The sequence below is a fragment of the Rhodnius prolixus genome, unplaced genomic scaffold, assembly GCF_049639745.1.
Source record: "Rhodnius prolixus isolate KJV_2025 unplaced genomic scaffold, Rpr scaffold_3, whole genome shotgun sequence".
Lineage (NCBI taxonomy): Eukaryota > Metazoa > Arthropoda > Insecta > Hemiptera > Reduviidae > Rhodnius > Rhodnius prolixus.
In genome coordinates this window covers 29,866,606-29,983,979 of record NW_027411603.1, presented here as the reverse complement: position 1 = coordinate 29,983,979, position 117,374 = coordinate 29,866,606, and the positions used below count along the sequence as shown (strand labels likewise).

Sequence of the window (117,374 nt, the reverse complement as noted above, 5' to 3'; positions counted from 1 at the left end):
AAAAATTTCTTGATGATTTTTTTTTTAACGAAAATTTGTTTTGTTAGTTATGTTGGATGCGTGTTACTAAATAGTAATTTCAGTTTAATGTACGATTTCAAAAACTCAGATATCTAAGAAAATTGTATAAGATAACCTTGAGAATTTTGATAATGGAAGGCGGTATAGTTTTTACAACGTTCAGTGCACCTTGGGAATCTTCAACAATATCAGTCAAACAAAGGTGCCACTTTGCTGAAAGAATTTTGCATTTTTTAAAGAATTTCTCGTAAATAACTCCAAAGGCAGTTTTGGAGATAGATTAGAATGAACTTCCTTAGTGTATCACATAAGAGCAAAAGATTGCTTCAGTACCAGTAAAATATTAACAGAGATTAAGATAAATGAGTAAATTCGGTGGTTGGCTTGCCGTTTAAAAATCTCTAAAGAAACCCTTATCTATTCCGATCTACAGCTCACTGTCAATATTCCTCCACTTGTCACCAGAAGAATTTATTATGATCTCTCTCTTTCCTCTGCAAACTTCTCCATTCTCAAATAGACTGTCCTTACCTTCTTTCTCTAATTTCTTTTAATATCTCATCCCATACTACACGACATTCTTCTCTATTCAATGTACCGTACTGCTAACATAATTACTTTTTTACTCCCCCATCTTTCGTATGATGCGGACAGCCATTCATTTTAACTTAGATTTCTTTGGCTCAGATATACAAACTTTTCTAAATAAAGCCAGATGTCAACCATTTCTTTGAACTATTTGTATTGTATAAATCTTTATAATAACCTCTAAAACGTAAAATAAAATGCTAAAGCCTAATTATAAACCTAAAATATATAAACCTAAATTATAAATACCTAAATTTGTATTATTTATGTTATTAATATTGTTGTTTCTTTAAATTGGATCCGTTTTTTATTTAAAAAATAAAATAAAAAAATAAATTACCAAATTTGAAGAAAACAGGTAGTGTGTCACTTTATGTAATAAAATGTTTGGGTTTATTGTGTCTGGTGATTTTTCCGTACAAAATTTTCACAAATAAAAAATCGCACCACGAGTAGTGGAAATGTTTGCATAAGATAATTATAATGATTAGATTATATAATATAATCATATTATAATGATGCCAGTTTGGTACAAGTCATGTTTTACCATTACCATTGATATAAATATTTTTTTATAAACATTTTATGGTTTATACTGCTTAAATAAAGTGTGATAGAATTATATACTTTTATCTGATTACCTGACTTTCTTGCATAGCCTAGATTTTTATTTCTTTATTTTATTTGTTACTTTTTACCGGCTGCTATAGTTAAATTGTGACTTTATTACAGGCATTTTATATTTGTCGTATTTATTCTTAAACGTTTCGCACGCATTTATGTTTTAGCTAGTACCAGTTCCCAAATGCTATGAACACATTTACATATTATATTTTAGGACTGGCTATGCCTGTCCTGCTAAAACGCAAACATGTTATAAACTGCTTTTCTTCATTCACATCACTCAATATAAACACTTTTTTAAGTCTCTCTTTAGGAATATTGTTCATTTTAAGAAATAATAATTCAATAGGCAGACTTTTTTTTTTGAATGGAGAATAATTTGAAGCAGAAGGCTATTCTTTAAAAAAAAAAATCCAGTTTATAATTTCATTATAAACATAAATATATTCAAGGACGGGAAAAGGAATTTTAAAAGGGAATAATTTTTGAGAGTAATATTGTAAGGTCTTTAGTCCATTTTTTCTTTGCTCATTTTTGTAATTTTGTTCTTTTTTTAGTTGTTATTTTCATTTATCAGTTAGTATTTTAAGATAGATTAAAGTTCCGGAATTTAGGATTCTTAAGTCCAACAGTAAATGTATGCAAAAACAAATAATTCCAGAAAACAAATAGGTAGAAATATTGAAAAAGGGAAAAGGTAGAACTCTCAAAGATAAATCTTTAACTTTTACCTGCATAATAAGAAAAAAATAAAATAATTGCTCCATTTTTGATGAAGGAAGATAACAGCATTAGCTTTGGGTCCCATTTCCTCTATTTCCTTTTTTCTTCACTTCCTTGCTGGTTTTCTTTTGTCTCTGACGTCACAGTAGTTTCATCTCTTTCTTTTTTCAATTTTTTTTTTTTTTAATATTACTGTCGGGACCAAATTTTTGTTAGGCAATTTTACCCCGCATTCATGAATGATAAATAGAATACTCATGCATTAGAAGAATCAGTGATAAAGAAAAAGAAAAGTGGATCCCTAATTCCCGCATATCGGCCCCAAAGTGGATCTTGGCAACTCAAACTAGCTACTTAGCTGGCTCTATCTTAATAAGAGGAGCCACCTGAAACAAAAACGAAACATTTTGGACTAAAGAAAGCAGTTTCTTGTGGCTTCCTATTAAGATGGTTGTCTGGACTAAAGTGAATCTAAAAATGCTTTGGAAAACACTCAGTTGAATTTTCTTTGGGAAATCATATTTTCTTTTGTAACTGAGTTCTTTTACGTTTCAGGTACTTTTGATTTATCTTCACCAGGAGTTTCTGGAAATTAATAACAGAACTTGTTAATGTTGGAGACACGTGGAAAGTAAACAAACAAGAAAAACTGCGCAAAACTAATAAGAATAAATAGTATACAAATATGTCGGTGTACAAGTTTTATTTGAATTAAGTTTCCAGTGAAATTCGATTAGGAGCACTCTGGGATGGAAAAGTTTGGCTTTCATCTAAAGTAAATTAAAATGTCTTTATAAATATTACATTGTAATGTCTTACTACCTGCAAAGTATTAATAAGATTCAAATGTAAAATTAATTTTCAAATATGAAGAAAATAAGGGACAATAAATGCCATTTACTGTATATATTTTCGAATAATTAGATTATTATTATTATTATTACTACTATTATTATTATTATTTTAGAAGTATGATTATTATAATTAGAATATAATTATTATTTGTGACTTTGTGGCTGAATGTTCGATTCTAAACGAGTTCTTCTTTGGCTTCACCGCCGTTTCTTATCCAGATCTCAGTTTTATTTTTTATCTCCAATTTGAGAATATTAAACCCTCTCATATCATTTGCTCGTCATGCATGGCAATACCGCTATCAATTTGTACAACTTCAATCATTAACAAATTAATTTCTTTTATTCTTCTGTTAGTTCTTAGCTTTTTTCTGGTTCCTTTTCATTTATGTAATCACTTTTTTATCTTTGTTTTTGCTTATTTAAATTTTTCTTTTATTTAAATCATTTAAAATCAAAGGAATTTATTTCATTTTTTGCACCAGTTTGTCTGTTTTTTCATTTTTCTTTTTATACTTTTTTATGTTTACATTTTTATGGTATGATATTTGGTATATGATATTTTTATGGTATGATGTGCATATCTACTTCTGGCAGACGGATTTCAATCCATGCCGCAAAATACTTAATTATATATTTCTTTTTTATTTTTCTTCAATTTTGTAAATAAAGTATTATTATTATTAATTATTATTTGTGCCATTACTTTTTAATTTTCTTCAGATTTATTCAAGGGAAACGTTTTATTATAGTTAATTTAATCTGCTTCAATGTTTAAAAGTTTGTGAATTGTATTTTTGAATAGTATTTTGTTTAAAATAGAACCAAACTATATTAAACAACTTCAATAGGATGAAAAAATAAATGCCATTTTACTCGACTGAAATGGCATTTACTTTTTCATCCTATTGAAACTATGAACAACAATTAAACAACTTCATTAGCTGCCAGGTTAGAAGAAAGGAGATATGTGAGAACTCAGAATGTTAGTGAATCATATTAGTATGATAGTACTCACTTTTGATACTTCGCAATTTGGAGTTGGTTTCTAGGTAACTGAGTTTAATATCAGTTGGACTTTTCAGAGTTTTTTTATGATATTATCTCAACCATAAGCTACGTCGGCTAAAAATTCGGACAAACCTTATCATGAATAAAAAGCATATCATCAAAATAATGTTCATTAATATTCATGTGTGAGGCCAAATTATGTTTTATTTGCTAGAACTTTGATAACTACAATTACGTTGTTGCTCTATTTTAAGTTTTCAAGCCCATAGTATAGCATATTAATTACATTAAATTTTTTGTATTTTATTTAGTGTAATAAAAATGTAACATTTCTATTTAATTCTACCCACTGCAAATATACTGAGCACATTCTCTGATGTAACTTCTCTGTACAGTAAAGATGTAACCAGCTTTTATTGGACATTATTAACAGACCCACTCACTGAAGTTTAGACCAGCAACTAAAAGCTTCGCACACGCATGCAGTATGTCAAAGGGCCAGACCCTTATTATATTATTTAGAGTTGGGCACAGTAACCACAAAATGAGTTCTGATGTTCTGATTTTGGGGCATAAGAGGACCAAATTTCATTTACTGACGTCAAATGTCACTAGGATAATGATGATATTAATAAATGAGTTTATTATTTATTTTATTTTTTGCATCTGCTCCACCAATCAGCCTGCGACATTTCATGTGATACAATCTTAAGTCTGACATACAACCTACTTCCTTCCATGCTAGTACTACTCATAACAAACAGATGAAGAACATTCCTAACTTACTTACTGTATGAACACATTTTTAATACATTGAAGTAAATCGATTCTACACTTCCGATACGTCTAAGAGTTTGACGGATCTTTTACAAGAAAATTCAAAGTTGGCTAGCCAGTGTTTCCCTTGGTTTCTTTCAAAAGATTCTTTCTGTTAAATGGACAGAAAATTTGATTTTGATTCTGATAGCGTTTCGAATCACTCTAATAATGTAACTTTTCTGGTAACCCTAAACCTTTAAAGAAGTCACTCTTTTACCTTTCTTTAAGTAATCATTTGATGTATATGTGCAAATACCGTCGCCATACTGAAATATTTTACTGTTATTGAATCAGACTGATTCTAGATCACTTAAATAAATAGATAATAGTATCAGGCTTAAATTGCTCTCCTGGGCAAGTCCAAGCTGAGTCTCTTGTGGGCCTTATTAAAAAGTAATTTATTTAACTATCTACTTAAATGTAATGAAACCACGCAACCTCTTAGCAACTGTTGAAATATACTACATATGCATGCGTAGTATATGCAATAAATAAACTAAACTTTTTAAATATTCCAAACTAAATATTCAGGGCTTAGCTGTTAATGCAAAATTTAGAAGCTTAACAATTTTATGGTGCTAAACTTCTTTTTAATTAATAATAAATTCTCTAGCAGATTAGCCTTTTATTGTCAAATTCCTCGCGATTAAAATGAGAAACTTTTTCATAAAAATGACTTCTTTTTTTGTTTTTAGCGAACATTTTGTAGCTTGAAAACGCCAGTGGCTGATTTATGAAAAATATTCAACATAAAAGATAATATTCTATAAAACTGTAGGTCTTTGTTTTGACATTTTATAAGTTGGCTCAAAATCTCATAGAATCTCGTGTCAAAGGTCACGAAAATCAGTTTTTTGTAAATATCTTGTTTTCTTTGCTCTAAATGACATTTTAAGATATAACAAAAGTTGTAGAACATAAAATTCTTTACAAATTTGGTTCCATGCAATTTTTCATACAATCAACTGTTTTTGAGATAGAGCGCGAAGAGTGGGAGCCGCTTAGCCGTATGTATAGTAAGTAACGTTAGGTCAACTGTGTAATTCAATGCGTAGTACGTTTTATGAAGTTACAAAAATATTATAATTATTAAAAAACCTTAGTTATTAACAAATTAATGTATCTATATAAATAAAGATGTAAATTTTGGTTTGTTTGTAAATCTTAAATCTCCTAAAGTTCTTCTCACCGATTGCTTTAAAATTTGGACACAACGTTGCATTCGCATACGCGAGTGTTTCAATATACCTATTATTATAGATTGCCCTCTTGTATAAGGAAAAAACCCTCCTAGGTTTTCCAAATATTCTAAAAAGTTTATCATTACGAAAAAACTTGTTCTATAGAAACATTGTTTTAACATATGTATGAAATAAATAAATTCAAAGTTCAATAAATGGGTGTCAGAAACAACCAAATAAATAAAATGCATTTTTCTAGCATTTTAGTTTGCATAGTGCTACAAACTTGAAACCATCTCTCAGTGTCAATTTTGATGATTTAAAACTAAACAATTATGTTAAAGGTATCTTTTTATTTTAAATCAGTAAATGAAGAAAGCTGATCGAAGTGCTTATGTCACGGACTACTACAAATCTAAGACTATGGACAATACTTACTGGTTCACCCTGTATAGGAAACTTTTGAAAAAAAACAGAAAAAAACAAAAACTTGAGAGGGGATAATTCTTTTTATCACCGCGTCAAACGAACTTTTAAGAATAGGGTGGTCGTTGGTGGGAGGTGAAACATTTAATCCGTTCCCCAAAAATCAATGTCCACGGTCGTTATGTAGAGTGTCCGTTTGACACTTTATGTAGAAAGTGTATAGGGGTAAAACGGGGAAATCCAAAAACTGTCCGTAAATGGAGGTGGTCGCTAGTGAGGGTGTCCTTCATGGGAGCTTCGACTGTAGTCATATTAGCTATCTTATATAAGATTTTTCATTTTTAAAGTAAGTTTTAAATTTATCGCGATAATTAGATATAAAAGAGCAATGCTAAATAAAAGTTAATTGGAAATAGTACAGAAGGTTTATAATGACAGAACAAATGGTGATGACAGGTGATTGACAAAAGCAAAAGAAAATTAAAAATGTCAGCTAACTAATTCTCTAATTGCTGTAGCTTTACTTGAATAAATTGGGATCAACTTTCAATATCGATTGTAAAAGTTTATATTTAGGTTTTATTCTTCAGAAAACAGTAGCCTAGAACTCTAAGAAGTGTAAAATTATGAGAAATGGCGAAAAAGTGACCAGAATGAAAAAGTGGGGAAAATCAGAACTACCAACTTCAAAAAATGCACATTTTTTTTTTTTAATTTAAATGATTAGTATCAATAATTTTCATATTAGGTAATTAATACATGTGTTAATTCTTCATTCTTTCCCTCCCGTTACTGGAAGCTGTGAAAATGTTTAATAGTTTAGAGCCTGGCGATGTCTATTTTCGAACAGAAACATAAGTTAAAATTAAAAGTTCTAGAATTTAGTAATCTAGTTTATTTTTCACAATATTATTTTTGTACGAGTATTATTTAAATAGATTCTTTGATTATTAAATTGCTCTTTTGTTTTTTTTTACAGAAAGAAAATTTGATGAATCAGTGGATCGATTTTAGTGAAAATAAAGCTGCCTATGTGTTCAACAAGCCAGTTATGAAAGAAGAAAAGATCTCTGGCAGTAAGCTAGATCGCTTGCCTTGGGTACAGCCTTGTTATCATTTTATTTTCCTTTGTCTAGTTATGTTATATTGCATTTAATAGATTCGAATAGGTTATTTACCCCCTGGGGAACAACTAGACCAGGGGTGTCAAACTGAATTAAAACACTGGCCACTTGGTGCAACAGGCAAGATTCACGCGGGCCACAACATATTTACAAGTTATCCAATATCTGGATTCAGAGACTGAGAACAGACAATCTTCATTAAGGCAGATAGATGATTATCAATCAATCTTGATCTGTATGCAGTTTTATTTAATTTCATGGACGAAAATAGTTTTTGACCAAAAATAACACAAACAGCAAACATTTTTGGATATTTCTCACCTAAATAAGAATATATTTTGGGAATTCCTGCTTCGTCTTTGAAAACCGATTCATTCTGGAATCCCATTGAGAGTGGCAGATATACCGCTTCTAAACGTCGCTGGAACTAAGTCATCGCGTTTATACAAGCCCACAGGTCCCCCAGGAAAGGCCCTGGGGCCACGTGTATACTCGTCTTCAGTAGTTAAACGGAAACTGGGAATTGTGTGTCCGATAATTTGCCTCGATCCTCCCCTAAGCGCTATTTCCTTCATAGAAAACTTTTTCTATTTTCATTTTATTTCAGTACATCGTGGGCCACAAGAAATTACCCCGGGGGCCGCCAGTTTGAGACCCCTGAACTAGACTTTCGACTGTGTTATTTTTGTAGAAACCAACAGCTGAAGAATGTAGGATTACAGCATAACTAAAAATAATTCCTCTACAGTCCTAATCCAGGATTTTCTTGGGAGCCAAAATAATTGATTTTCCTTACAGGATAAGAGCACGCAGGACTATTAGTCATTTTATTTTATTTATGTATTACTTTAAGAATTTAAAATATCTGAGATACGGAAGACCGGATCACTTACCCTCAGAAATTTATTTTATGGACTATGACCCAAATTAAACCAACAAATAAGATTTAAAAAAAAAAAATTATTGACATTTAAAACGTAATAACTGCATTATCAATTGGGATTAACTTTCAATTTCGATTGTAAAAGCCATCATTGTGAACACTTGCTACACTGCTTGCAAGATAAGCGTAGATCTTCCAGGCTATCTTCTCTTCAATCTCCTTGAAGGAAAGAAGATTGATTTAAGAAAACATGATTTCGCAAGATGTTTGAGGTCTTTGAGCGGAGCATTAAGTAGTATTTTTGACTGCAATAACTGGATAGTTGGAACGTTTTAGCCGAACTTCATACTTCAATGTCTTATCACCAAATAGGTCACCGTCTTTTGCTATTTAGGTTTAGTTTTGATCGTTTGTCAAACAGTATTGCGAGAAATTTGCAGTATTGGTTAGATTCTTGTCTTTTCAGTCCAGTATAGAAATTCCGTGTCAACTATTAGGCTAGGTACAATCCAAGGTAGCAAACTTTGTCCACAGTTGGTACAGGAGTTTGGTTGATGAAGATGAGAGGTAGTTTTTTTCGTCTAAGAGTAATTTTTTTTGTATTTATAATTTTGTTTTTAATTTCGTGACTTAGTTTTGATTCACCATTTGTTAAGCCAGACCCGTAAGTGATTGATGTGCGTTTGAAGAGCCCTTGTAGCCAGTGGTGTCTTCGAGCCGGATCGCTCCGGAACGTCGTTCCGGTAATTCCTTTTTGGTCAGGAACGCGTTCCGGAACTAAAGCTGATTTCTGATTCAACGAAAATTGGTTGATATATTAAAAAAAAAAAAAAAAATTACGTGAGTACAATTTTCTACATCTGGTCGCTTGGAGGTCAGATCCAGCTCTGAATTCTCTAATTTATATAAATGTAAGTCCTGCATGCGGTAATTCGAAACATGCACAGATAATAAAGAAATTAGCTTTATTAGTACAGAAATCAGTTTCTTACTGGTCTCATTAACAATATGACTCGAAGACTTATACAGAAAAGAATTTAATAAAAGTACTCGTATTTCGAGTATTAGATCCAACGGTCCTGATCTCAGAGATTAGCTCGGGTCTTGCCTTGTGTTTTTTAAAGAATGTTTTTGTATGAAAGCATGAGTGGTTTACCCACGACATCATAGCAATACTTGGAGTAATTATATTTTACATATTTCTGCCGTAGGAGATTCTTCGCGAAGAACAGCTTACAACTATTAATTACATTAGAAAACGACATGAAGTTGTGGAAACTATTCGTAAAAAAACTGGACGAAGTATTAAAATTCCAAAGAGTAGAGTTAGACGTATCACAAATTTTGATTTACTTATCCACACCAGATGTAGCAGCAAACCCCATGTTTATTATTTCACACATGGACGTCAAATTGATGAAAATTGTAAAGAGGTTCTTAAACAACGAAATCCATTTATTAAGATTGATTTTACAATCGGTCGTGGACGTGAATTAATGAAATTACAGAAAAAAACACGCTTACAACCTGGCTATCTCACAGATACTTTCAATTCAGCCAAATATCGTCACTTACTCTGCCGCTTAAATGTGCCGTACGATGAAAGGGAATTAAAAAGCAAACTAGGTTTAACTCCACATTTTAGGAATATTCCAGTCGGTAGAGCGGTAAAAGATCACATGGTAAAAAGTAAATTAATCTACTATTTAGAAGATAATTTAAGGAAAAAAATAGCATCAGCCATAATAAGAGAACAGAAACAAGTATGTGAAACAAGAAATGATATGTTTGCAATAAAAGTAGCGTCATCTTTAAAAGAATTTCCAAATTTATGTTTATTTGAAGATTTTATGGAACAAAAGCAGATTGAATTATTAGAAATACCTAAATTTGTGACAGAAATTAGAAAAATTAAAAATGATTTATTACATTTCATATTTAAATTACAAGAAAATTTAAAAAATATTATTACGGATTTAATGACTCTAATTATATTAAGAGGGCGTATTGAATGGTGCAAAAATTTAACTTTTTATCTGAGTCCCAAGACTTGGAAATACGACTACGCTGAAGAAAGTAACAATTATGTGTCACCATTTATCGATAAAATTAAACTGTTAAAGGGAACATATTTAAAATATAAATTTAGCGATGCGGATATAGATGAAACTGTTAAAACTTTAGCTGCACTATTGATTAACGATATTAAAACGTTTGGTCCCTTCTCACTGTATTTTACAAAACCATTACATTTACAGTGTATGTTAATGGATATTGATTTACAAAAGTTACCTAAAAAACTAGACGCTTATTATTTAACTTCCCAAATTAATGAAGTTAATAATAATATTTTTAAAATAAACTACTGCGTCAAAAAACAACTAGCGCGCATAAATGTTTGTAAAAGTAAACTTAATAATATGTATGAGCTAAGTAAAAGAAAACGAGAATATTATGAAAATGAAATAAAATATTACGGCGAGAAGTCAACTAAAAATATAACCGGTAGACCAGAAGGTTATATTTTTATTAAATTTTTATTTAAAGAACTTTATGACTTTGTGGTCGAATATCCAAACAATGAGAATACACCTTTGGAATATTTAGAAGCTATAGAGAATCAAATTCAAGCAAAATTTCTATTCGTAGAACAGTGTTGGCTAGATAGAAAGTTCATAATAGGAGCTATTAATTGTGTACGAGACAAAAAACCCACAAAATTTGATTTAGCAGAAATGGCTTACAAGAAAAGAAATCAGGGTTTAATTTTTCTAAAAAGTATTAGAAATGCTTTAAAGCCTATTGTAAGACCGTTAGTTAAGCAGTTAAAATTCAGAAGCAAAATAAGTAGTGATGAATCAGTTGTTTTATCAACATATGATGACGAAATTGAAAGTGAAATGAATTATTTAATCCAAACAACGGAAGAGTTTAGAAAACAAATGAAATCTAAAGAAATAACACACGCATATCAAATATTTGATGTAGAAAATGTAACCAAAAATATATATAAAGATAATTCAATATTGAATTTAATGGATTTACCGCTCATAAACGATGAGGTACCCATTAATGAAATTATAGACGAATATTTAACCGAAAGTGAATACGAAGATGATGAAAGTAGTATAGACATTTGTGAAGCTAGTGAAAATGAACAATTCTATCAAGATGAACTTCTAAAAAAGAATTATGGTGTATCAGAAATTCAGATTGAACAAGATGAGTTAAGCGAGGCAGCAATGATTTTTGAAGAAGACAAGATACCTGTGGAAGAGAAAAAGATTAAAGATGAGGAAAAGGTGAAAGAAGTAGAAAAGTTCCGACCGTATGATTTCTCAAAGATATTACCTGATTACAGAAAATAATGCCTTCTCTAGTTTGATTAAAATTCATATTAAACTATTGACATCACTATCAAAATTGTATTTCATCTTTGACATCTGCTTACTTTAAACACATTTATGTTTTGTTTGGTCTTATTATCTTCTAATCATCTATTCTGGAACTCTATGAATCTCTCCTATTACAGAATAATTCTTTTTCACTGCCTTTATTCAGTGAAATATTGCCATTTTGTAGACTGGCCAGGTAGTTGAATAAAAGAACTTGTCATCTAAGTGTCTGTGTCATCTAAGCTGTCAAATTGATTTTCAACTTGGAATTTTGTTTTGCCGCTTCTAATTCACCTACGAAAAGTATTTTTTCCAAATTTCTTATTACTCAGTTACCACCACTTTAAACAGCTTCGTTCCTTGAGAGTGCTGCTGAGGATGAATCCAAAATTTATTTTTTCATCTTTTCTTAATGGATAGCTACAGGTAGATCTTATTTGTTAATTATTTTCAACTTTAAGAAACGTCAACATAAGAAATCATTGGTGTTCGGACCTCTTTCCCTCTCTGCATTGCCGGCCTTCAACAATGTTCTCAATATTCTGTAGAAACAGAATACGTTTTCTGTCATAGACCGGATAGGGAGGCTTCTAGGAAGAGAAAATCTGGGTACGTTTACAACGGAGCTGTGAGTATAGATGATAGCAGAGATGATAACTGATAGAGTAAAATATAATCGCTGATTAGTGTGCACAACGGAGCTGTGATACATGCAACATGCCCGAGTAGTGAAGAAGAGTTTTTATGTTCAGCAGCAACGAAATGGTATATTTTAAAGAAAGAACGCTTTAGAAAATATCATGTACATCCCATAAATAAAAAACGAAGAACTTTGGGTGAATTTCACCATTTATATAAGGAACTTCGAAATTATCCGGATCGTTTTTTTGAATATGTGAGGATGGGTCCACCCACATTCGACTATATTTTAGAAAAAATAAGGTCAAAATTAAGAAAACTTTGGAAAAATTGTCATGGAAATCCTATAACCATAGAAGAAAAACTAGTGATTACTCTTAGGTAAGTAATGATTTGATTGAAAAAAAACAAATAAATACACATGAAAATAAATGTAAGCACGATTTAAAAAACAAAATATTGTTTAAAAGTAAATAATAAAATAATAACCAAAAATAATGAGTAAAGACAGCACTAAATAATTTTTCTACGTCCATTTTGAAGCTCCGATACTGGAGTTCAGCTAGCAGAAAAATGAAAAATTCAATTCTATCATCTATGCTCGTTTATAGCAGCGAGTATGAGTCACTAGTCGCAGCTTCGTTGTGCACGCTCACATAAGAATGTACTAGGTTATTCTATAAGCGCTGATGCATCACTGCTATCATCTCCGCTATCATCTATGCTCACAGCTCCGTTGTGAACGTACCCTAGGACTTAAGGAAGAGGACTCAAACTGTAACTACATATCTCCATTCCCATATTCCATTCATTCAAGACTAATCTGACTACTTCTTGTAGTATTTCTTTATTATCCTTAACAAAAACTTAGTTTAAAAAATTAGGAATGGGCTGATTAAACGACAAAAGCTACACAAATCAGCAAGTACCCAACATTTCATTCATAATTCAAGTCACATATTTCGGCCATACAGAAACATTGCAAAAAGCAAGTATTAATTGAATTATAACAATTGATATTATTTAAGTAATTTTACTGCATTAAATCTTCAATAATATTGTTAAGAATTTATTAGAAGTCATAGACCCTCATGCTAGCCAGGTTATTAATAATTTTTTTTGTTAAAATAACGATAAAACGTATATTATACCTCCTTAATTAAATAGGCATTCTATTCCAAACTATTCTTGTGATATATCTTTATTATGCCCTTTATTCTGAGTAATCACATACACTTGCACATTAAAATGGTAAAAGACAAAATTAGTGTTGGTTACTGTTGAAATCTGAATCACGGTGTTAAAACAATATTTCAGTTTTGAATTCGTCTTACAGAAGTATTCGAGTATTACACACAGTTAATCACAAAAAAATTATTCATCAATAATTTGCTTGGATTGCTCAATTATAAAAATTTTAGTTCCTTTAATTGAGTACTTTTAGTAAAATTCATTAATAATTATTAGATGTTCTAAGAAGTTTTATAATTCATATATTTTTGCATATCTTTATAAAATTATTGTAGATTATTAGATATTACAGTCAGTCTAAGTTAAATGGTGAGCTACTTGAACAAATATTTTGTAGATTAAAATGGCCAGCATAAGGGTCTGTGATATCTAATAAATTCAAAAAAATATTAATGAATATTAATGCAGTAAAATTACTTAAATAATATCAATTGTTACATTTCAATTAAATACATGCTTTTTCAATTGTTTCTATATTAAAAGGTATTTTCAGATTGGAAGAAACTGTCAGCCAATCAGAAGTAGTAGAGCAGGCCTTTATTTTGCCCACTAATATTCCTGTACCGCATTGGCTAAGTTGAAAATAGGTAAAATGGAGATCAGTTTTTTGACGTTTGATTGGCTGGTACTTACCCCCACTCCTTCATATACTCCCCTTATAGATTCCACGACGAGCTCCTTTACCACCATGTTCTCTACTGATACTAAAAATGAATTTTACCACAATTTTAGATAGGAGTTCTGACAAATTACGTAATTTCTTAGGATTTTCTGGGTTTTTACGTTTAATTAAAGCTTAAATCTTTCCGTTAGACCAAACTCAAATGAAAGCTGAATTTTTTATCGATTTTTAGAGATATAAGTATTCAATCAAAATAACATTCTGCGTTGAATTCAAATATTTAACTTCAAAAAAATTGCACACACTATATCAAATGAACGGAATATGTATATTTATTATTTGAATACACTACTTTAAACTATGTTTTGATTACAAATTATTAATTTGTTACAGAAAAACTTTAAATTAAGGTTAATATGGTACAGTATTTTTTAACGTTTCAACTCAATTAGTTTGATAATTAAAAATTATGTCGCTTTCCTAAAAAGAAATCCAGTTTTTCTAAGAGATAATTTAAAACGAAATTATTTCTCATAAATTAAAGAAAAGAGAAAAAACTTGTCAAAGGTGTGCCTTTCAACGATACGCTTTTTTGTGTAGTTTTTGACGATCAACCCTTATACAACTTAATTACCGAACAGTTTTGATTATCTCCAACAATAGAGTTGTCAGTTATTGAATTCCAAGGAGTGTTTGAAATGTATCTGTGCTGCAGTTTCTATTCGTTAACCAGATTTTTATTTATTTTTTTAATAAATTCGCTATAAGCCTCTGTTTTCTGACGGATGTGTATTCCCTGTAGCCTTAAAAAGGTGCTAACTGAAATTTTACTATATCATCAACTGTTATCTAAACCGAAGTCTGCCATCAATCACGCAATCAGCTTCTAATGGATTTTTGATGCGCTCACAAAATCTAAACTGTTACCTCTGGACGTGTGGTACTAATTCAGATTACATGGTATCTAATCTGGGGGAGCTATTATGTGAAGTTCTGAATAAGTTTGTACTGCGTATTCCAGGTATGATTCTTAAAAACTAAACAAACATATTTAATACTGTCACGTTCAGAACTGCAATTATCCTTTAATAAAAGGTACTCAACTTTTGTTTCCTAGTAATAAATGCATTAACTAGTGCATGATTTCCAACCAATTGCTTCTTGATTGCAAGAATTCTTTAAAAGTTGTTATCAAGGGAAAGTGTAAAATATTGCTCCAAATGAGGGAAGTAGATCTCAATTTCTTAACACATGTTATTCCAGAAAATCTAACGAAAGGGGCAGAATTCTGATGTTATGCATAACAAAATGGTTCCCGAATTCAATCATTATTCTTTATTTTTGCCAAGCTTTCGATCTAGGGACTATGTCATCTTAAGAGCTTATACGAGGGTCGTTTGAAAAGTCCGTGCAAAAATAAAAACTACTTAATTTTTTGGGGTAAACCTTTTTTATTTTTCAACATAGTCTCCTTTTAGGCTTATACACTTCGTCCAACGCTGCTCTAGTTTGCTGATCCCTTCCGAATAATAGGATTTGTCCAAGTCTGAAAAATAGCCATTCGTTTCTGCAATCACCTCCTCGTTTGAATAAAATCTTTTTCCCGCCAGCCATTTCTTCATATTGGGGAACAAATAGTAGTCCGAGGGAGCCAAGTCTGGAGAATAGGGGGGATGTGAAACGAGTTGGAACCCTATTTCCATTAATTTTGCGACCACAACTGTTGAGGTGTGAGCTGGTGCGTTGTCGTGATGGAAAAGGACTTTTTTGTGGGCCAATCGTGGGCGTTTTTCTTGCAGCTCGGTTTTCAAACGGTCCAATAACGATGAATAATATGCACCTGTAATAGTTTTACCCTTTTCCAGATAGTCGATGAGGATTATTCCTTGCGAATCCCAAAAGACAGTCGCCATAATCTTTCCGGCCGAAGTAACGGTCTTCGCCTTTTTTTTTGGCGCAAATTCCCCCTTGGTAACACATTGTTTAGATTGTTCTTTGGTCTCAGGAGTGTAGTGATGTATCCATGTTTCATCCACAGTGATGAAACGACGCTTAAAGTCCTGCGGATTCTCCTGGAACAGCTGCAAACCGTCCTTGCAACACTTCACACGATTTCGTTTTTGGTCAAGCGTGAGCAATCGCGGCACCCATCTTGCGGATAGCTTTGTCATGTCCAAATGTTGATGCAAAATATTATGTACCCTTCATTCGAGATGCCCACAGCACTAGCAATCTCACGCACCTTCACTCTTCTGTCATCCATCACCATAACATGGATTTTATCAATGATTTCTGGAGTAGTAACCTCAACAGGGCGTCCAGAAAGTTCAGCGTCACTTGTGCCCACATGGCCACTCCGAAAATTTTGTAACCACTTATAAACTGTTCTAATCGAAGGTGCAGAGTCACCATAATGTTTATCAAGCTTCTCTTTAGTCTCCTGAGGCGTTTTGCCTTTCATAAAGTAGTGTTTAATCAACACACGAAATTCTTTTTCGTCTATTTTTTGAAAATCACTAGATTTCCTCGATTCAAACGAATGCCAAACACAAAGAAATAGACCGATCTGGCTGAAACTTGGTGTATGTTCTTCCAAGAGATGCTACTAACTAAACATAACCTCGATACGCGCCAGTAGTGCTATCTCTCTGACTTTGCACGGACTTTTCAAACGACCCTCGTACTATTGACAATTATAATATTTTTTTACATTGCTATATCTAAGGCTGGTGTGTCTTTTGTTCTGACTATTGAAATATTTACATTATCTTTTAATTTTCTTTTCAAAAAAACATTTCAAGGGAACTGTTGCACGGAAATATGTATTCCAATGTTTGTTTCTCCTGTTCGAGTATAAATTGAAATGGATGTTTTTCTTCTCATTTTAATTACACTCGGCTAGATGGGAAATAGTTAGAAATACAAAACTTAATATTATCTTCGGGACCACAGAAATTTATTTGTTGTTTTGGAACCCAAAACGAATAATTCAAATGTGTAACTTCATCACTTCTTTTTTGAGATATCTACAAATACATAGATACAGAAATCTAGCTGACTCAACAATAATAATTTAACTTTGGTATAAAATGTTTATTTTAAAATGTGTGGCAAAGTTTCTTGCATTAATGAAAATGATGTTGATTTAGGATAACATTATACAATTAGATACTATGAACATAATGGTGCACTATCCTTTTTTGAACAGTCTGAACACATTGTAGCTTTTTAATAAAGATTCATATTTTCTATTCTAATTCTTTCCACCTGTCTTTCATAATTCAATCATTTGTTTCTCAGTTAAATTTGGTGTTATGTTTAAATTTTAAAGTGAATTTGAATTATTTGGGCGTAATTTAGTTTCTGTAATGTGATGGAAAATATCAAATGCTCTAAATTGACTCCCTCATTATTATGAACTTTTATTATTTTTATCGGTTTTCTTAAATTTTTACCCTTGAACCTAAACAAAGTCTAATCCTAAAATTAAAAACAAAGCATGCATGTTCATCCGAGTAGCCTCACATCTCAATGTAAACATAATTATGTTCAACTGTTTTAAATAACGATCTGATAATCTTGTGCATGAGTTGAAATTCTCTTTAATGTTTACACTGCCTAGTAGTTAGAATATCTCGCTTGAAATAAACGAACACAAACTTCTTAGGAATAAAGAGGGATTGTGCAAAATAGATTGAACTGTAAGGAAATGGGATACCTTCAGGGGTGTACCTAGATTTTCTTTTTTTTCTGGAGGGCTAAGTTGAAAGGTATGCGCTTATAATTTTGTATTTTAAACCTATTTTTTTCATTTAGGATACTGCTAAATCAATTTATAATGTTTCCGAATATTAATTTACAAAATATTTTAAGCAACATGATATCTAGGTAGGAAATAAACTTGAACAATTGAGTAATTACTTTGAATTTATGGCTCTCTGAGGTTCTTGGTCGACTCGGTAATGCTGTGTATTATCTCGGTAAATTAAAAGAAAACTAGTGGCAGTTTCTGTCAAAATTATTGCAACACATTTATGCAGTAAAGATTATTTTATTAAGAGAAGAATAATCAGTTCTAGATTTGTACATTTTCCCGGATATCCAGGCGGCTTCTTTGCTGGAACTTCAAACGATAATTAGTATGATTGAGACCTGACACCAATAAAAACGATCCATTGTTATCTACTGTTGTTTTGTAGAGATAAAGCTATTTCGATTCCAGAACTATGGTTATGTTTTAATTTTAGTTACGGACAGCTTTTGGCCTAAGTATTAAACTTTAGTACCAGATCCGTCTTTATCGCAGCACCGTTAAATTTAGCGCCATGGTAGAACTCAGGGTCACACGAGAAAAGTGATGTCTCCTCCTTTTAGATCGTCTGTAGTAATTTTGCTGATCACTTCTTGATGAATATCCACACAGTAATGTTTGATGTGGTTAAAACGGATAATTTGTCTCTGTCCCTTGATCCTCTGGAAATATCAGGATTCTAGGTAGCTTGTTACTACCAGTACCACTAGTATTCTTGTAACGATGCGATCATCCAGCGTATTGGTTGATTGTTCTTTATTTTACGTTACTATATCTTCTTTGGAGTTGGTGAGTTGATTGGGAATAATGGTTATTCTTAAGGCGTACATAAACATGTTTAATTAATTAAGTGAAAAAATTGAATAAATATTCACCAACCCAAACTGACTTCACATATCCTACTTTTGTAACTTTGTTCTTTTGACCCCAATATATAAAAACCAATTCTTAAAATTGAGCTGGATAAAAACTAAATCTTAAAATTGAAGAGGTTAAGGAAGTAATTAATAAAACAGTAGAGGCAGGCAGAATTATTAAAATTGTAATAATTTTGGATTTACATTTACATTTTGTTTTTATATATTATGTTTAATACTGAAATTTTACTTAATTTTAAAAGTATCTGTAATTAAAAATAATTCTTTTTTTTACATATTTTTTTTATTTTATTTTGACTCTTAATAAATAAAATAAATAAATAAATAAGTAAATTACACAATACTAAAATATTTTCTTACAATTGTAGAAGCACCAATTCATGTAAATGTACTTAAAAACCTCAGATATAAATATTTATTTATTTTAACATTTAAGTAAAAGAATATAGCACTCCTGAAGGACGTAGAAGAGAGCTGGATAAATTGTTTTTAAAAAGAAATGAAATAAAGGAATAAAAAACATACAGTCTTTAGGGAGATTTAATTATTTATATAATTCATCTTTCTTTGTTTCTGTGGAATGTTTATTTTGTTGGTAGAGAGTAGACTTAGATTTTATCTTTATTTATTATTATTTTTTCACTCTCTGCCACTTAAATTTTCTTGTATTTTAACGTCGACGTCCAAAGCGCATGAATACGTGGTCAATATCTTGTCTCTTCTCAGGTATGTTATACGGTATGTTCGTGTCTCGGAGAGCAGCTGTAAAGAGAATAAAAGTAATTAATTAAAAATGGTTCTCTACTACTTTTTATAACACAATATCTTGATGTCTGCTTTTGCAATTGCGATTATTCGTTTTTACAAAGCATATTAATTAGTAAGCATTACTAACGTTAAGAGTTTTAAATTTAGTTTTCAGAGGTATTTTATTATTAAAAAATAAAAAAATAGAGTAAAGTAATGCCTATTTTTCAGGCGGGCTTTACGTCTAACTACCAATTTAGGTGTAGTGGTCGGAGGCAAACATACTTTACTACAGTTCTCATATTAAACATTAAATAATCTTTGCCACATCATTCAAGACTTAGACCGGGAATCGAACCCAGTACCTCACAATACATCTTAGCTTGGAGAGGTCTCACCTCTAACCGCTTGGCCACCGTAGTACCTATATTTCATTACTATTATTAACGATTTTCTCTCGTGCTGCAAGGAGTGATAAGCCGTAGGGCTAGAAAAAAGAACAACTCGGTTTGACTAGCCTTGGGTTAAACAAACAATCCTGTGTAATCTTATTACACGTGCTGTAGTGAGACCTAATAGCACAGCTTTCTATACTGTAAGAATACTCCTTCCTTCTTGGCCGATCCTCTCCAAGAAAAACCATTCGCCGAGATGATGATGGATCACCTCCACTGTTCTCAAGACTACTTATCGCAGAACACCACTGACAAACCTGGTAATTGCGTCTCTTCTCAAAGAAATTGCGTTAGACCAGGAGGATAGCAATGTCTATCCTCTCCGTTCAGACTTGTCCAACCAGATTATAATCTTGTTAGATACGAATGCATAGCCTATGGTGATCAAAGAACGTTTCTTTTGTTACTTTTAAGTACATGCTCTGTGCTGAAGCGTCTTCCCGCTGCTCCAGCCCTGTCTTTCTGGTAATGTAGTGGTAGACCACCTTTGCCACATCATTGAGGCGAACCAGATACTCGGTTGATGCCAGACGTCAGGCAGGCACTCAGATATTGGAATGAATGTTGTGGTTGTTGGCGTAGCTGTCATCTGTCGGAAACACTGGTGTCCCCTCCCCTATCACGAGACTACTATGTTAGTTGCAAGAGGGAGAACTTCATTTCACATTGAAGAAATAATATTAATACCCGAGAAGGGATAAACTAATCAGCACATTTTAGGCAAAGGATCAGCTTAGTGGTACAGCTTCTTATTTATTAAATTTGTATTTTTCCTCGAAAATGTCTTCAAGGATTTGTTTTTAAACTTTGATTTCATTAATACACATAGGTACGTCTCATTGTTCTGCAACTATAAAACATCTAAAAGTAGGTAGAAAATAGTGTTTATTGGAACTGACTGAAAAACTATTTCAAACGCTTTTTACTAATTGATTACTAATTGCTCCGATCATTTAGTGCACAAGTTATGGTATACCATTGAATGACATACATATCCTTACTTCATTATAACCTACTACTGTTTTACCAAAATACTAACTCTGATAGTTGTTTTGTTCATCTAGATAAGCCTGCAGTGCGCTTGAAATCTGGTACAAAGCACACATGTTTCTCACTCTAGAGGATTGTACTTGTAGTGCAGATGGAGAACAATCTGGTCCTGGAGCAGCCAAAACTCCAGCGAGTAGTGTCACACACATCCACGCCAAAATCATCCTGCAAAACAAAAAAAAATTATGTTATTGATACCACAGATAGCCTAAGAACTGGGTGAAATGAGAAATGGCCTATTCTGGGGCAAGTGGGAGTTCTATAACTTCCTGGTTAGCGACTGAACTCCATAACTTTAGCTGCTGAGTAAAATAATTATTCAATAATTTCAGACGTTTATTGCCCATCAATGTAAATACATATACAGGGTGAACCTGTTAACAGTTTTTTTTTTTAAACTTTTTCAATAGGTTAGTTGTGTGTAAAATTGTAATTTGGAGTAAATACAAACTCAAATATTTCAGAGAGATAAGAAGAAAATTTGTAAAGTGCAATTTGTAACCTTTGACTTCCTTATTTTAAGACAGTCTTCTTTAAAAATTGGCTACTGGTCCATCTAAAAGAGTTTTCAATGAATTAAACAACTTGATAAACTAACGCTGTTGAGTGCTCGTGAACACGTTTTCTTGTAAAACAAAAGTAATTTTTCATACGAAGATAAAAGGAATCCTGGAAAATGATATACCGTTTGAAAGCCCATTAGACAAGGAAACTTTTATAAAAAGTGCCAGCACCTAGGTCTGATAATGATCACAAAAGGGCCTAATGAGTTTTCTTAAAAATTTCGATAACTTTTATTTTTTCAATATTCGGAGGAAGATTGAGGCTGATTGGAGAATAACTTATGCTTCGAAATGGTATCAATTTTTAGAAAATGTATCTGTCTTTCTAACCCTGTCATCAGAATCGAATTCGAATTAAAACTTTCTGAGTAATAACATTTTTATTGCAAAAAAGTAATGTTTTTAGAAAAAAAGAATTAAGTGGCGTCACTCAAGAACAGTGGAAAATATGAAGTCGGCCAATACGTCATTGAACTCCACTTTAGATGTACTGTACACAGTAGCCCTATGGACATTTCTTACAGGTTCACCCTGTATATATCTTCTTTTTCATAATTGTACCTTCTTAGTCCGCCTTTTTATGTCGCATATTTTTATTTAAGGTGACAAGATGGAAGCAAGGACTGAAAAGTATTGTGTATTGGTTTCGATTCCCGTTCATTTCTTTAGATTTTCTTTAATTTGATCATAAATAAATCAAATACGGAATCTAGGTTAGTTATTTAGCTCTTTTGATGAGACTTGAATAGTAATAGAACTTAAAGCATTCTGAAAAAATAAGAACTTAATTTGTTTTACTTCAAAGCGCTTTTTCTTTTACTTTTTATTTTTGTAAGCAAAATAAGATGGTACTTAAAGCAGTAATTTGATTATATTTATCAGTATCAATGTGCTTTTACAGAGGTTTTACGGTTGGGTGGTTCGTTATCTTAATTACTTAAATTATTAATTACATTCAACTTTTTTGTTTTAATTTCTTTGAAAAACACGCTTATGCTTAGTAATGTATCCAATTCTCCTACTATTTAACTCCAGGGTAAACTTGTTTTGGAATCGTAACAAGACTTGTCTCAGTCTTTATCGAATGGTGGAGAAGGGAAGACCCCCGAAGGCAAGTTTAAAGAAGGTGAAAAAATATTTAACTCTGCCTCAGGAAAAATAGGAGATTAGCTTGGATTAAATTTTCTCTCTAGAACACAAAAGTGAATGAAGTGGGAAATGCAGGTACAAAACCGCAGTGCACAGAAATGTTTACTTGTTAAATGCAGACAAGTAATCTAGCCAATAGTTCTACTAGGATCTGTTGTGTTCCATTTTATTTCAAACATTTGAAGCAACAGTATTACTTAGTTAACTTAGATTACCTGAAGCCAATCTTTGTTAAGTAGGTTTCACACCTACTAAATTCTCTTTACTTTGGGTAGCTTACTTTAGTTTAAGATTAGTTTTCTACTTTTGGTTTGTTATGTTTTAAATAAAACAGTGATCTCATGTCTGAATACTTCAGCGTACATTGCTAGATTAAAGCGCATCCCAGTGATGAGTAATTAAACTAAATGGTACATTTATTGTTATTAAATTAAAAACTTTTCGAAAGAAATAAAGTTAGCGACATAAATTTTCTAAAGAGCTTCACTGATAAATCATAGCATTTAAACCAACTTTATTAATAATTATTAATTAATTTATTAAAATTATAATTTTAATTGAAAATGAAATCAACTAAAACTTTGAATAATTCTCTTCTACTGCTTAAAGAAAAAGACATTTTTTTCTCTTTCATTAAATATAAATCCACTAATTAGGCTTAACATGAATTAAACAGAACGTTTCTATGAATTTTTTTTTTGTAACTCTCACTGGTTGAAGTAAAAAGTTTAATTCTACCACTTTACAAAATGCTTTTGTTAATTAAAAATAACATGTTTATAATTTTTATTTTAAATAAAAAAGATGTCCTTTAATTTTGCAAAAAATGTTAGGCCCTTGTTAAGTATTTATCATTTTGAGGATCAATCGAGATTACAATATTCTTGTATGGTGGAAGGAGTTTTTCAAAGTTATGTCGTACTCTAAAAATTAGTTATAGTTCAATGTTTTTTTTAAAAAAACGGAAATGTAGTTGATAGTTTGAAAAATAAGGTATGGACCGTTCTTTGCAGGGTCTTTACAAAATCATACAGTTTCTCAAGTTAACTTTTAGGAAAACAATCCATCAGTTTTAGAGTTAAACATGGAGAGATATATTGGTAGTCGTTAACGGTTGTCATTCCATCTAGATGGAGTTTTATAGTCAAATTTTTGAAGAATTGTTTAAGATGGACATGCAAGAAACATGGAAGAGGAAGGAAGTTACAATAAATCGAAAAGGTAGATGAAATTATACTACAATTAAGATAAAGGTCGATATGTGAAAAGAAACCTCGAATAGTTTGAAGAGGAAGAGTAGAGAGAATGTGTTTTTCTTTCACTAAAGGACTTTTTCAGTAAAATGTTCGGTTCTGAGAGTTTTACATTATATAAAAAAAGAGGGATTTATGTCTCGCTAAAATTCTGAATAAAATAGAACATTCCTCAAGAAAAACCTCCTGAATAACCTCTCATTGAAAGGATATTTAACATTTGTGCCATTTATTTTTAAAGTGGGGCAAGTCCATTTTTTGTTATTTCGAGATATTTAAGGTTTTGCGGTTCAATAAGATTAAAAATATTGGTAAATATTAATAGACATATTTTTTGTATTTTGTGGTGTTAGATAATGTAAGTTTATAATCCAATAGTGTTTATAGTGCTGGCTAAGGAAAATAAAGGTTTTATTATATACTAAATGGACTTGCCTCACTTTCAAAATTAATGAATTATTGTAATCGTTGATTTAAATGGATAATATTTCAGTCGTATCAGTCTTTTTTGAACAATAAAAACAAAATACTAATCAATAGTGCAACTATTCTTCTTCTTTTTTATGAATCATTTTGGTCCGAATTTGCCGAATTGAATTCAAATTCTGATTCCAAGATTCTTCCTTTATTACCGATTGTCATGGGGACTTATTTCTACAAACATAATAAATATAATAAAATTACTTGCAAATGAGGATTTTATTGAAATGGCGTTATTACCCAGAAAAGTATTTTTTTTTTATATTTGTTACCTACCAAATTCACTTTCAGATGCATCAGAGTTATAATTACCGTTGTAAGCGGATTCAGCCATTTTTTCTTTTTAAAAAAATAAACCACAATCCGTTATTAATTTTCAAATAATGAAACTTTTTTCGTACACCGAGCACAAAACAACACGACTTACTTGATAGCCGATAATATAAGTCGAATGTCATACAATTTACAGTTTTTCAGAGTGTTACCAATAGTACTAAAATTTCCGGATCTTGGTGTTATTATCGAAACACAAAATTAAGATGTACTTATTATTATTAAATAATAATAAATTTTATGAAATATTGTACAATCACCGATTACCAATATCAAAGATTGATAGATAAGACATGATGTTAAACCATCACATTTGCTTCACTATAGAGCAACAGCAACCGGAGTTAAATTTTGCTGTACGGTTAAATAATTTTAACCTAAGATGGACTTGCACCATTTTCAAATTAAACATATTTACAATATTGTTAAGAGCTAAAACTTCCATCTCCCAAATATTAGGATTCTGAATTTGTTTGACTCTAAATTGTTTACAGATAAAAAGATCATACTAAGTTTTATCTATAATTACCATTATCTTCATTTTTTTTTTCAAAAATGGGCTTGCCCCACTTTCATAATAAACGGCTCATTTCTGAGATTTTGTAACCAATCTTTTCTAAGCCTTTGAACTGAAATAATATATATAATTTGTACAACTTTCTCAGCTTTCTCTTCCTCTGAATATTTAATAAGTAATTAAATAAAACAATAACAAACTGGAAGAAGAACCGGATTAAAGTTAACATTAATTGCTTTAGAATTCTAGTTCAGATGTTTCAATTAATACAAAATGAACTTTAATTAAATATTTTGATTCTTAACTTTTATTTTTAGAAACAATTATTTCCTTAAATTTAAAACAACACTTTTCTATTAAGAAGAAATTGATGTTTTTTGGGGGGGTTTCAGGAAATTAAAACTAGTTACCTTTGACAGTAAATATATTAAATTTTAAAACGTGAATTCTTCATTCATTCACCTTTACAACAAAACAATTTCAAACTTAAAAGAATCAAATTGTTAGCAAATTTTAAAACGTTATTTGTTAATTTAAAGAGAGAAACTGTTTGGATATAATAAAAGTTGACAGAACAGAGACAACTGTTGGGTAACAACAGCAGAACGGTTATGTGTGATAGTTTGGGCAACAATTTTTAACTGTTTAAACTGCAACGATCGCTCTAAGTAATTCACAATTAGGAAATATCTTTCTCAGAACAAATAAGTGTTCCCCTGTAGTATGTTGTGGGGCTAGATGGATGGAATGATTATTTGAAGATGTGCCTGGAATCACGTAAAAGTGATATATGATAGTATACATCAAAATAGGGGGAAAAAACAGTCTAAAATAATGCAGCTAAATTAAAAAAAAAAAACGCGTTTTCAACTCGCATATTGGAAAAACTAACAACCTGCACGAATGCTCTTACGAGGGTCGTTTGAAAAGACCGTGCAAAAATAAAAACTACTTAATTTTTTGGGGTAAACCTTTTTTATTTTTCAACATAGTCTCCTTTTAGGCTTATACACTTCGTCCAACGCTGCTCTAGTTTGTTGATCCCTTCCGAATAATAGGATTTGTCCAAGTCTGAAAAATAGCCATTCGTTTCTGCAATCACCTTCTCGTTTGAATAAAATCTTTTTCCCGCCAGCCATTTCTTCATATTGGGGAACAAATAGTAGTCCGAGGGAGCCAAGTCTGGAGAATAGGGGGGATGTGAAACGAGTTGGAACCCTATTTCCATTAATTTTGCGACCACAACTGCTGAGGTGTGAGCTGGTGCGTTGTCGTGATGGAAAAGGACTTTTTTATGGGCCAATCGTGGGCGTTTTTCTTGCAGCTCGGTTTTCAAACGGTCCAATAACGATGAATAATATGCACCTGTAATAGTTTTACCCTTTTCCAGATAGTCGATGAGGATTATTCCTTGCGAATCCCAAAAGACAGTCGCCATAATCTTTCCGGCAGTAGGAACGGTCTTCGCCTTTTTTGGCGCAGATTCCCCCTTGGTAACCCATTGTTTAGATTGTTCTTTGGTCTCAGGAGTGTAGTGATGTATCCATGTTTCATCCACAGTGACGAAACGACGCTTAAAGTCATGCGGATTCTTCTGGAACAGCTGCAAACCGTCCTTGCAACACTTCACACGATTTCGTTTTTGGTCAAGCGTGAGCAATCGCGGCACCCATCTTGCGGATAGCTTTGTCATGTCCAAATGTTGATGCAAAATATTATGTACCCGTTCATTCGAGATGCCCACAGCACTAGCAATCTCACGCACCTTCACTCTTCTGTCATCCATCACCATATCATGGATTTTATCAATGATTTCTGGAGTAGTAACCTCAACAGGGCGTCCAGAACGTTCAGCGTCACTTGTGCCCATATGGCCATTCCGAAAATTTTGAAACCACTTATAAACTGTTCTAATCGAAGGTGCAGAGTCACCATAATGTTTATCAAGCTTCTCTTTAATCTTCTGAGGCGTTTTGCCTTTCATAAAGTAGTGTTTAATCAACACACGAAATTCTTTTTCGTCCATTTTTTGAAAATCACTCGACTTCCTCCATTCAAACGAATGCCAAACACAAAGAAATAAACCGATCTGGCTGAAACTTGGTGTGTGTTCTTCCAAGAGATGCTACTAACTAAACATAACCTCGATACGCGCCAGTAGTGCTATCTCTCTGACTTTGCACGGACTTTTCAAACGACCCTCGTAGATGCAGCAATCTCAATTGAGGATTGTTTTAGTAGAAACTTGAAATGTTACAGAGGTATTTAATTAAACTTGTCTAAGTAACAACGCCAATATAAATTCATGAGTACTAGCTGAACTCTTGCGATTTATTATCAACGAATGATTGATAATGTTCAGGCAAATGCAATGTGTGTTTGCTTTTTTCGCTGCTTCGGTTACTGGTATGCACGGTTACGTATAACTGCACCTTACAAACATTAAATTATTGAATTTAAGAAAAAGTTAGTCATCACCGAGTTATTATTATGATTATTATAACCTTTATTTAAATAAATACAATTATACAAAAGTGATAAGTGCACAAGGTATACAGCATGGCCTATGCAGTCTGCTGGAGTAACTGCTTATAGAAAATAAATGAAAAATACAATCAGATAAATGAATTACTAAGATATTTTAAGAATGTTATATTAATACACTAATGAGAACGAAAAGAGAAGGGGAAAAATAGATAATATACAATTATAAAATGGGGAAATAGAAGATACTTGGAGAGTAAAAGTGCTGAAATTTCCCTTTCTTTAAGGATCTCCAACTTAAGTAATTCATTGGCTGCTTGGGCACTATTAGTTTCTATTTTCATTCGGTTTTTACCAGTAACTTCTATGTTCAATATATCGTCTTTACAGGTCATAGATGACTTTAGCAGCCACTTTCCTATTGCCATACGATGAACCTTGCCCAGATTACCCTTATTGCCCTCTAAATTCACAATACGGGACCTTTATCGCCTACTTTATCTATTTTTTAGTGCATTTTTCACGTAATCATTTTTATATTTTAGGGTACCTGAGTTAGCCTCTTGTACATGAACTTTTGACTTACTGTATGCAATATTTTCCTCATTCGGGCGTTTATTTGCCTTTAGAGTACTTTTATTGGTATTATTGTCGCTATCAGTATTGGTACTTATTACTTCCATCAAGTTAGTAAGTAAGCTAGTATTATTATTATGATTGATTATTGTGTTAGAAACATTTGGGTTAATATTAGCATTACTAAAAGATGACTTATCTGAAATTTTGCTAGTATTATCCGGGGGCCCTTGGCCCCCCGCTGTCTGCCGACATTTCCCTCTAATGCAACTTCTTACGGTTTACGGGGGAGACTGGCAATTCTCGGAAAATATCCTTACACAAACACAAAAACTACAGCGCACTGACACTGTCACTCACAACCGAGTTTTGACTTTGGTTCGCCGCACTCAATCGCAGATACGCACAGTCTAAGAAATATGTGTAGATAATAAATATTTTAACCTCAAAATTATCACAAGTCGATTAAAATGACTTGAATTAATTATTAAATACTGAGACAAAATTTTCTGTGAATTTACTGTTGTAGCAAACCATAGAAATGAAAAAAATGGGTTATACCAAAAGATTTTCAATTCTTCGCTGACAAAGAAAATAAACTAAACATATATACTAAATAAAATTAATAATTGAGGTGCTTTAATCTGTAGTTCCAGGCTAGTTTAGCAAACGTAATGACGGATCTACAATCCGGAGAAGAAAGAAGATTAACTATGTGATAACCTATAGCACTAGGTTTCCTTAAACACAGAGTTCGAAGCTCCGTTAATAACGGACAATCAATCAAGAAGTGAAAAAGGACTTTGGGAGCAAAGAGGACACAGCTTCTGAGAGTCCGCTTTTTTAATCCAAGGAACACAACTCAAGGGTAATAATTCCCCTCTGAGTTTAAAAAGCCAACGCGTATCACTCAATAGCAACTTGCTTTTTTGCTTTTTCACCAAAGAACAGTCCAAATTGAGAACTAACGTCCACCAGTGTTCTGTACAAAGGAAAGCGTTCTGTTCCTCTGGCCCGCCTATGAGACTCCTCTCGAAAACTGTCTTTAATTTTTATGAGTATATCTGACTGATGTTTTTGCCAGTTTTCAAGATTACTCAATGAGAAATTTACCTCGGCCGAAAACTTCTGCGCCAGTGCTGTCGATTGTCTAAAGAAACCCATATTTTAACTGATAACTTCCATAGCTACAATACGTGGGAGACGAAACTTCGGAAGAGATAAAATTTTATTACAGTAATTAAAATGTAATCTCAACGTGTACAGGAAGAGAGGATCTATTGCAGTTTCTGTATGAAGCATTTAAGAAGGGGTGTAAGAAGGTAGAGAAAAGAGCTTCTTAAGAAAATATCTTTGAAATTTATCGAGAAGGTCAAAATTCTGAAAACCCCAGATCTGAGCTCCGTAGCAAACTATGGTTCTCGAGACCGAATTAAATAGTTGATATTTCATACTAATGTGTGACCTCCTTCTGACAGATAAAAGACGACCAGACTGTTTATTCCAATCTTAGCCGCTGAGATTTTTTCACTAAAATGACTGTTTAAGGAGAGACTGGACGTTCTCTAGCAGCTAGTCGGGCACCTTTTCTGAAAACAACTATCTTAGATTTGTTGGCGTTTAAAGAGAGGCCCCCATCTTCGGCAATAAGCCTCGGTGATATTAATGTTTCTTTGCAAAAGGACAGGATTTTCAGAAATGAATACGACGTCATCTGCATACAACAAAATGTTAATTTTAGTTTTACCAATCCTAACACCGCCCTCTAGATCTCTCGACAGATCATCTATAAAAATGGAGTAGAGGATCGGACTGATCAACGCACTTGAAATACTTATTTAAAAGACCATTACAAATAACTTAACAACGAGATTATTTTTTAAAAAGGGAAAGGTTAGTAGCGGTGGAGCAATCCTCAAATTGTCCACATAATTTTCACTGAGTTAAAAGCCTGCTTCTGTAAGTTACTTATAAAAGGGATGCCAAGTTTGTTTGAATAAGCCTTGAATAAAATAATAATTTGAATAAAAGTTGTGCAGAAATTGTTTCTATATTAAGCGTATATTGATTAATAATTAACTGGCTGTAAATGTTCGATAGTTGATTGTTTATTTTGTCTATATTCAGCATTGAAAATGAACGTTTGTGTATCTAACTATTTTCACACAACTTTATAATTTTGGGTTATTTATTCTACTAATTTAAAATATTAAATAACTCTCTTATTCAGTCTGAGTTGAGTTACCAAAACTGAAATACTGTCTAAAATATTAATAGTTCCGAAATTACCGACGATCAGTTTATTTATAATCATTCTTAATCGTATAGTTACACAAAAAATAAAAACGTTTTGTTTTATTTTTAATGGCAATTGAATTTTACAGTTGCAGGTACGATCGCTCCAAGTGAATGTAGTAACTGATATAATAACATATTAGAAGTTACCACCCATTGGCTCTCCAATGAATCAATTATTGGCCTTCAAAGCAAAGTAAATTATGAAGCCAGCGGTCATTTCAATCAACGGTTCGAATCAAATATGAAAGCTGACCAATGAGTGGGTTAAGATGTGTGGAAAGCACAAGAATGAATACTTGTTAGAAATGTAGTAAGGAGCATTTAAAATATTTAGCAGAATTTTCGATTGTAAGGTTTTGAGTCGGTAGATGAAATAAAAATGTAAAGAAATTTTCTCAAATTTGGTTTTTACAAATCTAGTAATGAAAAGTTTCTTTGCAGCGTATTAAAACACAATAATCTAAATTCTTTTGCACCCTGTTAAACCATTCAGTTAGCAATTTTTAAACGATGCAACGAGATGTTAATTATTGAGAATGTTTATTAAACCCTTCTAATAATAACTTTCTTCGGATTATATAATAGGCCTAGTATACATAAGATGTTGGTTTTAATGAATGCACTTAAATTTGTTTGAATATTGACTTTAGATGTAAAGTGTATTTGTACTGAGTTACACGGTATTTATGTTGAGACACTGTCAGGTAGTCTCTCCTTTAAAATGACTAGAGTAACAGAGAAGTACCACCTACTTCCCATAGCCATTTTCAAGTTAAGTGCCACTTATGCTAAAGGGTGGGTGTACTCAATAAAGCGTGCCAACATTTTGATATCTCCTATATTGCTCACATCGTCCATCTCACTGAACAAAAAAAATCTATACACACCTACAAGTTTTAACTTTGTACATGATAATTTTAACCAGCGTTAAGTAAATAATCTTCTAATTTATTCCCAAATTTTCTCAAGGATTCCAAATGTATTGTTTTGTTTTTTGTTATAAGTCCTCTTGTACATAGCTTGACGAAATTTATTTCAAGATGACAACAATTATTACAAGAGTTAATGCACTATTTAGTTTTAATTAAATTACATTTTATTAAATGTGTTTTTTTCTAATTCTCTCATTATTTTAACTAACAAATAAAATGAAATTAATATCAAATGGTATTTGGATTTAGAAGCAAGCATTGTCCTCAGTTCATTTCAATAAGAAAAAACATTTGTGCCTATAGCCATTGATAAAGCCTTCTAAACTGGCTTGATAACCTAGTATTCCAACTAATCACTTACAATTTCCATAATTATGCAATTAAAATTATTGCGTCACAACTAAATAATAGAATACTTGAAACACGGGTTCATTTTTAGCAATACTAAAAAATATAGAAGCTGAAACTGCCTAAACCTTTAGGCTCTCGAAGCGTAGCCCGTACATATTTTTTCTCTTTAAATTATTTTGCAATAGAGAAGCCATTTTCTCACTTTCTGCATCCATCTTTTAAAAGAATTGTTTTTTTGGTTTTACACCTCCTACGAAACATTGCATTGCTTTCCCTTACATGAACACCTTGTCGGAAAAAATTAACAAACTACCTCACAGCTATAACATAATCACCAAAACAAAGAGCAAAATACAAACAGACAAACTATCTAACTAATTTACAAAATAAATTGCCAGGACTGTGATAGTTGCTATATAGGCCAGACAAGTCAGTATCTTAAGGCAAGGGTGTACCAGCATCAATATGATTTTAAGACAAAAAAAGACGACAATTCCACCGCGCTACTTAGACACCACATTGAAAATAAACATAACTTTGACTTCCAGAATGTGACAGTACTTGATAGGGAAAAGAACCAATACAAACGTAACTTTCTAGAAATGTGCCACATAGTGAAACAGAACAACACAGTTAACTTTAGGACAGACACGTCTAATTTAGCCAATTGCTACAATTTTATCATTAAAAAATAAAAAAGATCTCTATCTTCTGTACATAATTATTGCTGGGTTTTTTAAATTTACTTCAAATCTTTTGGTTATTTGGTATTTAGTTCATAAGGGTTATTTGGTTTCTCCTGTGTTTTGTGTTTAACGGTTTTTGTGGTTTAAAGAAATTTCCCAATATTTATTGTATTTACTCTTTTGTTGTAATTAGACTATTGTATCTGTCCAATTGTAATTACCAAAATTCCCGTGTAAGTCCATTTCCATTGCGTCTCCATTTCTGGCTCTTAGTTTCTGTAACTCAACCAACCCGCATAGCCACGTAAGTTTTAATAATTATAAAAAAATGTATTGTATTTTACAGTTTATGTTTATATTACTGATTTTTACTGTTTTTTTCTATGTTACTGACTCTGTAAATTGTTTTGTATTTGTAATATCCAGGCCCTGAAGAGGACAATATATTTGTCGAAACGTTGGCAAAGAGACGAGTTGTTTTATTTGACCGATTCCTCGCAAATCTTCCATCCTAAGTTTAAATCGTAATAAAGTCAATAAATAAATACTAGGGGAGGTTTTTGTATTGTTTCCCACTGATGGATTAGCTATGATTTCTACAGCCCTTTGGAATCGGTTGTTTGAATAATTGTAAACATTTTTACTATAAAGATTTTTTGTAATTAATTAAAAACTTCATTCAACTCTTACAAAAGGTAAGACTTATTATTTTTTTTAACCTTTCATTCGCATTTAGCCACTTTATATTTCCTAGCAAGAGATGATCCTGCGTAGGAAGAAAAAGAAAATTAATATATACTTTTCTAAAGTGTATCAAAAGATGATGAAAATAGCATTAAGTTTGATATTTGTTTCGCTCTGGTTATAAATTCATCAGCCAGATTGAAGAAAATTGCGGTTTATTTGAAGAAAATTACCTTCCTTCTAGACTTTTATTTTGGCATTCTGTATTATGTATTTTTTAATTTAACTGTTGTAATCCTACATTGCGGGCATATTTTTCCACGTAATAAAGAATGTTACTTATTTTTCTTTATAATTACTAAACATTTAAGCTGTACTTAAAACTTTATAAGGTATTTTAATAAGATTTTTTGATTACTACTTATTTATGAGAGAATGAAGTTTCCTAAATAAATCAAGGAATCTGTTCATAAAACTTTCATTTTCCTGTAATAAAAACTACAATTAAAATAAAGCTAAAATTATCTCTGGAGTAAAATATAAAAAACTTTTCAAGTAATTAAAAAAATGATAGAATACCTGATGACTTACTTACTAATGAAAAGTACTTCCTGGGGTCAAACACAGCAAGAGGGTCATGCTGTGTAAACAAAGAACTAAAGTGACTCCTAGGTTTGGGCAGGAATCAGATCACTCTGATTACAGGCCTATTCACAGGGCACGGCAGGTTCAGGAAGCACCTACACAAGATAAGGGCTTATTAGCTCGGAACCGATGTACAGTCTGTGTCAGGAAGAGGAGGAGACGGCCTCTCACCTGTTGTTCAATTGCGTTGCAATTGAGAGACTGCGCTACGATATCTTTGGTACCTTGAGACCAAAGGAGGTTATAGCGCAGAAGGAACTGGTAGAGAAAGCCCTCAACCTTCTTAGAAGGGGAGGTTTCATCTATTAGACCTAAAGGGGAAGGCACAATAAGCCTCTTGTGGCTGCGGTGCCGTGAGGATAGGGTCCCGCCCCGTCATTTTAAAATCCAAGTAAAATTCTTTCAAAATACCTTTGACCTTAAGTTCTGTCTAGTTTTGATACTTTGGATGTGTCACATTCAAGCAGGGGCATACATCTATCCTATAAATTAGGTATTTAGCTAATTCTCGAAGGATTTCAATTATTATAATAGAAAAATATTTTTCGCATAAATTAAAAATTATTCGAACTTTTTGATTTATATGAATTGTGGGAAATATTTAACTGATTAATTAAAATTATCTGTTTTCGTACTTGTGTATATAATTTTATGCATTTAAGATCCAGTTAATAAAAGTGTTAATTATGCACTCTTTGTTGCATTATCTTTTCACACCATCAGTCTTCACACTGCAGAAACTTGCTGCTATTTATTAAATATTTATTTAACGGGACTACGTTGTGATAAAGTAAGTGATATCAGAGGCCCTTAAAATCTAATCGTGATATACGATAATTGGGCTGTTCTGTCAGCAAATAACTGTTAAATCAAAATACAACTAGACAAACTTACCACAACGCTGTACTGAGTAAAGTCATAATAGTTAGCAAGTGTAGTGCTAGGCGAAAACATAAAGTGAAGTGCAAATCGCTTCAAAAAAAACTTAATCTATCTCTGATGATGGATTTAAATCTGAAACCGATCATGTATACAATAAACATGCTTGCTGCAACGGATAAGAATCATTGATAGTCTCCAATACTGAGGATCTAACCACAGTTGCAACAATAAAACATTACCCTTAGATTTTCTCTTCCTAGAAGCTTCTTTCAGCTCACTGTCCGGGTGATGGACAGTGTTGTCTGTAACTAAAAGAACCTCTCTGGAGGCCGGCAGTACAGTGAAAGAATCTCAAGGCGCTAATGACCTCATACGTTGACGCGCCTTAAATTAAAAAAAAAAAATCATCAATCTGGGAATTCGGAAGGAGATTTAGAAATACTCCTTGTTACAAAAGCATAATTTATATTTTTAATATTTATTTTGTTTGTATTAAATCCATAATGAAACGTAACTTTATAAAATTATTTAGAGAAACAAGGGTGCCCAAATAACAATGTTTGTTACATTTGTACGAAGTAAAATTGAAATTATGGAATACAAAAAGAACTTGCAACAGAAATTACTTCCTTTATGTAAATTGTTCAAAATGTACATATACACATAGCATATACATAGTTTTTCCATTGTATGGAAAGAAAACACAACAGTTCACGTTTATTTATTATTTGGATACTAATCTCGTTTGTTTTATTTCGTGTACTATGTGTGCTATAAATATTCGGCCATTAATGGTGTATTTTTGCGTGGTGTACGTGTTTAATTTCTGGTACTAGTTTTCTATAGTTCCATAATTTAAGTAACAAAATAGAACATTTAAAAATTACACCTTATTGCAGAAAAAAAGTATAGACGCAGATAAAATTTAGTTAGTTTAGAATGGTAGAATTAACTTTATAGACTTACCTGAAATATCTTACAAAGGTAGCAAAGAAGAGACCAAATAACAAGATAGTGTAATTCTTTGATCTTTTCTAACTCTTCTTATTGTTAAATATGACCTCTACGCGCCTTTCACGTAGTTGCGGGAAGTTTAAATTTAGTTAGTTACAATGAGATTAACTCCTCTGGACATAGTTAAAAGACAGTGAAAAAGATCTTCAAATTGTATATCCTCTTGGTGAGCTTTACGAAATTTAGCAATTATTGCGTAAATGTCTATCATTCCTCAAAATACGATTGGCAACCAAATTTGCAATTATAGGGCTACTTTTTAATGTACTCTAAAACGTAGATTGGTATTCAGTATTGATCAATTTTCCTTCTAAGTTAATTAGATTATTGAAGTAAGCCTTGTCTGACATATTGTGTATTGCAAAATGTTATCAGTGTAAGTCGAGCTCGTTTGAGAAGAAAACGGGTTTTAAGATAGGGTGAACTAAAACCTATCAATTTATTTAAAGTTGCAATAAATGCATACTTTGTTAGTGTACTTCAGACTAAACTACACTAAAGACTTCTCAGTACAAAGATATTGCTGAGACGCCGACTGAAAACTCTAAAAATACCCGAGCTATACCGTAGCGATTCTAAACCGTTAATATACTCCCAATGCTTTCAACATCCAAAGATGTCATTCGATGACAATTTAATTCTACCTTTTAAAGGATTATATATTATATTTTGTAAAGGATAAATAGTACACAATATGTTGCGGGAGTTAGTATTTCTCTGGCCCTAAACAGAAAACCGTAGAAAGGGTTTTTTGACGTGAATACGTCTTTAAATGTCCTATCATACGGAGGCAATCTAAAAAACCTAATGATAACAAAATCGGGGGTTAAAGTTTGGCATTATAGTTTCGTATTATAGTTTCGAATCTATCGTCTACATCCAAAATTAAATTAGACCACTGGATAGCTAAAGGATCAAAGAATTCAGTACGATAAGCGAGGACTGTGACGCATCGCGCGCGGTGCAGGGGGAAGCGCCGCCATTTTGAGATCATTTTGCTGCGTATCGAGATTTGCAATTAGTATAACTTTTGACTCGGAGAAGCTAAGATGTTCGTTTAAGTTTTAATCGCCAGCTGTCGTCATAATCTATCGATTGTATATAATACATTAGTGTAAAATAGTGACAGTGAATATAATAAGGTATTAGAATAAAAAAATATCAAAAATATATAATGTCGGCCTAAACGCGTCGAAAAGCCAAAACCAAATACAGAGATCGTATACGGTTGGAAAGGGCTCCTCAAGAACAATCGAATGGTAATAATAAGACACCATATGACCGAGTCAAGATGTGCCGTGAACGTAAAAGAATGAATGCGGCCGAGCGGATCAACGACGGTGTCCGTACATCTGGAGCTGGGGCGGTTGAAATTATGCAAGTGGATGATGAAATCGCTTCGACATCGACAACGGACTGTATCGCACCACTCTTGGGTTCTAAATCGCGACTCAATGAGTTTAATTTCATCAACGTCGATAAATAATGACAAATTTGATTTCATCCTAAATACATAAATAGAAATATTTTATATAAAAAATAATAATCCGTTACGTAAACGTATTCACGTACAACACACGGCCGTGGCTATGACACAGTCACAGTATTTTTTGTTTTCTGTTTTGATTGGGCACAAACGTCAACTTGACATTAATTCACGATTGAAATCCCACAAAAACAAAATCAGCCATTTAGTAAAAATTAAATTATGAAATTTTCAGCTTTTTTTGAGATTTTAAGGAAATTGGTTCTCATAATTTTCTTAAACTTTTTAAATACTTTAAAAACAAGTAAGTCTTCTAGTTTTTCATATCAATTTTTTATGAAAATTCATTTTAATTGTTTTTCAATTTAATTATAATAGCTAGCTCGAGTCAAGAAATGCATTTTTGGTTTTGGTTTTTAAATATAGATTATCGGTCCGACTTTTTAGACATTTCTAATTTCATTATTCAGAAGCTGTGTTATGGAAGATAGAATATAGAATATTACTGAAGGTTAAGTTGAATGCTTGTAAAGTATAACTTAGGTATTTACTGATAAAATTTGTGTTTAATGGCATCTCCTATTGCAACACATTTTAAGAAGAAAGATAATTTTTGCAATCAGAATTTATTCTCAGAAGTGCTAATAACTGCACATCCATACTCTTTATGCAAGGGAATGTAAATTGTTTTAAAGTGCGGATTAGTTCCTTGTTAAGATGCATTAACCAGCACATCAAACATGCAACTTAGTTTGCATAATGAAAATGTTGAAATTTAATATAGGTTTTATTTATACAATTTATACAAGATATAAGGAATTCCAAAAGTCAAAAGACCTAGATCTAATGCACTCAGCAAAGTACAGCCCTATTTACAACGATATACTTGCCACAAGTTCGGTCTGCCAATATTCTAGCGAATTGAATTTGCCATTTGGCATAGTGAAACTAGTCACACAATTGAGGCTTTCGGGCAATTACCAGATCAAATTGTCAGTGAAAAATGACACACACCTAATAAAACCTAAGGAAATATGCACAATATGCGGGCGTAATGATGCGGAAGATTTGTACCACTTAATAGTAGTTTGTCCGGTTTACGAATCTCTTCGTAATCAGTACATACTGCAGGTTAAGAATGTATCAATGGAGCAGTTCCACAATGTGTTTGTTTTTAGGTGCGAAAATGAAATTAAACAATTATACCTCTTTACAATTAATTGCCTCAAAACACGATCATTTATACTAAATGAATAGTTTACAGTGTGAGAGATTGATTACATACTTATATCGCCACTTTTTGTCCGTTTATATTCTTGTATTCATAAATTATACATCTGTTACTTAAAATATGGATACAATGCAGTGTGCTGTATATTTACTGTTATTACGCTAGATTTTATGTTTTACTGTTATATATTGTATTATTTATATATTCTGGTCTCTTTTTTCTTACCATGTTGTTCACTATATTTGACCAGTCTTCATTTGTATGGGGTATGTCCCCAAGACAAATTATTATAAATAAATAAATAAAATAAAATACAATTTAAAATATCATTGAATTAAATAGTGAACAGAAAAGCGCACTAACTGTTCTGAACAATTACATAAATTTAGAATGTTGTTGCTAAATCTAAAACAAAAACTAAAAGCAACAAATGAAAGTGCAGTACATTAGAAATGATAAAATGCGTATTTTAAGACAATCTGGATTACAAGCTGGTCTAGAATTTCTTGCGCGAGTACAGCGCTCTGCCGAAGTAACACGTAATCTTTCCAAAATTATTACTTGCACAATATCATTTTATGAATTTCAGCGAGAGAAGTAGCCATAACTCCAACCCAACAATGTTTTCTCATAGCAGAGTAAGAGAAAATAAAGATTAATTTGGATATAGTGGCGTGCCTTCCAAATAGGCTCCCAAGCCCGAGGTAGGTGTGAGGGGAGCACCTTTGAACAGTTTTAATTTTTTCGCCAAATATTGAAAACATTTATGATCGGCAATTTTCTCCATATGTTGTGGTAGACCTGTTGTATAATTGACAGAGTTTCCCTTTGTTTTCATTGTTTGTAAAGTCCAAAATTGAGGAATGTTATATTTTGTAAAGTGGAAGTAAAAGTTTTGTTGTAGCTTTGGAAGTGTATTGTGAAGATTGTAGTGGACAAGGTGTAAGTATTGTTGTTAGTTCATATAACATTTGGAATTCGTATTTTTAAACCTAGTATTTACAAAAGTCTATTTGCTTGCAAAAAGTGTTGGATATTATATTTTCTGTTATGGAAGGAGAGGGGGCACATTTCAACATCACAGTCAAAATGTGCCCCTACCGACCTGCAAGTTTGTGACTTTCTTTTTTGTTTAATCGCAGAGAAGGGGAAAGTGGTCCGAACCTACATTAAGAAGCGCAACAAACCGAATATTTTGTTCAAACTTCCTAAACCCATCATCACTACGGGTACAACATCCCGAACTGAGCCATTCTTTATTTTTGAACTAGATTTCAGTGGCTTAAAAGAGAAAGTAATGTAGTAGTGAGAGAAATAACTGATAGAAGGTAGATTCAGAGTAAAGTGATATCATTTCTTTCTATTTTATATTGTGTTCAAAGCTACCCCCACCAGTGGGGCAGATATTAACATTTGACACAACATTTTTAAATTAAAAAAATATAGATATGTATGTAAAGTACCAACTGTTTATTGATATAGATCTGTTAAGGAGACTTGAAAGTTGTAGAAAACAAAATAAAAAGGTTCAATAATACGATTCTGCGCACTGACAGAAAATTCTGTTCAAAAGTGCCCCCTCTCCCCTACCCAAAATAATTTTTAAAAATAGGAAATTCCATTACTACTACTTCTTCTCATAGCTTGGATATGCAGCTTTTGTGCAATACATTTTCAATTACCTTTCATTATAAACTGACTTCAACAATTAGTCTTTCACGAAGTTAAGTCCTTGTAAAAGAGATGTTCCGTGTTAATACTCGTGGTTATTTTTAAGTGACAAGTGAAAAAATTAAATGCGTGTCAAAAATTTTCTTCATTAGCTTCCGGAGCTCTGTACCAGTGCACTCCAAACTGTACTCTCTTGTTACAGACTGTTAAGAGGCTCTTGGAGGAGAAAATATAAGGGCAGACAGTAGGAATTGAACCCTAGTTCTTCTCTTGGAAATGCAGTGCAATGCAAACTAGACTAATCACTTCGCTAATCATGATTGGAAGGTTTACTACATTGATCTATTATTTATAAGTCGTAAAAATACTATAGTTCATTCCGCTCTGTTATATCGTTGCTTACTTATTGCTTTAACATAAACTTTGATTTTAAGAGGTTCACGCTTATAATTAAATAATTATGATGGAAGTTAATTTGGTTCTTATTAAATAAAAGCCATATCTGTGTGTTAGCATATATTTTAGTTTTTACAGAAATCAATTAGAATTAAAACTGTCCGATATAAGGGTTGATCGTCAAAAACTGCACGAAAAAGCTTCTTTTATTTTCTTTTTTTAAAAATTTATTTGTTAAGTTACACCAGCGCCTAGATTCGCCATAAGTAACAATGACAATAACTGACACCACTACAAACTCACTAATTGAGGGGAGAAGTTACCCAGTGATAACGCTCCCTACGTCGTCACTAGGATTAGCTACTCTCCTCAGAAGAGAGAAAATCGCGAGGCCACTGGCTGATTTTAATCGCCTGGGAGGATGATCTGGATGGTGATGAGATGATGAAGGTGAACTAGAGGATTGGAATGAGAGTGCAAGTACTGATGAAAAACTTTTACAGCGAGTTCGTGCAACCTGGACCTATAAACGGTATTTCTAAGTCTGTGTGGATAGTTAGATTTAAAACGTAAAATGGAGCCGTTAACAATAGTGCGGAGAATTTTAGACTGAAGAGATTGAATTCGTTGAAGATTGGAGCGTTTCGTTGAATCCCAGTTCAATACAGTTCAATACCGTACGTCCAGGCGGGTTTTAGTATGGAATTGTAAATCAGTCGTTTGTTATTAAGTGAAAGTTTTGAACGTTGGTCTAGTAGTCTTTTAAGTAATCGATAACGCCTGTTAACTTCAGTTCGTTTAAGTCGTGTGAGCAGGTTCCAAGTCAGTCTTTTGTCTAAATACAGCCCAAGATAACGAACAACATTGGCAGGAAGAACAGGAATTGAGTCATAGAAAATCGGAGGAAGAGTGATGCGGCGGAGAGTAAAAGTAATATTTTGAGATTTGGTTTCATTTAACTTGATTTTCCATTTTTTTTAAACCATTCCTCAAGAGAAAAGAGATGAGTTTGAAGGTTTCTGTGTGAAGTTAACGAAAAAGCTTAACGCTGAAAAACAACAAACTTTCGATAATTTTTTTCTCTTTTTCTACAAAAGATGAAATTCCCAAATTTTCTTTATAATATAGGGCGAATTTTCCTTTATAACTGTAATTTGGTTGCAACCACATAGATTAAACAGATAAAATCTAAGACATGCTTCAATCACTTAAGTTGTGAGAGGAATATTCCAAGCGTCTGGTAGCGAGCGTTGAGAATTTAATATCTCTTAATATTGTGAAGGTAATTACACTTTAAGGTTAACCCCTTTTCTCCCACCCCCTAAACTGCCTTGAAAACCATTTTTCCTAGAAAAAAAATGTTGCAAATTAAATTTAGTGATCCTGAATATGTACAATAAGAGCGCATGATGTTTAAAAACAAATCATTATATCGTTGGAGCCGTTGTCAAGAATATTGCATAAACTGAAAAATCAATACAATATGGTATTTTATTCCAACTGGTATTTCCAGTTTCCAAAAAAAAAGTACTACAGTAGACTCTGAGAAATCCGGATCGGCCTAGTCCGGACTCTCGGTAGTCCGGATCGATGATCTTGAATTTAAAAAAATAAAATTTCTTGCAAATAAATACGTTTATATAGTCTCACGTTTGAAAGGCATTGACAGTGTTCCGCGCTCAAAATTATGGGAAGCTTTAAAGATAGCCAGCGTTGATCAGTCTCTTATCTCGGTCATTAAACAGATGTACAAGAATAGCATGTGCCAGGTGAAAGTGGGGAATCGGTTATCAAGGGCATTCCTAACTTCAAAGGGACTTCTACAAGGATGCAGTTTGTCTCCGACCCTTTTCAAAATTTACATCGATGTGAGTCTTCGCCTCTGGTCTAGGAAATGTAATAAAATGGGATTAGAAATAAAGGATGGGTCCTTTCTTCATAGTCTGCTCTTTGCCGATGACCAGGTAGTCATCGCGCAGGATACTCATGACTCCACCTTTATGTGTACCAGATTGGTAGAAGAGTACGAGAAGTGGGGACTCAAGGTAAATTTCCAAAAAAGTGAATATATGACCACGGATGGAGGATGCCTGATAATTGGAAATAAAAATGTAACAAATGTGAATCATTTTAAGTACCTTGGGTCGGTTCTAGAATTGAATGGAGCCTCCAAAAAAGATGTATTAAGAAGGGTTGCTGAGGGTCGGAAGGCTATTGCTATTCTAAATCCGGTATTATGGAGCAGAAATATTCTTGACAGCACCAAAACAATGATTTATAATGCCCTAGTACAAAGTGTATTGTTGTATGGTTGCGAGACATGGTCAATTGGGTCGCAAGAACAGAAAAAACTGGTAGCTACCGAAATGGACTTCTGGCGCAGATCTGCGAGAAAATCCCGAAGAGAAAAAGTAACGAATAATAAGATCCGGGAGATTATGAATGTCCAGAAGTCGGTGCTAGAAGTTATCTGTGAGAGACGACTCCAGTGGTTTGGCCATGTTAAAAGGATGGCTCCAGAAAGGTTGCCCCAACAGGTTTTGGAATGGGAACCGGATGGTAGAAGGAGGAGAGGACGCCCGAGACTTACTTGGAGGTCTATAGTCGATATAGACATGACTGGCCATGGTTTGACGGAAAGTGATGCCGAGGACAGAGTTTATTGGAGAAAAAACATATTTGGCGAGGAAAACCTCAATTTTGGGGAAACATGGCACGTAAATAACCCCCATTATACAAATGTTATGTACAGTCTTTCACTGTTAGAAAAAAATTCCCGGATGTGACAAAGTTAATGGAAATGATGTTAATGAGTGGATGAATAATGACGATGAAAATGAAATAACAGACGACGATATTATTTAAATTGTGACAAATGAAGAAACCTTAAAAGAAGAAGAACTATCCGAGAACCAGGCAAATCTTATCCCACATTCAGAAGGGTTTAAAATACTAGAAGGAGCGCTAGAGTACATTACTCAACAAGAAGGAATATCCGCAACCGACATTATCTGTTTTAGGAAGATGAGGGACATTGCTGCCAGACAACGAGCTAAAACGGTGAAGCAGACCAGCATTAAGGACTTCTTCAAAAGATAACTTGTAAATAATAATTATTTTCACTCCTGGGTTTTACTATTATTATTCATTCCGGTGTTTTATTAATTACAGTACAGAACTACTGTACAATATAATACAGAACAGCAGCTTACTGTTAATTATTTCGGAGTGTTTATACTGTAACTTATTTCGGAAACTCACTCTTGTATGTGTTGTATTTGCACATAAAACGTTAACACATACAGTATTGTCATAATTGTTCGCCAACCTCCGGGAAATCCAGATTTTTCGAAATATCGATTCGATGTACCGATTCGAGATAACAAAGTTATTCAACTGACACATACTCGCAAACCAGACCGATTTGTGAAAACCACATTCTCTATGAATTCATAGTAACCCTAAAATGGATATTTTTGAAAAGAAATTGAAATCGAAAATCCGCAAGATAGGAAAACCTTTATTCAACAGTAATGAGAGAAAATGGATTTATTTCCTTTGCGTGAGTAAACCTTTAAGAAATTACTTAGGATTGTTCAAAAAACAAATTTTTTTTTAACAAATTAAATTTCAGCTTCCACATTATTAATTAAATTAAAAGTTTGTCCCAGCAATTAGCTCTTTTCCAATCAAATTATTATTTTTAGATTGAATTAAAATGTACGCATAAATTTTAACCCATTATTTTAATTAAAATTGAACGTTATTACTGGGTTTAGAGGAAATTTATACAATTACATTACGTATTCCAAAATGATATGTTCAAAACTATAATTTTGTCTCCTACGGAATTAAAATTAAAAAAAAAAAAAGATTTCATTGAGGGTGTTTTTGTACGTGGGTTTAGCTTTGGATTTTTTTTTCGTTTATTTGCGCTACAGTCAGGATATACAATGAGAGCAGAGAACGGTAGATATAAAAGAGTGGAGAAGTTACCCAGTGGTAACACTCCAAAACATTAGGCTATTAGTCGCTCTCTTCACTAGAGAGGAGATTACGAGGCCACTGTTTCTTAAGGCGTCTTGTCGGGTTGTCAAGAAGAGTTCTAGAAGAAAGATTTTGGAGCTACAAGATTTATATGAGATTGCAGGCTGTAGTGGAGTTTTCTGTATCGTGTTTTAGCAACTTCGATGATAAAGGGAATGTGAAGATCAGTGTGTATAGTCAGGTTGGAGACATAAAATGGAGCGTTTACAATAGTTCGAAGTATTTTATATTGAAGAGATTGAATCCTTTGGAAATTGGAGCGTTTGGTTGAACCCCACAGTTCTTTTCAATTTACTCAATTTAAAATAAGTATAAAATAGTATGTTTGTTGACGAGTATAAAAAATGAAATATAAATACATTTTTGTTAATGATTTTTTTAAAAATTGATTTTGTAATTTACAATCTGTATACATCGTGTACAATAAGTAAATATGGAGAGAGTGATGAACTGGTGCGGGAGGAGAGCAGGAGGTAGCACTCTGTAGAGAATGTGAGGAGGAGAATACGAAGAGGAGAGAGGAGAGATAGGAGAATAATGGCGTTTAGGCCTTCAGACTACAAGGAAGTCGCGGGGCCTCTGGCGATTCAGTCGGCGAGGAGTATTAGGGATGTCAGAGGAAGCGAGAGACAAGAGGATTAGAGCTAGTCGAGAGAGTAGTATGGAACTTTTGGTATTTAGTCTTGGCGAGTTGGTCTATGAAGGGAATGTTGAGGTCGTAGTGAAGAGTAAGGTTAGTCACCGTAGAAAGGAGCGTCAGCTATCTGTCGAAGGAGTTTTGACTGAAATGTTTGTACTGTCCGTATGTTTGTAGGTTTGGCTGAACCCCTACAGCTCTAGTCCGTAGGTCCACATCGGTTTGAGGATAGTGATGCATATTAAGCGTTTGAGTTCTATGGGCAATTTGGAGCGTCGTCCAAGAAGTCTGTAGAGCAGTTTCGCACGTTTTGTCATTACTTGTCTTTTAAGTCTAGTGTGTGGGTAATGAAAAAATAAAACTCTACTTCAGACTAAACTATTTTTTTTTTGGTAGCCTAGCATATATTCGGTGGTGTTCCAGGCTTAGCCGAAATTTGACATTTTTGCATGACTTTCAACAGCCTTCACAGGCGTAGTCAGTCTCTGTATTGTGCAGTCGTTATTGTTCAACAAGAAATTATTAATTCCAAGATTGTCATCTTCTCAAAACTAAACGGGCCTTGCAGTCCATGAAGCCTGCTCAAGGTAAGTGTGGCAATGTTTAGAAATCCTGACGAGAATTGGTGGCCAAAAGAGAAGAGAAGGTATTTCTTGTCTGGGACCCTGGGCATCAGGATATAGTGGTAATGAGATGGCAGATCAGCTTTGCTCGGTAAGGTTTCTGTGGAGTCTTCCTGGACCTGAACCCATTTCAGTTTGACACAACGCCTTGCTAATGTAACTTTGAACCAAAACTTACAACGACAAACTAATAAGGCGGAAAACCTTACGGTTGATCTTAAACCTCTTCAGAGGCTATTGCAAAATAAAGAAACCCTTACTTCGCATGGGTCTGGCAGAGGATTTGGGTTTAGGTTCTGTTCTTCATAATTTCGGCAAGAGGACCTCACTAGACAACAAATTAAACTAGCATTATGTGAGTATTGAAGATCTTTTTCTGATATAATCAAATGCTATTTCCCAAATTTGAGTACTCTATCGCTACTTTTTACTACATTGCACAAAAAAAGTAGCTTTACCTAGTTGATTTCGGGTAAAAAAAGTAAGCAGCCTCAATTAGCTGACATTATTTGATAAAATAGAGAACATTCTTGTTATTTTGTGTGAACGCACACTTTCATAACCATTATTCATTATACTAAACATCAGGCACATTTGGTCATTAACATAAATATAAATCTACCGATGAGGATTTAACCAGAGAAATATATGGTTAAAACATAAACCACTTAATGTTCTGTAAACACCTTTTGCTATCCTACTAAATAAACGTGTTAATAAAGACTATATAATAAATCATACTTTTAAAAACTAGGTTGCTTTTTGTAACGATGCAAAACTCCTGTGAAATCATCTTAAACCTCAATTTATTAATGATCAAATACACCATATTGTGGCTTCAATACAAGTTTTTCAAATTTCTAGAACGCTTGTTATTATTATTATTATTTTTTTTTTTTTTTTTGGCGCATCAACAGCTGAGGTTATTAGCGCCCGGAGCTTTTTCCAGTGCACTGCCGGCCTCCGGACAGTGTTCTCTCGTTACAGTCAACACTGTCCATCACCGGACAGTGAGCTGTAAGAAGCTCCTAGGAAGAGAAAATCTATTATTATTATTATTATTAGTAGTATTAGTATTAGTATTATTATTAGTATTATTATTAGTATTATTATTAGTATTAGTATTATTATTAGTATTATTATTAGTATTATTATTAGTATTATTATTAATTAATACCTATCCCAAAATGCTCTTAGATATGCTATCCCCAATCTCTCACCATTTGATAGTCACGAGCTGAAGACCGGTGGAAATTCTTAATTTTTCTTTTTGCAGATTAGTTTACTTGAATCACATAGGAATCATTTTAACTCCAGATTGGCATTACACTTACATATATCGGAGTCGTTTCGACTCCTGATTGGTAATATAAGTAGATTTTCTGTTATTATCTTGACTCTAGATTATTGCCTAAATGCTTATGTGATAAATTTACATAATTTTCGTAGAAAGTATCAAGGCACAAAAAATAACCACTTTCTAGAACTGATTTTATGTCCGAATTGCAGCAAAAACTTGCAGCGAATTGGGTAATTTCCGATCCGTCAACAGCGCACAAGTAATTAAAAAAAATGAAAAAGTCCCTGATCAGAAGGCAGAAGGGTTTCAGAAAATACTGAAATTACTGCGATCCTAAGTTGAAGTTAATTCCTTCCGCGTGAAATGTTAAAGCCGATTTGTGGACAGCGCCAAAATTTGTTTTTCGTTCTTAATTCCTATTCGTTCTCATCCTTTAATACAAATTTTATTATTAAAATTTAAATCAATGTAAAAAAATATAAAAATAAATTATGGAGTCAATATGACTACACATTGGAAATAACTGTCTGACTTCGAGCATTGAAAATGTAGTGTTAATGGATTGTTTATATTCAAATTTGAAGTATTTAATTGTTCATTTTTTGTTTTGGCAGGTGTGAAAACCATGCAATAAATTGCAGTGATACTTTATAAGATTGCTTGGCAAATCCCAGTTTTTCTCTAAACCATTCCTTCTAAAAGAATAACTTGTAAAGTTATCGATTTCAGTCAGAAGGCGTTAACAAATATTATTTTTAACTAGTTTTTTTCTAACAAATTAAACCTTAGTTACACGCGGAACTCGAACTGGGGATCTCTCATATAAAATAAAAAATTTAGGGTCAAAAGATCTTACCCTAATTTAATATTTTCGTCAATAAATAATTTTGCGCTAAGAAAAAATTCAAATTAATAATTACATTCACATTATTGAATACAATTTTGCCAATAAAATTATTGGATCTTACTCCGTATTCTTAAAGCCCTTAAAAGAATTAAACTATCCTAATTCGGGCGAAGATCTTCATTTACCTGAATTTGCTTAACCTTTCTACTTACCTAAATATTATTATGAATATTGTCTTCTTTTAAAATATTTAATAATCTCCCCAAGGAGAATCGTCTTGAAGGCCAGAACGCTGAACTTGCAACAGGCAGGCCTGCTTTTTCCCAATGGAGTTGCATTGCTTGCTAATCCAAACATTTCTTTTCCAGTAAAATAAAACGGACCCCCCGTACATTTCCAGCAAATCTTCCGTGCATAGTGTCTTTCAGTAAAATTACCACTAAAAAATCTGTCATCCATGAAGTACAGAATACAGAAAACCACAGTATTGAACAATTTGGATACGTTTACGTAGTAAAGATTTGTATTTCCATTCTATTTGGATTGTTACTTTTATTTGTTCTCTCGTATTTGTAAACTGTAGGTGCCTCGTAAATAAATCACAGTGCTTTGTTTATGTACCAAATACTGATACAGAGAATGGAAAGGAATAACTTTGTATTCCATCGAGGAGAATTAAATATAGGAACAAAATTGCGACACATAATTGAAATCAATCCAACTACAATTAATTGACTTCACATTCGCTAATTGAAAGGCAATTGCAAATTCAGCACAATGGATGAGTTAAACTCTTAATATCTTCAAGCATTACCCACGAGTCTCTTTCAAGATTCAGAGGTCCCATCAAACCTACAGGGTTAGAAAGGGGGCTCTATCTTAAAGGTGCCACCAAAAAAATCCCTAAATCGCGGAGAAACTGACCTCCTAGCCATCCCATGGGAATTAACCTAATTAAAATTTATGTCTAAATTTTAGATTAAATTTATATATTTGTTGGGTTGTCTGGAAAATAATGTAGGATTATGGTTTTAAAAGATAAAAATAATTTTTTTTTTGGTTTTGTAAGGTGAGCAACATCAAGGGTCCTTTGCATCTAAACTATACTGGAGAATAGTCACTTTACTACAGAGCCTAATCTACACCTAGTCAATCTAATCGAAAATAACCTAGTGTTTGGCCTAACTCGTATTTCCTGTTAACCTAACTAACTAATGTTTGGGTGGAGTACTCTATATTCCTCACACCCCATAGAGATCTAACCTAAATTTTAAAATAACCTATTTACACAAAATTTATATACAGGGTGAACCAGTAAGTATTGTCCATAGGCCTACTGTGTGTAGTACATCTAAAGTGGAGTTCAATGACGTATTGGCCAACTTCATATTTTCCACTGTTCTTGAATGACGTCACTTTAATTTTTTTTCTCTAAAATCATTACTTTTTTCCAATAAAAATGTTATTACTCAGAAAGTTTTAATCCGAATTAGATTCTGATGACAAGGATAGAAAGACAGATAAATTTTCTAAAAATTGATACCATTTCGAAGCATAAATTATTCTCCAAACAGCCTCAATCTTCCTCCGAATGCTGGAAAAATAAAAGTAATTTTTAAGAAAACTCATTAGGCTCTTATATGATCATTATCAGACCTAGATGCTAGCACTTTTTAGTAAAAGTTTCCTTGTTTAATGGGCTTTCTAACTGTATATCATTTTCCTGGATTCCTTTTATCTTCGTACGAGAAATTGCTTTTGTTTTGCAAGAAAACGTGTTCACGAGCACACTAACAGTGTTAGTTTATCAAGTTGTTTAATTCATTGAAAACTCTTTTAGATGGACCAGTAGTCAATTTTTAAAGTAGATTGCCTTCAAATAAGGAAGTCAAAGATTACAAATTGCACTTAAAAAAAAAAAAAATGTATTCATGTTTCTGTAACAGATGTAGCAAATTTAAGCTATCTAATCTTGTCTCAGAGCTGGAATTTTCTAAATAATGTATGGAAAAATTTTGTTTCATATAACGTAAAGTAATGACTTTTTTTCTGGTAGATTTTGCTCTCATACCGATTAGATGTCGTTTACGGAGTCGGATCGCAAATATATATTTGACTGTAAATAACTTCTATTAACCATTAAATAGAATCCAAGGCCCTAGACCGGGAATGAAACCCACCAACAATACATATTAGTTTTGCGTGCTTCGCCTCTAATCGCTCGGCTACCGTGGCACCTACTTTTGTTTCCCAAATCTTCGATAAGGTTTTCTAACCCTAAACTCTCTTCCCAGGATCGTAGGTAAATAAAGTTTGAATTGGCAATAGAAGTGAGATTTTTATATAATTCATTTGTGGCAAAGAATCATCTGCATCCACTGGGCATGAAAATTATTGATATAAAATTATGATAATTATACTTAGGGACAACCAATTTTTTTAAAATTATAAAGATGCTGTAATTTAAACTATTCTGATAATGAAGGCATAATTGAAAAGGAGAGGTATTTAGATGGTTTATTTATAAACCTACAATTCCTGAAGTACCGCGACAAATCGATTTTTTTTAGTTAAATGGATACTTCATAAAAATTAATGAATGAAAAATATCGATATATTTGAAAATGTATAGTCGAAAAAAATAGTTTTTTTCTTCAAATGTAAATTTTTTACACCATATTGACATTTATTGCATTGAACGAACTAAAAAGTAAAAATAATAGAAGTGCAACTGGACAAAAGGTTTTGTGAAATATTGAGCAAACAAATCTATTCATGTCTGTTCCCAACAACTGGAGGATTTGATAATCCCACGCTGTTTACATTTCATGTTACAAATCAATTATTTGAGTCCCGAGATTGCAATATTCGTTTTTAAGCGGAACTTTTTACCTCTATATATTTCATTTTGATCTGATGAAATATTGTTGCTTTTCATTCCTCAATTCTTGATGTACACCTTCTCTTGCTGATATTAGAAAGTGCGGTTTGAAAATTTCTCTTAATTTTCTCTGTTGATATTGAAATTGAAATTTATTTACTCACAAATATATTTAAATACTGAATCAAGAGGTAAACTCCCAGTCAAAAAAATCGTAACACCTATAAATTTCGATTTTTTTTAGATTTGAAGACTATCCCACCTTTTATTTTACTTCTTGTAATAGGATTAATTTATGAATTAGCTGATGAGAGACAGTAGGGATTATTAACACCTTCGTTACTCATTATTTGTCAACAAACGGAGGATTAAATGTTTATCTTGATTGATTTCACTTCCTCTTTCAGTCTGTATTTACCTTTAGTTTGCCCCTTACATCAGGTTCTTTCTTTATTCAAATGATAATGAGTCGTTTAAGCCGTGATGATTCAGTAAGAGTACTAACTGTTCACGAAGAAGGAAAATCCTTGCGAAACATCGCTAATCGCCTTGGTTTTCATTTCTCTACTGTTTCAAGGGCCATTACAAGGTACAGAGAGACAGGGAGTCATTCAAGACGACCAAATTCAGGGCGTCCAAAAGTCACAGATCCCATTGATGATTGTTTTTCTAAAATGCAAGCGCTCAGAAAACGCAGTTCAACAGCTTCAAGCATTAAGAACTTGCTGGTATTCGGGGGATAATGATCTCAGAGTCTACTGTTAGAAGAAGACTGAGAGAGTCAAACCTTTCATCCAGAAAGCCTGTGAAAGGAGCACTTCTTACTGCAAAACACCGTGGACAAAGACTAAGATTTGCAAGAGAACACCAAACATGGACTGAAGAGGAAAAGGGAAACTATCCTATTCACTGACGAGACGAGGGTGGCTCGAAACAGTCCAGATGGCCGTGGGAGAGTATGGTGAAGACTTAGAGAAAAGGTACAGTCAGTGCTGTATGTCTGAAACTGTGGCATTTGGAAGGGGCTCGATCATGTTCTGGGGTGGCATTTCTTGGGAGGCACTTACCGAATTGGTACCAATTCAAGGAGGGGCCTTGAATGCTTTAAGGTATGTGGAGATGATTTTACAAGATCATGTAATGCCCTAAGTGCCATTCATTGGTCCTGAATCACTGCTTATGCATGATAATGCCCGGCCACTTAAGGCAATATATGTTTCTGAATACTTCAACGCGACCGGTATCCGTAATTTAGAGTGACCAGCAAGAAGTCTCGACCTTAACCCAATCGAGCATGTGTGGGACAATCTTGAAAGGAAGGTTCGGGTCCACCTCTACCACACTTGAAATGCTGAAGACAACTGTAATGGATGAGTGGGACAACAACCCCCAAGATTTTATTGAAAATCTTTTTAGAGGTATGCCAAAAAGGATGGAAGTCGTTATTAAAGCCAAAGGAGGCAATACCTCTTGTTAAATTCTGTTCTAAACCTAAAAAATGTACAATTTAAAAAAATATTTTTTGTGTTTTTTGAAAAAAATTTTTGTTTCAATTAAACATGAGTTCAATTTTAATTTTTTGTTTAGCAAAATTGATTGTTCTTATCAGTCTTTGTTCATTGTGAATTTATGAGCATATTTGTGAAATGTAACACCTGCTTTTCCCGAGAAAGTCTAAAATTTCTGGGTGTTGCGATTTTTTTGACTGGGAGTGTATTTTAGGCCTGCTGTCTGTAGATACCAAACAAAGAAATAATAGAATTTGTCTGAAGAATTTGCCAACTTCTGTCTTGGAGCTGTCCAAGACCTCACAAAATTATTAATGACTGTCATTATTATTTAAAATTATTAATTCTTCTTCTTATTCGGCGCGACAGTCCGTCTAGCGAACCTTGGCCTCCGTTAAATACTTCCGCCAGTTTTCCCTATTTTGGGCAGCCACTTTCCAGTTACGTACGCCCAACAACGCCAGGGCATCCTCCCTCACTCCGTCCAGCCAACGTAACTTTGGCCTGCCTCTCTTCCTACCGCCGTGTAGCACCATTTCCATAAGCCTCCTCGGCACGTCATCATCACCCATTCTAGCCACGTGTCCTGCCCATCTTAGTCTGCCTATCCTTATCGTTTTACTTATGTTCGGTTCTTTGTAGAGTGAGTAGATTTCCGAATTAGTGCGTTTTCGCCAAGTCGGGCCATCCCGTATTGGTCCAAATATTCTTCTTAAAATCTTCCTCTCGAAAATCAGGAGGTCTTTTTCATCTGTTTTTGAAAAAGCCCACGTTTCCGAACCATAAGTTAAAACTGGGCGAATTAGTGACTTGTAGAGGATGATCTTAGTCTCCCTAGATATCAGCTTGCTTTTCATCTGCTTGACGAGTCCAAAGTAGCATCGGTTCGCGCTTATTGTTCTACTTTGGACCTCTGCTGATATTTCATTACCTTGGGTAACTACGGATCCGAGGTACTTAAAGTGGTCAACCCTCTCGAATTTATATGAACCCACCGCCACATCGGTGCCACCACCGCCTGTACCATCTCCACCAGTCCGCATATACTTAGTCTTGGCTTCGTTGACAACTAGGCCTAATTTCTTCGCAGCTTCATCTAAACACAGAAATACTTCTTTCACCCTCTCGAGAGATCTCCCGATTATGTCAACGTCATCGGCGTATGCTAAGATCTGAATGGTTTTATCGAAGATCGTTCCTTTCAATTGGGTTCCAGAATCTCGCAGGGCCTTTTCTAGCGCCATATTGAACAGTAAGCACGACAGTGCGTCCCCCTGTCTTAATCCTCTCCCACATTCAAAGTCTCTGGAGAGGGTACCTTGTATTCGAACAGCACAGTTAGAGCCTTCCATAGTCATCCGAATCAGTCGAACAAGTTTTGGGGGTACAGACATCTCTAATAAAGCCTCATAAAGCTCCTTCCGCAGAACGCTATCATAGGCCGACTTGTAATCGACAAAGATGTGGTGGGTGGTGATATTAAATTCCCTACTTTTTTCCAAGATCATACGCAAGGAGAATAGCTGATCTGTCGTTGATTTGTTACTCCTGAAACCACATTGATAATTTCCTATCTCCCTTTCGGCATGCGGGAGCAGTCTTTTATAAATAATATTCGATAGAACCTTGTAGGCGCAGTTTAATAAAGATATTCCCCTATAATTATTACAGTCCAAATGATCTCCCTTCTTAAATATTGGGCAAATTATTGCCATACTCCAGGATGGTGGCATTTGTTCTGTAGTCCAAACCTTTAGAAAAATTTCCTGTAGAATCCTAACAAGATCATTACCTCCATATTTTAGGAGTTCAGATGGTAGATTGTCCGGACCAGGAGCTTTGTTACACTTCAGTTTTTCCAATGCCTCTATTATTTCACTTTCTTCTGGGGGTTCTATCTCTTCACAATACTCCTCTCTCGGGCTGGTCTCCTCCTGCATATTACCGTTCATCAATTCTTCAAAAAATTCTACCCATCGGTTCAAAATTCCTTCATCACTGGACGCTAGAGATCCATCCACCAGGCGGCAGGGGCCTAATTTTGACTTAAACGGGGTCCTAACTCGGTTAACCTTCTGAAAGAACCGTCTAGTATCTTTCGAGCTTCTTAGCTCCTCAATTTTTTGGATTCCGCTTTTTTCCCACTGTCTCTTTTTCCTCCTGTGCACCTTCTTCTCTCTTCTCCTCCATGCCTTGTACTCTTCCTTTGATGCCCTAGTCGATCTTACTTGTAGCATTCTCTTGTAGGCCTTGTTCTTTAGCTCTGTAATAATCTGGCACTGTTCATCGAACCAGGGGTTTCTTCCATGGGCTTGCTCATATCCAATGACGGAGCGGGCAGCTTTATCGATTGCCTCAACACAATTTGTCCACTGCTCGTCTACACTTTCTCCAGGACTGAGGCTTGTTAGGTTGTTACTCAGTTCTTCCATGTATTTTTCCTTCACGGCCTCCGTCTTAAACATAGCAGTATTGAGTCTCTTGGTCTTTTGTCTATGCATTTGCCTCACATTACTAATTTTAGCTCTCACTTTCGCAATCACTAAGTAATGATCAGAGTCGATTTTTGCACCTCTGTATGAGCGTACGTCTAGTAGGCTAGACTTATATCTTGCGCAAATAAGTAAGTGGTCAATCTGGTTCTGTGTGGTACCATCCGGCGATCTCCAAGTGGCCTTATGTATTCTTTTATGCGGGAAAACGGTGCTCCCAATCACCATATCCTTTGCAGCTGCGAAGTTAATCAGCCTCCGTCCGTTATCATTAGACGCCGTATGCATACTGTGTCCACCAATAGCAGGGTAATATAACTTTTCTTGCCCTACCTGCGCATTAAAATCTCCCAGGGCCATCTTAATATCATGCCGCGGGCAGCCATCCACCAGTCTCTCCAATTGATCATAGAAGTCATCCTTCTCTCCATCGTCAGAGGCCTCAGTTGGTGCATGCCCACTTATCAGGCTATAATTATAGAATCTTCCTTTAACGCGTAGGTAGCATAATCTTGAGTTAACCGGTTTAAAGTCTATCACTAGGTCCTTTATTCGTCTATTCACCACAAATCCGGTTCCAAATATGTGCTTTCTCTCATCGCCACTATAGTACACCACGTGATTTCTCTTCTCTATTAACCCATGTCCAGTCCACCTGATCTCCTGCACGGCCGCCAAGTCCACTCTGTGTTTATCTAATTCATTTAGAAGCAATTGCAATGCTCCGGGTCTATACAACGATAAGACATTCCAAAATCCAAATCTATAATCCTTGTGACGCTTGCCTTGTTGTTGCCATAGGTTCAGTCCGGCTTTTTCATTATTCGGTTTCGTAATATGTTAATTTAAGGAGAGTGGGTTATCAGCCCAAAGCTCCCGATTCCAATGGAGGGGCTGCCTCCTCTTAGCCTCTGGACAGGCTACCCTTCTCAGGGCCCTAGGGGCGGAGACCCTAGGTCATGTACTGTAATTGTCCTTTGTCTGAAGTGTGGGGTGTATTGTGTGTAGGTGAGATGTGTACTGTTCTGGTGAGTGCGCACGGTGAAATTATTAATTACTGTTTATTTTATTGCTTAAAGAGAAAATTTGCTTAATTACTGGTAAACAATATTCTTCCAAAACTATTCTCATGGAAAGAGTTGAAATCCTAAATTTAAGGGATTGAAGGGCAAGTGCATTTACTTTTCAAATCAAAACTATTTCTGGATGCGCCTCCTTAAATGTCTTTAATTGTTCACTGCCTGCCTGATCAAAGATGAGTACAATTAGGACACGTCTAGAAATTAGTAAGTAATTAACACATATTAGGCCCAACAGTAATGTATAGTTATGAGCTGTTCAATCGATAATGAGGACAGAATACCGTGCGGATGCTTTAATGAAAGCTGATGAACACATTAATATTGTGTGGAGCTGATAATGTAACAGATCACCAACTATATCTTGGACGAAAGCCTCTTAAATGTCCATCTAATAAACTTACTCGTATATATATTGTAGAATTAAGTGCCCTGCAGGGTCCAATGTGTATTAACAACATTTAATCTTGATAGAAAAACAAATCTTATCTCTATCCTAACGCTTTCTCGGACCGTATTTAGAAGTCAACTTACATGAAACCCATAAACGAGCTTAAAAGACGAAAATTGAACAGACGTTCTAGACAAACTAAGACAATTGAGTAACAAAAGATCAATCATGAACATACAAAACAACCTAACTCTTTACAAAATACTTTTTTGATGAATCTGGCCGCAATATGGGACTGAACAAAACCATCCAACAGCCAGAAAATCGAATCGTTTCAATCCAGAGTTCTTCGCCATATTATCAACCCTCCATCCAATGTCTCCAAATTCCACTCTCCAAAAAGACCTCAATATCTCGTTCGTTACCAGAGAAAAGAAAAAAAGGTTTCTCAATTAGTCGAATTACTTAAAGTTGGTGATGTTTGTCTAGTTGATGTCTTCAAAGTGTCTTCGGTTTCGACGTCAGCCGTTGGACAGTGTAAAGTCCTAGACAAACATTTGTTTGTTTACGCGGGTTGATTTAGATTTTCTAATTGTGTGGATAATTTATATTCTATCTGTATTTTTTCAATCACGCATTGACACAAAACAATTTAAATGCTATCTATATCCTTTAGTTTGATCATTACAGTTTTAAAACGCAAATGAACAACAAATGCTTTTGTAGTATTTGAAATAAAGCAAAATTGTTGACAAAATATCAAATAAAATGTATAATTTTACTCATATTTTGTTTGTTAAAAAAGTCGACAACTCAAAGCAAATAACCATATTTAGATTTTTCTTCAGATAAAACACACTTTTGTAAGGATTTTGTTCAGTTATGTTTGTAAAAAGAGACTTCCATAGCACTTGTTTCGTCCCGTTTTACCCGTTAAGTCAACTGAATTTTAAAGATGTGCAAATGGGCATTAGTGACCCAAGAGCTAGTACTAAAAAAAAAATGAACAAAATTTGACCCACGTCTCAAAAAGGTTCGCCATCCCTGTTCTAGTATGTAAGCGCAAGAAAGTGCAGTGCCATTTAGATATACTGCCATATTTCCAATGAAAGTTCACAAATAGTCCAGGAGGCCTAGACTGGCAGAAAGAACCAAAGGCTAGATATAAACTGATGTTTTGATTCACTAACCACTGATTATAAATAGTTTTGTACAGTAGTAAACAACCTAACCTTAGATTAACTACCCCATTAAAATAACCCATAACTTCTACAGTCCACATATTGGTAAATTGCGAAACATAAATAGAAAAATCATAATTATTCAAAATAAAAAGATACGGATTAAATATCACCAGCAGTTATTACTCCAGATTTTCTGAATATAATTTTGTTTCCATTAGGTTCGTTTATATGAGGAATCTCTCATTGAAAATGTAGAACCCTTTCATCCTGTATATTCATTCGACCGTCAATTTAAACCATCTGTAGATTGCTACGGTTTTTGTGGCAGCCTGTACTGAATCTGCTAACCACAACTCTGGCAATAATTATCTCTGTCTGTTTTTTTAGATGAAATATTTCCTATTTTTTATTAATCCAGAATATTTATTACTTTTTCTGTAAGCTATTTATTTTTGTTACGTTAATAAAGCTACGCTTTCACTTTATATAATTTATATCTAGAAGTTTCCTACTGCTCTGGGTTCATTTTCAGTAAGATATTTTGTAACTATTTATCACTTTTCAACAAGCAAATTATGAACAGTAATGTAAGAGACCTTTTTAACCGAGACGAACAAACTTTAAGCTATTTTATTCATTTAATAGCCGAATACGTCATAGTTCAATCATCATGAATTAATATTAACTTTCGAAAAATTTGAAGGTTAGGATCGGTGTGTGGAGGTTAAAGACAGACTGTAAACAAAGTAAGTCAAGTTTTTAATAAGGTCACTTACTTGTTTTAGAAATAACTACGAGGTGTGGCTATTAAAAAAACGAGACTGATGCTGCTACAGAAGAACTATGCATGCGCCAAATCCTAACGACCGACAGCTGTGCAGCGTTAAGCCTTCTCTTTCGATTGCAGCGTCTCACTTGTTTGTAGAGAAATCTGTTTGACCGGAACCGTCGTTTGTGTAAGAGGTGTTAGTTTCGTTTTGCCGAAAACATGATGCTACACATGTAGTAGAGCAACGAATTGTTGTGAAATTTCACATCAAAACTTGATAAAACCATTACTGAAACTTATCTTTTATTAAAAGAAGTTTATGGCGATGAATTTTAATCAGTGTGCAAGTTTTTGAGTGGTTCAAGCGTTTCCAAGATGGCCGAGAAGACGTCGGAGATAATGACCAGCCGGGGTCGCCCTTCCACGTCCAAAACGGATGAAAATATCGATGTGAGGTGCTTGCTCAACTCCGTGAAAGAGTAAGGAAAAAACGACCCGATTTGTGGAAGAACAAGTCACGGTGTTCTCCATCAAGACAACGCGCCGGCTCACACTGCATTGTCTGTCAAGACGTTTCTAGCCAAGTACAACATCCCAGTTTTAGGCCATCCGCCTTATTCGCCTCACCTGGCCCCATGTGACTTTTATCTGTTTCCCCAAAGTCAAATCTGCATTAAAAAGAACACGATTTCAGTCCGTTGAAGCTGTGAAAGAAAAAACGGCACGCGTCATGCAGGAGCTGACAGAAAAAGACTTCCAGCACGGTTTCGAACAATGGTAAATTTGCATGGAGCGTTGTAGGGATAGGGGAGGGGTGTATATTGAAGGTGATAATAACTAAATATGTATAAATTTAAAATAAAATGTTTTATAGCAATAGTCTCGTTATTTAATAGCCACACCTCGTATAGTAAATATTTCATGCAAAGCTTTGAAAAACAAAACAACCTGCAAATACATAACCTCTTGATGAGATTTCATTATAAATAGAAGTTATTTATAATTCTGATAAAATTTAAATACTAAACATTTATAATAAAGTTGAAAACAATTATTTCTAATATGGCAAACAGAAATTTACATAAATTATGAAAGCAAAAAGTTTTGGTAAAACGCGAGTGAATTAGAGTGAGGAGCAGATGTTGCTCTCACGAATAAATTAGCCCTAAGTTTCCTATTTAAAGTCATTAAAAAAAAATAAATAATAACACAAAAACTTTCTTTCTTTTTGCAAATCTTTGAATTTTTAAACTAACTATTTTACATATTACCAAATATTTACCTGTTTCAGAATATAAATATGTTAATTTTACTGTAGTCTTAATTAGGGAATGTCATTTTTCTGCAGTTGATAATTGAACTTTAGTAGAATGAATGCTCTGAGGTTAAATTCAAACTAAGGAAGAAAAAGTTAATGAAAATAATGGTAAAGGACAAAATGTTTAAGTTAGTCACAAGAAGTTCTAAAACTTGATCTAATTTTGTTACAAACGTGAGTATTTTCGCGTATTTCCTATTTCTCTTTTGTAGTGAGAGATGATTTTCTAATCGTGTAGATTTCACCGACGGGCGAACTGGACGACAGAACAGAACTTTACAGACTGGATGACGCTCCGAATCGCTCATAGAACTCAAATTATTAACGTGCAATACTATTCTCAAAACTATGTGGACATACGAACAAGAGCTGTGGAGTTCAGCCAAGCCTACGACAGATAGTTGACGCTCCTTATCTCCTTATAATAATCTCACTCTTCACAACGACCTCAACATCCCATTTGTACACCAACTTGCCAAGTGGAAATATCAAAAGTTCCATACTGCTCTGTCTAATTGCTCTAATCCTTTCGTAGAGTATTGCCTCTTGTCCTTGACAATCCTCTTCCTCGCAGGCTGAATCGTCAATGGCCCCGCTACTTCCTTGCAGTCTGAAGACCATTAACATCATTCATATCCTGTGGAGTTTCTCTCCTCCTGCTCTTCACGCACCATTTACATCTTCATCAGATTGTAAATTATTTCAGTACATCTCCTGTTACTAAACATTACTGACTATCTATGATAGCAGGTCCAATCGACTGAAGACCTTTCAAACGTTTGTAAGAAAATTCCATTGAATAATATCTCTGAAAAACGCATCCAAATCCAATAACCACTAAACGCCGGACTAGAAAAAAGATGGCCACAATCCCGATATTATTCTGATAAGAGACTTTCCAACAAGTTTATTAATGATTTTTGGTGAATATCGAGGTGCGGCCCTAAATAAAAACAACTTTTTTGCTTAATACCAAAGTTTCGGTAATTAATACTACCTTCTTCAGGGCATTATAAAAGAAGTTTGTGAAGTTTAATGTAGAGCTATATCATCATAACTGTTGATAACATCATAACAACAGTTATGATGATATAGCTCTACATTAAACTTCACAGAAATTACCGAAACGTTGGTATAAAGCAAAAAAGTTGTATTTATTGATGACCGCACTTCGATATTCCCCAAAAATCATCCATCAACAACGGTCGAAAAAAACCAAAACCATCATTGAAGTTTACTAATCCAGAAGTTTACTCGTACGATTCCAACTCTCATAGTTCAGATCCTCATAATTCCAGAAGCACATTGAATCTGTGACCATTATTGAATGCTCCCTTTAGTTTGCCCATAAAAAGGATACTAAAATACCACAACTCCACTTCTTTCAGATGGCTCCTGGGCCAGGAGCGTCGGAGAAAGAGCCCGCGTTCACCCCACATCCAGAAGGTTCACCATACCCTAGAGACAATTTAGTCATGTCCTTCAATCCCTTGAAATCCCTCTTTCTTTGCCTTCGTTATTGACTTCAGTGAAAGCTCCTTGACATAACTTGATTACGAACTGGCATCTTCTATCATCTTGTCAGAAAGGCCATTGAAGGCCATACTGTCATCTTTAACTCCATCCATCGTATTGCCCAATTTCTTCTGTAGTGGAAATATGCCATTATCATCCTTACTGCCAAACTGCTTAAATCTTCCAGAGAGATATCCTCCTATAGACCTATGCAATGAAAAGCTCTTCCCTAAATAACTAATTCCCATTCAGAACTACAATCTAGAACATTCTAAAACGTTTCCATCAATTCGGGTTCCCTACCCATCATTGTATTATCCAAAAGTGTTTCTTAATCGTAAACACCATTTTGTCCTCTTTCGAAATTAGAAAGTATTGCCTAGGTGCCTTTCTTGATGTGACTCATGGATTCGATAGTTTGGCACCCAGGACTATTTTAAAAAACCAGTTTAAAAAAAACAAAACCTTTCCTCTCCATTTTATCTTCTCCTGCCAATTCTACCAGATGGACCTCTGTTTCAGAGAGAAATAATATTCTAAATAATATTGTATATGACGTGTATGTACACAAAAATATGCACCAATCGATATAAATACCGGACAATTATGTAACATATGAGGTTGCTAACACACTAAATGGCTGATTTTACTTGGCAATATTAAAACACTCTTAGCCTACTTTGTACTTCACTTTAAGAAAATATTATTAAGATAGATAAAGCAAAGAGGCAACAAATATTAAGTACTTACTTATCAGTGTAAGTTGCAGGGGAACCAGTTGACCAATTAGAAGCGTGTAACACTATACACTGATTTCAATTGGACACTTAAAAGGCATTAAGTTATATAAATAGATTCATGACAGGAATTTAAGCTTCATATCTCCCACTCCTTTACAACTGCTAAAATTTGATTAGATAAAGAGAAGAGTTTTAATTTAGGAAGAAAAATTGGATACTGTCTTCATTATCGTCCGTAATTCCCCGACTATGTTTATATTTCTAGTCATAGTTCATTGTCTAAAATTATTATTACATTCAATATCTAATCTGACTATAATTAAAAAAAAAAAAAGCAGGTGAAGGTAAATTGTTAGTACAGGGATTAAGGACTTATCTTTTGTGTTTGGCAAAACAAAAGGGTCGTAATGGTTGAAACGATATTTATAGTAAGCCAATTTGTCAATGTCATTAACATATGATACTTTTATTTCAGTTAATCAGAAATGAAATATTTTGGGAATTTCCTAATTAAAGAAAATACTTAGAAGTAACGTAAACAAAGTTTCGTTTTTAAAGTGTATATTGACAGAAAATTTACCATTTCTATCAGATTTAAGATATCATTGTTATTTCTGTGTTGGGCAAAAGGTATGAACCGGTTTTAAAGGGATCTAAAACAAATTAAACTTACAGAAATTATGTTTATATTGTTTAATTCAGTACAGAATCTAGTTTTTTACATAAAGTTTGAAAGATGATATCACGTAGGTGGCGGCCGTCAGCCGCGATGCACTCTTGAAGGCGAATACTGAAGTTTTCAACCGCTCTTCTGCACATTTCGATGGGTATTGCCGTAACTTCCTCTCTGATTCTGTCCTTAAGTTCTTCCTGGGTATATGGACGATGTTTAAAAACTTTTTCCTTTATGTACCCCCAAAGAAAAAAATCACAAATGCTCAAATCTGGTGAGCGCGCAGGCCACCCCTCAAAGAGACGAGGCGCTGGGGGAACACTTGCCTCAATCACGCCATTGAAATCCCAGCAGTGTGGGATGTAGCCCCGTCCTGTTGGAACCAGATGTCTCCCAGATTATTTGCTTCACTCAATTCTTCCAGCTCAGGTTCAAAAAAACTCTTCCAAGATTGTCTCATAGCGCTCAGCGGTGACAGTGACGGTTCGCCCATTATCTCGAAAAAGTAAGGACCAATAATCCCAAATTGGGATACTGCACACCATATAGTCACTTTAGGGGAGTGAAGTGGCCTCTGGTGAATTTCCCTTGGGTTTTCATTAGCCCATCAAATGTGCAGAAGAGCGGTTGAAAACTTCAGAATTCGCCTTCAAGAGTGCATCGTGGCTGACGGCCGCCACCTACGTGATATCATCTTTCAAACTTAATGTAAAAAAAACTAGATTCTGTACAGAATTAAACAATATAAACATAATTTCTGTAAGTTGAATTGCTTTTGTTTTAACTAACTAACTAACTCCCTGGCACTACAGGTCTGTCCGACCCTTGGCCTGCCGAATTAAGTCTCTCCATCTATCTCTATCCTGCGCCTCACGCTTCCAATTCCTTATTCCCAACTTCCTGGCGTCCCTATCCATTTCATCCTTCCATCTGCCTCTGGGTCTTCCTCTTCTTCTTTTCCCGCATAACTCCATTTCCAGTACCCTACTTTGCATTCTTTCCCTTTCCATTCGTGCCACATGACCAGCCCATCTCAATCTACTTGTTTTTACAAAATTAATAATTGATTCTTTTTTTAATAGGGCATCAACTTCTTCATTTGTTTTGCACTTCCATCGGCCATTCACAAACGTCGCACCACAGATTCTTCTTACTACTTTTCATTCAAATACAGCCAACTTGCGGCAGTCGTTCTGTGATAAATACCATGTTTCTGCGCCGTACGTGACAACTGGCCTAATAAGGGATTTATAAAGTCTCAATTTTGTTGCCCTAGAGAGCAATTTTGACTTGAGAAGTCTTAGATTTGCAAAGTAAGCTCTGTTGGCTGCCATTATTCTTCGATCGATCTCAACACTAACCTTATTCTCATTATTCACCAGGGATTCCAGATAAACAAAATTAGAAATACCTTCAAATCTAAAATTCATAATTTCAATATCCTTAACGGATCTCCTGTGCTCTGCCGATGACATCTTTAAATACTTTGTTTTGTTTTCGTTGATAACAAGTCCCACTTTGGCACCACTGTTTATTATTTCACCTGCCTCTTTTAATGCTGCTTCGCTTCTGGCCACAACAACAAGGTCATCGGCGTATGCGCATATTTGCCATGTTTTTTCAGCAACAGTTTGATTGCATCTTTCACAGCATCGTGCAGAGCGATATTAAATTTTTTTTATAAGTTTTTGTTTTACATTCCTTTAAAACCGGTTCATAGCTTTTGCCCCACCCTGTTGTAGCTAAGAAATGTAAACAAACAAATATAATAGAAATGAGAAAGGTTAACAACTATGCTCTTATGATTAATTCGTTGGTTATGTGATATATTGTCTTAAACTTCGGGAAATTTTCAGTTTTAAGAATTTTATAAATAGAATAAGATTACAAATTTTGTTCCTTGCTAATAAAAGATGTGTATTTCAATAGTAACATTTTTTTTTAACAATATCTAAACAAGTATTTTAGTAAAGAAGATATACCTTATTAAGATAGTTACTGATTGGAAGATTTTACATGCCTGGACCAAAAAACATACATATGTCAGCTGCAAAACTTTCTATCAAGGTTTGTACCCAAAAACAAGATGAAATATAAAAATTCTGCAAAAACTCGACTAAATGTTTCAAATACACCATACTTCTTGTTTAATGAAAATGAAATAGTTAAACATTACGCATCTAAAGAGAACCATTCTACCTACACCTTATGTAATTACTTTAATTAGAATTAATTACATAATGTTGCTTGTACAATTTATCTTCTTAAAAACACCTATTTGTTTATTTACAAGAATAATCTCTTTAAATAAAATAATGGTATTTTACTTTACAATTTTTTACTTCTGCTAACTGAAATTAAATTTAGTTTAAACGTCATCGTTCTGCTCTCATAGTTAATTTAAGAACAGCTTAAATCCTCTTAAAATGAAAATGATCTTTTGAAATTCACGGTTGGCAATAGCACTTGCTTCAGTACTTTGTCTCTTTTTTTGTAATTAGTTAGCGATTGGTGCGTTTTAAATGGATATACAGGGTGTTCATTTTAAGACGGCTAACAAATGCATTTCATGCTTAAACGGTAGAACTGAACAAAAAATGGTACCTTTGAAGATACAGAACATGCTGCACTAACTGCTTAAAGTGTATTTGATAAATTAAGGAATAACTTTCAACCTTTACATGAAAGATATTGTTCACTTAAATATGTGGCAGGAGGTTTCCATTTTTTTTTGGCAATTAAACGCAACTCTCCCAAAATTACCAAATAATTATCAAACCTTCTTGTTTGTAACAAATGTAAAATTAATTTTTAGCCATTTTGTGTATGCTTGAGAACATCTAAAGCTCTTAACATTTAATTTTTCTTAGAAAAATCACTCGGAAAACGACTTATTTCCCGATATTAAGAGAAATATTAGCTTTACTGCCTTGGCAATATTTTTGGTAGAAAGGGGATGAAAAAATACATAAAAATGACCAATCGCGTGCTCTTCTTTCTCTTTGATAACAAGTTAAAAAATTAAAATATGATTAATAAATACCAGATTTTGAAATGGCCTAGCACCTTTAATTTTAAAGATATCGAATTGCGGTTTCCGGTTTCTTTCATAACTTTTTATACTCTTTAAAACTGTGTACATGAAAATGTGGGTCAACTGCAAACCTTAACTTTTGGTCGCACGTCAGCCGCGTATGCGGGCAGGAATCTAAAATCAAGTCACATATTCTGAAACTAGAGGTGACGGGCAACAAATTTTTCCACTACCATTTTTTTGCTCAAATCAACCGTTTAAGCACTGAAATGCATTTGAGCCGTCTTAAAATGAACACCCTGTATAACTTTTTAACTTAAATATTTTTGTCAAGAAAATTGGATGAGAAATATTGCTGAAAAAGTTGGTGAATAGATTCCCTCAAAAGAGCTATTTTTGTGTAACTTACGTTGCTTGCTATCAGTTGTGCAATTTTTTTTTTATAAAAGTGTTGCTAAAAACAAATTTGCTGAAAACTTATCCGGAAGTATACTTCTATTTAATGTTTTTGGGGTTCTCTCAAAATAACTTCTTATATTGCATTCAAATTATTGCTGAAAGAAGGCGCATTTGGTTCAAGCAAAATGGATACAAACTAAATTGATATACTCGTAAATCAATATGTAAAAATAATCGTCTTGCTCTCCAAACAAAACAAAGAACAGTGTATTTAGGTAAATTGCTTTTTGAAATACTTGAAACTAATTTTTATTAAAGCAAATATTTTTGCATTGATTTTTCTCTTATAAAAATAATTTTTTCTAATCCCTTGAGAAATTACTATAGCTAGACTTTATTTAATTACGTGGGACTTGGCCGTGTAAAGATGTTGGCCGCTCTGCTGTATAGCTTTCAGCCACAATAACTTGCGATTTCATTCTGGACCGTTCTCAGTCGCTTTTCCCCTTTCTCCCTATTTATCACTGCTATTTAGATTAATACAGTTATTGTGGTTTTTTAAAAGCTCCATCAAATAAAAGGTAGTTAAATTTATTATTAAGTATTATCAATAATATCAGTAAAATTCAAATTTAATTTTATTATCAGATAATTGAGAGAGAAATTATTGGAGAATAATCCTCTGGTTAAAACAATAATTCCCACTGTTTAACTGCAATATGCATTTTTAAGAACGGCTTTAGAGAACTCAGTCTATTGTGGTTCCATATTTATAATTAAATTAATCACGCATGCAAGTTTACCTAGACCACTGCCGGCGCGTTGCTAAAAGTTCAGTTCATTTGTTAAATTAATAAAAATGGTATGAGAATTCGCAAACGGTATGAGAATTCGCAAACGGTATGAGAATTCGCAAACGGTATGAGAATTCGCAAACGGTATGAGAATTCGCAAACGGTATGAGAATTTTTTGGAAAATTGAAAGTTTTTGACGTCTAATTATTGAATGAATGAATAAATGGTTTTTATTTACAAATTACATAAATACAAATGGATTACTACAAAAAAAGCGTACAAGACAATGGCTTTTGCCGTCTGTCGAGTTGCCTACTTTAAGTTTTTTTTTTTTTCTTATTTAATCTAATTCATTCTTATTTTAAATAATTTACCTAGCTTCACAATTCAGTCTATTATTCATACAGCAATTAATTTAATTGTTATGTTGGAAATGCTCAACCAGGAACTTCCAATATTAAAACTGTCCGGTAGGACAGTTGTATAAGGGTTGATCGTCAAAAACTGCACGAAAAAGCGTAACGTTGAAAAACACCCAACTTTGACAATTTTTTTCTCTTTTTCTATAAAATATAAAATTCCCAAATTTTCTTTAAAATATAGGGCAAACCCTCCTTTATAACTGTAATTTTTTTGCAACAACCCAGATCTAATAGGTTTCGAGAAAAAAGTTGCCGAAAATAAGCAAAAACGGCTTTTTCAAAAAATGTTCTTGTTCTTGTTGTTGTTACCTTTTTTGTAAACAACGTAGCGCCTAAACGCGCGAACCGATTTTCATGAATAAGCTGTCATTCGATTCGGAATTTTATGTAGATTAGCCTTTTGGGTGTCTCGACGCTGTACATCAAATAGGAGAGGAGTTAGCCTTCTTTATGTAAGGCCCCCTCCAAAATTATTATTACTAATTACTCTGTAATTTTATAAATGTGTTTAAGTATTTGGCGTGTGTTATCCACTTGGTACCATTCAATAAGTTGATCCCCTCCTCTTGATTTAATTTTATTTGACCAAAATATGTCTTTCTAAATTCCCCTAGAATTGGGCATATTCCTAGGAAGTGAACAGTATCTTCAGCGACATTTAGATTGCACAAGGAGCAGGTAAACACCCTATTCTTACTCCATGGTTGGTAGTTCAGGTCTAACAGTTCGCCTCTAGCTTTTAATATGAGAGATTTACTATATACGAGATTATACTATATATCGTAGATTTATTGCGTTATTGTGGATATAAAATTCTGCTTGGTGTGGATCTAATTTTGAATATAATTTATGAAATTCACTTTTATCAACTGGTTAGCATTTCTTTTTTACTATTTAATTCAAGTTTATTTACTAGGTTTTCAGGCTGGAATGTTTTGAGAATTTCTTTGTTAATTTCTATTTGAAACTGATTACCTAAATCTTTAATGTGCTTGAACCAGGATATTTTCTTTTCTATCATTACATTGGCTAAAAAATTAGTGAGTCTATTTGAGGATTGATTTAGTACTTTACGGATATAGTCTATGTGCATTTTAAGAGTGTAGCCATACAATAGTGGGATGGAAGTTTCCAGGTATAGGACATAATCGGGTGTGTTTGGAGGCAGATAAAATAACCTACGTATACGAGGGTCATTTGAAAAGTCCGTGCAAAGTCAGAGAGATAGCACTACTGGCGCGTATCGAGGTTATGTTTAGTTAGTAGCATCTCTTGGAAGAACACACACCAAGTTACAGCCAGATCGGTCTATTTCTTTGTGTTTGGCATTCGTTTGAATCGAGAAAGTCGAGTGATTTTCTCACGCTTGACCAAAAACGAAATCGTGTGAAGTGTTGCAAGGACGGTTTGCAGCTGTTCCAGAAGAATCCGCAGGACTTTAAGCGTCGTTTCATCACTGTGGATGAAACATGGATACATCACTACACTCCTGAGACCAAAGAACAATCTAAACAATGGGTTACCAAGGGGGAATCTGCGCCAAAAAAGGCGAAGACCGTTCCTTCGGCAGGAAAGATTATGACGACTGTCTTTTGAGATTCGCAAGGAATAATCCTCATCGACTATCTGGAAAAGGGTAAAACTATTACAGGTGCAATTATTCATCGTTATTGGACCGTTTGAAAACCGAGCTGCAAGAAAAACTCCCACGATTGGCCCACAAAAAAGTTCTTTTCCATCACGACAACGCACCAGCTCACACCTCAGCAGTTGTGGTCGCAAAATTAATGGAAATAGGGTTCCAACTCGTTTCACATCCCCCCTATTCTCCAGACTTGGCTCCCTCGGACTACTATTTGTTCCCCAATATGAAGAAATGGCTGGCGGGAAAAAAATTTTATTCAAACGAGGAGGTGATTGCAGAAACGAATGGCTATTTTTCAGACTTGGACAAATCCTATTATTCGGAAGGGATCAACAAACTAGAGCAGCGTTGGACGAAGTGTATAAGCCTAAAAGGAGACTATATTGAAAAATAAAAAAGGTTTACCCCCAAAAAATTAAGTAGTATGGAAGTCATTAAACATGCCATAAGCCAAAAAAATAAGAAAAATTTCTTCAAAAATCAAAACAATCCTCATCATACCGACAGTAAGGCAGAAAATCCACAAAGAATGTTTAAACTAGAAAAAAATTACTGATAAGTATTATTTAAAAGTTTTGAAGGGTTTGTTGGCCAAAATTCATCGGGTTTTTTAAGTTGTCAAAAAGACGGAGTTGTTGTTCTATATTCTGAATCGATTCCTCGGTATTTGAATCCATAATGCACCCAGCAAAAAATCACTTATAATTCCTAAATTTTCGACAAAATATAACTTCAGCATATAATCATCTAAAGCGGGGGTCGGCAACCTTTTTCTGTAAAGGGCCACATAAGGGTATTGGTTTTTTACCGAGAGCCGCAAAAGGTTATTGGTTTATTACCGAGGGCCGCAGTATATACATATATATTTCTTTTTATATTTATTTCGGGTTCTTATGTATTAATTGTTTTTTTCTATTTAAAATACAGATTATTAATTAAAATGAAATTTATTAACAAATCAACAAAAAAGTGGCATTAGTAACTTCTTTGAAATTGCTTCATATCTTCCTTCATCATTTTTTCTATTAAAAGCCAGACGAGATAAAAATAATGCGATTGTATTCACATTTATATATCTCTATAAAATAAATAACTAGAGAAGAAGCGAAAATCCGTAGCTTCGACGGCGACAACACGCTTTGTGTCGGTGTAAAAATGGCGTACTAAAAGTCGAGTGATCAGACAAAGAAAGAGCGCGGATTACTAATCTAAAGATTTGAACGCTGAGACAATAATTGTACTAGCGAAAATTACCAAACTTTATTAACATAAAATTTGAAATATTTTATGATTTAAATTTTTATTATTTGCCGTTTTGTGCCGCGGGCCGCAGGAAAATGTTAAAAGGGCCGCAAGCGGCCCGCGGGCCGCACGTTGCCGACCCCTGATCTAAAGTATTCGATTGCATCTGCAACTTCTCAATATGAAGTTAAAATTATGTTATTTTAACGACATTTCGGTCATATAAACAAACAGCCTTGTACACATGTTTTCAAAGGGAATTTACGCAAAGTGAATTGAAATCATTGTTTAGAATTTGGGAAACATTCGAAAATAGTTATTAAATTACTGAAACAAGTGTATTCGAGTTAGATGGAATTATCTTGAGGGTTGGAAGGGAATTCTTGTCTCTATTTCTTTTTACAGACTAATTATTGAAAATTCGTTGGAACACCATACATCTGTTAATATCTCAATATATTAGATTAAATTAATTTAAATTTCTAATATTTGAATTGGTAACAGATGTGGCTCTGTAAATTTTGTTGAGAATAATTCCGGATTAAGATCAATTTTGTAGTGTTAAGATCACACTAGTTAGCAAGACTATATTCAAGCCGACGCATTGTGCATACAATCAGTAGACTTACATTACACTAATACATGCAATAGCCCAAGCACTAAAGAATGTACCTCAAGTTTAAGTACCCATTGGAGAAATTATTCTTTATTGTAAAAGATTTTTGTGGATTTCCACGGGTCTACACTACAATCCAGCGATAGCAGGCAAATGCTCTCACCTGGTTGTAATGGTTTACAATGAGCTGTCTCCAGATTTGGAGCAGTAGTATGGATACTTCTTATGCTCATCTTTAAGTAAAAAACATGGAAGAACAAGCACCAGGAATGGATATTTACGATAAGACAGTTCAGCGCGCAAACTTTACGAGCTATACCCCAGCAAGCGACCACCATCTTCAGGTCGCCAAATTACAATTGCATTATTCTTACTTCATAATTTGACTAGATTTCCATAGGAACAAGCTTAGTTTGTAAAAATTCATTAAATATTAAGCGTATGAATTATGCTAGCATACTCTAGCTCATACCCCAACGAAAAATACAAAGTACAGGATTGTTATAAAGAGAGTCGTACCAGCTACGAGAAATGAAATGAAATTAGAAGTTTATTTACAATTTAAAATAGAAATACAAATTATACAAAAGGAGGTTTCAGGCTGTAGTGCCTATATTCACTCCACAACCTTAATATTTACATTAGCAAATCTGTCCGAACTTACTTACTAAGGCAAAAAAACCTTGCTATATACAGTTAATTAAAGCAAGATATGCTTTAGCCTTTTGTGTTTGTTTTTTTTATAACTAAGAGAACTTAAGTTATAGTCTACAATACTTCATACATACGGACTATGTGTACAGGAAGTTACAGGAAGTTTTCCGTAGCATTGTAGATAAATGTAGACACGCTGGCAACATTAAGTGCTACATCTATATAATTGATGGGTGTCCACCGGGGATATGACCCAAATAGCCTTAAGCATTTGTTTTGGACTCTGTAACTTCCCCGTAGTTGATGCGACAAGTATTAGACATACAGGGGCTGCGTATAAGAGTACTGGACGGATGTAGAGGTAATAAATTAGTATTTTTATTAAGAGAATCTATGCTAGAGTTGCGTTTTAAGAGAGGAAACAGATTGCAATCACAAACCGTACGAGGTGTGGCCATTAAATAACGATACTATTGCTGTAAAACATTTTATTTTAAATTTATACATATTTAGTTATTATCACCTTCAATATACACCCCTCCCCTATCACTACAACGCTCCATGCGAATTTACCATTGTTCGAAACAGTGCTGGAAGTCTTTTTCTGTCAGCTCCTGCATGACGCGTGCCGTTTTTTCTTTCACAGCTTCAACGGACTGAAATCGTGTTCCTTTTAATGAAGATTTGACTTTGGGGAAAACAGAAAAAAGTCATATGGGGCCAGGTCAGGCGAATAAGGCAGATGGCCTAAAACTGGGATGTTGTTGGACTTGGCTAGAAACGTCTTGACAGAAAATGCAGTGTGAGCTGGCGCGTTGTCTTGATGGAGAACCCCGTGATTTGTTCTTTCACAAATCGGGACGTTTTTCCCCTTACTCTTTCACGGAGTTGAGCAAGCACCTTACGGTAGTTATGTTGATTAATTATAATCGATATTTTCATCCGTTTTGGACATGGAAGGGCGACCCGGGCAGTCATCATCTCCAACGTCTTCTCGGCCATCTTGGAAACGCTTGAACCACTCAAAAACTCGTGCACTTGATTAAAATTCAACATCATAAACTTCTTTTAATAAAAGATAAGTTTCAGTAGCGGTTTTATCAAGTTTTGATGTGAAATTTCACAACAATTCGTTGCTTCACTACATGTGTAAGTATCATGTTTTCGGCAAAACGAAACTAACACCTCTTACACAAACAACAGTTCCAGTCAGACAGATTTCTCTACAAACACGTGAGATGCTGCAATCGAAAGAGAAGGCACAGCTGTCGGTCGTTAGGATTTGGCGCATGCATATTTCTTCTGTCGCAGCATCAGTCTCGTTATTTAATAGCCACACCTCTATTTATGTGCATGTTAGCTTTGAGTCTAACACCAACCCATACCAGCTTCATTTTGTGCGCAATGCAGGTGGAACTTGATGATAAAAGAGGTGACATCAAACGTTACAGAGAACGAGGTAATTTGACGAGAAAACGTCGTTCTAAGCGGTAATGAGTTTGTAATCATTAAGCCTGCATAAATTCAACTCAATGGGAACCTCACAATTACCTCATCAATATCGATAATTCAGTGAAAACCTATTAATAAATAAGAGCATGTCTAAATAATTTATTAAAATTTATTATCTTTGATGTAAAATACTGCTTAAATTAAAAACCTTTGCATTATCTATCACTTATTTAGAACGGTATTAAAAAAAAAATGAAGATATTTCGTATTAATTCATGCAATAATTTAGGAACTCATTACAAATTCGGTTTCTCATGGTGACAGGCCACAATTTTAATTAATAATAAATAATTTTAAAACACAATAACGAGGAAAACAAAATAAAGAATTTAAAATAAAATATCTAATAAAAGAAAATTATCTTGGCCAGTTTTACAGGTCACTTATTACCAACTTCTTCGGCTCAATTTGGCACCAATTAATTTCCTACCATCTGATAGCTTTCTTACCACTATACAGTCTTGAAGGAGAAAAGATAAATAGAGGAACTTCAACCTTCAATCTACTTAACTGCAAATGAAAACGCAACATGCGAAGAAATAGGAACGCAGGTAACTCTTGAATTCACTTCAAATGAAGCCATTATCAACTACTTTAAATTACATTACATTTATTTATACAAAGAATGTCATACAAAAAATTAAAATTAATGAAATATGACTTTCAATTTATAGCTTCATGATTAAACTGAAAAATAGCATTAATAATCAAATATTACTTTGCACTCTTCTAAACCAGATACTGAATATTACGTTAAAAGTTCGAAAAATCTTATTTATTTATTTTTTGTTTTAAATGAAAATGTGGAAAAAGAGAAAAGTATAGTATTTTTTATTTTATTTATAATAATTTGTCTTGGGGACATACCCCATACAAATGAAGACTGGTCAAATATAGTGAACAACATAGTAAGAAAAAAGAGACCAGAATATATAAATAATACAATATATAACAGTAAAACATAAAATCTAGAATAATAACAGTAAATATACAGCACACTGCATTGTATCCATATTTTAAGTAGCAGATGTATAATTTATGAATACAAGAATATAAACGGACAAAAATTGGCGATATAAGTATGTAATCAATCTCTCACACTGTAAACTATTCATTTAGTATAAATGATCGTGTTTTGAGGCAATTAATTGTAAAGAGGTATAATTGTTTAATTTCATTTTCGCACCTAAAAACAAACACATTGTGGAACTGCTCCATTGATACATTCTTAACCTGCAGTATGTACTGATTACGAAGAGATTCGTAAACCGGACAAACTACTATTAAGTGGTACAAATCTTCCGCATCATTACGCCCGCATATTGTGCATATTTCCTTAGGTTTTATTAGGTGTGTGACATTTTTCACTGACAATTTGATCTGGTAATTGCCCGAAAGCCTCAATTGTGTGACTAGTTTCACTATACCAAATGGCAAATTCAATTCGCTAGAATATTGGCAGACCGAACTTGTGGCAAGTATATCGTTGTAAATAGGGCTGTACTTTGCTGAGTGCATTAGATTTAGGTCTTTTGACTTTTGGAATTCCTTATATCTATTTAATGTTCCAGAGATAGAGTTTTTAAAGGCTGTGGGGTCTCTTTCAAGAAGGATGTCATTTGAGCCAATCAGACTCAATAAATAATTCATCTGCGAAAACCAGTTGTACTTTATCGAGGGTTTATGACTAAAATGAATATGTTTTAGCTTCAAAAAGCACAACTTAGGAAGTCTATGGTCTTGCATCTCAAGGAGCTTGCAGATCCAGAACAGCGCTGATTTGACCACATTATAACTGGAGTTAAGCAGATCAAATTCAGTTCGGATAAGCCAGGCAGGAGTACTTTTATTCAATGAAAAAAGCTTTTTGTAGAACTCCAGGTGCGCTTTTTCTATTTCAGATAGATATCTCAACCCCCAGATTTCAACCCTGTAAAAGAGAGTACTCATGGAAATAGCATCATTGCCCCTACTTCTACATTCCATTGATCTAAATTTACCCTTGCGGCATACTTCTAACACTGAGCCAACAGCAGATGAGGCCCTAGATGCGGCTAATTTGGAAGCGAGGTGGAACAAACCAGAATTTGAGAATCTAATTCCCAAGTAGTCGAAAGCTGATACAACTTCCACCTCCTCACCCAAATAATACAATTTTTTTTATCTTTTTTGGTCGGCCTTTATGGAAGTGTATAATAAGAGAAAAGTATAGTACATATGTATTGAAAAAGGTAATTTGGGTGCAAGGGCATGCGGATCGTATCTTCACAGGATCAACAAAAGGTCCTCTCCTCTTTGCGTAGATTGCAATGAGGAGGAGGATTTCAAACATATAATAATGATATCTCCAAGTTATGTAGTAGAAAGGAAACGAATGTTTGACGACATATACAGATATTTAGATGCATCACTTCGCTTCGAAGAAATAATATTCTCCAACATCTTTGATGCAAAGAAATATGAATGTATTTAAAAGCTATAACCGAATTAGAATGAATAGAAGAAAATGATTAGAGAAGGATTACGTGATTTTAATTTCGGTTAAGCTATAAGGATGGCAGGAGCACAGAGTGCTGCTCCATCCATTAGCAGTAGTTTATGTAAATAGTTGTGTATAGTAGAGGAATGAATGAGTGAAGCGAATGTATTTATAAGTAAGAATGGAGAGTGAGTGATATTCTAGTGATAAGCACCTAGACGATGCTGGCTGTATACATACGACGATGCTGGCTGTATGGCGAAAAAAAAAAATTGGTGCACCCTGGGCTCTGAGTTTTCAGCATCCATTTGCTACAGATGCAGCTCTGTTATCTTGCTCAATTTTCAGCACGTTGCAGAATTTCCTGGAGGCCCAATACTATATCGGGCACCTGCAAGTTACGAAGCATCTCCTTGGTCACTTATTCTTAACAGATAAATGGGAAATTTCAGGAATGGCCGATGAAAATTGTCGTATGTACACAGCAATCAACATTCGCTAGAGTAAAGTGTTCAATTAAACAAGCCCGCAAATTGGTCGCTTGCATTTTTTTTTTATTAAGTTCTTTTTACTCTACTGATTAAATAAAGTGTTGTAATCGTTCATTTTTTGAAATTTTCATCAATGAAAGATCGTTTTGAGGCCCCTGTTTCCAAAAAAAATGTTTCCGAATGTGTCACAAAGGTAACGAATACGATTACAGAAAGTTTGTCCTTAATGTTTCGGTTTTGTGCTAACAAAGAACAAAGAACAATAAGGTTTTGGTAAAATAAAATAGGCCAACCAAATTTACCATTTCACTAAATCAATTTATTTTGGATTATAACAATTTTTCTCGAAATTTGTTATAAAAAAAATTTTACCAAATTTTACAAATTTAAAGCTATTATTTGATACATTTTTCTCGAAAAAATTTGATTATGAGCATTTCTGAGAAAGAAGATTATAGAATCTTTCTAAATTAGTATCATTTTGTTTGGTAATATACGGTCCTGTCACTAGACTACCGTTAAGGTGGTTTATATGTGTTGACCAAAACACCGAAATGAAAGCTATTCCTTAACCTCAATCGACTTTTACGATAGATTGTTCACTTACTTGGGATTTTCTCGAAATCTGCTCCTATTAGGCAGGCGTCAGACTTACTAGTGACTATGTTTAAATTTCAATAGAATGTACAGATTTTGTATTATTAGACAAGGCGCACGTGGAGACACATATGGCATGACATAAATCAGTGCCGGTTATGCTAACCAACGAAAACTAGTGGAAAAATGCATAATGATAGTGCATTAAATAAAAAACAACGCGGTGCTGTGATGCAGCTGTGGTTGGACCACAGTTTTCAGCACTGAACTAGCGCATCTGTCACTTTACCACTTTTTATTCACTCGTTACAGCCGAGGATGGCTTATTAGTTTGTGTAAATGGCTAAATTTTCCTTGTGAATCATACATTTTTAATGTAAAAAATTTCTAATTTTATCTTAATAATAGTAATTTATACCCTGAGTAATAAATTAATAATTTATCAAATTATTAACAATTACAATTATTTAAATAATTTTATTGTTAATGTATTGTTCTATTATTTATTAGATTTTCTCTCAAATGTTACTGAGAAATATTCTACTTTTGGTTTTTATAATACATATGATCCGATATAATTAATTTATTATTATATTATTATTCTTTGCGTTTATATAACATTTTTACTACTTAATTTAATTTTATTTGCAATAATTTACTCAAAGGGAAAGAAAGATTATCGCCAATTTCAATCATAATTTATTTATTCGTATTAATGCCAAACTATCGACCTAGAGTCCTAGGTATTTAATATGTTTCTGTAAAATATGTTCCACAGCCCTGAAGATGACCTACGAGGTCGTTTGAAAAGTCCGTGCAAAGTCAGAGAGATAGCACTACTGGCGCGTATCGAGGTTATGTTTAGTTAGTAGCATCTCTTGGAAGAACACACACTAAGTTTCAGCCAGATCGGTCTATTTCTTTGTGTTTGGCATTCGTTTGAATCGAGGAAGTCGAGTGATTTTCAAAAAATGGACGAAAAAGAATTTCGTGTGTTGATTAAACACTACTTTAGGCAAAACGCCTCAGGAGACTAAAGAGAAGCTTGATAAACATTATGGTGACTCTGCACCTTCGATTAGAACAGTTTATAAGTGGTTTCAAAATTTTCGGAGTGGCCATATGGGCACAAGTGACGCTGAACATTCTGGACGCCCTGTTGAGGTTACTACTCCAGAAATCATTGATAAAATCCATGATATGGTGATGGATGACAGAAGAGTGAAGGTGCGTGAGATTGCTAGTGCTGTGGGCATCTCGAATTAACGGGCACATAATAGTTTGCATCAACATTTGGACATGACAAAGCTATCCGCAAGATGGGTGCCGCGATTGCTCACGCTTGACCAAAAACGAAATCGTGTGAAGTGTTGCAAGGACGGTTTGCAGCTGTTCCAGAAGAATCCGCAGGACTTTAAGCGTCGTTTCGTCACTGTGGATGAAACATGGATACAACACTACACTCCTGAGACCAAAGAACAATCTAAACAATGGGTTACCAAGGGGGAATCTGCGCCAAAAAAGGCGAAGACCGTTCCTTCGGCCGGAAAGATTATGGCGACTGTCTTTTTGGATTCGCAAGGAATAATCCTCATCAACTATCTGGAAAATGGTAAGGTGCATATTATTCATCGTTATTGGACCGTTTGAAAACCGAGCTGCAAGAAAAACGCCCACGATTGGCCCACAAAAAAGTCCTTTTCCATCACGACAACGCACCAGCTCACACCTCAGCAGTTGTGGTCGCAAATTAATGGTAATAGGGTTCCAACTCGTTTCACATCCCCTCTATTCTCCAGACTTGGCTCCCTCGGACTACTATTTGTTCCTCAATATGAAGAAATGGCTGGCGGGAAAAAGATTTTATTCAAACGAGGAGGTGATTGCAGAAACGAATGGCTATTTTTCAGACATGGACAAATCCTATTATTCGGAAGGGATCAACAAACTAGAGCAGCGTTGGACGAAGTGTATAAGCCTAAAAGGAGACTATGTTGAAAAATAAAAAAGGTTTACCCCCAAAAATTAAGTAGTTTTTATTTTTGCACGGACTTTTCAAACGACCCTCGTAATGCTATAAATGATCCTTAATAGTTCAGATAAAAATTTCTAAATTCATATTTTAGAACTCTTCTTGCTGTGCACCTTTCTCCATCTTAGTACTTCACTTTTTTGTTTTTATTTATTTATTTGGGCATACCAACACAATAGTTAAATTTCTGATATTTTTTATTTAAAAAAGTCTGAAGGATTCCTCTAAAAAAAGAAAACATATTGTAATATAATCCAATATTAAACAATGGAATCGATAATTCTAACTGATCGTCATTTATCGTGACTTATCATCATCTAATATAACACAATTTCAAATGTATAATTATTCATGAATGTTTTACGAATGATATTGCCCCCTTATTAGAAATGAACAATGAAAAATTAATGCTCCATATTCAAACAAGTTCTGACAGGTAAGAATAAATGATGTGGGTGTTTATTTAACGACCAAACATATTTTATGCAATTCATAAATATCGTAAGTATATTTATATTTCATGATAAATTGAACGACTTTGTTTCTTATACTATCAGCATTTTCGAAACAAAATTTTAAAAAATACTGAGAACTGTATAAAATTAATTTATGTAAAGTAATGTCTATTTTTTGCAAGCATGCTTTACGTCCAACTACCTAGTTAAGGTGTCGAAAGCAAATAGCAAAGGTAATTTACTATTAAATTCTCTAATTAACTATTAAATATAAGCTACGGCCTGGCCTAGACCCACATAATGGTACCAAGGACCCAAAATAAATCTTAGCTTTGCGGGACTTGCCTCTAACCGCTCGGCTATCGTGGCGCCTAACAATTTATTTATGTTCCCTAATAAATTACCTTAAATTGTTTTAAATTTAATTTACCAATGCTGATCTAAGATTTACACTGTAATTAAGTCTAGTTTAAGCCTATTTATCTATGAAGAATATAGAGTAAAAAAATAAAAATAAAAACTAACAGATGAATGAATGTTCAGTTTAATGCAATATAAAATATGGAGAACTAAGAGGCGTTGCAATGGATGTTTTCAAGAGGGTTGCCCTACAAAATTAAAATTTTATAGTTTGTAGTTGAGGCTATCAAAGTTGTAGATGAATAAGTAATGGCCTATTTTTTCAGGCGGGGCTTAACCTCCAACTACCAAATAGGTGTCGTGGACGGAGGCGAATAGCAAACGTACTTTACTATTCCTCATTTAACCATTAAATAAAATCCAAGGCCAAGACCGGGAATCGAACCCAGTACCACAATGCATATTAGCTTTGCAGGTCTCGCCTCTTAACCCGCTCGGCTACCGTGGCGCCTTATATATGAATAAATTATATTATTTATCATAAAATAATTCTTCCATAACACAAATTAGAATAAATTCTTTTTTTAAAAAGAGAAGTCACCTGAACTATCAAAAACTTACCAAAATGAAAAGTATAATAAAAAACGTATCTTGAATTTGTCTAATTAATAAATCTTTGTGCAACTAGGAAATAAATTGCCATGGATCAGCCCAAAGCGTTTTGAAGTGAGTATAAAAATGTGAAACTAGACACCAATTTTATTTTAATTAAATTAATTATTTATTTTCAGGAAAAAGTAATGACTGAATGAAAATTATATTCATTATCAAGAAAATTATATAACAATTTACAAATTAATTATCACTAAATTCCAAATGGAGTAGAAAATTAACAAAGGAATAATTAAAAATAATTATAATGAATATTAAAACACTAAAGCTAGGGCAATATTATTACTCAACCCACTGATTCAGCTCAGACAACCAGACAAATAATACTATTCCCCAGTGGAATTGGTTCTTAATTGCGATTGTTATGACCCTTTGGGAAATTCAATGCTTATCCAAACAGCCACGATTCTGAATCAAGTAGTATAAACATAATGGACTGGATAAAACGGGATTAAATATACTTAGATGATCTGTAGAAAAAAAGAAGCATGCTACCTTCTCTTACCGTTTATTTAGATTCAGATATCTGTTGGCTAGTTGGCCAAGTGGCTCATTTACGTTCTAGAGTCAAATAGCCACTCCAGTTAAGGCTAGCGATTGTGGAACTAAAATGAGCTGTAAAAGTATATCTTATAAAGAACTTATTTTGAATTTATATGTAGAAAGGTATAGTATAACTTCAACTCTCTTAGGTTAATGCATTCATATAAAAATGTGTACACAATCATCATGGACCCTTATCTTATGAAATATAATACCAAAAAATGATGAGAATCCATCATGTAATTTCGTGGAATACTGCTATATGTTGGGCATGAAATGAAAATGTGATTTATAAGTCCCCTTTTTTTAGCACCAGGGTATCTACATTGATAGCAGTTTAATTTAAAAAGTTATGTAATCTAGTAGAAGCAATGAGTAAAGTTGCTTAAAAAAAATGTAGAATTTATTAATTATATTTGTAGTTCCATCGTTGAGAAACTAGTGGTAGAATTCAGAAAAAAATGGAAACAAATTCCCTTAAGAAATTAGCATTTCATTTCGGGAAATTTCGATGGAGATAAAAATTGCAAAGCACCAGATTGAAATTTTAATGCTTTCAAGAGAGATTCCTCTAAAAATTTATTCATATATTAAAACAATACTTTCATTTTTTATAAAAAATAAGAGTTAAATAAGGTTTATTTGATTTCAGCGTAAACTCCTTTTTCGTTTTTTATCGCCAAGTTTCTAATTTTAACCTGTTAAAGTTAGGGGTTAAAGTTAAGAAAGCGAAAAACCTTATTAACAATTATTATTACACAATAAAGATACAACTTATTCACATATATTTAAAATAAACAAAAGAACAAATACAACAAAATAAACACGCACAATTAAAAAATGCTGGCCGCTAGTATCACACAAACAGACTGACTCTAGTAGGGCAAAAGTGATCTCCCCACTCTTTTATCCCTACACACACACATTCAACCACGGCTTGTATATTATTTTCTTAACACTTCCCCTCAAGCAGTGGTTGAGATTTTCATAAGTTTCATCATATCCATTAATTTTATATGTTGAGGTCCAGAGAGACCCTTTGTTAATAAGTCAGCCAACATGTCTTCGGTGCCCAAGTGTTCAACCTTTACTAATTTTTGCTTGACGGCATCCCTAATAAAGTGATACCTTAGATCAATGTGTTTACTCCTGTTATGAAGTACGGGGTTCTCAGCTAATTTCAGTGCCCCCTTATTATCGTTAAATAATGTAATTGTAGTAAAATCTTCATATCCAATTTCTTCAAAAAATCTCAGGAGGTAAATACTTTCTTTTACGGCTTCGGTCATTCCCATAAATTCCGCCTCTGTTGAACTCAAGGCAACCGTTCTTTGTTTTTTGGATTGCCAAGTGATGGGACCACCTGCGTATATAAAAACGAAACCAGTATAGGATCTTCTATCATCTACGTTACTACCCCAATCGGCATCTACATAAGCTCTTAGTGACTCAGAATCAGATGAATAGCAAATTCCAATCTCTAAACTTCCCTTCAAATATCTCAACACACGTTTGGCGGCTATCCAATGCTCTCTTGTGTAACAATTATTATATTGTCCCAGACAGCTCACAGCATAACTTATATCTGGCCTAGTGGCCAATGCTAAGTAATTTAATGCGCCAACTAATTCTCTATACGGCAGCTGACTGTCTTCCGTAGACGGTTGGTCCTTGGGCTTTGATAGTTTAGCACTAACGTTAACTGGGGTCTTAACAGTTTTTGCATCAGTCATCCCGAATCTCTCCAGAAGATCTTGAATGAAACCTCTTTGATTCAAAGTTATTTTATTATTATCACGATTGAATTCAATACCCAAGCAATAATTCACATCGCCCAAATTCTTTATTTCGAAATTTTTTGATAAATCATTTATTAGAAGGGATATAGTTTGTTTATTCGAAGAGGCAATTAGAATATCGTCCACGTAAATCAATATTAGTGTTGGAAACTTCCCCTTATTTAGGCGATATAGGCATGGATCGCATTTCGAAGGTACAGCTCCAAGTTCCCTCAACACTTTATCCAGCTTAAGATACCAGGTTCTACCAGCCTGCTTCAATCCATAGAGCGCTTTATTGAGGCGGCAAATCATATCGCCATTTTTAATCCCTTTCAACATTTCACCAGCACTCTTCCTGATGTCGACTTGAAATCTATCACCTTCTTTAATAACTTTAAGAGCTTCTTCTAGGCCTTTTGGTGGCTCAATATAAATTTCTTCTCTTAAATCGCCATTCAAATAGGCAGTTGCAACGTCGAGTTGATTTATAAACAAATTATGACGAGCAGCTATAGACGTTAACAGTCGAACAGAACTTAATCTTGCAACAGGTGCAAAAGTCTGATCAAAGTCAATTCCAGGTTTCTGTGTAAACCCCTGTGCCACCAGGCGAGCCTTTCTTTTTTCTAAAAGTCCATCGGATTTGTATTTATTTGTTAAAACAATTCTGCTTCCGATTACATGAGAAGAAACTTCTCTGTCGACTAAGACCCAAGTTCTGTTTTTGATTATTTGTGATATTTCATTGGCAATTGCTTCGCGCCATTCACTGGAAGATGGACCATTCAACGCCTGCTCGAAAGGTACTTCGGAAATCATAACTTCTTCAGAAGATGTGAGATTAACTTCTTCAGTTTCCTCTTCCTCCAATATTGGTAATTGATTAAATTGTTTACGAGGTCTACCTCTCGATCCTGTCCGAATCCACTTTGGCCTTCCTGGTCCCCTTCGTAGTTTTTGTTCTTTCTCAGTACTTTTAGATTCTATTTTATTTTGATCAGATCTATCTATCTCAGTATTGTCATTTATTTGTATTTCGACAGTTTCTAATTGTTGGGGTTCTTCCGCATTCACTTCTTGCTCAATAAAATCCTCGAAAATATCAGAAGAATTTCTATTTGAAGTAGGTGTGTTGGTATTGCTTTCCTCGATGAATTTTACATCTCGAGTTATAATAACCTTCTTTTCATCCTCCAACCAAATTCTATAGCCTTTAGCTTCTTCGGAATAGCCTAAAAATACTCCGCTTTTTCCTCTTGGCTCAAATTTTCCTCTAGAAGGTTTGGTATTCAAGTAGTATACGCGACATCCCAAAATCTTTAAAATATTTTACACTTGGTTTTCTTCCATTCCAAACTTCGTACGGAGTTAAGCCGTCTAAACTACTTGTTGGGCATCGATTTCTAATATAATTCGCTGTGTTCACAGCTTCCGCCCAAAAGCTATCTGGAAGACCCGATTGGATTAGTAAACATCTGGCCATATCTATTAAAGTTCTATTTTTTCTTTCAGATATTCCATTCTGTTCAGGGGTGTACGGAACTGAAAGTCGTCGACGTATACCTCGACCTTTTAGAAATCCATCAAACTCACTATTAACGTATTCACATCCGTTATCGGTCTGAAGACATTTTATCTTTTTATTCTTCTGGTTTTCGACCATGCTAACAAATTCCCTAAAAATTTTTAATATATCCTTCTTAGAATTAAGAAACCGGACCTCAGTCCACCTGGACTTATCATCAGTAAAAGTCACCATGTATTTTGATTTTCTGTGCGATTCAACTCGTACAGGTCCGAATACGTCCGAATGTATAATTTCTAATAAATCTACATCCTTATCTGATCGTTTTGGTAATGGTGTTCGTGTCATTTTTCCTCTAAAACAGATGTCACACCTAAAATTGTAATTGGTATTTTTTAGATTTATTCCTCTTATAATACCTTTCTTGGATGCCACTAATAAGTCTTTGACATTAATGTGACCCATTCGGCGATGCCACTTTTCAAGCTCTTTGTATGAGTTATCATTAACTGAGTTGCAAGTAGGATTCTGGACTTCATCTACAAAATATAGATCGCCTACACGGTTCGCCTTTATTTCAATTTCTTTATTCGTTCCCATTATCAGAGCGCAGTCTTTCTTAAATAATACTTGCAAATTATTGTCAGTTATTTTGGCAACTGACAATAAATTAGTTCGTAAGTCTGGAACATGTAGTGTATTATTTAACGTTACATTTGTCATTTCTTTTGGTTTACCTGTAGTTATGGAAACTATTCCTTTTGCGGTAACGTCAGTAGAGGTATCATTCGCAAGATTGAGCTTGCCCGGTCCGTCTTCACATAAGCGTGTAAATTTAGAAATCTCCTTGCATAAATGTGATGTTGCTCCGCTATCCAGACACCATCTTGTATTGTCTTGATGTGTATGTAATGCTTCTGAAATGAATAAATCAACATCCTTAGCATTTTCCACATTTTTGGCGGTCTGTTTGTTTTGAAATTTACTACGGCATTCATTTGCCTTGTGTCCCACACGTTTACACCGGTAACATCGAATTTCAGGCTTATTTAGTTTCTTAAATTTATTTCCATCATTTTTTGTAATGCTACTCCATTTCTTTTGTTGTTTTTCCACATACATTGCGTTTTGAGAAGAATTCCGACTATCACTATTTCTTGCGTCAGACTCTTCTATAATTTTAATACGCAGCGCCTCAGGTGTGGGTAGCACATCCCGCGATTCAATCGCACATCTAAAGTTGTCGAAGGTGTTTGGAAGACTGTATAATAGCATAATTGTTAAGAGATCTGGATTCACAGTGACTTCCATTTCGCAAAGTTTATCAACGGCATCGAAGAACTTGTTCAAATGCTCTCTAATGTCTCCACCTTCCTCCATGCGCTGAAGCGTTAATTGTTTAAGCAGTGTTGCTTTTCTCGCGGGTCCCTTTGATTGGTAAACATCTTTCAACTTTAACCACACATCTCTAGACGTTTCACAGTTTTTGATCTGTTTCAATTCTGAAGCACAAATTGACAATATAATGTCCGATTTCGCCTTGTTATCATTCTTGATCCAGTCGCTTATAGCATTCACAGAAGTAGAATCATCACCTATTAAAGCGGGTTTAGTTATTTCACCACTTACGTAGCCCCATTCATCATTTTTTATCAATAACGCCTGCATTTGAAGTTTCCACGTATCGTAATTATCTTTCGAAAGTCCTTCAATTCGTGAAAAATTTACGACACTCATCTTGATTATAGATTAATACAACGGAAAGTAAAAATGCAAAAAATAACGCGTAAATAAGAAAAATCACGGTATTGCGCAATAGTGTTCTGGGCCCATAACCTGTTAAAGTTAGGGGTTAAAGTTAAGAAAGCGAAAAACCTTATTAACAATTATTATTACACAATAAAGATACAACTTATTCACATATATTTAAAATAAACAAAAGAACAAATACAACAAAATAAACACGCACAATTAAAAAATGCTGGCCGCTAGTATCACACAAACAGACTGACTCTAGTAGGGCAAAAGTGATCTCCCCACTCTTTTATCCCTACACACACACATTCAACCACGGCTTGTATATTATTTTCTTAACATAACCTTTCAAAGCCGGAGTTTTTTTGGGGGGGAATCTTCCAAAACTTTTTTATTTTATCTATCAAATAGGTTGCTAATAATATAGAAAACATAAATTAATTAAGATATTATTCGCCAATCTCTGGTAATGGCCTGTGACCATATGGTCACATCAGGTCAATAGGGTACTAGTATACAACGCCATCTTTTTTCAACAAAAATGCCTTATTTACTTGATTATAAATACGGAAAAAACTTTCCTTATTTTAAAAAATGTTTAACATAAAAATTGCACCTGATTGTTTCGAATGGTGGGTTTCAAAACAAGGTATTCACAAACCTACATCGTTTTTTCTGCATTGTGTCCACAGATGAACATCCTTCATTAATCTCCTTCTTTTATCATTTGGCACCAGAATCACAGTGTCCCAGATCATCAGATCATGTCTCAGATCTTCATCTAATGTGTATATTGAAGGAAGTCCTGTTTTTTGAAGCCGTTTTATAATTTGTTAGGTAACTCAACACAGTCGTCCTCGGAATTCTATTGGTACATTACATTACATCGATAATTTGGTACATTACATGACGTGATTTTTATAAAACACCCAAGCATTGTGAAGCACTGCATCCACTCACCACGTGAATATGGGCCACCATCATTTCTTACCACGTATATTTATTCGGTAAGCCATTATATCTTCATCCATCAGTTCCGCCCATGTTAACAGTTACATTCGGGCGAGAAATGCATATCTTTTTGTTTCACATGGCAATACCTATTGATTGTTCCAAGTGGAAATATCCTTGCTAAAGTAACTACGAAATGGTCATTCCAACGAACCACCTCAGTTCCGCTTTTCCAATCTAATATGCTTCCCCCTCACCATTTCGTCATCGCTGTAATTACAGCCGCTCCAGGTGGAACTATAAAAAATTCCGGCTCACCAACAAATTCATCATCGGATTCGTTCTTATTGTAGTAAGTTTAATGCCTCCTCGAATATCAGCCCATCTTTGACTTTGAAATGTGCATTATTGGAAAAAAAAAAATGAAATAGTACCCCAATGACCTGATGTGACCAAATGGTAACACAGCTTTTGAAAATGATTTTATAAGTATAATTTTAAGTCTTGAACTTTGTTATTGATACATAATTTATAACAACTAACATATTTAATAAACTAAAAAATTGCAAACAATAAACTAGGGTCCAAGCTGATTGAAACAGGTTTTTTCAAAAAAGCGTAACTAACTGAAAACACTAGTTATTATGATTTTCCATCCCTTATTACGAACAGCATACACTAACGTACACAATAGTAAAGAGAAAATCTAAATTGATTGTCTAGAATGAACAGAAATCTATTAAATGTGGCAAAATTCAACTGTGACCATATGGTCACTTTAGGCTTTGATGGGTTAATTTAACCACGCTGAAAGGGTAAACAATAAATAACACAAAGAAAGCCTTCTTATCTATTTTTTTCCCCCGAGGAATTCCCAAATTCCAAGGTTAATTAGCAACGTTCATTGTGAGCGACATTGCCATCGACTTTATTTGTTGTATACACATTTCATATTATCTTTTAATGGCCATAAACTATTAATATTTAGGATTAAACTAGCGAGGGATTCGGTCAAAATAAAAAGCAGCAACTCGGGCTTTACGCCAACGTTTCCACAAATTTATTGTGTTCCTCAGGGGGCCCTGTCCTGGTTGTGAGTTACTGAAAAAACTATTTCACAAAAATTAACGGAGTATTTTTAAGAATATTGGTTCAATTTTCTCGCCAGACTACATTTATTTGTTTGGCATGCCAAAAAATGAGTTTTATACTTAGTTACAAACAATGTTTCCTAAAAAAGAGATAATCTAAGTGCAGGCAACTGGATTCAAACCTGGAATAACCTGCAGTGTAATCAGTATGTTCAGCACTGAGCTAATCACTTCTATCGTTGTTACTGTTGATTTTGTTTAGGGTAATATTTTGTACAATGAATCTTCAAGATTTACTAACTTATTGAAGATTAATATAATTTTTTAGCTGTCTCAGGATCATTTGATTTAGAAAACATATTTGTAGTAGGTATTTATTCCTCTAATGTGCCCATTCTGTATCTAACGTACGATCTAATGTATCTTATATGTTAAAAAGGAAGTTTAATGCATGAAATTCTAATTTTAATTCAATTTTCACAACTGAAAGTGCCACTCTTATTACATGGATATTATTAATAGTTTTTCTTCAATGATCCTCATATTTTTCGTAAACTTTCTCGTTTTTAGTTTAAAAACTCATAATTGAATCCTTTTTTTTTAATTGTTTTAGACTATTCTGGTCATAGTTAAAATGTATAAGTTGCAACTCCTGTATTTGTAGGTGACTGTTTACATCTTAGATGATAAAATAGTATTTTGTTTCTTGAAAAACTTATTAAGAACTATTGTATTATTTAAAATAAAAGTTGCAAGAATTCTGGAAGTTAGACATCATGTAAAAAAGAGAGTAAAAATACTTTCAGAAACGATGTTTGAGAAAAATGGTTAAAAAAAAAAGAATTATCAAAAAAAGAAACGAACGAAAATGATGATGGAATCGTGACATGTTTGCAGAAATAATATCAGACGTCAATTGACTAAGGAAAGTTTGTAAATAGGATTTCCGGTGAAAAGGGAAGAAGAAGAAGAATAACTACCAGGATAGGAAATTGAGGAAGAAAAAATATGGGAAGAGGCTTGTGATTCAACTGGTATGAAGTGCCACTGGGAGTAGAACCCAAAAAGCAAAGGAGTATTCTAGTATTGAATGGTTCGATTTCCGGAATGGGCTTTTGGTTTTATTCAAAGGGTTTAATGAGAAATTAAGTAAAGTATGGTAGTTATACGCCTCTACCCACGTTATCATGAAGTATACCTGAAAAAATATGCTACTCTTTTAAAACGGTCATTTTGTTCTCTGACTTGAAATGGAGAAACGCATTGAAAGTGAAAACTCAGGCAGTCCTACTCTGCCGAAAAAGAAATGATGCAGACCATTCTATTCTTCCTGGGTGTACCATGATTTACTTTAAACGATTTACTAAAAACTGATCGAAACCTGTTATCCGAAAAATTAAAGTTGGTAATGTAAGTTAAAGAGAAATATTTTTTTATTTTTAAGTTCCACCAACCCACACTCATAATAATTTTGCAACTTCTTCCCTAGAATAAAACCTAATTATTTTGTAAATTATTATTAACTTTTTATTTTATAAATAAAACATCTGAGTTTTTGGTGATTATGTTATTTAAGGGATTTATTGAGCTGGTAAGTCTCTTAAACAATGAGGTATGGATAGTCTCAATAATTTTTATACAACAAGCGCCCGTTTTTTATTCTACTTCTTGGCTAGAACATTAAGTGATACGTGTAATAAAGTGAACTATGAATCCAGACTAGATTTGAATACCCCGATTCTCGGTTTTACAAACGATAACCTAAATGTACTAAGAGTATTGGTACAAATAAATGTCAATTCCAGTAATAGTGAACGTAGTGCAACGTTCTAGTATTGTAAATAAATTTTAAAAGAAAAGAATCAATAATATATTATTAACTAAACACAACTTCTTGTAAAACAATGGGTAAATAATCAAACAATTTGTTAGCAATATTAATGAATTATAATCAGAAAAACTTTTAAAAAATGAACTAAAAAATTATTTAGATTTTCATAGATCAGTTTGATCAACAATCGCACCATTACAATTTGTTTTTCCTTGTGGTGGATTTCTTTAAATATCAGATTGAAATAAATTTGCTAAAATTGAAAAGAATATTGCCTCAGAACGTGAGGAAAATTTAGGCCAACAATTTGAAAAGCTGTGATTATATATCTATATGAGCTGTACAGTAATGAATATCTTAAAATTATTGGTGAGGTTCGGCATTAAATAAAAGATGACTGCCCCAATGTTTCCAAATATTAGATTTACCTTTTTTTTGAAAAGACATAAATTATATACTTCATATTAACTATCTATATGCCTTGAAAAAAATATTAAATATTTCGAAATAACATCTCTTTTTCTACCAAAATTCACATTATTAATTAAGATGGTTATTAATATAAACGAAATATAACTGGAATAAATAGATATATTAAATAATCTGCTTTAAGTTTGTTTCTGGACATTCTATTATCTTGTAAGATTTTGGTTTTGGATTCAAGAACAAATTCAAACAAATAATTTTTCGGAACTGTTAATAAACTTATGGTATTTGTAAACTAAACCTTTCTGATCAGAAAGAAAAAGTATTTTGCCCCCCCCCCCCAAAAAAATGCCTGAATCTCTTAAAATAATAAAAAAATTATTTTAAAATTGAACATTCTAAGAACAACTGACTGGATTCGAAATCCCGGATAATATTATTAATCTTAGCCTTCATTTTATACCTTCCTCCTTTAATACAAACTGGTTCCGATTTTCATCGAGTTCATTTAGAAAATGTGACATCCACTTGAAAGGTTTTTGCTTCATCACTGATTGAATCCTGTACCAGTAGATGTAGTGCGGTGCAGAGAAAGAAAATTAGTATGTCTATATCGGATTAACCACAATCTGATATTTATTATATCTGTCCGATTAAATTGAATTCAATTAAATTTCGATGCTTCAGTTAGTGTAGAGAAAGATATTTAGTAAATCTGTATTGGGTAAACCACAATCTGATATTTATTATATCTGTCAGAATGAATTCAAGAATGAAAGATTAATGCTTTTATTGAGGGTTTTTTCCCCTGTTTGTCCAAATGGTGCAATTAAAAGCTATCACCCAAAGATGACTTATCTTGAAGGACCAATACTAAAAACACACGCATCGCCTGATAGAACTTGTGCAAGATTTGTTCAAGAAAAAGAAACGCCGGTGCAAGTACTGTTGCATTGTAAAGGGCCGATAAAGTGCAAGGTTTGACTCTTTGGTGAGATGGAATGGACTCAACAAGGTAATTCGCCAAAACTGACAAGACTGGAGGAGTTACTCTAATTAGTAGGCATGGAATCAAAATAGCTACACCCTAGAGAAAGGACTCTGCAGACTTTTCAAAACAAAGTATCACGAATTATATGGTTCTTTGAACATACAGTCACATGGATATCTTATCATTTAAGACATGAACACTCACTGACAGCAACATCCTCTTGTGCTTTACACACTAAGATTAACATCTCAATTACCACCCACGTCACACTGGCCAGGCTTCTTACTTCCACAAGCTTGAGGTCACGTTTGCACAACGTGATTTGATGCTTAATATTGAGAAGTCCCGAGATATTCTTTACCTCGAGGAATACTACCTCCACTTTGTGCACTATACCCAGAGAGTATCTTTGGAGTTAGATATGATTCGCATGTGAGTACTATGGTTTGCATAGAATCTTCAAGGGATTTGAAAACGTAAGAAGTCTTATAGATTTAAAAGTAACCAGTATGAACATTGATCGTGGAAGTTGCATAAGAATTTGGGTTTTCTATCAGCCTAGGTTCTGTCTTAGGGCTCTCCTCTCCAATTAATAATAATATTAATTTATTTATTTGATTTTTGTTTATTACTTACACTATGTGCAAAGCTCTAAGAGAGTTGGAACATAACTATCAAATCTGAAATAGAATTTTGTTAGACTTTACTTTAAATTAAGTATAATAATAATTTATTATTGTAATAATAAAAAAAAATATATATATATATAATTCAAAATACAAAATTTATAATAGTAGGAAATTGCACGGCTAAATCTATATACTCATATATAAAAATGAATGTGTGTCTGTTTGTTTGTACTCGATAGATTCAAAAACCATACATCCAATCCGTGAAAATTTGGGAAATTATTAGGTATATCCACGGGAAGGTTTTTGCAAAGTTTTTTTTAAAATCAGAGTTGGGGCTCTAGGTGCTCCCGAACAAATATCCCAAAAATATCAAAATAACATTTAATAAGTAATATTTGTTGAAAGTGTAACCATGAAAACCATGAAAAACAGTTTTTTGCAATTATTAATACGAGAATAAATTATACCGAAGATGTTGGAAAATCCATTAAACTAAAAGAGCTCAACAATACTATTGACGTTGATAATCGTTGGGTAGTACCATATTCTCCATTACTACTAAAAACGTATAATGCTCACATAAATGTTGGGTACTGCAATTCAGTGAAAGCTATAAAATATATTTGCAAATATGTGAACAAAGGAAGCGATATGGCAGTGTTTGGAGTGGAAAATACAACTGCATCTAACGATGAAGTCACCCAATATCAACTGGGACGCTTCATAAGTAGCAATGAGGCTGTATGGCGTATTACCTGTATATCATTTTCCATTCATGAACGATATTCAACGGTTGTTCATTTAGCTGTACATCTTGAAAATGGACAGCGTGTGTATTTTACATCAGAAAATGTACGTGCAAGAGCAATGTCACCACCGCCAACAACATTAACTGAATTTTTCACATTATGTAGAAATGATACCTTTGCAAGGACACTACTGTACTCTGAGGTAGGGATAATTTTATTGTTAATTTTCATTTCGATGTATTGTATACATTTGGTCATTAATAAATTATGTTTGAGGTATCAAAACTGCCTTTTTGTTCAAACACAGCAACGTGTGAACGGGTACAGGTAGTTAATTATAAATTATAATTAAAAAAAGTTTGTTAGAATTATTATTAATTAGAACTATAATTATTTTAGACGTTACTAGTAAAAAGCAAAAATGATTTTAATAGTTCTCTGCAACCTTTCTTTATGCTTACTTCTAAAATATTATTTTGTATAACCTCTAGTAATTCTTGCTTGATAGATCGTTTTTCTGCAACCATGTTGGGAAGTTCTCATTACTCAATTAAAATCAGCTGTGTAATGCCCAACTTCCTACACTAGTGGGGAAAAATTCCCATTAGTGTCACTTTCCGCACTAGTGAGTGGAAAAACTTTATTGTGCTTCCTTGATATAAGAAGTTTTGTTATTAACATAAATATTTTCTGTAAAACTTTAATAAGCTTATTTAACGTAACTAAATAATTAAAAAACGAATATTAAAAAATAAAATAAAAATTGAAAGGAATATAGAAATAAAAATAATACTTTAATAAATAATTAGATATTTTTAATTATAGCAGTTAAAAAGGTTATAGTGTTACCTTATAGAAATTTAAAATGGATTCTAGTGATTCCTGTTCAGAAAACACTCCTCCATCAATAAAAGAAACAGCAGAAAATGTAATAAGTAATGTAAATACGTAAGTAATGTAAATAATTGTAATATAACAATAAATGTTTATAATAAATAAATTACTTTTTGTAGACTGTAAAAATGAAATTTTTAATTTTTTTAGTTAATAAATCTAATGGTTGCAGAAAAAATATAATATTTAACTCGAGTGTAAAGTATTTTCATTGCCTCTCGTGAGGAAAAGTACTACTTTCCACACTTGTTAAAAAAATAACTATTAATCTGATCGTAATGAATAGAGAGAATTCAAGTTTTAAGGGGTTAATAGCAGAAGACTTTTCAGAAATGGTTTCCGAATTCATTCAAATTTTATGGACAACAACTCAAAGATTTGCTTAGGTTCTCTCACTATACTATAGTAAGAGAAAATATTGTAATCGTGCCATTTTTCTGATTTGCATTTCCACTAGAAATATCGGTTTTGAGTTTTAAGTTATGAGTTTAAGCGCCTCCTGTAAGCGGTTAGTAGCAAGTCCCGCAAAGCTAGGATGTATTCTGGGAACTGGGATCGGAAATCTGGTCTAGGGATTGGATTTTATTTAATGGTTAATTTATTAATGGAAATTTGCAGTAAAGTAAGTTCGCTAGTCACCGTCCACGACATCTTAATTGCGCAGTTAAACGTATTGCCCACCGAATACAAAAATTGGCATTACTTTACGTTTAGATCCCCTAAGTTCGAAACAGATTTTTTTTTTTACAAAAAAAGATTGCAAATATGTTTCTGCTATTCACTGTAACTAAAAAAACAAAAATTTTCAGTATCTTCAAATTTGATATTTCGCATAATTGCTAATAGATGTCACCACAATAACGTTTTGGTTAAAGTCAGTAGAAGTACATTACCCATTTAATTTTTTAGACAATAAATTAACTTAAAAATGGTTGCAAAGATTTTATTTGTTTTACTAATTGCATGTATATCTATAACTCATATTAGGAACTTTTTCCCTTGAAAAAGTTCCTAATTAGCGGCACTTCAGTAAAAGGCGTTGGTTAGTTTTTCCTCTAAAGCGTTATCACTGATTATTGTACCGTCTTACCATCTGTATAATAAAAAGAATTTATTTTGAAACAGAATTTTCAAATAAATCAGCTAAATAAAAGCTACTATTTTACTGAAAATATTATTCAGTATTTCAAGAATTTCTCAAAAACATTCCTATCATTTCATTTATGCTTCATACGAGGGTCGTTTGAAAAGTCCGTGCAAAAATAAAAACTACTTAATTTTTGGGGGTAAACCTTTTTTATTTTTCAACATAGTCCCCTTTTAGGCTTATACACTTCGTCCAACGCTGCTCTAGTTTGTTGATCCCTTCCGAATAATAGGATTTGTCCAAGTCTGAAAAATAGCCATTCGTTTCTGCAATCACCTCCTCGTTTGAATAAAATCTTTTTCCCGCCAGCCATTTCTTCATATTGGGGAACAAATAGTAGTCCGAGGGAGCCAAGCCTGGAGAATAGGGGGGATGTGAAACGAGTTGGAACCCTATTTCCATTAATTTTGCGACCACAACTGCTGAGGTGTGAGCTGGCGCGTTGTCGTGATGGAAAAGGACTTTTTTGTGGGCCAATCGTGGGCGTTTTTCTTGCAGCTCGGTTTTCAAACGGTCCAATAACGATGAATAATATGCACCTGTAATAGTTTTACCCTTTTCCAGATAGTCGATGAGGATTATTCCTTGCGAATCCCAAAAGACAGTCGCCATAATCTTTCCGGCCGAAGGAACGGTCTTCGCCTTTTTTGCCGCAGATTCCCCCTTGGTAACCCATTGTTTAGATTGTTCTTTGATCTCAGGAGTGTAGTGATGTATTCATGTTTCATCCACAATGACGAAACGACGCTTAAAGTGCTGTGGATTCTTCTGGAACAGCTGCAAACCGTCCTTGCAACACTTCACACGATTTCTTTTTTGGTCAAGCGTGAGCAATCGCGGCACCCATCTTGCGGATAGCTTTGTCATGTCCAAATGTTGATGCAAAATATTATGTACCCGTTCATTCGAGATGCCCACAGCACTAGCAATCTCACGCACCTTCACTCTTCTGTCATCCATCACCATATCATGGATTTTATCAATGATTTCTGGAGTAGTAACCTCAACAGGGCGTCCAGAACGTTCAGCGTCACTTGTGCCCATATGGCTACTCCGAAAATTTTGAAACCACTTATAAACTGTTCTAATCGAAGGTGCAGAGTCACCATAATGTTTATCAAGCTTCTCTTTAGTCTCCTCAGGCGTTTTGCCTTTCATAAAGTAGTGTTTAATCAACACACGAAATTCTTTTTCGTCCATTTTTTGAAAATCACTCGACTTCCTCGATTCAAACGAATGCCAAACACAAAGAAATAGACCGATCTGGCTGAAACTTGGTGTGTGTTCTTCCAAGAGATGCTACTAACTAAACATAACCTCGATACGCGCCAGTAGTGCTATCTCTCTGACTTTGCACGGACTTTTCAAACGACCCTCGTATAATGATTACCAACGTATTAATTCTAAAATTTATACTGAAAACATTTTTTTAATTGGAACGGAAATTACGCACACATAAATCACTCCAATTTGTTCAGTAATTATGGCCTGAGGAAGTGATTTAATATTTTGTATCTAGGTAAACTGAGATGGTAGATATAGGCTAAAGCGAACCTACTGCCTCCAGGGAATCCATTCCCTGTTATCTTCTGAGAAAATTAATTATTCTCTGGGCGAAATATGTATTTATTTCAATATTTAGAAGTCATAAAAGATTGTAGAACATGTTCCAGTATAATTGCTTTCATTCAGAACGAGAAAAAACATGTGGCAGTGTAACAATAATTTCATTTTCTATTAACTCTTCTCACAGGAATTATGGCAATCGTCTAGATTTTCTATATTTGAGGTTTCCTTCTAGAAGCTGGTGTTTTTCTTTGTTTGGCCATTTACTTAATAAAAGAAGAGGAATCACATGAAGTTATTGTTTGGTCCAAATACCGAACAGTGAACCAAATCGATCAGTCACCAAGTGTCACTTTCATTGCTACTGAACCCATTTGCCAGGGTTTTGTTTTTAAGCTTCATGCACTCGTTACTCACATCGATAAGTTTCATACGGATTTTGTTTTGGAAAAATTCGTTGCGTACTACAGATTTTGGGAAGCGAATTAGGTTCAGGTTTCTTTCTGAAGTTGTTCCAACTCTTATAAAATCATATTAGAGAGGTATTCCCACTTTATACCTTTCACCATCGTTTAATAGTACTCTGAAGCCTTTCAAATATCAGCACCTGTGGGGAAAATATCCACTAATAATGATGGCGAGCTTGCCGGAATTCTATTAGCCCTTGATAAAGTGAAGCCGGCTCCTTGGAGCCGTATTGTGGATTCGATCTTTGTGGACTCGCGAGCGGCGATTCTAGCTATAGCTGGAGCGAGCTATGCAGAGACAGCAGTCTTAGCGAAATGCAGAGTAGCGATTGAGGCCGCCAATGAAAGCAATAAGACTATAGCGCTCCAATGGATTCCAGGGCGGTTGAAATTATGCAAGTGGATGATGAAATCGCTTCTACATCGACAACGTATTTTATAGGCATAGATTGTGTTCGATAGTCTATTTGTTTCCTTGATTTCATCCTAAATACATAAATTAAAATATTTTATATAAAAAATATAACCCGTTACGTAAACGTATTCACGTACAACACACGGCCGTGCCCATAACACAGCCACACGTTAATTTTTTTCAGTCTGGCCTTTCTTCCAATAACCCAATTAGGTTGTTGCAGACGGAGGCGAATACCAACAAACTTTACCATTAAATAAACTCCAAGATCTGGACCAGGAATCGCATCCAGTACCACAATGCTTCTTCTAATCTCTTGGGTTCCGTGGCGGGTATGAATAGAAGCCAGCTCACTTTCTTGTAGAGCAATAAGAGGGTGCAGCTCCTACTTACTCAGAAAGCATCTGCCTCTGAGCAAGATTAGGTAATAGGAGAATATCTTTGAAGAGCGAATGCATTATTGTTATTATTATTTCAAATTGTAAGCTTAAAAAAAAACAAAATTAAGTTCGTAAATAGAGAGGAAGTCTTGTTGCTGTTCGCAGCAGTTATTTTGAATCATAAAGAAATTACGAAAATATAAAAGACTGAATCTTGCTGAATTGAGTTTTAGCTTGCACACTCTATGAACATGTTACAGCTGAATAAGTTGAAAAAAAAGGAAGAAATGGATGAGTTGAAGCAAAGAATGGTAAAATTTTTCGATTGTCAGAATGTTGAAAGAACAGGAATGTTAGGCATTTATGAATAATTTTCAGGAAAAAACAGTTACGTCATTCAAACGATTGGATGGAAGTAAATTCCTTTTTTTCCTATCTTTTTTTGAAATGTTTCTGCTGAAAACTATCTTTAGTATCAATATTTCTACTTTTTACAAAGATTTGCAATTTTCACATTTTATATTTTGAAGGCCTTGGAACAAAAAGTTTATATTACTTCTAGCGAAATAATTTCACCATTATTATATAATTTATTTGTTAGTGATATTGATCATTATTTTAAATCTAATGGTACTCTTGGGATCAGAATTGATTGCTCTCTTGAAATAACTCTCCTAAGTTTTTGCCGACAATCTATTATTGATTTTGGGTGACTGATACACGCTGATGAGAAGCACAAAATAGATTTACTTAAAGTTTATTGTGAAAAGAATAGTCTCACGTTAAATGTTAATATAACGAAGATTTTAAAATTCGGACCAGGTCGTCAACTTACGAGGGTCGTTTGAAAAGTCCGTGCAAAGTCAGAGAGATAGCACTACTGGCGCGTATCGAGGTTATGTTTAGTTAGTACATATAAACACTACTTTATGAAAGGCAAAACGCCTCAGGAGACTAAAGAAAAGCTTGATAAACATTATGGTGACTCTGCACCTTCGATTAGAACAGTTTATAAGTGGTTTCAAAATTTTCGGAGTGGCCATATGGGCACAAGTGACGCTGAACGTTCTGGACGCCCTGTTGAGGTTACTACTCCAGAAATCATTGATAAAATCCATGATATGGTGATGGATGACAGAAGAGTGAGGTGCGTGAGATTGCTAGTGCTGTGGGTATCTCGAATGAACGGTTACATAATATTTTGCATCAACATTTGGACATAACAAAGCTATCCGCAAGATGGGTGCCGCGATTGCTCACGCTTGACCAAAAACGAAATCGTGTGAAGTGTTGCAAGGACGGTTTGCAGCTGTTCCAGAAGAATCCGTAGGACTTTAAGCGACGTTTCGTCACTGTGGATGAAACATGGATACATCACTACACTCCTGAGACCAAAGAACAATCTAAACAATGGGTTACCAAGGGGGAATCTGCGCCAAAAAAGGCGAAGACCGTTCCTTCGGCCGGAAAGATTATGGCGACTGTCTTTTGGGATTCGCAAGGAATAATCCTCATCGACTATCTGGAAAAGGGTAAAACTATTACAGGTGCATATTATTCATCGTTATTGGACCGTTTGAAAACCGAGCTGCAAGAAAAACGCCCACGATTGGCCCACAAAAAAGTCCTTTTCCATCACGACAACGCACCAGCTCACACCTCAGCAGTTGTGGTCGCAAAATTAATGGAAATAGGGTTCCAACTCGTTTCACATCCCTTCTATTCTCCAGACTTGGCTCCCTCGGACTACTATTTGTTCCCCAATATGAAGAAATGGCTGGCGGGAAAAAGATTTTATTGAAACGAGGAGGTGATTGCAGAAACGAATGGCTATTTTTTAGACTTGGACAAATCCTATTATTCGGAAGGGATCAACAAACTAGAGCAGCGTTGGACGAAGTGTATAAGCCTAAAAGGAGACTATGTTGAAAAATAAAAAAGGTTTACCCCAAAAAATTAAGTAGTTTTTATTTTTGCACGGACTTTTCAAACGACCCTCGTAAAAAGCATAGAAAATTCTATTATGGTAACGAGCATGTAGACATTGTAAAGGAATTTGAATATTTGGGCATAACTTTTACTAGATCCGGTTTATTTAACGAAATGACAAATAGGGCCATAGTAAAATCAAATGCGACTGTTATCCAAAAATCCAAAAGTTGGCAATCAAAAATCTGTCAGTACCGGAGCTTGATAAATAATTGTTTATTTTATTGCGCGTCAGTTTGGAGTTTGGCTAGATCAATTAGAAAAAGTTCAAGTTGGCTTCTTTAAACGTTTATTATGTTTTCCTAAAGGTACTCCCAATCATTTAATACGCCTTGAAACTGAACAACTTCATTTGAAATATGAAGTACTGAAGTACGCTTTAAGATGGTTACAATCTTTGTGTAAATAATGATAACTATGTAAAGATCTGCTTAAAGAGACTGATTGTAATGAGTAAGCTCTATCCAAGCAACATTTAATTTCATTGGTACAGGTAGGAATGCTTAAAAGAAATTAATTTAGAAGATTTGGGCTCATTAGAATGCTTTTATTATAAACCTAATATATCTATAATTTTAGACAGATACAGGGAATATTTGTATTTAACTGATTTAAATAAAGTAAATAAGATTAAGATTAATATATTTTGGAATTCACAAAATTTATTACAAAATTTTGGTCAACAGTATTTAGATAAATTCATTTCTTTTTCAAGTTATAAGAACTCTTTCTGAAATAAGATTGGGTGACCCTTAAGTTATTAAATTTAAAATCAATAATGTAATTTATACAATCAAATCTAAAGATCTTTGTTTAATGTGTAATAAGAACAAGCCGGAAACATTAATCGTTTAACAGCTGCCCAGTCTATGAAAGTTTTAGAATCCCACGCCACATAAACAAATATAACAATCCTAAAGAAGAACTTTGTAAATTAATTAATAATTTTTAAGAGAAAAATATGTACGCAATTCTTAATTATTTAAAAAAGTCTTAAAATTAAGATTTTATACTTTACTAAATTGATGAAGTGTACATGAACTTGAACTCCTTTGCAACAGGTACATTGTACCTCTTATTTGTAAAGTTAGATTTATTACTTCTAGGTACAGATAATTAAGCTTCCTTCAAATCCAAATCACTGAACCAAAAAAATATCACAATCAATATGAACGATTTTTTTCATCGTCTAACGAAGTTGAAAGAAATAATAAATTTGTTAATTTTGCAACACTTCTCTCTAAAGATATAAAGAGAAGTAAAATAAAATTTGATGTGAACACCCACGCAACTTTTTCTAATTATTATTCTCAAGATTCTGATAAATTATTTTCAAATTCCAAACATTTGAGCCATATTAATTTATTGCAAACATTATACGATTTGTAAAATGATAAATTACAGGGAAATGTAAGGTTACAGAAAAATCTAACCTAGCCTCTCCACAGGAACAACCCTAGAAATATAATTTTCGTAGAAAACTAATAAATAAATGTAAGCGTACTTACAAAGTTTACTGGCATTTCTTTTTTAATTTGAGAAAATTTGGCAATTTTAAAATTCTTAAAGAAAAATACCCTTAAAGGTGTACATAAATTTGAGCAGTCAATGCCTAAAAACCAACTAAAAACAGATTTAAAAATCACTACTCTCTCCATCAGACCTACATTCCTAATGCCTGCAAGAGTGGGATTTAGAGAAAATTGTATGTAAACCCATTGTATGTATGTGTTGATAAATTGTTCCCTTTAAAGATTACTGATCAATCCATCAATTTGCTTTATAGTGTAAATTATATCTTTTCTTAAAATAGCAACTACGTTAAAAATTGAAAATTGGGAGTTACGTTCTTCTGGTCCTAACAGAGCGATATGTGGTTAATAATCAAAAGAGATGGCTAAATAAAATGGAACTGGATTTTTTGGATTGAAAAAGTAATACAGAAGTTATTTTAATTATAAATCTGGAGGCCATCTTTGCTTCAGCCCTCTTGGTGGGCAGAGAGGTACTTGGAATGAAGACGTTCGATTAACCGATTAGTACAGTCTACGAAAGAATAGAACAGGTTAAAGCGGGGCATCATCATCATTTAATATTAAGATTAATACAAAGAAATTCTGGATTAAAATTGTGGACTCGCTAACTGGAACTCTCCATTTTAACCCCACAATTTCAACATTTAGATCCAGATTGGAATAATAAGCCATAGCAGTCTTTTGTTCATTACAGTGTTTTGAGCTTCTTTCAAACAGGTTAAGTGTAGTTAATATATGGTTGGTTGGTTTCCAGTCTTTTCTGTTTTGTTTAAATGTTTAACCTGAGTCTTTGAGTATTCGTCTATGGTAACAGATTCTACCGATTTTGTGAACAGGAGTCCCTTGATAAGGAGAGAGGAATTTACGGCTTAGAGAGGATGTTAAGTATCTACAATTACTCGAGTTCATTTTTACTCTCCACATTTGAAGTAAAGTCTCCAATACAATGAGATAAAATTTTGGAAACGGATAGCTATGTCATCCGCAAAAGAACAGATTCTGTGTTAAGAGGTGTAGCGGAAAATCTGCCGGTAAATAGGTGAATAGAAGAGGTCTAAGAATTGAGCATCCTTGGCTATACGCCTGCATGTACTGGGAATACAAAATCAGATCAGTGATTCACGCGATAATATTGGTCCTAAAGATAGAATCGAAGAACTACGTAGGCAGGCACTAGGAACAATATGTCATCAGCCAATCCGGAAACGGTCTAAGACTCAAATAATTTAAAACGGATTTTCGATAAATCTTAATAGTAAGTTTAATGTTATAATTTATGATAAATGCGCTGCTGAAATTTATATACCAAAAAAACTACGAAAATGTGATTATCGAGTTATTCAATTTTTGGCAAAAAGTTCCCGAATACCTAAAGCGTATGTATAATAAGACATTGTAGATCAGCTTAAATTGATTTTTTAAGTCTTTTATAAGGAGTGCATTTCTAAGTAGAGCTTCTCCTCTAAATTGGCATGCTAATAAAATGGGCAGATTCTTTGGCCCCGAAGCAATAACTATTTTTAAATACAATATATAAGAGTAAAATTTCGAACATCAAAAAATAAAAAACGAAGCTGGTAAACAGAGATGGTTTCCCAACAGTATTTTCCATTTTCATTCCAACCAGAGAGAAAACCAAAAAAATATACAGGGTGATCCATTTAAAACGCACCAATCGCTATAAACTTTTTAGGAAAGCGGAATTTAGAAAAAAAAAACACGAAGTAAACTATATGTTTGTTTGGTATAGTTTTCAAATTTTCCACCTCTGATGCTGTAACTTCATTTTTGGCGGATTACGGCCCAAAAACTCGATCGGGGTTTTATAAGGACCACTGGTTTTGACAATGATTATAAAAACTACATAAAAAATTGTGACAAATGACGTTAACCCTGTTTTGATATCCCTAATATTAGTTGAGATATTTAAGATCAAACTTACTATTTTATGTACTTGTGAACGGTTTTCGATATTAAAAAAACCAGTGGTCCTTATGAAACCCCATACAGGTTTTTAACCGTAACTTCGCCAAAAATGAAGATACAGCATCAGGAGTAGAAAATTTGAAAACTAGACCGAAAAAACATATAGTTCGTGTTTTTTTTCGAAATTTCGCTTTCCTAAAAAGTTATTAGCGATTGGATTAAATGGATCACCCTGTATATATATATATATACAGGGTGATCCATTTAATCCAATCGCCAATATTATATATATATTCATGATACGGGCTAAGTTTCCTTGATGTTTACTGTAATCTTTTTAAAGAATTGATGAATAACTTTGTATTATTTACCGTTGTGATATAAACTACAATGGTTGCCTGGTGCAAAATACAGAAATATATTTTCTTACTTGAAAGACGTTTAGGACATTTCTGGTTACTTTTCATCTTCTACAAAAATCAGTTCCTGAAGAAATGTCTGAAACGTCTAAAGCTTATAGTTTGATTTTGGCCAGCCAAAACCTTGCAGTTTATTATCTTTTAGATTTCTTAAAATCTAAAGGAAATTCATTGAATGTGATGTGAACATATACATTGTTATTGATAATATTTTACACTAAACGATGGGTGATAAAAAATATTCTCTAGTCCAAATAAAAGTTGCGATACAAATCACTGATTGGTGTAACAACTAATTATTTGTATTTAGTTTCATGTAAAAACTGAATAAATAATTCTTTGTATACTGTTCAAAATTTATGAATTAACTTGTTGTTAGTGTTTTTCATTTTTTAAGATTGTGTTCAACTTATTTTTTTAAAAAACAAAGAAACTATTTTATATCTAAATTATAAGAAATTTACGAAGTTATTGAATATCTAATTATTAGAATGACTTACTTGTAATTAGTGGAGGAGAGCACGTATAAGGGTAGATAGACCACAGCCAAATCGACGTGTTTATTTAGAGAAAATAGTAGAGGTAAGTGTGGACTTTGCGAGATAGCGTTGAATTGTGAGGCTTTCAGCTTCAGCCGCCTCCATATATATATATCTATATATAGGTTGCCGCCTCCCGCGCAGTACGTTGCCACCCCACCACCTTTATCACCAGTAACTATTTTTCTGGAATTTCAGCTTTTATCATTTTTTGTTTTTTCTCGTGTGGTTGAAATAAGAGGCTTAGTTTTTGTGTAGAATTGAAAATTAGAGCTCTCTATTGAAACTTGGGACTTAGGATCATTTAACACGAATAATTAAAATTTACTTCTACAATAGAATGGTAAAAAAAAAAAAAAAAAAAAAAAAAAAAAATGGCTGTTTACCAACTACTTAACTTCTAGAAAACTTAAAACTCAACCCACTTATCTGATCTAACCAACACGATATATCTTATTTATCTTAAAGAACTATTAACTATTTATGCAAAAATTATGTCAGCTTCAGCAGTTTAATTTTGAGATTTTGCTTATAGAAAACTGTGACTATAATCTATTAATTTCACTTCTTACATAAAATAAAACTGTGTCAAAAATAAACAAAGAGTTGAATAAAAATGAATCCACAAAAAGGCCACCATGCCAATCTACTCACCTGTCTTCTGTCTTTTTCAACAGCAATACTCTTTCTTGCACAGACCTGGTGCTCTATCTTCCACTGGAAAGAGTGTGTTCTCGAGTTTAGAGAGTTCTGAGATTAGAGTGCCAGGTTTGGTGAAGCATTTAGTTAGTTAGGGATTTATTAATGGATGAAATAAGCCCATTCATAAATCTTACCCAAAAACCTTAATTTGCAACCCCTACTAACTATACTCGTATTTAGTCGCCAAGTTAGCCGAGTGGTTGGTTAGAGGCGAGGACCGCTAAGCTAAGATGTATTGTGGTGGTACTGGATTCGATTCCCGATCTTAGGCCTTGGATTTTATTTAATGGTTAATGAAAGGAATTTGCAGTAAAGTATGTTTGCTAGTCGCCTCCGTCCATGACACCTAATTCGGTCAGTAAAGCTGCCCGAAAAATTAGGCATTACTTCAATAAATTAAAGTGATAAACATTTTAAGTTTTAAGAAAAATCTGTGAATTAGAATTACTGTAAGAATCATAGGAATTTGTTAATAAGTCCGAACATTGTACATGTATTTCTCGCCAGATTTACAACTTGCAAGTTTTATAGCAGCGTTTTAAGTTTATTACTTTTATTACTATTCTGTTATCGTTATGAAAAAAAACTAAATCAATCAATAATTGGTAAAATATATGCAAATTATCTTATCATCAATAATTTTATTATAGTAATATAAATTATCTCTTGAGGAGTAGGATTTTATGGAACATTAGAAAACATAATATTGCGGCCATACATCCACATTTTGTAGGCAAAATCTAGCCTAATAACTTTCAAAATATTTTGCGCCTTTGGTTTGAACCGTCTGGTTATTTTAGTAAAAATAGAGTTAACCTTTAGTTTCATCGTAGTTTAACAATTACCAATGTTTTATCGAACAGTAGTTGCCATGAATCTAGCAACTACCATTGGTTCCTATTTATTTATTTAATCATTTAAGGCGCGTCAGCATCTAAGGTTATTGGCGCCCGGAGCTTTTTTCTGTACACTGCCGGCCTCCGGACAGTGTTCTCTCGTTACAGACAACACTGTCCATCACCTACATCACTGTAAGAAGCTCCTAGGAAGAGAAAATCTAAGGGCCAGCAGCTGGATTCGAACCCGGGACCTCCGCGTGGGAATCCAATACGCTAACCGTATAGCTAATCCCTTCCCTGGGTTCTTATTAGTTCTAGAATTCATTTGGGATAGGATTAATACTGCTCAGGAGATGGCAAACGGAAGATTCGCATTTAAGTCCTGCAAGCAATCACTAGATTTCAGCGTAACAGAAAAGCCGCCTATAGTTCACTTGTACGATGGTTCATGATTTTACTAAAAACAAACAGACAGTATCCATAACCTAAACTGTTCTGGGTGCCAATAGATTCCTCATTAGAGCCTTGGCTATCCAGAAAAATCTCTGAATTTCATTAAATCATTGTCATGACCTTTCAGCATATTGAAGGACCATTAATAATGAATTACTTAATAATAAAATTAACGTTGGATGATGGCAATCGACAGAGCGCTAAAAATCAGGTGAATTTAACAGTATGAAGGACGGGTCTTCTGGTCTCATTAAAAACGCAAAGTAATGCTTATCAAACCTACTTTTTCGTGTCCCATTGAAGCAATCAAACCCTGGATCTTTGAATAAAATAGAAATATTCTCCATTTCTTTATATTTTCAGAACGAACATAGCTTTATTTCTTAGGTATGTGAATACTTATTTAAATGCAAAAGATCTCCTCTTACTGCTATAACCAGCTTATAGAAGAGGTATCCTTATATAAAGAATAGATAAGGTTAACCTACCTGTTTTACTGTTTAAACAGAATATGGTTTGTACTATTCAAACGTTTCTACGAAATATTGTAGTTTCTTTTTTAGTTTAATAACAATTATTATATTCATACATTCAATTGCAGTCATTCTTTATAGTAGGAATAACATCTGAATGACACGTTGAACTTAAATAGCGAAACCTGCCAAATTTCATCAGCTCAAGGCTAAGGTTTCCAGAATTATGATTAGGGAACGGATTCGTATGTATTTACATATTTTTTTCTAGGCAATTTACAGACGTTTTTCAACTAGAAGTATTCATACTGACACTTTTTAAGCCGTTTGAGTCTACTTTTATTTCACATATTTCCACATATTTGGATGTTATCGCATATTTATACATATTTGATTAAAATAAATAAATATTTCTACATATTTGATCAAAATATGTACATATTTTTTCATATTTTTCATTTTGGGCATATTTTCATAATTGGGAGGTTGTTGACAGGAACTGTGAACCACAGACTGTAGTGCTGTGAATCACAGTGGGTACAATGGTTATTGTAATTTACACAGAATGCTGCTAAACAGTGACGGGCACTTGTTAGTTCTTTGAAGTTGTCTGACGTTGTCTGTTCTTTCAGCTCGTTCGTTGAAGTGTCCAATTCATTTCGTTCGGTCACTTAGTGTATTCTTTTTTGGGTGAAATGCCACGAACATCGGCCTCAAACAAACAACTGGTTGCTAAATATCTTCTCGAGTTTCCAGCAGAACTTTTTCGAAGTGATGGAGACATTTTGTACTGCGCAGCTTGTGACAACATCTTGTCACATCTCGAAGACGAAGCAGTAGCGATAAATACAGCCAAGTCTTTATTCGAGAAACCTAATTTAAGGAACGACCTTGCATTCATTTCTGACAATTGCGTATTTATTGCACAAGCCATTACCCAACTTGAGTCCCAAAATGTTCGACTGACAGAAAACGTGTCCAACGTTAAAAAAGTCATCGAAAAGGTGGAAGGAATACCTGGGAGTAAGGGAGATCTGATCAGATCAAAACTGGTAGAAGTACTGAGCAAGAACAAAGGATGGGAGACCATCTGCCAAATTTCTGATATTATCAGTGGAACAGAAGTCACCTCAGAACATCGTGTACCCTTTACAACCAACGAGATAACTTCTTTCAGCAAGGCACCTATAACATCTGTAGATGTTGAACGATCTTTTAGTCGTTACAAGTCCATCTTACGCCCAGATCATCGTCACTTTACGTTCCAACATTTGAAATTTCATGTGGTTGCAAACAATTTCGAAGAGTGAAGTTTTCAAAATTGAAAATTTAACACATCTTTTTATAAATAGTAAAAATGTTCTTTGTTGTATAAATCATTATAACTTGTAAAAACAAATTATTTTGTTCCTAATAAATTATTATAAATTGTAAAAATGTTCTTTCCTTGTATAAATAATTATAACTTGTCCCCCCCCCCAAAAAAAAATTCCATTTTCATAAAAAAAAATGTCCATTTTACTTAAATATTCCAGAAAATATTTTAGGAAAATCACATATTTTCCACATATTTGACGAAAATAAATGCATATTTTAATTAAATATTTGGCATTTTTAAATACATAAAAATCCGTTCCTTAATTATTATATTTAATAATTTCACATAAAGCCTCACAAATATGGTGGGGGGGGGCCTGAATAGTCTCCTAATGTTTGTACAGCGTCGGAACCTCCAAAAGCTACATCGACAAAAAATTTAGAATCGAATAACACATTTATTTATGAAAATCGATTCACGCGTTTAGATGCTACATTGTTTATAAAAAAAAAGACACCAATATCTGAGAACGGTATTTTTTAGATAAAGTATTCCTCAAATTCGCTGCGTTGTTGCGGTAAATTACACTTGAAAAAAAAAAAATAACTTTTATAAATAAATAAGAAAAAAATTATTAAAGTTAAAAATTGTTGTTTTCAATCAGTTCAGGTTTTGATGATCGGATAGTTTTTAGACTCTGAGACTTTGTAAAAGCACATCAAATATTTATATTATTTATTATTATCATTATTATTATTTATAATGTAAATTTTATATTTTTAAATATAGGTCTTAAATTAATTAATTATTAAATTACATGTTTGCAAAAAACATGGATTTGGTACTGGATTTGATGATTCTAATCAATTATATTCTTATGGTAGGTGAATTCCTTTCATAATGCCGACGTTGTTTTGAGGCCTACTTTTTTGCAATTAATCAGAGATTTCTCCAACAATTTTTAAAATAACCACTATTCATGGTATACCTTTCGAAAGGTAGTTTGTACGTAGATGTTTTTCATGAATAGTGCACGTTTTAAACTTATATAACATTTTTGAGAAAAATGAAGTCGAAGTTTTTTGGAAAAAATTAGAAACTTGCTATTTCTTATGTTTGGGCCACAAAGTGAAGCACTTAATATTATTATTTTGGAATATAAATTAGCTTATTTAAAATGAAATTTAACCTTCTTTCTAATGAGCTTATTGAAATTGATGTAGCTTTAATGGTTTGAGAAATATAGACAACTGTTTGCTAAAAAGTAGTAATACTATAAAACGGAGCAAAATAGCGAGCCGTAGTTTATATAGAATTTTTTGTTGCAAATGATGCTCACAATCGCCTACCGAAGTAACGGTAGTCTTATGCTGAACACCCTGTATAGTCTATTAAATAACAAAACAAATGCTTAGTTCACACTACTTGTAAATATAGGCGTTTTGATTCAAACCCAAAATTTTGGATTTTGTCACCAAGGATTACCAGTTAACCAGCGATAACCTGTTCAGCACTAATTTTGGGCAGCGTTTAACCAAGAACAGTGAAATCCAATGTCTTACAATTAGGTTTCTCTTGGCTGGCAATCGTACGTTTTGATCATGTACTATATTTAAAGGCAATCTTCACGGATATTCATTTGCCATGTAATTAATCTATTGCAAAGTATTGATTGATGAAAGCTGTATGTCATATAAGGGATTGATCATTATGAGGCATGTAATAACAGCTGGTATTAGTAAGTCGCTATGACGGAAAAAAGTTCTTTTAATTACACATTCATCACTTTGATGATTTATGAAACTATTTAGAGCGGGTTTGTCCTGGATATTAGGTCATATGCTGCCTCTGATGAAACTGACAAAGATTTTTTTTGCCAGCTCTCTTTTATTGGCATCACCGAGTTATACTGTGTTATATTAGATCTTGTCCAAAGTGTTTTTTTTTTTTTTTTCTTGCAAAAACCGCTGGCCTAATTATTATTTCTTTTAATTAAGGTGGATTAAAATAGGTGGTCACTGACGCTCGAAGCTTTCAGAGCGCTATCTGCGACCGAATTGGGTTCCACGTGAGACAGCATTTCCATCACTGACATTAGAGTCCTCTGAAGAGCACTCTGAGTGCAGTCAGCTGATTCCAATTCGTACACCGAGCTAACCCTTTTCCCATGATTCCTTAACATTAATTTCTTTCTTTTCACAAATAATTTTTGATGTTTTTATAGTTTTTTTGACGTGAATACGTCTTTAAATTTGCTATCATATGGTGGCAATCCAAAAAACCTAATGATAACAAAATCGGGGGATACAGTTTGGCATTGTAGTTTCGAATCTATCGTCTACATCCAAAATTAAATTAAACCGCTGGATAGCTAAAGGATCAAAGAATTCAGTACGATAAGCGAGGACTGTGACGTATCGCGCGCGGAGGAGGGGGAAGCGCCGCCATTTTGAGATCATTTTGCTGCGTATCGAGATAAGTACAACTTTTGACTCGGAGAAGCTTGTTTAAGTTATAATTGTCAGCTGTCGTCACAATCTATCGATTTTATATAAAACATTAGTGTAAAATAGTGACAGTGAGTATAATAAGGTGTTAGAATAAAAAAATATTATCAAAAATATATAATGTTGGCCTATACGCGTCGAAAAGCCAAAACCAAATACAGAGATCGTATACGGTTGGAAAGGGCTTCTCAAGAACAATCGAATGGTAAAAATAAAACACCATATGACCGAATCAAGCAGTGCCGGGAACGTAAAAGAATGAATGCGCCGAGCGGATCAACGACGGTGTCAGTACATCTGCAGCTGGGGCGGTTGAAATTATGCAAGTGGATGATGAAATCGCTTCTACATCGACAACGGACTGTATAGGCATAGATTGTATTCGATCGATGATTATGAAGACATATTGTTTCATCCTAAATACATAAATAAAAATATTTTATATAAAAAATATAACCCGTTACGTAAACGTATTCACGTACAACACACGGACGTGTCCATCACACAGCCAATTTTTTTTTTTTTTTTAAATGACGTTTCGCTCCTAGAAAGGGTGCACCCAGTTTTCCCGATTACAGAGAAGAAATGTACGCCATGACAATTTACAGTGTGTCAATATTAATGACCATGTGTACCCAAATGATCAGGCTGAGGCGCCACGGTAGCCGAGCGGTTAGAGGCGAGACCTGTAAAGTTAATATGTATTGTGGTACTGGGTTCGATTCCCTGTCTTAGGCCTTGGATTTTTTTATTTAATGGTTAATAAAAGAAATTTACAGTACAGTATGTTTGCTAGTCGCCTCCGTCCACGGACTACCCCTAATTGGTAGTTGAACGTTAAGCCCCGCCTGAAAAAAAAGGCAATTACTTTACTTTACTTTGATCAGGCTGTCCGATGCGAACGAACAAAAGTGTAACGTTTGAATGAATGAGTTTTATTTCATTAATTGCACTGTAGTATACCATTTCAATGTTTTGAGTGAGAACGGTACCTCAAAGCGGCACCTCACCTTTAGCGCTTTTATTGAATATTTGATGGACATACATTGGCAAATAGTTTTTCTTCAAAAGTAAAAGTAGAAACGATTCAATGAAGCACACCACTATTATTCTTTTATTTTTAGTTAAAGCTTGACAACAAGGGACATAACAGTCATTGTCGCTTCGAAGCTTTTTACCATGCATTACGTACTCCACTATTTATATCTCTCTCCCTCCGAAATGCATAAATCTTACACAGTTTATTGTTATTAATTTATTACAGGTTTTATTTATTTATTATACTCAATAAAACAAATCTGGAGTGTGGTTTAACCACCTCTGCATCCATTGGGCATGACAGTACTCGGCATTTTAGTGGGTTGTGGTGGACACTGGTCTAGCCCATGAGTTTCATTCGAGCTTGTTAAGCCTATTTCATTTGACAGAATAATTGTAATACACCGAATGTGTATAATATTGTAGCAGCTTCTTTTTTTCCTGTACTACATTACAATATATAGTACAATGAATAATACTTTACTAAAAATTATTACAGAAAGTAAAGTACAAACTAATATGTGTTTAAAACAGAGCAGAGCTCGTAAAACAGACAGAAAAAATAAAATTAAATAAATACAAATTTAAATAAATCTAAAAGAAAAAAATATAAACTAAAAGGAAGCCAAAGTTCTTAGCATTTCTGTTACAAAGAAAGAAAATAAGGAGCAAAGGATGATAAGGTTACATATGTACATAAATCCAATCGTGAAATAAAATAAAAATATAGAGAAAAAAAAAATACGGAAACAGTTTTATTGCAATAAAAAATAATAATTAAAAAAACTACGTAGCGAATTCGCAAGAGAGATTTGATACCGAATGGGAGATATTGAACTTGCCAAGCCCTTACGAGACTACCAAATTAAAGGTTCACCGCTCTCAAGTCCATTATTTCATTTCTAGAAAATAATTTCTCGCCTAAGTGGAGAAGACTAAGGTTAACCAGCAGAGGACTATTGTAACTGCGAAGACAGTATTACTTTGCATCCAGATTAGGAAGTTTTTTGTTTTTTTTTGGCATTGGCTTCCGCCATACAGCCAGCATCGTTTAGGTGCTTATCACTAGAATATCACTCACTCTCCATTCTTACCTACAAATACATTCATCCCTCTACTATATACCACTATTTACATAAACTACTGCTAATGGATGGAGCAGCACTCTGTGCTCCTGCCATCCTTATAGCTTAACCGAAATTAAAATCACGTAATCCTTCTCTAAGCATTTTCTTCCATTCATTCTAATTCGGCTATAGCTTTTAAATACATTCATATTTCATTGCTAGCTCTGCTATCGACTTAAGCACATAAATGTTGGTGGAGAATATAATGTCTTCGTAGCGAAATGGTGCATCTAAATACCTGTATATATCGTCAAACATTCGTTTCCTTTCTACCACATAACGTGGACATATCATTATTACATGTTTGAAATCCTCCTCCTCATTGCAATCTACCCAAAGAGGAGAGGACCTTTTGTTGATCCTGTGTAGATACGATCCGCACACCGCGTGGTTCGCTCTCAGCCTGCTTATTGTCGTAACAACCCATTTATTAGTGACAGTTCCCTTAAACCATGGTTGTCTAGGTAACTGGTCTGCCATAGTTTTATAGAATCTACCTTTATCACCATTATTGTAATCTGTCTGCCATTTTTGTAGTGCTGCTTTTGCAATTATACCCTTGATATCGGTGTATGGTAATTTATAATTAGCTATTTCCCCACTATTGGTGGCTTCCTTTGCAAGTTTATCCACAATTTCATTTTCTTTTATGACCCCCTTACCCACAAAAAATTAATGCAGACTCCCTTCTCTTTAAAAATGGCAATAGTTTCTACAATCTCTGCGATAATGTGATTCATTCCTGCAGACTGGTTGTGTATATGTGATAATTTACACAACGCACTCTGGCTGTCACTAATAATGGTATATTTTTTCTCCGACAACGAATAAATATATTTTAAAGCCGTTAAAATAGCAATTAGCTCCGCTGGATAGATGGACGCCTCATCTTCTAATTTAATTATCGTAAAATAGTTCCGAACCGAATCATACACAGCACTTCCGACTTTATTATTGATTTTGGACCCATCTGTAAATAAACGATATGAGCCCGGATAATGGGAAGAAATGTAATCTTTTCGGTTCTCATCTTTTCCGGTACCTTTATCAAGTCGAAGGAAATGTTAACACTTAATTCGCTCAATAAATGTTCGTATTTTAAGTTGTGCACATCTAACTTATTATTAGAATATACCTTATCTCTAAAGGTAGAGATTCTAATAAAACTTTCTGTGTAAATGGGGCCTTTCTTTTTTGTCCAATATTTGTGAGTGAGGATTAGGAAGTTCAAATATATGGAACTCTACTTCAATTTAAAAAAACGAACAGAGATGCTGGAGTTTCAGTACATCAAATAAATACTCCGTTCTGAATTTAGGACAGTCTGTGTTTATGACAAGATAGAAATTGGTCAATAATTCTATAATTTAAAGTTAAAAGAAAATGTATAAACCGTCAATAGGGCTACATTGTTCGATTTTATACGGCATACCAATTATAAGTTGGAAATTTTTCTTTTAAATTATAGTGAAGGGTTTAATTCAGGAAATATTAGTACTTGTAAACCTATTAAGTTTTGTTTCTTTTGAAATAATGAGTATTTTTTTTTTAAACATTGCGGAAAAACACCAGAGATTAAATACTGCAAACTTTTCATTGTGTCCAAGTTTAGTGAAGAAGCAAAAATAAAGATAAGTACAATAACATCAGCACTTAACACTGCCGGTTAACATCTAACAATAAAACTAGCGGAGAAAGCCTGGCCCTACAGTAGGCTTACCAATTCCCAAAAATTCAGTGATACTGCCTAAAAAGAAAGGATCAACTTTAATTTTAATGAACTGATATTAAGAGAAAAACCTAAATCCTTCCAAGTTACTGGACTAAAGAGGATATTTCAATGTTCATAAAGTGTCCAAACACGAGTCCTAATTTTAAGCACGTTAAAAATGATATTACCACAAACTAAATGTTTTGAATATGTTTTTAAACTAAATATTTCTTACGTGCCTATTTTGGATAAGTGTAACTATATAAATAAATATGTAGTAGTAAACATCTCTTTCTTTACTATTAACAGTTTCATTTTATTATAGCAACCCTAAACGTGGGATTAGCCCAGAATAAAAAACATCTTAAAAAAAAAATACCGATTCTGGGCATCAAATCCACAAAAACATAAGAAATATTTGCACTTTTCAACAACTATCACCCCTCCATACAATTCACAATTGAACAAGAAACCAACAACCAAATTCCTACATACTCAGGACGTCTCCTTAATTTTTTCTCCAAACAACCTATATTTCAAAAAACAAACTGCGCAAACAATTTCATCTCACGCAACCTAAAACTTACATCAACCCAATATCATCAGGACATAATAGAAAGGTCAAAAACAATTCTTCAACTCAACAACTACCCCCTCAAACACATTAACCACGCCATCAAATTACACTACGAAAAAACCAACCCAACCAACTCATCAGGAACAACAAACTTACAAACACACAACGACACCAACCTATCCATAGAACCCAAAAAATATGCCTCACTACCATATGTACAACCACTCACAAACAAATTAAAAACATTACTACAGAACACGACAAACACAATAATCACTACAAAAAACACCAACAACTCAAAAAGACAATTTTTTTCGAAGCTAAAAGACCAGACTGAAAAAGACAAACAATCAAATCTGATATACGAAATTGAATGCAAAGACTGTCTCAAAAAAATATATATAGGCGAAACATCACAATATTTAAAAAAAAGACTGTACCAACACTCTTACGACACAAAACTAAAAAAGAACACCACAGCACTTTCCTTACACAGCACAGAAAATCATCACAATTTCGATTTCCCAAACACAAAGATACTTAAATCAGAAACTACCACACAAAAAAGGAAAGTGCTAGAAATGATATACATATCTATGACAAAAAACAGTCTAAATTTCAAAATTGACACCAATAATTTAAACAACAAATACGCAAACTTACTACAAAATACTTGACAATTGGCAACACTGACTTCCACACAACTTAAAACATATTACACATAGACCAATGACACTCAGTCCATGAACAGACAAGACAGAAGGCACACCAACCCTGAAATGTAATAGTATTACTTTCTAAACTAGGTAAATAATTTTTGTAAATTTCATTATATTATACATATTCATTTCAATAGAACCATTGTTAACAAACTGTAAATATGTTCCACAGCCCTGAAGATGTGACCTAGTCCCTAGGTCGAAAGCCGGGCAAAATAAATTTTACTAGACTGAAATGGCAGTTATTTTTTCAATCCCAATATCAAGTATTTCACTTTGTGGCCCAAACATAAGAAATAGGAAGTTTCTAATTTTTTCCAAAAACTTTGACTTCATTTTTCTCAAAAATGTTACCAAGTTTAAAACGTGCACTACTCATGAAAAACAACTACATACAATCACATTTCGAAAGGTATACAGCGCATAGGGGTTATTTTAAAAATTGATGCAGAAATCTGTGATTAATTGTAAAAAAGTAGGGCTCAAAACAGCGTCGGCATTATGAAAGGAATTCACCTACCATAAGAATATAACTGATCAGAATTATCAAATCCAGTACCATTTTTTGCATTTTGTTCATCGTTACATCAATAACCTGTTGACCTATTCAGTTCAGTTAGAACAGAAAAACAACACGCCAAATGTAGAAGTCTCGGAAGTCAGAACTTAAATCAAAAATACAATAAAATAAATTAGATTTGTGGGAATAATATTTTTAAAAAAAGGACTATCCTTTCCAAAAAAAGAGCAGTTGGCAACCCTAAACTGAGCGAATAAGTGTAGAAATGTTGGCCAGAGTAGCCCTGGTTATGGTTATGTGGATATAAGATAGTCAGGTGATCAGATTTTTCTAACTGAAGACCTGAAAACTTGGACGAGAATGTCCAGTGGAAACTCAAATAAGCGATTTCAATATTTCTTCTAATGAGATACAAGAGAAAGAAAAAAATAACCTGCATTTTATTTGGCCCTAAAGTAAAGTAAATTTACTTCCAAAATTCATCGAGAATATTAGCCAAAGAGTCAAAACTTTTTTAATCAGCTATTTTTAGTTTTCTTTATATTTTTTCTTTTTATTGTTATTTCTTTTATTTTTGTTTTTTATAAAAGGAAGATAACGCTCCTTCTCAATGCTGCATTACTTATAAGAGTTTTACTCGCATTATTCTTTTAGAAAAAAGAAAATGGTTTTCCTAGTATTACAGGAAGTCTCCTTACTACGATATAACTGAGTTTTAACTTGAAGTAGGTCCTTTTCTCTTTTCACAAAGAAAATATTACACATCAAGGAGCATAAAAATCTTTAGGAGTTAAGTATGGGAAATTCTTGTTAGTGCATTTTCTTCTTTTCTTTTACCACTAAGTCATTTAGTTAGCCTGCTTTTTAGTTTTAAAATAACATTTTTTTTTGGTAAGAATTCTTTTATCACAGAGAGAAGCATATACTTATTTAATTTCAGTAATAAATTTAAAACTCCCTCTATTAGATTATTAATCTCTCTCTGTAACTCATCAGGAACCCTAGTTAGTAATCCATTGTTATCTAAACTTCAAGGTAAATTATAATTATGATTTAATGTTCTTTGAATCGTTAAAGTTGAAACTCTTTGAAAGAGTAAAGTGAGCAAAGTTGATACTTTTAAAAATAGGGTCCGTCTGTGTTTCTTATCAACACTAAATAAAATTGAACTTTTAATCGTCCCCCTATTTTTTCTACAATTAAAAAATAGCATTTTCTGGAAATTGTGTTTGTTCAAAAAATTACAGTTCATTCAAGAACTATTCAATCAAGTAACGGTATATAATATTCTAAGCACAATGTTTATAAAAATGGTTGTATTACGAGGGTCGTTTTGAAAAGTGCGTGCAAAGTCAGAGAGATAGCACTACTGGCGCGTATCGAGGTTATGTTTAGTTAGTAGCATCTCTTGGAAGAACACACACCAAGTTTCAGCCAGATTGGTCTATTTCTTTGTGTTTGGCATTCGTTTGAATCGAGGAAGTCGAGTGATTTTCAAAAAATGGACGAAAAAGAATTTCGTGTGTTGATTAAACACTACTTTATGAAAGGCAAAACGCCTCAGGAGACTAAAGAGAAGCTTGATAAACATTATGGTGACTCTGCACCTTCGATTAGAACAGTTTATAAGTGGTTTCAAAATTTTCGGAGTGGCCATATGGGCACAAGTGACGCTGAACGTTCTGGACGCCCTGTT

General features: G+C 33.7%; 3 protein-coding genes across 3 annotated transcripts; 1 reads left to right on the top strand and 2 right to left on the bottom strand.

Moving 5' to 3' along the window:
- The first annotated feature begins 6,002 nt into the window (after positions 1-6,002).
- LOC141452773 (uncharacterized) lies at positions 6,003-11,859 on the top strand. The gene is made up of 3 exons (XM_074125193.1): positions 6,003-6,165; positions 7,227-7,346; positions 9,466-11,859. The coding sequence occupies exons 1-3, from the start codon at positions 6,157-6,159 to the stop codon at positions 11,620-11,622; spliced, it is 2,286 nt and encodes a 761-aa protein (XP_073981294.1). The 5' UTR covers positions 6,003-6,156; the 3' UTR covers positions 11,623-11,859.
- A 7,134-nt stretch (positions 11,860-18,993) lies between these two features.
- On the bottom strand, positions 18,994-103,811 carry Ms (neuropeptide receptor myosuppressin). The gene is made up of 3 exons (XM_074125195.1): positions 103,656-103,811; positions 21,092-21,267; positions 18,994-19,612 (listed from the first exon to the last, which is right to left on the bottom strand). The coding sequence occupies exons 2-3, from the start codon at positions 21,264-21,266 to the stop codon at positions 19,521-19,523; spliced, it is 267 nt and encodes an 88-aa protein (XP_073981296.1). The 5' UTR covers position 21,267; positions 103,656-103,811; the 3' UTR covers positions 18,994-19,520.
- Positions 52,951-60,436, bottom strand: LOC141452284 (uncharacterized). Its single transcript, XM_074124257.1, has 2 exons — positions 60,244-60,436; positions 52,951-55,880 (listed from the first exon to the last, which is right to left on the bottom strand). Exons 1-2 carry the CDS (start codon positions 60,434-60,436, stop codon positions 52,951-52,953), a joined length of 3,123 nt encoding a protein of 1,040 aa, XP_073980358.1.
- Positions 103,812-117,374: the final 13,563 nt, after the last annotated feature.

Excerpts from the sequence above, each read along its gene's own strand:
- LOC141452773 (XM_074125193.1), top strand. Across the intron at positions 7,347-9,465 it reads AGCTAGATCGCTTGCCTTGG|GAGATTCTTCGCGAAGAACA; the intron begins GTACAGCCTTGT and ends TTTCTGCCGTAG.
- Ms (XM_074125195.1), bottom strand. The coding sequence starts at position 21,266 with ATGATTTTGGCGTGGATGTGTGTGACACTACTCGCTGGAGTTTTGGCT. Across the intron at positions 19,613-21,091 it reads TGAACAAAACAACTATCAGA|CTGCTCTCCGAGACACGAAC; the intron begins GTTAGTATTTTG and ends TTCTCTTTACAG.
- LOC141452284 (XM_074124257.1), bottom strand. The coding sequence starts at position 60,436 with ATGTTAATGGTCTTCAGACTGCAAGGAAGTAGCGGGGCCATTGACGAT. Across the intron at positions 55,881-60,243 it reads TGTTGAGGTCGTTGTGAAGA|CCGGACTGAACCTATGGCAA; the intron begins GTGAGATTATTA and ends ATAATGAAAAAG.